This window comes from Rutilus rutilus (genome assembly GCF_951802725.1).
Source record: "Rutilus rutilus genome assembly, chromosome: 19".
NCBI classification, from domain to species: domain Eukaryota; kingdom Metazoa; phylum Chordata; class Actinopteri; order Cypriniformes; family Leuciscidae; genus Rutilus; species Rutilus rutilus.
The window spans coordinates 3,424,656-3,568,834 of NC_140232.1; the positions used below are offsets into that span (position 1 = coordinate 3,424,656).

At 39.9% G+C, this 144,179-nt stretch overlaps 5 protein-coding genes and 1 long non-coding RNA gene across 15 annotated transcripts; 5 read left to right on the forward strand and 1 right to left on the reverse strand.

The window, feature by feature from the left end:
• The first annotated feature begins 15,082 nt into the window (after positions 1–15,082).
• On the forward strand, positions 15,083–25,818 carry LOC311278784 (putative transposon-derived protein F52C9.6). Of its 3 annotated transcripts, none has more exons than XM_084389823.1 (9): positions 15,083–15,236; positions 18,191–19,909; positions 20,434–20,724; positions 21,054–21,424; positions 22,505–22,660; positions 24,520–24,607; positions 24,682–24,866; positions 25,201–25,234; positions 25,443–25,818. In XM_084389823.1, exon 2 carries the CDS (start codon positions 18,691–18,693, stop codon positions 19,903–19,905), a length of 1,215 nt encoding a protein of 404 aa, XP_084245949.1. In that variant the 5' UTR covers positions 15,083–15,236; positions 18,191–18,690; the 3' UTR covers positions 19,906–19,909; positions 20,434–20,724; positions 21,054–21,424; positions 22,505–22,660; positions 24,520–24,607; positions 24,682–24,866; positions 25,201–25,234; positions 25,443–25,818. The 3 variants fall into 3 exon arrangements, with proteins under 3 accessions (XP_084245949.1, XP_084245950.1, XP_084245948.1); XM_084389824.1 differs by having other exon boundaries at positions 18,191–19,905; XM_084389822.1 differs by having other exon boundaries at positions 18,191–19,901.
• Positions 25,819–38,277: 12,459 nt separating this feature from the next.
• LOC311278787 (tumor necrosis factor receptor superfamily member 14-like) lies at positions 38,278–45,838 on the forward strand. 2 transcript variants are annotated; one of them, XM_084389830.1, is made up of 10 exons: positions 38,278–39,040; positions 39,073–40,659; positions 41,332–41,811; positions 43,011–43,136; positions 43,290–43,445; positions 43,606–43,693; positions 43,768–43,952; positions 44,187–44,199; positions 44,305–44,341; positions 44,550–45,838. In XM_084389830.1, exons 3-10 carry the CDS (start codon positions 41,685–41,687, stop codon positions 44,598–44,600), a joined length of 783 nt encoding a protein of 260 aa, XP_084245956.1. In that variant the 5' UTR covers positions 38,278–39,040; positions 39,073–40,659; positions 41,332–41,684; the 3' UTR covers positions 44,601–45,838. The 2 variants fall into 2 exon arrangements, with proteins under 2 accessions (XP_084245956.1, XP_084245955.1); XM_084389829.1 differs by having other exon boundaries at positions 38,278–40,659.
• Positions 45,839–51,893: 6,055 nt separating this feature from the next.
• LOC311278788 (tumor necrosis factor receptor superfamily member 14-like) lies at positions 51,894–61,874 on the forward strand. Of its 4 annotated transcripts, XM_084389834.1 has the most exons (8): positions 54,346–54,512; positions 54,555–56,126; positions 58,243–58,528; positions 58,859–58,984; positions 59,146–59,301; positions 59,462–59,549; positions 59,621–59,802; positions 60,178–61,874. In XM_084389834.1, exons 3-8 carry the CDS (start codon positions 58,402–58,404, stop codon positions 60,198–60,200), a joined length of 702 nt encoding a protein of 233 aa, XP_084245960.1. In that variant the 5' UTR covers positions 54,346–54,512; positions 54,555–56,126; positions 58,243–58,401; the 3' UTR covers positions 60,201–61,874. The 4 variants fall into 4 exon arrangements, with proteins under 4 accessions (XP_084245957.1, XP_084245960.1, XP_084245959.1 ...); XM_084389831.1 differs by lacking the exons at positions 54,346–54,512; positions 54,555–56,126 and adding an exon at positions 51,894–52,820; XM_084389833.1 differs by having other exon boundaries at positions 54,346–56,126.
• Positions 61,875–67,583: 5,709 nt separating this feature from the next.
• On the forward strand, positions 67,584–113,731 carry LOC311278785 (tumor necrosis factor receptor superfamily member 14-like). 4 transcript variants are annotated; one of them, XM_084389826.1, is made up of 8 exons: positions 67,584–68,528; positions 70,310–75,964; positions 110,118–110,408; positions 110,733–110,858; positions 111,046–111,201; positions 111,361–111,448; positions 111,520–111,704; positions 112,076–113,731. In XM_084389826.1, the coding sequence occupies exons 3-8, from the start codon at positions 110,282–110,284 to the stop codon at positions 112,096–112,098; spliced, it is 705 nt and encodes a 234-aa protein (XP_084245952.1). In that variant the 5' UTR covers positions 67,584–68,528; positions 70,310–75,964; positions 110,118–110,281; the 3' UTR covers positions 112,099–113,731. The 4 variants fall into 4 exon arrangements, 3 of the variants coding, with proteins under 3 accessions (XP_084245952.1, XP_084245951.1, XP_084245953.1); XM_084389825.1 differs by having other exon boundaries at positions 67,584–75,964; XM_084389827.1 differs by lacking the exons at positions 67,584–68,528; positions 70,310–75,964 and adding an exon at positions 106,851–109,410.
• Positions 90,569–92,650, reverse strand: LOC311278166 (putative inhibitor of apoptosis; the record flags this gene model as incomplete). The annotated part of the gene is made up of 2 exons (XM_084388791.1): positions 90,569–91,695; positions 92,386–92,650. 2 exons carry the CDS (start codon positions 92,648–92,650, stop codon positions 90,650–90,652), a joined length of 1,311 nt encoding a protein of 436 aa, XP_084244917.1. The 3' UTR covers positions 90,569–90,649.
• Positions 113,732–133,904: 20,173 nt separating the features above from the next.
• On the forward strand, positions 133,905–134,743 carry LOC311278790. The gene is made up of 4 exons (XR_014625479.1): positions 133,905–134,017; positions 134,179–134,334; positions 134,517–134,604; positions 134,679–134,743. It is a non-coding gene; the product is annotated as an uncharacterized lncRNA (long non-coding RNA).
• The last annotated feature ends 9,436 nt before the right edge of the window (positions 134,744–144,179 follow it).

The window sequence follows — 144,179 nt, forward strand, 5'->3', positions numbered from 1 at the left end:
GCTGAAAAGGCAATGCCAACCAAGTTGTCCTGCAAGCTTTATATATAACGTTGTGTACGAGGCGCACGCACCCAAAGTGTGCACGCACGTCATTCGTTCGTTACTAGGTAACCAACAACATCGCGCGAACGCGCTGGGTTTGTGCTGGTGTAATGCATTGGTCAAAAAAAGTCAGCGTTAGTTTTTTTTCTTTTTTCTCACCAGCCCATGAAACACGTAGATCAGCGGCCCATTGGTTCTTTTCTTGATTGACACTGGGCTGGGCCAATCACAACTTTAAACGAGTGAGCGAGCGTGCAGCAGTGTCAGTGTGTATCTGTCAGAATAGTCAGCGAGATGGAGAAGAAACGCAAGGAATGTGCAGAGAAATAGCGTGAAACAATAGAAAAAGCCCCTTAAAGCAGACGCTTTATGTGTCAATGTTTTCTGCCCTTCATCAGCTCCGGTGATGATGATGATAGTGAGGAGGATCAGGAGAGAGCTGAGAAACTGTAGAGCCTGCGGTAAGCAGAACTACTTTCAAAACACTTAGGCTATGTCATGAGTGTAGGAACCCATAACCCAGTTACAGATTATTTCCACATCTGCATAGTTGACGATTACCGCAATTCACTAGAAATTTAATGAGAGCCGTTTGTAAACCATGTTTTCTGCCAAAATAAAAGCTTGATGCAGTTTCCGTCAAAATAAAAGATCATGTGCTTATCTCTTTCAAGTATAGAAATAGGTACAAATCTAACTATGAAAGTTTCCTTTATTTTTTAGTGCATTTGTTTTTACAAAATATGGCTATTACTGTCATTGGATTAATATTATAACATTATTATGTAGTAGGTGTAATGTAAATAGACACTGTAACTAAAAGAGGTTTCAATTTTTCTTTGTTTAATTTGCACACTGAATATGGGTTGGAGCTTTTAATTTTGAACTCTCAAAGTGCACCAGATTGATGAATTTAACATTAAAATGCACAAAATTTTCTTACGGGGGGGCATGCCCCCAAACCCCCCTAGAAGGACAGAGGTCCTCCCACCACAGTTTTACCAAAAATCCTGTGAGAAACACTGGTATTGCTATGCCAATGCAGATTATAGCTTGTTTTTAGGATTCACCACTGTGGAGTATAGTTCAACTGTATTAATAAATGTCAAATTTTTACTTATTTCATCTGTTAACTCTCACTCATTCCTATACTCACTCATTACATGGCATTAGTGGTTTTAAGGAATAGGAGATGGTATGCATATATTTAAGGGCGTGCAAAGATGGGTGGTGTTTATGATCATATAGTGGGCCAGTCTGGGCCAAAATGCCAGGGCCGATTTTTTTGTCCCAGTCCAGCCCTGCTCTTGTGTACACACACACACACAAACACAAACACACACCTTAATACTCTAATATGTAATTTGTTCACAATGTCCCACAACACAATAAATCATTATACCATTTCGACTAGACACATTCAAAATGCAAAAAGATTTGTTTTTCCAAACTGTTTGGAGCAATTTGTTATATTTTTGTATATTTGTAATTTGAAATATAACATTAAATAGTATATTTGATGTGATGAATTGCTCTGTCATTTATCAGATTTACCAATTGTTATAATTTCAATTTGTGCTGGTTAATTATGAACAATGGGTAAAATTGGGGGGCGGGGACAGGTGGGGGCGGGGCTCCATTAGGGCTCCTCCCCTAACCGCATGTGATCTCACTCCAAGCTTTTGATAAAACTTGAGAACCCTGGTTTAGTAGATCATTGTTATATCTGTTAATGTTACTATTAATTTAAAGATTCATCTCACAGAAAATAATCATCTCACATATTCACATCATCTCTACCTGAACATTAAGGCTGTGATAGGACTTCCTATTAACATAATCTGCCTCATGTTCCCCTAGAGTAGTGGAGATTGGAGCAATAGACTGCATACATGTTGCAATGACTCTAGGGCATCATATCATTAGATTAACAGAATAATAATAAAATGGTAGATAAATGTCCGGGGAACACTATTAATGAAACTATTCATGTAGGCTACTCCTGCAGAGCGACCTTGCGAATCTGTGCGTCACCCACCGTGCAAGTATGTACCACTTGCAAAAAAACGCAACGCAATATTTGCGGTACAGTAAGTGCATGAATTCGACGTGTTAAATTATTTATGTACGGCTCAAGAAGTTCGCAAAGATAAGACATTCCTTCCGCGGAAAATCTGTATCTTTCATACAAATAACTATCAGGAAAGGCAAGGGGATTTTGTCATGCTAAAAACTCTTTCTTTACGAAGTGCTCGTCTAATAATTTGCGCTGAGATGTCACAGGATTTGGAAGAAAAGGTGAAATCATTGCAACAGACACTGGGAATAAGTTACGTCACCTATATGTTTCTTTGCTCTCAGCTGATTGGTCAAACTTCAGTCTGAGATCTTGAATCCAGAACATAACCTGCCCCGGAGCAGGTTAGCCGTGCAGCGTAAGATACCATGGCAACGAACACCGATTAAAGCCGAGCTACTTTCATAGTACCTAAAACGTCTCCGGTTACTATCGTAACCTCGGTTCCCTGAGAGGCGGGAACGAGACATTACGTCACTGACATATATGGGAACTCCCTTCCTCCTCATTTCCACTGAAATCTTATAGGCTAACGCCAGCTGGAGACAGCTGGCCAATTGACGCGAAACATGCAAATGCTGACCGGACCGCGGGCAGTATAAATAGCATGGGCGCGACAATTACGTCAGAATCAAGACTGAACGCTAGCACAGCTGATCAAACGGCGAGCACGGCGGCTGACGTAATGTCTCGTTCCCGCCTCTCAGGGAACCGAGGTTACGATAGTAACCGGAGACGTTCCCTTTCAAGGCGGTCACTTCGACATTACGTCACTGACGTATATGGGAACTGTATAGAATCCCGCCGTGAGCGCAGAGAAGATAAGCCCTGAACGGGGTCAAGCTACACTCCCACGAGAGACAACAGTTCTAAGCCAGCAGCGCCGCAGGAGCACTCGAACTGATAGGCGAAACTAGACCAAGAAACGTCTGTTCTGACCTACCAAGTTGCATATCCAATGCAATGAAGCGAAGGCTACACTGGAGGGCAGCACAACACCATAAGCACTCAAGCACAAGAGTTAACACAGTGTCAACGGCATAGCGGTGACAGCTGCATAACCTTACAGCCATACACAGAGTTAACAGTACATTGCAAACTACTGTGTAATGCGGAAACAGCTATGTATAGTCATTATATACATTATAGTCATAACACAGAGTTAGCAGCAATGGTAACTCTGCATAATGCAGACTACTGTACAGCTGATGGTAACAGTTCATGAGTACATAATAAAACTCACCAACCCCACGACGCTATAGGCAGTACATAAAACTTGAAACCCTGGCGAACGTGTTCTGAGAAGACAGCCAGCATACCTAAATCCCGTAGGCATTAAACCACATTGAAAAGCGTCGAATTCAGTGAGAAAGTCTCAGTCCCTAGTACCATCCACCAAGCACACAAACAGCTAGTCAGACTGCTGCCTAGTGGTCCACGTACATCCGCAAAGCCCTTACAGGGCCAACAGCACTTGTGAGGCTGACGGCTCAACAGATAAGGCGGGCAGGGATCAATCTGTGCTCTGAACGGTTTAAGCGACTTCGGAACGCAGCTTGGTATCGGACGGAGAGTGACGCTGCAGTCACCAGGTCCGAGACAATGCAACATCATTCACGTAGAATGAGCGTAGGTCTCCAAGTGCGTCGCTGGGGCGAGAGCAGGTGGAAAGGTCATTCTCAAAGAGATCTCTCAGCACTTATTAGTGTGAAGTGTCTTGCTCAACTAAGGACCCAGCAGCGGACACACAAGAAGGTTCCACAGCTTGGGGCTGGGGTGCCAATCGTCTGAGGGGGATAGTCATGGGGGAGCCCCCTAACTCTCTCAGGTCCGTGCCGGGGATGATAGGCCAGTAAGGGGGTCACGAGGAAACTGACACTCCCTTGTAGAACATAGCCGATGTTCTATAGCCGATGTACAGAAGATCAAATTTACACATAACTGAATGTACATAAACACAGTGCCAGTGGCCGTAGCGATAACAACTGAGAATATACGCAGTTAGATAATAGCCCCATAATAGCATAGCGCCTCAGAAGTACACAAACACAGTCGTAGCCGTAGCTAGAACTGTGAGTATACGAGTTAGTACAGAATAGCCAGTTGCACTGAAGGAAACAGGGCAACATAACAGCGTAGCAATGTACGTAACAGCATCGGTCGCTGTAGCGCCAACTATACGCAGTAGCTCAGTATAGGCACTGAAGGATACGGGGCAACACCGCAGCATGAACACATGCATGTGCAAATAAATGCAGCGCAGGTCATCGTATCGACAGAGACTGTGAATATGCACAGTTCGACTGGGGTAGCTAGTTGCACTAAGATACAGGGCAACATGACAGCATAACACAAGTGCGTAAGAATAGCGCATCCATGTATATACATAACGCAGCGTAAGTCACCGTAGCTGAGATGCACAGTTAGATCAGGATGGCTAGCTGCACTGAAGGAAACAGGGCAGCATTACAGCGTAACACATCTGTGCACATACATACATCCAGAAACTGTGAATATGCACGGTAGATTAGGATAGCTAGTTTTGCACTGAAGGAACAGGGCAACAAAATAGCAAAAACACGTCCTTGTACGTACATAAGTGCAGTGTAGTCGCCATAGCGACAGAACTGTGAATATGCACAGTTAGATAGGACAGCTGGTTGTTGCACTGAAGGATAGAGGGCAACATAACAGCATAACACATCAGTGTGCACATTTAAAACATCTGTGTGTATAATGCAGCGCTAGTCGTCGAAGCGACCGAAACTGCATGAATATGCGCAGTTCAAACACAATGGTCAGTTACGTTGAGGGCAACATAACAGCATAACGCTTCAGTTGTGTACACAGATGCAGCGCAAGTCGCCGTAGCGACGACTGTGACTATGCACAGTTAGATAGGATAGCTAGTTGCACTGAAGGATACAGGGCAACGTGATAGCCTAGTTACATTGATGTGTACAAAACACAGCGTCAGAAGCATAGCGACATCGACTGTGAATACGTAGTTAATCAGAATAGCCGGTTGCACTGAGGATACAGGGCAATATATAACGGCATAAATCATAGACACATATCAATGTACATAACACATCGTCAGTGGCAGCGCACAACAACTGTGAATACACAATAATCAAAGTAGCCAGTTGCACTGAAGGAACAGGGCAATATATAGCGGCGTAATCGTAACACATATCAGTGCGTAGTGTGTACACAGCGTCAGTTGCATCGCGCAACAACTGTGAATACGTACTGTGTAGTAATCAGAATAGCCATTGCACTGAAGGATACAGGGCAATATATAACGGCAAAATCATAACACATATAGTGTGTAGTGTGTACGTAAACACAGCGTCGGTTGCATCGGGCAACAACTGCGAATACGTACTGTGTAGTAATCAGAATAGCCATTGCACTGAAGGATACAGGGCAATACACAACTGCAAAATTCATAACACATCAGTGTGTAGTGTGTACATAAACACAGCGTCAGCTGCATCGCGCAACAACTGTGAATACGTAGTAGTCAGAATAGCCATTGCACTGAAGGATACAGGGCAATATACAAAGGCAAAATTCATAACACATATCAGTGTGTAGTGAGCATATAAACACAGCGTCAGTTGCATCGCGCAACAACTGTGAATACGTAGTAGTCAGAATAGCCATTGCACTGAAGGATACAGGGCAATATACAACAGCAAAATTCATAACACACATCAGTGTGTAGTGTAGTGTGTACATAACACAGCGTCAGTTGCATCGCGCAACAACTGTGAATACGTAGTAGTCAGAATAGCCATTGCACTGAAGGATACAGGGCAATATACGACGGCAAAATTCATAACACAAATCAGTGCGTAGTGTGTACGTAAACACAGCGTCAGTTGCATCACGCAACAACTGCGAATGTACTGTGTAGAAATCAGAATAGCCATTTGCGCTGAAAAATACAGGGCAATATATAGTGGCATAAATCCTAACACATAACAGTGTGTAGTGTGTACGTAACACAGCGTAGTTGCATCACACAACAACTGTGACTACATAGTAATCAAAATAGCCCGTTGCACTGAAGTATACAGGGCAATATCGTGGCATAACCATAACACACACATATCAGTGTACATAAACACAGCGTCAGTGGCATCGCACAACAACTGTGAATACATAGTTGAATCAGAATAGCCAGTTGCACTGAAGGATACAGGGCAATATATAACGGCACAAATCATAGCACATATCAGTGTGCAGTGTGTACATAAACACAACTGTGAATACGTAGTAGTCAGAATAGCCATTGCACTGAAGGATACAGGGCAATATACAAAGGCAAAGCGACATATAAAGCAATATACAGTGGCGTAGCGACAACAACTGTGAATACGTAGTTAAATCAGCATGGCCAGTTGCACTGAAGGATACAGGGCAGCCTGACAACATAAGCTGTAAGCACATCAAAATGTAATGTTACGTTGGCCCAGCGTCAACAGCATAAGTGGTAACGACTGCGCAACCCCGTAGTCAAGACTGACTAGGGGTAAACAACACTCACCGGATTGCGGCTGTGCACTTTCCATTGTCAGAGCGGGACGGCTAGAGACCTCTATGCTAGAGACTCATAACATCCGGAGCCATGGCCTTTGCCTCGTTTCTCTAGACGCGCGTCTTGCGCACGACTACCAAAGGACGCCGTGGAAAGACGGAATCTTTCTTGAAGTAGCCTGGCTGAGATACCGGGCTAAAGTATCCTTATCAACAGAGCCTCTCGCGTCGAGTCCTTCTAGCGAGCCCGCGAAGAGGACCCACCGGAGTGGCGACGGGCAGCGTCATAATCATCTTAGGGCAGGAGAGGGCCCACCAGCGGCCTGCTGGCGGCAGTGGGCCTCATCTCCGCTGATGCCCGGGTTTATTCCCCTGAGGGCGCGCACTGTCCGGCACATGCCCACCGTCGTGAGTGCGGCCTCGGTTGATCCTTGTTAGGGTAGAGCGAGTCGATAGGACCCGCACATATCTGGCATGTAAGTTAGCAGCCATCGGATGCGGGGAGGAAACATGGTGAGTAACCTCTATTGCAACTTCCACGATGACTTCAGATAAGACTTCTAGCGTGAAGAAAGAGATTCTGACGTAATTGTCGCGCCCATGCTATTTATACTGCCCGCGGTCCGGTCAGCATTTGCATGTTTCGCGTCAATTGGCCAGCTGTCTCCAGCTGGCGTTAGCCTATAAGATTTCAGTGGAAATGAGGAGGAAGGGAGTTCCCATATACGTCAGTGACGTAATGTCGAAGTGACCGCCTTGAAAGGGAACCCAGGGTTGGCGGAAACTAAACTGAAACATAGCTGGCTAGCCACCTAAACCAGCTTCATGGTACAGGCCCCTGGAACACACCAAGCCGACGCCGATGAACTAGCACTGATGAAAGCCGACTGTGTTGTCGCGGGAAAAAAAGCTGCACTTGAACACACCGAGAAAACTAGCCGACTGTCAGCTAGAATGCGCGTTCTGCGTCTGCGTGTAAATGAGACAGCGGTCTATTTCTGCAGATATATTCATCATTCAAAAAGAGAAACCGACGCTGCCGGCTGCAGATAAGTTACACAAACTGTAAACAAAGCAGTGCGTGCTTATTGTTTTGAATATCAATCCTGCTAAACACTTTCTTTATTCCACTCCACTCATGTTAATATTGAAATATTCGCCAAGGAACACTCAGGTAACATGACGTGACATTAGACCAGCCTTCTATCTGTGTCGTTTTGACTTCTTTGCTCGCTGTTTTGCTATTATTATCGTGCACTGACTTGTTCACTAACTCCTGATAATTAATTTATAATAATTTATATAATTATTATAATTGTCCATGGATGACAAGAGGAAGTAAATAAAAGGTGGAGCTGAAAGGTTACGTGTTAAAAAAAAGCATTAGAGGTAGATGCTGTGAAATGCTTCAAATTAACATATGCCTACATTTGGCGTGAAGAGTAGCAGTTAAGCAGGCTCTGACAGCTCTAGCTCCCCCCGACTAGCTGATATTCTGTCTTGATAGTTTTATATTAATAATGTTTTGTGTCTTAATGTTCTTCTGTTTGTTTCCCTTTGTTTTACAAATATGACCTAATATATGTTGTTACTTAAAATTAATGTTTAAATAGCATTTATTTTTGTATTGTATTTTTATGCTATAAGTGGTGTTAAAAAGTATTCTGCACATTATTGTGCCAATGTGTTACGATGTGGGATGTGGTGGGCTGCTGTGGGCCAGAAAGTCCAGGGCCACTTTTTGGTCCCAGTCCGCCCCTGGTAGTATACCTTTAGTTAAGTTATACCTTAAAGGGATAGTTCACTTTGAAATTAAATTTTGGTATGTTTTAGCTTACTTGAAGGGTATCCAAGATGTAGGAGTGTTTTTTTCCGCAGTAGTTTCAATTTTGATATTTTTAGGTCAAACCGTTCTTGTCTGTCAGTCCTATAATGCAGGTCTATAGTTACTCTCTCAAAGAGCATGCACAAAGTCCAAATTAAAACAATTCCCCATCGTCCAAATTAAACAATTCCCCATCGTAAGTACACATTGATGGCCTAAGACACGAAACGAGCGGTTTGTGTGAGAAAACGATACACTAGATGTCGCCTTGGCTACGGCAGTTAATTGGAACGAATGTCTTTAATGCGACTACTCGCATTAAAGTTTCACTAAAGTGAAAGTCAGTTTCACTAAACGGCCCAACGCGCTCGCTTGCGCGGACATTTAAGAAGGGATGGATATTTGCTTCAAATGACAGGCTTGGTGAGTGAAATTATATTTGTATTATCTTTCTGTAGATGTTTAATTTTCTTTAGATTTTCTGTCTAAAAAGACACTAATCTCCAGCTTACCATCGGTGTCGCCAAACTGCTCCATCTCCAAAATGTTCGTACACGCATGGGTCAGAGTTTGCTTGCAGGTGCGCAATTTTTCCCGTCAAGTTTGTTTTTATAAATCACAACTTATGCGTCGGAAGTGGCGTACGCCTCTTTCAGGGGCTGTTTTGTGCGTACGCAACGGTTATAAATAAGGCCCCAGGTATGATGCGTAATGGAGATTCCAAAGCTCTCTTCTTTGGTCAGAACCATGAAGAGCGATCGCGGATTTACTTTTAACAATGCAACAAAATATTTAAAGAGCATCAAGCTATTAAAATCTATATTATGTATACGCACAGATAATATAACAGTAGGCTATATTAGTCAATATTTTTTTTATTAGGTTAAGCAGTGATTGGATAACGTTTTTTTTTTTTTTTTTATTTAACGTTTTTAATTTAAGGCCCAGCCACAATTGAACTTCTGGCCCATCCAAAACTGGAATCCTGGCGCCGTGCCTGGTTGGTCATGCCAGTTTTGTGGTTATCAAATGTGTAAATAGCATCGCAAGAAGTATTTGCGGAGCTTCCACTCCCCAGTCTTCACCTTTTCTCTTGCCGCCTCCATCTCTACCTGCAGACTGAGCTTGTGCGTCATCTTCGCGCCAGTTATTCAGCCAATGTCTAGAACTATATAAATTACAAAGGTTTAATTGGCATCTTTATTTCAAACGACAAGACCGGCCGCGACCCGAATATCATGAAAAATATTTTTGGATGACTCGTAACCGCAGGCACCCGCTTATTTTGGATCAACACGCGCATCACTGACATATATACACTCACCTAAAGGATTATTAGGAACACCATACTAATACTGTGTTTGACCCCCTTTCGCCTTCAGAACTGCCTTAATTCTACGTGGCATTGATTCAACAAGGTGCTGAAAGCATTCTTTAGAAATGTTGGCCCATATTGATAGGATAGCATCTTGCAGTTGATGGAGATTTGTGCGATGCACATCCAGGGCACGAAGCTCCCGTTCCACCACATCCCAAAGATGTTCTATTGGGTTGAGATCTGGTGACTGTGGGGGCCATTTTAGTACAGTGAACTCATTGTCATGTTCAAGAAACCAATTTGAAATGATTCGAGCTTTGTGACATGATGCATTATCCTGCTGGAAGTAGCCATCAGAGGATGGGTACATGGTGGTCATAAAGGGATGGACATGGTCAGAAACAATGCTCAGGTAGGCCGTGGCATTTAAACGATGCCCAATTGGCACTAAGGGGCCTAAAGTGTGCCAAGAAAACATCCCTCACACCATTACACCACCACCACCAGCCTGCACAGTGGTAACAAGGCATGATGGATCCATGTTCTCATTCTGTTTACGCCAAATTCTGACTCTACCATCTGAATGTCTCAACAGAAATCGAGACTCATCAGACCAGGCAACATTTTTCCAGTCTTCAACTGTCCAATTTTGGTGAGCTCGTGCAAATTGTAGCCTCTTTTTCCTATTTGTAGTGGAGATGAGTGGTACCCGGTAGGGTCTTCTGCTGTTGTAGCCCATCCGCCTCAAGGTTGTGCGTGTTGTGGCTTCACAAATGCTTTGCTGCATACCTCGGTTGTAACGAGTGGTTATTTCAGTCAAAGTTGCTCTTCTATCAGCTTGAATCAGTCGGCCCATTCTCCTCTGACCTCTAGCATCAACAAGGCATTTTCGCCCACAGGACTGCCGCATACTGGATGTTTTTCCCTTTTCACACCATTCTTTGTAAACCCTAGAAATGGTTGTGCGTGAAAATCCCAGTAACTGAGCAGATTGTGAAATACTCAGACCGGCCCGTCTGGCACCAACAACCATGCGACGCTCAAAATTGCTTAAATCACCTTTCTTTCCCATTCTGACATTCAGTTTGGAGTTCAGGAGATTGTCTTGACCAGGACCACACCCCTAAATGCATTGAAGCAACTGCCATGTGATTGGTTGATTATATAATTGCATTAATGAGAAATTGAACAGGTGTTCCTAATAATCCTTTAGGTGAGTGTATATATATATATATATATATATATATATATATATATATAAACCGGTATATCAAAAGGAGTTTTAACTCCTACGGTGGCCGTATTATTTTAAATCTGCCGGCAGTCATGAGTAATCTCCCCCTCGCATTCGTCACGGTGCCACTGAGTGTGAAAACGCGAAAGGCGAAGCTTGAATTTCCAGGTTTGTCCCTCTTTGGCTAATGTATTTACAAGATGGATGCGCAACATGGCTTCCGCCATTCGAGCGACTCACTCGTATGTATTCTAAATGGCAGATTATACACTTACGAGAATACTTATTTAGTTGGTTGAAGTGATTACAAGCTCTCTAATTGTAATTCTTACTAGTAACAATTCAATTGTAGAGCTCTGTTATTAAAAATGAATGGAAGTCAATGGAGACATATGACTAGTAAAAATTCATTTGTAGAGCTCTCTTATTGGAATTGTTACTAGTAAAAATGCAATTACGACGAGTAACGCTGGGTACAATTATAGCTAAAACGGCTTGTGCTGAGGACTCAGTGAGGAGGCGGGAACAAGATTGCTGAACAGTTTGTCTCAGTAAGGAGGGCAGAAAGAGCACTTTTGGTTCTTTTACATGAGAGGTAGTTAGACTTCCTTCCCGCTTGAACGGATCGAGTCCAGGAGTCGAAGGAGGTAAACTAAACCTATGCGCGTGAACTCGACAATCGACTACTGTGGACTTTGACCGAAAACAGGATGTAAATACAGGTATGAGCGCTGGCCGAATTAACATAACTTTTATTTCCACTTTTAAGGAACCGAAAAACTCCATCAGGTGACATAATGGAGAAAAAAAAAAACTTGGGAGAACCCAGGCTCAGTCGGGAGCCAGTTCTCCTCTGGCGTTTATGAACTAGAGGCCGGATTTAACTAAGATTAAAAGAATTATATGAATGTCTGGCTGAAGAGATGCGTCTTTAATCTAGTTTTAAACCGGGAGAGCGAGTCTGAGCAACGAACACTATCAGGAAGACTATTCCAGAGTTTTGGAGCTAAATGTGAAAATGCTCTCCCTCCTTTGGTGGATCTGGATATCCTAGGTATGACCAAAAGTCTCGAATTAAGTGATCTTAAAGAGCGCGATGGATTATAGTGCGATAGAAGATCGGTTAAATAGACTGGAGCTAAGCCGTTTAGGGCTTTATAAGTCAGTAGCAATACCTTGTAATTAATAAGGAACTTTATAGGTATAACCAATGCAGTGATGATAAAATCGGTGTTATATGATCATATTTTCTTGATCTAGTAAGAACTCTAGCAGCTGCATTTTGGACTAACTGTAGCTTGTTTATTGAGGATGCAGGACAACCGGCTAATAAAGCATTACAGTAATCTAGTCTCGAGGTCATGAATGCATGAACTAATTTTCTGCGTCAGAAACTGATAGCATGTTACGTAGCTTAGCAATGCTTCTAAGGTGGAAAAAGGCTGCATGTGCAGCAGACCCAGCCGCAGCACCGTCGAGGCTGAGGCCATGAGACCCATCATCCTCTGAAACACTCTGAGGGGGAGATTCTTCCCTACAGTGAATGTCGCCACTAGGCGCTGGATCACTGCCACGTGTTCTCGTGTCAGGCGCGCCACCATAGAGCTGGAGTCCAACTCTATCCCCAGAAAAGATATTTCCTGGCTGGGGGATAGAATACTTTTGGCCCAGTTGATTCTGAGACCCAACTGTTTGAGATGGGTCAGCAGTAATGCTTTGTGTAGCACCAGTTCCTCCTTTGACTGATTTACTTTTGAAACACTGCAAGGACTCTCAAACCGCAAAGCAACCAGAACTGTAGTAATCTATAAAAATTAAATTCCTCTTCTCTATTTTAAGTATACATGTATACAGGGGTTAAATTGGGATTTATTATGTGGGGGGGCTCTCCCTAGGGGGGTCCGGGGGTATGCCCCCCCGGGATTTTTTTTTTGAAAAATAAACTATTAAATGGTATTTTCTGGAGAGTTTTGTGCAAAGAAATGGAGAAATTGAGTCTTACATGATATGTGAAAAACTGCAAGGTTAAGAGCATATTTGCATTGTTGTAGTATCAACAGGTATTAGGACATTTAGCATTTACATTACTGTTAATCAGCAGTGGTGGAATGTAACGAAGTAGCCTACAAATACTTCGTTTCTGTAGGCTTTACTTAAGTAGAATCAATAGTGCATACGTTTGACTTTTACTTCGTTACATTTTGCAGCAATTATTATACTTTCTACTCCACTACATTTCTACAACGTTTCGTTACATTTTCTGATCAGTTTCCCCCCTGCCAAAACAGGGATTGAAAAAAATGTCCTGTTTTCGGTGCTGATGCGGTGGTGACGCGTTCATGTAAGGGTGGCGCTGCCAATAAAGCACCTAAAAGCTGTCACAAAGAACCATCAAAAGTAATGATTATGAATATGTAAAATATAGCAAGGAGACATTTTAATTGTTTATTAATAAACAAGTGTTTTCTGTGTCAGTGCCCTGCATAGATGAAGTTGACGATGCAATCTTCGCAGTAGTAAACTCGCCAGAGAGAAATGCACATTTCATACGGATTAGGCTACACAAGCAGCGGTCTGTTTTCTTTCGTTTTGAAAAGAAGACCTTCCAAGCTTTCTATAGATATATTTATCAGGTCTGTCAGGCAGGCTCCCTTATACGCTGAGTTTCGGTTCATTTATTATGAGACGAGAGTCCAGTTCACTCGCCGGCGCGTCCGTGTCGTGATTAGGCTATCTATTGTCTATATACTATATTTACTTCTTATTTTTGAAATGAAACATTGATTAAAATTAAGATACAATTAATACAAAACGAAATTAATTTTAAAGAAAGGCTTTGTGCTTTCTGTTTGAGGTCTCAGTGAAAGTTTCAAACAGTCTTTTAGTGCCACATTCAGAGCGGTCCCGTCCGTGACATGGTTTTTTCCTCATAAATGCGAACATGAAAAATAAAATAAAATGAATATGTTATGTTCTGTGGAGAGCCAACCCTTCTTCATCCGGTGGGTAGTACTTTGGTTTGCAGTGTAATTCACAGAATTACAAAAAAATATTTTGCCACCTAAAAGTTAAAGATTTTTTGTGTCACGTCCACGGCATGTGTAGCCTATTTCCCTCATATTAAATATAAAACGCTTGATTACACATTGTATTACCTTGTTATGATATCGTGACCCATACAATGTGCCAAACATTTTTTCCTTACCTTGTTATTCAAGGCCAGGGCACTTTTTGTACAACCAACGTTGTGCTGAACTTGACAAAACTGATCTGTTGCTGCAGCGGCGGTCAGTAGCTCGGGTTTTTTTTTTTTTTTTTTTAAGGCAGTAGAAGGTTCTGGAACTTTTGCGCGCTTCCACATCCCGCGCAACTACGGATCTCCCAGGAACATTCATTATTGCTGCGTACATTTATCCATGTCGGAGTTCTGAGTAGTAGTCTACCTAGATGCGCATGGCATGCGCGAGCGGTGCGCGATCATGGTCGACTGACAACGAGATTAAGCAGCTGAACAAGAGTACGGCCGTGTTCCGATTGTTCTCATCTCAGCTCCGCCGAGACAAAATAGACATGCCATTTCAAAATCTTTCATTTATAATCAGAAATATGTTTTCAAAAGCATCACTTTTATCAAATTTTATGTGACATAATTTCCTATAGGCAACTGACTGCAAACGAGCAGGCTTATGTGCCGGGGCTGAGCCCCGGAGAGCCCCGGCCCAATTTAACCACTGCATGTATACCTCCTCTCCAATATGTTTTATTTTCTTCTTTCTTTTTTTCCTTTAATGTGTGAATTGACTGTTTAGCATATTTGATATAAACGTTACCTGTAATGTTCTTCGTATCTTACGATGCTCTGGATTCATTTTGAAGCTTATATGTGAAATATGTGCATGCTGTAGGCCTATTACACAATGTATAATTCTGGAAATAATAATAATGATGGCAAAATGAGGCTTCCTGAACTAAAAACCCTTTTTTGGGTGCCCAAAAAAGACTTCCTGTTATTAGTGGCAGCTGACATCAGAGACTTCCTGCCGAATCCGAGGCAAACCGAAACACAAATCTAGTGACGACTAAACCTGTCGGGTACTGGCAAAAACTTCTTGCAGCCGATTTTTTGACGAACCCTCTCTGGCCAGTGTTGTGATGTGAAAGAAACAGACGTGAATATATATTAGCCTATCAGAAGGTAAGTATTTTAACATTTTTAGAAAATCTGCAGCTGTCAGAGCTTTGAACTATACTAACCTAAATAATCACGGCACAAAATAAGCTTTTGTTGTCCGTATTTTAAAGTCAATCGACAACTTACCAAATTATATAAATGTGTGCCTTTATCTTTTATGAGTCGATTTGATCCTACAGTGCTATACTTGCTATTTCTGAATTTCATTCGCACATGTTCTAAAGTGAAAGTAGTTTTGCCTTTTGCTCCCACTTGTTTTCATAATGTGAAATATCTGTTTTCATTTCTGTTAAAATGCTTTTTTTTTTTTTTGCTTCTTATGTGGTTTTATAAAAACTTGATTTGGTGATATACTTACAGCCATGATAATAAAATAAGAATTATTGTGTTTATTTATTCCGTACGGTGACGCATTGCTGCCACATACATATTATTTTTTCCTCCCAATTATGTCGTAATAACGAGATCTTATGTCGTAATAACGAGATCTTATGTCGTTTTAACGACATCTTTTCTCGTAATAACGAGATCTTATGTCGTTAAAACGACATATTTTTCTCGTAATAACGAGATCTTATGTCGTAATAACGAGATCTTATGTCGTTAAAACGACATCTTTTTCTCGTAATAACGAGATCTTATGTCGTAATAACGAGATCTTATGTCGTTAAAACGACATCTTTTTCTCGTAATAACGAGATGTTATGTCGTTAAAACAACATTTTTTTTGCCCTTATAAGGACATGTGTAGTCATGTACAAAATATGCCTTTATCCACATAAAATTGACAGCCTATCGCGCCTTTATCACACGTTCAAAAAGCTTACGCAAATATAGAAGCCCCCAATCATGCAAAATTAATCAATGAGGCCCTTTTTTGAAAATATATTTTATATAGGCTAGGATGTTTTATATTTTATATATAAGTTTTTTTTTATATGATATATTATATAGGCCTAATAAGATTTATTTTTGTTAATATGCTATATCTTCATTACCTAGAGATATAATTAAACAAAAAGTAGTCAAAACACATCTAACAGAACATAGCCTAAGTTGTTTATTTTTTACAACATTGTGTTCTTATTTTGTTTAATTAACGAAATGTCAATCTTCATCTTTATAACAGAAGATACAATACAATACAAAAATCTTCAAGATAACGGATTGTCACCTTATAAACAGTCATTTTTTAATGGAATAATACACCCTTATAATAAAGAAAAAGCTTCAGTGATAAAGAATATGAACGCAATGCATTTAATTATACGTTAAGCGTTTTCCTTCCATATACCCTTTATTATAAAGAAAATAGGTGGCTCTTAACGTGTCTTTCTATGGGAGGATGGATGGATTGAATGCATTCAATGCAAATATTCAATGGTATTCAATGCAAAACAAAAATGAAAAATACAAGTAGCCAATAAAATAAACAAATTATTGTGGCATTAATTAGCCCATAAACAATATTTATTTTAAAGCCTAAACGAATTTGTTTAAAGAAAACCAGCGTTGGGCGTTTATCTGTATAGGCTAAGTGTTTCAGCCGCCCTTTTCAAACTGCTGCAATAAAATGCAACAGAATAGTTAAACATGAAGAGGATTATCCGTCTGGCATGGCCGCTCGCTCTAACGTTAACCTAGATAAATGTTTGCTATTATGAAGCGCATATCCGAGTGTTTGTGCAGAGTGTGGAGCGCGCACTATGACATGGATGGAGGCGCCGGTGCCATCACTCGCATTTTCCTATCAACAGTGGAAACAACTTAAAATACTCCATCATTTCTGGTCATACAGAAAATAATAATACATCAGTCGCAACTACTTTTATTTGTGTAAACTCACAACAACAAGAAAACGGTGTGCTTTTGTAAAATAAAATAAAACAAACAGGGCGCGCTTTCATGATCTCTGAATTGGAGCAAATACGGTAGCCTACCATCTGATAATGTAATCCTGTCTGTATGAAAGGCGCATATAGGCTACATTACAGCGGAGATGTATGGAGATACAGTGCAGGCAGCCTACACTGAAAAGACTAGTTCATTAATAAACAATTAAAATGCTTCGTTATTTTTTTCAGATACATTTATTATATCATTAGCCTACTTTTGCCGGCGCTTTGCGGCAAGTTTAATGCTTGCGCTTGAGCGCGGAATATAGGCTATAGCCTACATGCACCCAGCATTGAATATAAACGTGCGATTAGTCCTAATTGCTTAAATGAATGACTACTAGTCTAGAAAAATCCTTTAGTCTATGGCAACTCTAATCAATAGCCTACAGTTAATATTTGACATTATTTCATTAGTAATTAGTATCCAGCTCTTCACATTTAATTAGTTGAGCTAGCATAATTAATGAACTAATAAAATAATAAAAGAAAATTTTAATTAAGATACTAACCATATATTTCTATATAGCATTGCTTATTCCACCACACAAAGGACTGTTTATAAGGTGACATCCGTTATACATGTGAAGATTGTAGGCTGTATCTTGAAGATTTTTGTATTTATTGTATTGTATCTTCTGTTATAAAGACGACATTTCGTTAATTAAACAAAATAAGAACACAATGTTGTAAAATTTTCTGTTTTGTGTTTTGACTACTTTTTGGTTAATTATATCTCTAGGTAATGAATGAAGATATAGCCTATTAACAAAAATAAATCTTATATATAATAGGTATATTATATAAAAAAAAAACTTATAGGCCTATTTAAAATATTTTCCAAAAAGGGCCTCATTGATTAATTTTGCATGATTGGGGGCTGCTATATTTGCTTAAGCTTTTTGAACGTGTGATAAAGGCGCGATAGGCTGTCAATTTTATGTGGATAAAGGCATATTTTGTACATGACTACACATGTCCTTCCTTCCACTCCGTGGGCACCTGTTTCTCCTCCCAGATTTTCTTAAACAACGGGAACAGTATCTCTACCGTTGTTTCCAGGTCCGCCTTCAATGCTTCTGCTGGTATACTGTCTGGACCTGCTGCCTTGCCGTTCCTCTGCTGGCCTACTGCCTTGCGGATCTCTTCTCTGGTTGGCGCACTGCAATCTATTGGTAGATCCTCTGATGCTGGATTGATGGTTGGCGGGTTTGCTGGCATTTGCTTGTTTAATAGTTCTTCGAAGTGTTCCCTCCATCTATCCATTTGTTGTTCCTCTCCCTTCAATATTTTTCCCTCCTTGTCTTTCACCGGCCTAGCTGGCTTGCAGAACTTCCCTGACAGCGTCTTTTTGATGGAGTACAGATCTTTCATATTGCCATTTCTTGCTGCTTCTTCTGCTTCGGCTGCCAGACCATCAACATAGTTCCGCTTATCGGTTTAGGGAGGGATATATTATAAAGTTACCTAAGAAAGGCGACCTCAGCAAGTGTGACAACTACCGAGGGATTACGCTACTGTCCATTCCAGGGAAAGTGTTCAATAGGATCATCCTGAATAGAATGAAGGACCAGGTGGACACCCAACTCCGTGACCAGCAGGCAGGCTTCCGGAAAGACAGATCCTGTACGGACCAGATTGCCACCCTGCGTATCATTGTCGAACAGTCACTGGAGTGGAACTCCTCTCTCTACATTACCTTTGTAGACTATGAGAAGGCTTTCGATAGCCTGGATAGGAGTGCCCTTTGGAATCTTCTCCGGCATTATGGTGTGCCAGCCAAGATCGTCAACATCATCCGAAACTCGTACGATGGTATGAACAGCAGAGTGGTCCATGGAGGGAAGCTTACGGAGACCTTCGAAGTGAGAACCGGGGTTCGTCAGGGATGCCTGCTCTCGCCTTTCCTCTTCTTGCTAGCCATCGATTGGATAATGAAGACTACAACGGCACGCACAAGAACAGGAATCCAGTGGACACCCTTCACACAACTCGACGACCTGGACTTTGCGGATGACTTGGCCTTGCTATCCCACACCCGACAGCAGATGCAGGAAAAGATAAACAGCACAGCTGCCACCTCCGCTCAACTAGGTCTGAACATCAACAAACAGAAGACAAAGATCCTCAAGGTGAATAACACCAACAACAACCCAGTCCAGTTGGACGGAGAGGCGTTAGAAGAAGTGGAGGCCTTCACCTACCTGGGCAGTGTCATCAACAATCAGGGTGGAACAGACGCTGACGTTAAGGTACGAATATGTAAAGCAAGAGCAGCCTTCCTACAGCTGAGGAACATCTGGGGCCTAAGGACAAAGGTCAGGCTGTTCAATACCAATGTCAAGGCGGTCCTTCTCTATGGTGCAGAGACATGGAGGAAAACAGTGGCGATGATGAAGAAAGCTCAGACCTTCGTCAACTCCTGTCTGCGAAGAATCCTCCAGATTCGCTGGCCAAACACCATCAGCAACCAGGATCTTTGGCAGAGAACCAATCAGCTTCCTGCAGAAGATGAGATCCTGAAACGACGCTGGAGATGGATTGGTCATACGCTCCGCAAGCCAGCTTCCAACATCACCAGGCAAGCGCTCACTTGGAATCCCCAAGGCAAAAGGAAAAGAGGAAGGCCAAGAAATACGTGGCGCCGAGATCTGGCAGCTGATACCAAAGAACTTGGATACACCTGGAGCCAGCTGGAGAGAAAAGCCCAAGACAGGGATGCCTGGAGAGCTCTTGTCGGCGGCCTATGCCCCAGGAGGGGTAGCAGGCATAAGTAAGTAAGTAAGTACACATGTCCTTATAAGGGCAAAAAAAAGATGTCGTTTTAACGACATAACATCTCGTTATTACGAGAAAAAGATGTCGTTTTAACGACATAAGATCTCGTTATTACGAGAAAAGATGTCGTTAAAACGACATAAGATCTCGTTATTACGACATAATTGATGGGAAAAAATAATATGTATGTGGCAGCAATGCGTCACCGTAGTACCGTACTAGTATTTTTTATGAAAAAAAAAACATGATTTTTTTATAAAGACTCTGCATTTAGAATACTGTACCTATAGCAAAACAAAGATTTGTCTCTTTTATTCCTCGAAATGTTTAAAAATGTCAATGAAAATGACACTGTGGTGGAAAAGTTTTTGATGTTTTAAGGAAAATGTTAAAAATGATGGAGGTAAACTAATGAGAGATTTCTTTCCAAAAAATTATCAAGACAAAAGTGCTTTTATTTGAAGAAACAAATAAAGTTCACAGTGAGGTGATTCATTTCTTGTTCTTGTTTTTCTTTCTTTTTTTAGTTTGTTTGACAGAGAATGGATATGTCTGCAAGAAGCTTGTGGGAAATACAACCTGCACAAGATCTGAGTTTTGAACTGCTGTCTTGAGTCCTGCCGTTAGCTAAGACATCAGACCATGCAGCTAACGACACCTCTACTGTGAAGGCTGAGGACATTCATGTGGCATGTCCACTTTAAGGATTACTCTTCTCTTTACTGTTATTCTTCCACTTTACTATGAACTTTGCTCTTGTGAATGTGCTCATGCTGAATATGAGATAAATGGGGAATGCTGTCCAATGTGTGCTCCTGGTAAGACTGATTATAAAAAGTTATACCATATACTTTACATATTTTACACAATTTGTATAATTTCAAAGTTTCTAACTTTAGATTTTTTTTTTATTCTTTATCAATATGTTTTTTTTTTTACTGCAAGTTTGTGACGTTATTACATCAGTAATGATAATCTGCTTTATTCTGCTTTAATGAATATATTTTTTCTGCATAAAAGCATTTGTTTGGTTTGTGAAAAAAAAACTAAATTATAAAGTCAGAATACCATGACAATGCATTTTGCATCACATTATTAAGTGATTTCTGTTGAAATTCAATAACAAATGTTATGTGCTGCTTTTTAGGAAACCGTGTTGTTTGGCACTGCACACATGATACCAGCACAACTTGTGTTCCATGCCCTGAATACACTTATACTGATGAACTGCAGGCTTATTAAAATGCCTTACATGTACAGAGTGTGATTTAAGTGAGTGTTTCCCCCTTTAAATTTGTTCATCTGAAAATTAAAAAGTTGCTATAATTTACTTAAAGGTGCATTGCGCAAGTCTCTGAGTTTTTGCAGAACTATGCCCCCTCTGGCGACAAGCGAAACTGCAACCAGAGGTGTGCACGCTCATGGACCACACGCACGCTTGCACGAGCACGAGCTGTTCATAACCAAAGGAGCATCAACCGCACAAATCTTTTGTTTACAGTCATAATGTCTTCAGAGGTAATAAAGTTATTAATCTGCAAGTCATTTTAAATATGTGAAAGGAAAAGCATTTGAGTAAATTACACACTTATGTGTGAGGGGAAAACGGGGGTAGTAGAAACCTTCGGTTTTTGTTTCCATCTATCTCCATGTTGAACTGTTTTATGTGTTTACTGTATCCACTTATGATTGTATTATTATGGAAACACGTTCATGAACAATACAAGTTATTACTTTGTTTTTAATTTGTAAAAGCTCAAAATAATAATCATACCATACACAGTTGGTCAACAAAGTACACTCAAATGCCTCAAGGTAATATTCATAGATTATTACATCATTTGTTGTCATAGATTTGCCGTATCAGACATTAGAGACTGGGCTATATCTTACCATTTTATCAAGAAAAAAGCCAACTGAGGATCCCGTTTGAGCCCTAGAGCAGACCGGAGATTCCAACGAACAGTATTTATATCGTTTTTACCTTTTGTACACAGCCACGTCCAAGTGATCTGCGGGCGCGGGCGCAGGCGCTTCCTAGTGTGTGGAGACCGGAGATCATTTCAACCATTTGTTGAAAGCCTTCCCGATGTTGACTCTCGTCTTATTCCGACGCCTGTGGCAATAGACAAAAGTTTTCTTTTCTTTGTCTTACGTGGAGTTTGGAATGAACTACAAGCCGGTCTCTTTGAATCCATCTTTTACTTTTGTCGAAAGTTGACTAAAGTTTTGTCGCTCGAGTTGTCTTCGCTGATACGGAGAATGGCGGCGAATACACAAACCTGCCAGACATAGCCAGGTGAGCGTGAACGCGCATGACGTCACGCCCAGTCTCAAATTCCGTCCCGAATCCCTCTTAATTATTTTACTGTACAGGATTATAGAGGCAATCGCAGTGATCAGAGAAGGGCTCATTCAGCCCATCAGGCAATTGTTTAAGCATGTATGGGTTAGAAAAACGGGTATTTTTAACATGAAATCTTGTGCAATGCACCTTTAAGAGGTGATTTAGCATCTTGAGATGCAAGCTATTTGGGTTCATGGGTTCCTAACAGTAACTAATGTAATCTGGTTTCTGCTGACTGATTTCTATCTTAGAGCGAGGGTTAAGAGTGAGTAAAGCCTGCACTCGGTCGTCAGATGCTGTGTGTGAGCCACTGGAGAGATTCTTCTGCACTGAAAGAGAGAAACACTCCTGTAGACTCGCTGTGCAACACTCTGAATGCAGACCTGGACAATACATCAGACAAGCAGGTAAATGATCACATTATATAAAGATGCATGGACAGTGCATGAAATGCTGTTTATTGTTATCTGTGCTGCATTAGTTGCAGTTAAAGGGGGGGTACAATGGTGTTTCATGTATTCAGAGTTGTTTACAGTGTTAAAGAGATGGATTCTCATGCTTAACATGGCCAAAGTTTGAAAAAAATATTTTGGACGAATAACAGAGAATTTCTGGGCCGAAAATCTTACTTCCGGGTTGGTACAAGTTTCGGCTGATTTTTTTCGATCGTGGATCTAATGACGTAGACCATAGTGGAACTCCTTATATGAGCATTTCTCCCGGAAAAGCGCGCCCACGCACACGTCGACCAGAGGAGAGCTAGACCGCGCACATCAACGCGCTTTAACAGGAAATCATCGGCAGCGCTGCCTAGAATTTGTTCAAGAATGTCTCCAAAGTGTGTTTTTGGATGTGAGGGAAAGCTTACCAAGTTCATCTTCCCAAAGAACCCAGCGTTAGGAACAGTTAGTGATGTTACGTCTGACACCGACGCACTAGTCACGTGAAAATGACTTCTGAAGCAAACACACTGGTTCACTCCTGTAGTAAACCGCCTGACTGCTTTGACAGCCCAATCCAGTGTTGACAGGTTTGAAACCTGGCGGCTGTATTTCTTATAAAAGTGAAGGTAAAAAAAACTATAGAAACCATTACAGAAATTCTATTGGATTTAATGGTTTTCATGGGAATTTTATTGGTTGTAATGGGAATTATAGTGGTCTCTGTGGGTCTACTGATATGTGTTGGGTTGTATTGGTGGGGGCATTAAATCCTAATGGAATATGTCCCTAACACACTACAACAAAGAATTATGTAGTGGTTTAAATGGTAAAAGCCAATGGTTCCTATTTTGATATAAACCATTAGAACTTCTGTGATGGTTTCCAACCTTTTTTTAAGCTGGTCTGATCTTCTGTCCTTGTCTAAAGAAATAATTACACACACACATCATGCTTAATGTTTTATTATCAACACATGAAATTCATCAGTATCTGTAAAATTCACCTACATAAATGAGTTTCACAGTACTAACACTGTTTCAGCTTTGATCGCCTCGGTAAAAACACGTAATAAACGGGGCGTTACTTACATTTTACGGTTGTCAGCTTTGTTGCATTACATTTACTTCACCAGGAGATGGTGCTGAAATTTCTATCTGAATGAAGCTTCGAGTAATGAACCATTTTCGACACAATTGTATCAGAAAGCAATAATGCTTCGAAACGCTTCATTTGGACATCACTAGGAACAGTGGATGCAGATGTTTTTTTCCGGGGCAAAAACGAGTTGTGTAAGACTGTTTGCTCCCTGCATTTCGACGCTGATTGTTTTATAAACAAAGCCCAGATCGACGGATTTGCAGATCGTCTAATGCTTAAGGATGGAGCAGTCACAATGATAAAGGTTCGCGGTCGCAGGCGGTGAGTAAAACTGGTTCAAATGTCTCTGTGTGTTGTTGTTAGCTATCAGCGCGTCAGCACAGCGTTAGCTCCGCCCACACGGCCCGCCTCCAGACGCTAGTTTTTTTTCCGGAAAGACTCGGTACAGCCTATCTTTCTTTTATAAATATAATAAAACTAAAGACTTTTTGGAGATATGAAGGATGCAATACTACTCTATAGGTACTCAAAATTAACAGGAGATTGAGTGAAAATGAGCATTTCACCCCCCCTTAAAGTGCAAAATAAATTTTCACAAACGTTTATCTAAGCATAGGCTACAATATAATATCCCCCTTTAAGGAAACAAGAGCATTTGTTTATTTTATTTTAAACAACATTTATTTTTAACATTCTTTATGTACCTATATGTCCATTGTCTACAGGCACTGGCTCCACAGATACAGTATGTGCCGACTGTAAAGCTGACACATATTCAAATGGCTCTTTTTCATCCTGTAAACCACACACAAAGTAAGTGTTCACTTATACTGTTGGTGTGTGCTGTTGCTCATCATTTTACATCTGATCCTGGATATTATTCACAGGTGTGAAGCATTGGGACTTACTGAAATAAATCCAGGAACACAGTCGTCTGACAGTGAATGTGGAAATCTCCCTGATGTTACAGCCATTGCTCTTAGTGTTACAGCTACTGTGATAGTAATAATTACAGTAATAAGTGTCCTTACAATCAGACATATTCAAAAGAAGAAATTATCTCATCAGTCAGGTAAGCTTTAATCAATTTGTTCAGAACGTTTTTGTAGTATGAGATATAGAGTTGTTTTTCATATAATTTCTATGCAAATTCAGCCAAATTAAATAAATAAATAAATAGTCATGGATCTGGAATACTTTTTGACAATCATTCATATACACTATATTTGCTATAATTAGAAAAAAGAGGGTGATGCAGCGAGTAAAATAATTGATTAAATTATCTGTTAATACTGGAATACAGGTATTGAAAGTTTATTTCTTTTTTCACATTAAAGAGAAAAAGAAAATTACTTTTAATTTGTTTTAAATAACAAAATGCATGTTTATCTGTTTTCTGTTAAAAGGAAATGGGAAATCTCAATGAACAAGCCAGAATGGGTAAGAGTAGTAATTCATATTGACATACAGCACAGTTAATCAGCTCATGTACATGATGAGAAACTTCAGTGACAAAATATTAGATTTTAAATGTGATTTATTTAACAATATGTTGGTCTTCTGTGGTTTGACTGTGAGAAAGCAATGCAACACATTATTTGTGCCTGTGCAAGTTGGAAAGTAATGCTTTCATTCACTGTGTTTTCAGCTGTTCATGACCGGAAAATGCTGAGCTCTCCGGATTGGATCAACCCGTAAACGACTAGGAATAGCTACAGTTTCCAGACTACTCAGAATTGTCTCCACATCAGGACCGGTGCCATTACACATACTTCCGAACAAATGCAGACTATTCTCCTACTCGCAGAAATAGTTGCGTCTCTCTCCTTTACCCAAACCAATGAAGAGAGAACGCCAACTCCTGTGAAGACTTCAGATGATGCAAACTCTGAATCAACATCACCAATGCTACATTTTTCTAATCATTTGTTTACAAACAAGTATTTTTTTTTTTACAATTATAAAATAGTTTCTTACATTTTTTGTATTCTAGAGTCAATATTCATTAAAATTCAATTGCTTTATTTTTGTCCTTGCTTATAGACGAGGTTGACAGAAATTAGCCACTTTTGTTCCAACAGAGGATGAAATGTGTCGTCATCTATGAGTGTTGAGTGACGTAATATCCCTATTAAGTTGACGCATGGAGGATACGTGAGACTGAATACAATGAAAAGCCCTCGCGCTGCTCATATGCTGAGAGTGCGATAATACAGTAGAGATGCGCGATTAATCTTTAAAAGATTCAAACACCCACGTGATGATCTTCCAATTCGTCTGTCAATTAAACTTTGACAAATTCATATAGCAACATTCAAAGCTGTGTCGACGTCATGAAACAGCTTCACAAACAGTCTTTTCAACATCATAGTATCATTATTAGTGTGATGCAATAGTTAAAGTTATCATAGAAGTACTTGGACAAAAGTTTAAATTTTAAATATACACTCACCTAAAGGATTATTAGGAACACCATACTAATACTGTGTTTGACCCCCTTTCGCCTTCAGAAGTGCCTTAATTCTACGTGGCATTGATTCAACAAGGTGCTGAAAGCATTCTTTAGAAATGTTGGCCCATATTGATAGGATAGCATCTTGCAGTTGATGGAGATTTGTGGGATGCACATCTAGGGCACGAAGCTCCCGTTCCACCACATCCCAAAGATGCTCTATTGGGTTGAGATCTGGTGACTGTGGGGGCCATTTTAGTACAGTGAACTCATTGTCATGTTCAAGAAACCAATTTGAAATGATTTGAGCTTTGTGACATGGTGCATTACATTTAGTCATTTAGCAGCATTATCCTGCTGGAAGTAGCTATCAGAGGATGGGTACATGGTGGTCATAAAGGGATGGACATGGTCAGAAACAATGCTCAGGTAGGCCGTGGCATTTAAACGAGGCCCAATTGGCACTAAGGGGCCTAAAGTGTGCCAAGAAAACATCCCTCACACCATTACACCACCACCACCAGCCTGCACAGTGGTAACAAGGCATGATGGATTCATGTTCTCATTCTGTTTACGCCAAATTCTGGCTCTACCATCTGAATGTCTCAACAGAAATCGAGACTCATCAGACCAGGCAACATTTTTCCAGTCTTCAACTGTCCAATTTTGGTGAGCTTGTGCAAATTGTAGCCTCTTTTTCCTATTTGTAGTGGAGATGAGTGGTACCCGGTGGGGTCTTCTGCTGTTGTAGCCCATCCGCCTCAAGGTTGTGCGTGTTGTGGCTTCACAAATGCTTTGCTGCATACCTCGGTTGTAACGAGTGGTTATTTCAGTCAAAGTTGCTCTTCTATCAGCTTGAATCAGTCGGCCCATTCTCCTCTGACCTCTAGCATCAACAAGGCATTTTCGCCCACAGGACTGCCGCATACTGGATATTTTTCCCTTTTCACACCATTCTTTGTAAACCCTAGAAATGGTTGTGCGTGAATATCCCAGTAACTGAGCAGATTGTGAAATACTCAGACCGGCCCGTCTGGCACCAACAACCATGCCACGCTCAAAATTGCTTAAATCACCTTTCTTTCCCATTCTGACATTCAGTTTGGAGTTCAGGAGATTGTCTTGACCAGGACCACACCCCTAAATGCATTGAAGCAACTGCCATGTGATTGGTTGATTTGATAATTGCATTAATGAGAAATTGAACAGGTGTTCCTAATAATCCTTTAGGTGAGTGTAAATACTGATGTCTATATGATAACGATCAAAATCAGCTTTTGATAGAAACTTGGCGCTTAAAATAACGCATTTATCGATTTTATTGTTTCACCAGTAGGTGGCGACAAGTGACTGTTAAAAAATGTATTGTTATTATTGAATCATTTATTCAAGAGTATGTGTCCGAGTATAAGTATACTTGTATGTGTCCGAGCTAAGAGTATAGCTTGTTTCCGCCACAAAATAAAACATTTTAAAAGATAATTGCGACTTTTTATCTCACAATTGCAAGTTTACATCTCGCAATTCTGACTTTATTTCTCAGAATTGCGAGATATAAAGTCAGAATTGCGTGAAATAAAGTTGCAATTGCGTGTTATAAAGTCAAAATTGCGAGATATAAAGTCAGAATTGCATGATATAAAGTCGCAATTGCGTGTAATAAAGTCAGAATTGCGAGATATAGGGTGAAAGTGGTGTCAACGGACGCCTCCACCTCGGGATGGGGAGCGCTGCTCGAGAGCAGACCGTTCTTCGGCCAGTGGTCAGAACGGGAAAAGCTTCAACATATAAACTGCCTAGAAATGCTGGCAGTGGACAACGCGCTGACGCGCTTCTGTCCTCAGATAAAGGGCCACCACGTCTTAGTCCGCTCGGACAACATGTCGGTGGTGTCCTACATAAATCGGCAGGGTGGTCTCAGATCCCGAAAATTATACAGGCTGGCGGAACGCCTCCTGTTATGGACTCGCTGAGAGCAGTGCACGTGCCTGGGCTACAGAACTTGGGGCCAGACAGTCTGTCCAGGAACAACATTCCTACAAGCGAATGGTCTCTACACCCGCAAACAGTCGAACTGTTGTGGGAGAGATTCGGCAGAGCGAAAGTGGACCTGTTCGCGTCTCACGAAAATGCTCACTGTCCGGAATTTTTCTTCAAGAGCGAGAGCGCTGCCCGCTCTTTGCTTTTCCCCCCGTCTCTCTCCTGCCTCAGGTGATAGAACAGATCAGGGAAGTGAGCTGCTCATAGCGCCACTCTGGAAGAACTAACCATGGTTCCCAGTTCTGATGCAGTTAGCAGACACTGCCCCGTGGCCAGTGCCAATGAGGAGGGACCTCCTCTCTCAGGCCAGGGGTTCGATTTGGCATCCTCACCCGGAGCTGTGGTCCCTTCACGTATGGGCTCTCAAAGGGTACCCGCTGACCTCTCAGAGTGAGTGCTAAATACTATCACTCAGGCTAGATCTCCGTCTACCAGACGGCTCTATTCCTCGAAGTGGTCGGTGTTTTCCGGCTGGTGCACAGCTCGGGGCATTTCACCCTTAAACTGTGGGATGAAGGAGGTTCTCTCCTTCCTACAAAGAGCTGCTGCCCACACCCCTGTGTTCATTTCTACACACAAGCACGATCTCCCCTGTGTATCCCACAGAGCGCACTCACATAAAGCGCGCGTTTTCCGCTCGAGTGTTAAAAGTAGGAAATGTGCCCACTTCCCAGTGCCCACGCCTACACACTGCCCACTCTGCTTCACATATTCAGGGTCTAGATCTCACAAAGCCCCCTGCCACCGGCCGTGTTTTAATAAAGAGTCCTGTGCCCGCTCCCCAGCGCTCACACTCGCTTGTAAACACTCCGATGCAAGCCCCGCCTTCGTGCCTCGGGCTGCCCACTACAGCGCGCTCCCAGTCCCTAGAGACCGTGTCTACGAGCGCTGCTCAGCCGGCTGTCGCTATCAGCAAGCCCCTGTTCACCAGCACTGACAGTGTGCGCGACACGCTTTCGCCGCTGCAGGTCCCCTGTCCCGCGCAGTGCAGCGGGCAGGACCCAGAGGCCATTCGACCCCTAGCTATGAGTGCGAATGCATGGAGCGCTATTCCGGGCGTGTCGAAATGGGTGCTGAACACAATAATACGGGGCTATTCGCTGCAGTTCCTTCGCCCTCCTCCGCGCTTTCGGGCTCGGATCGAGACGAAAGTGAACAGAAGCAGCCCATCTGCTTCATACAGAAATAGCGAAACTGTTACGCAAAGGGGCGATAGAGCGAGTTCACCCTTCTTTAACCGAGGCAGGCTTTTACAGCCATTATTTCCTCGTTCCCAAGAAGGACAGAGCGCTCAGACCTATATTAGATCTGAGATATTTGAACAAAGTTCTCATGAGACAGCCGTTGAAAATGCTCACGACCAGACAAATCCTCGCGCAAATTCGCCCGAGGGACTGGTTTATTTCTCTTGATCTGAAAGACGCATACTTTCAGATTCAGATTATACCCCGTCACAGGCCATTCTTGAGATTCGCCTTCGACGGCCAGGTATATCAATACACCGTCCTTTCATTTGGCCTGTCTCTAGCACCCCGTACGTTTACGAAGTGCATGGATTCGGCCCTCGCTCCCCTGAGAATACAGGGGATGCGAATTCTGAACTATCTGGACGATTGGCTCATTCTGGCGCAATCAGAAGAAGAGCTTACTTCTCACAAGATAGCGCTTCTCAGTCATCTAGAAAGCCTGGGTCTTTCTGTGAACTGGGCCAAGAGCTCTCTAATCCCCAGCCAGTCAATCTCCTTTCTGGGAATAGAACTGGACTCGGTGGCTATGACGGCCAGGCTGTCAACACAGGTGTTTCCCCCTGAAAGCATTCCAGAGGTTTATGGGCCATATGGCATCAGCTGCAGCAGTTCTGCAGCTCGGTTTACTGCAAATGCGCCCGCTCCAATGCTGGCTGAATTCGAAAGTGCCCCGCAAAGCGTGGATGTCAGGTTGCGCTCGAGTCAGCGTGACTCAGGGCTGTGTCTCAGCCCTGCAGCCCTGGCTGGCAGCCGAGTGGTACCAACAGGGAGTTACGATGGGGGTAATCTCACACCGCAAAGTGGTCTCGACAGACGCGTCCAACCTGGGTTGGGGAGCGCTTCACGAGGGCAGTCCGGTCTACGGCCCCTGGTCGGACCAGGAGAAAAGCCTTCATATAAGACGTTGAATGACACTTGACTTTGCTTGCAGACGCACTGAACGCACAAATCCATTTTTATCCCGGAAAGCTTCCAACACTCTTCCCAGTGGCCAAGAGCCTCGTGGGGCAGTAGGATCCATAATGACGACAATATCGCCAGGCTTTAGATTTCTCCTGATCTCATTCCATTTTTGCCTCTCTTGCAGCAAGGGTAGATATTCCCGTACCCAACGTTTCCAAAAAAAGACAGCAATATACTGAACTTGCTTCCATCAGTGTTTTAAGTACAAGTCATGTGGCTCAAACAATCCTGGCGGCAATGATGGATTTCCTTTCATTAGAAGAATGTGGTTGGGAGTAAGTGGCTCCAAATCATTTTGATCATCAGAGAGTTTGGTGATAGGCCGATCATTTAGAATGGCTTCAGCTTCACACATAACTGTATGAAGCCCATCGTCGTTCAGGGTCTGCTGTTGAAGAACTGAACTTAGAATCCTTCTCACCATGCGGATAACCCGCTCCCAAACTCCACTTAACTCCCCTTTGCCGCAGAGCTCCCTGAATTCTTCCATGATCCAAAGCTGTGAGAGCCTCTCTTAGTTCTCTCTCTGCTCCTATAAAGTTGTCTATGGACAAAATTTGCCCTCCAGGCTTGTCCTTGAACCCTTGTTTCCTCTGTGGCACATTATTGTCTGTGCTCTGCTTGCCAGTAACAGCCGCTTTCTCCTCCCTCCTCCTGCGGCTCTTTTGCAACAGAATGGTTTTCCATTTAAGTAACCAGGCTACTGCCACCTTAAGCTTACTCCAACTTGAGAAGTAGGTCAGTAACCGGCTTGTGGCAACATGTGAGCCCTCCACAGACACAACATTCACTGTGACTTCCTTCTTAACCTCCTGATCATCTGGTTCTATGATAGTCTCTACCACATTTGTTGGCCAGTTAACTTCTGGTTTACACAAAAAACTTGGACCCTCTATCCACCTCCTGCCATGAATGAAGTCTCCATCCCTCACTCCTCTGGATGCCTCATCCGCTGGATTTTCTTTGGAGCTGATGTATCGCCATTGTGAAGTTTCAGTGGCCCCTCTTATAGTCGAAACCCTGTTTGCCACAAATGTATGGAAACGTTTATCCTCGTTTTTTATATACTTAAACACAGAAGTGCTGTCGGTCCAAAAAATGGACTGCTGCAACTGGAATCTCAGCTCAGCTTTCAGCATCAGATCAACACGAACTGCAAGCACAGCCGCAGTCAGCTCCAGGCAAGGAATAGTAACGGTCTTTAAAGGTGTAACTCTGGCTCTGCCCATCAGGAATGCAACATGAATATCATTTCCATCATTCAGCATCCGGAGATACGTGACTGCTCCATATCCTGTTTCACTAGCATCTGCAAAGTGATGAAGCTGAGCATGTCTTAGTTGTCCAAAGCCCTTGGGCTTAATGCACCGATCCACCTTAAATTCAGACAGCATATCCAAGTCCTCCAACCACCTGAGCCACTGTTGCAAAATGTCTTGTGGTACAGTCTCATCCCATCCATATTTTCTTCTGCAAAGTTCTTGCAGCAGGATTTTGGCAGGCAACACCACAGGCGCGACAAAACCTAGAGGATCGTACACAGAACTAGCTACTGACTACATTCCAAGCCTGGTGACTGGCTTCTGCTGGATCTCCATCTTGAACTTGAACGAATCACTCTCAACACACCATTGCAAGCCAAGAGCTCTCTCAAGAGGAAGTTTGTCTCTATCCAGATTCAGTTCAGTCAGGTCTTTAGCTCTGTGTTCCTCTGAAATAGTCTGCAGTGTGGTGCGACTGTTACTAATCCACTTCATCAGAGTGAATCCTCCTGCCTGACAGAGAGTACTTAAATTTTTGACCATGAAGGCAGCTTCTTCTTCAGAGGGCATGCTCTTCAGACAATCATCCACATAAAAATTCTCCTTGACTGTTTGAAGAACTTCAGCCAGAAATTCAGACTGGTTGTCATCTGCTGTTTTTCTCAGAGCAAAGCTAGCACAACTCGGGGAGGACACAGCACCGAACAGATGGACAGTCATACGAAACTCAGCTACTTCCTTGGTGAGATCTCCCTCTGGCCACCATACAAAGCGCAGGAAGTCTCTATCCTCCTTTGCAACTCTGACCTGATGGAACATTGCTTGTATGTCGCCCATAACTGCTACAAGTTCCAGCCTAAACCTGAGCAGGACACCAAGCAATGTACTGGTCAAATTGGGCCCTTGCAAGAGCTGCTGGTTCAAAGATGTTCCCTTAAAAGTCGCACCACAGTCGAACACCACCCGCAGACTCCTCTTCCTGGGGTGATATACACCATGGTGCGGGAGATACCACACCCTACCACTGCTGTGATCCAATTGCTGTTCCAGAACTTGCTCTGCATAGCCCAGACTGATCACCCTGTTGAGGTTCATTTTGTATTCCTCATAAAACTGTTTGCTATTAAGGAACCTCCTTTTCAGCCCGAGCAACCTTTGCTTTACCACAGAGAAATTGTTGGGCAGAGTGACATTGTTCCTTTTAAAGGGCAGCTTCAAACTGTAATGACCATCTTCAAGCTTTGCAGAATTTTCCATAATCTCCATGAACTTGATGTCTTCCATTGAAGGGCCTTTCTCCTCTGTAGCTCTTTAGCTGAAATCATGATTGTACTGGCTGTTTAGCATTTCTTCTAATTGGCTCACGGAAATCCTGTTGACAACTACTGAAGGAACTTTCTTTTTCCACGCTGCTGTCATTAGCCTGAAAAGGGCCATTAAGGACCCAGCCCAATACTGTCTTAATTGCATACGGTCCTCCCCCTTGGCTATTTATGACCTCCCAAGGTTCCAATATCTTGGGAGCATTGCTTCCAATCAATAAGTCAACATTGGCCTCTATACTGGGAATCTGTACTTTTGCCAGATATGACCATTTTGCCAACTCTCCTTCAGAGACAATACTGTCTGAACTTAAAGGCATTTTCTTCTGCGTGAGGACTTCTGGTAGCTTATAAAAAACATTGCTCTCCACACTAGATACCTCCAAGTCAAACAATAACTTTGCTGGCACAACACTTTCCTGTCCCGTGGTTTGTAGCAGAAAATGGGTTTGTTTACCAGACAGACCAAGCCTTTGCATGAGATGTTCCGAACAGAAAGTGGCTGAACTGCCGGGGTCCAGAAATGCATATGTTTGTATTACTCTGCCCCTTTGATGGATTTGACTTGGACTGGCAAGATGGAAAGAAGGCAGCGATCACTTCCGACCCCTACACGACCACAGGCTTCTTTAGACGCAGTGGTGTTAGGTCTCACAGGCTCCTTAGGTCGTTCTGTGTCTGCATTGGCTTTGTCTCTCTTGCAAACATGAAGCACACTAGGATGGTTTTGACCGCAAATCCTACAAGTAGCACGCTTTCTACAACTGCGACTCATGTGCCCGGCACCTAAACAGCCAAAGCAAAGCTCCTTCTCCTTTAGAAAGATTATTTTGTCCTGGTGTTTCTTCCCTTCGAACTGTTGACATTCCTCTAAAGAGTGACTTTGGAAACAACACACACAAATTGACCTAATAGTAGAACCATTTTCTGGCAAGACTGCACTTCTCTCTCCAAAGTTCCCAGCTGAGTGTACAGGGGCAATGGTGGTGGCAAAGCTGTTTCCTTTATATCTGTTGCCTGGCTGCGACTTTAGCCTGTTGACCGTAGCACCAGCTGTTCCTCGTGCTGAGTCCCGAATATCGCCAAACAAAGGGTCTGACAGAATACGGACATGTTTCTCAATGAATGCCACCAAATCCTTAAACAGAGCTCTGCGTTTAGCTGCATCCATTATGTTATGTGCCACTGACCTCCATTGTTCCCTCAGCTTAAATGGGAGCTTAGACATGACTGCTCTCATGTTGCTAGTCATGTCCAACTCCTGCATATATTGTATGTTCTCCATGACATTACAGCATGAGCGCAGAAAAAGTGAGTAGGCATTCAGTGCATTGATATCTTCTGCTCTTATAGGCGGCCACGCCAAAACCGTTTCCATATATGCAGAGGCAACTTTATACTCGTTGCCGAAGTGTTGTTTAAGCAGCTGCTTTGCTTTAACATAACCTAGATCAGGTGTCATATGCTGGCAACTTCGTACCAGTTCCCTTGGCTGTCCTCTCGTGAATTGTTCCAAGTAATATAAACAATCACCTTGGCTGACCTTATCCTCCACTGCCTGCTCAAACGCTCGCATAAATGAAATATATTGAAGAGGATCCCCATCAAATAAGGCAGTGGTTCTCAACCCTGCTCCTGGAGGCACCCCAACACTGCACGTTTCCTTTGTCTCCCTAATCAAACACACCTGATTCAACTCATGAGCTCATTATCACATGGGTTAAATGTGCAGTGTTGGGGGTACTCCAGGAGCAGGGTTGAGAACCACTGAAATAAGGGAATCTCTCTTGCAGGCAATAACATGAACCGTTGCTGTTGGACCAATGCTGTAGTTATTTCATTTTGCCTTTCCATTATGGAACAGATATTCCCCAGTTGCTGTTCATCTACTGGCTGAGCATTGAACGGGTGGGGTCTCAAAAGTTGTGGTGGTACAATATGGTGATCGTCCATTTGAGAACCCATCCTCTGGTTTAGCCCAGCCTGGCCTTGTTGACTAGCCTGCTGAGTTAGCAGTTGTGGATTGCCTGTTGGCAGTGACCAATCCTGGCCCTGCTGTGCTTTGTGTTGGTTTACAGGCCTGTATTCCTTTGCCATAGGATTGAGCTCATTAACAGTTGCCATTCTTTTGCTTTTACTCATGTAAGAATTCATCCCATTAGATGTGGTAATTAATGTCAGAGGCAGAGACCAGCACTTCCAACTTAGCATTGGAGGCAGCTATCATAGCTTCCAGCTCAAGTTGTTCTCTTCTCCTTTTTAGTTGCTGCTCCTGTTCTTCCACTGCATGCATTTCCTTTAAAGATGCAGCCCGAGCAAGCAGTGCAGCTCTTTCTGCCCTTTCCATTATTTTTGCAGAGTTAGTGGATTTTCCACTGCGAGAACTCCTCCTGCTTGATTGCTTGCTAGGGACATTTGAGACACTTTCCTCTGGCCGGATTTCATCACCACATTCATCATCTTTTTTACCTTTCATTGAGGGAATAACATGTAACCAGCGGTTCACCTCAGACCGAAATTCATCATTACAAATCATTTTTGCTTTGAACCAAATATTATGGTTTTCCTTTTCACCCTCAGGTAACATGACCAGCAAAGAATCATGAACACATTTTGCATCATCACACAAATCAACAAGAGCACTCAGAACACATTGTACACCTTCTTTATCACTTATTTGCATAAGCTCTTTGATACGTTCCCTTAGCTTATAAGCCTTATTTAATTTAGCCTTCCTATCATTTTGCAGCCTTTCCAGCTTTTGTTCAAATGCCTTTGCAGTTAATTTTACAACACGTTTTTCTTTCTCTTTTAACACATCAGAACCATTTGCTTTACTGTTCCATTCAGCTGATTGCGCAACCGCCTCAGCAGCTGACGCGTCTTTTTCAAGTAAACTCATGGTGTACTTAAACGTCACAAAGCTAAATAATCAGTAGTCAATGTCATTTGCTTTCCACTACAAATGTTCAGTTCTTTCTTTACCAATGCATTGGATTTGATTTTTATGCCCGGGTAAGTCTGAGTAGGGTGCACACAACTTTATGAATGGTCATTCAAAAACTTTGTAGCGCTACAACATACCTTAACGTGGGGCGCCTTGTAAATGAAAGAGGACCAGCTCACGATGTCCTCACACTGGTGGTGGATGATGAAAGAAGTTTCGCGTTGTCCCCGAACAGCTGAGCAGACCTTGGCTTGGCTCCGGGCCGGATGGGTCAGCACCGCCGCGTCCTCTCGCCGATGCTGCTTTCTCTCGCCGGGTTACACAGCCGGGAAAATACACAATAAGCAGCTTTTAGAAGTCCGGTTTCCAGCGGCCACTCCGTATGGCTTTAACGGTGAACAACGCGACGATCCACACGCGACGATCTTCCACCTTCATAAAGCCTAGTTTTTGACTTGTGTAACCGCGAAGCATAAGCTTTGCAGCTGAGGGTTACGCAGAGGTTTGAAGTTGGCTAGTTGACGCGCTTGCCGTGGCGGCTTTGTTTGATTCAAAAAGAATGTAACAGGAGTTCAAGTTCTACTTTCCTCTCTGTCGTGAGAGATATGATTTATTGTTACACAAGGTCTTTGTTATCCATAATGAACAATATTCCATCTTCATCGACACTGTCACATATCAAACTTACACCCACCGCATCCGTGGCGGTCAAAAACTAGTTGGCCATTTCCCCTCTGGCAACACCTGTGTCTGATTACACCTACCCTCCTAAGTAGATGAGCCCCATTTAGCTATGCCATGACCATAGTACCACCTACTGGCCAAACCTGGACATTAAAGGAGAAGTTCACTTTTAAAATGAAAATTCTGTCATCATATAATCACCCTCATGTTGTTTCAAACCTGTATGAATTTCTTTCTTCTGCTGAACAGAAAGATATTTAGAAGAATATCAGTAACCAGGCAGTTTTTGGGTCCCAATAGCCGCGTTTCCACTGTCGGGCCAGTGCGAGCCAGGGCTTTAAACGGGCCGTGCCGGGCTAATAGCCTCGGGCCAATAGCACCGGGCCTGCGTTTCCACTGTCGGGCCAGAAGCTCCACAGCGCTTCACTAAAACACGACCGTAACACGCCTCTCTGGAACAACGTCACACTAACCCATCATTTCACCAACAAATGGAAGTTTTATCAGAAAACTAATCAGATATCACTGGAAACAGCAGTGAAAACAAACACGATAAAAGCGTCCGTTTGCTAGCTTTTTTTTGTTTGTTTAGCAGCTACTTGAATATTTAAAACCCAAGCATCGATGTTTTACCACAGGTTTACAATAAAAAGTGATACATTGACCATAATGAATTAATTTATGTAAAAATTGCACATTAGTCACTCAGAAATAAATTACCGTTAGGTCTATTTCACAAAAGAAAGAGGACACACTTACTTTTTCAGTCGCGTCTGTTTCTTTATCTGGTAACTTAGTTACAGGACATATTTACATCACATTTAGAAAAAATGATAATTTCTACAAATATATGCCATACGACCTGAGGAGCTTTAGCACTCTCTCGACTCCCATACAGATATTTTCAGTCAGAGAAACAGAGGAAGCTCCCGAAAAAAAAAGTTACTTTATTTTTTGATAGTCCGGTTTAAAGAGACGAGACGCTATGACAGATAAAATAAAAACATGACTGTGATAGCCTTTAAGATTGGTCTGATTTCTTCAAGCGTTCGCTATGTTGTTGTTTTTTTACTATGCGTATCTTCAAGCGTTTACTATGGTAACGGCTAGCGCGCATAGTCTTTTGCATCACAAACAGAAGGCATTCAAACATGAACGCGATTTAAATTATTTTATTTTTAAGTCTTAAATGCTGACAGAATCATCCGGCGCTGCCGTCTCCCAACGGTAAACTCCTCCTCTGTTGGTAACCACTCCTCTAGCCTGAGCTGGCCCGCTTTGGCCCAAGGTATTCGACGGGCCAGAAATCCTGGCCGTTGGCCCCGAGTAAGCCCCGATCAAGCCCCGGAAGTGACAGTGGAAACGCGACTGGCCCTGGCACGCACTAGCACGGCCCGGCCCTGGCCCGACAGTGGAAACGCGGCTAATGACTTCCATAGTAGGAAAAAAAATATACTATGGAAGTCAATGGGACCCAAAAACTGCCTGGTTACTGATATTCTTCTAAATATCTTCCTTTCTGTTCAGCAGAAGAAAGAAATTCATACAGGTTTGAAACAACATGAGGGTGATTATATGATGACAGAATTTTCATTTTAAAAGTAAACTTCTCCTTTAACACTAAAATGGCTCTTACAGAATTATTATTATTATTATAACATTCAAATTACTAGACAAAAAATTATATCCTGAGAAAAGAGGATTTTGATGGGTATAGCGCCATAGACCTCCATTCATTCTGCACTCATCCTGTGAGCGCCCTCATGTGGAGCCAGAGTGGAACGGCAACCAGTTCAGAAGCCGGAAGTTTACTGAGAGTGAAACTTCTCTGGTATTATTCATTGTTTTACGGTGTGTACTTTAATCTTAACACCTTTTACCTATTTATTTATTATTCTCAGGTAAGGTAAAGAGAGTCAAATCTGACCTAAACCGTAAGCATTCAAAAAGTACTTACAATTTGGTCAGAAGACTCCCCTGTGGTATGTTCGCATTAAAAGTCTTCCAGCATCATAAATCTAAGTCTCGGTAGGCAGATTTTGTAATCAATTAAATTTATTTTAATTGGTTACTTTTCTTTTATAATAAACAAAAATATAAAGGCAAATAAAACTTCATCGTTTAAGTATAAAATACAATAATCACGCTTTGAATCAAAGGTGTAGTAAGCTCTGGGCTTCTCATCTTCTGCTTGGGGTTTCTTGTCCTCAGCTCTGGGCTTCTAGGCGTCGGGGGCTCTGGCGTATCAGTATCCCAAGAGGCAGTCAGTTCATTCAGTCTTTTATACTCCTGTTGTTTTCAACAGACGTTAGGTTGACACTCCTCCAAAGTTTCCCAGATCCTTCTCCAGGCAGGTGCAAGCGGTCCATCTCTTCATGTCCTTGAACTACAGTAAACTCAACTAAGATGGCTGAGTTCTAGGAGTCCTCTAGCGCAAAATAATCACACTTTTCTGCTCCTCTCAACATGGGTTGGCACAGTCACATACATAACCAATTACTGTACATCTATGCCAAAACAATATAAGCCATCTTTTACAAACAAAATAAATAATAACATTGAATGCAATGCATTCTATCCAATACACTGGCTAAATATGTGTAACAAAAAGGTATCTATAATAAACAGGGAGGCAGGTAATTGCATTTTCTTGATATTATACAACATCATATGACCAACTTCCGGTTGTAAAAGGCAGCAGACCCCATTCGGTCATCACACCCATAGATTACTAAACTAGTGATGGCAAAAATGATTGTTTTTGATGCAGTACCGGAAGGTTTTTTGAGACTTTTGTGAGGCAGTAATGAACCTCATAAGCAATCACTGTTTAAAAAACAGGTATTGTTAAATGGTGTTGATATTAAAGACTGTAAATGTAATAATACATTTTTCAGATGCCTGATTCATTGCCTTGCAACAGCTCGAAATAAATACTTTTGGAATGAACATTTTGAAAAATTGAATTGGAGATTTGTTTGGACTTATAATAACAAATATTAAATCAATAATAAAGTTTATGAAATATACTTTAAAATTATACATAACATTTATCCAACAAACCAGTTCCTAAAAAGGTATAAGAATGGCCTTTCTGAATCTTTTGTATTTTGTAAACAGGATACTGAAAATATTTTTTTTATCTTTTCTTTGAATGTATGTATGTGAATTATTATTATTATTATTATTATTATTTTTTATTTTTTTTGATTGATGTGGAATATTTATTTAATATGTTAAGTGGAATCAAATTTCACAAAGGGATGTTTTTATTTTTTTATTATGACAAAAAAGATAGACAAGAATCCCGTTTTTATGTTAAATCTTATTATATTACTTGGTAAGTTTTATACAAATGGTCTGAAAGGATTCCTAACATTTACCATTTTAAGCCTGATATGAAGATTTACTTTTGAAACACTGCAAGGACTCTCAAACTGCAAAGCAACCAGAACTATGGTAAACTATAAAAAATTTAATTCCTCTTCTTTATTTTAATTATACATGTATACCTCCTCTCCAATATGTCATTTTTTTTTCTTTTTTTTTTTTTCTTTTTTTCCTTAATGTGTGAATTGACTGTTTAGCATATTTGATATAAACCTTACCTGTAATGTTCTTCGTATCTTACGATGCTCTGGATTCATTTTGAACCTTGTGAAATATGTGCATGCTGTATATATTATATAATGTATAATTCTGGAAATAATAATAATGATGGCAAAATGAGGCTTCCTGAACTAAAAACCCTTTTTTGAGTGCTCCAAAAAAGGCGTCAGAGACTTCCTGCCAGAGACTGCTTCCGAATCCGATTTAACCGAAGCAAACCGAAAGTCTACTCATCCTGTCGTATGCAAAAACTTCTTGCAGCCGATTTTTCGACGAACTCTCTCTGTCCAGTGTTGTGATGTGAAAGAAACAGACGTGAATATATTAGCCTATCAGAAGGTAAGTATTTTTATTTGTATTAAAAAGGAAAACCTGCAGCTGGAGCTTTGAACTACTAGCCTAAATAATCACGGCACAATATAAGCTTTTCTTGTCCGTATTTTAAAGGCAGTCGACAACTGACCGAATTATGTTATGTATGCCTTTGTCTTTTATGAGTCGCTTTGATCCTTCAGTGCTATACGTGTTATTTCTAAATTTCGTTCACACAAGGTTTAAAAGTGAAAGTGTTTTTGCTCCTCCCACTTGTTGTCAGGGTTTCATTTCTGTTAAAATGCTTTTTTTGCTTCTTATGTGGTTTTATAAAAACTTGCTTTGATGATATACTTAATGCCATGATAATAAAATAAGAATTATTGCGTTTATTCCATACTAGTATTTATTTTGAAAAAAAATTTTTTTTTAAAGACTGCATTTAGAATATTGTACCTATAGCACAACAAAGATTTGTTTATTTTATTCCTCAATGTTTAAAAATGTCAATGGAAATGACACTGTGGTGGAAAAGTTTTTGATGTTTTAAGGAAAATGTTAAAAATGATGGAAGTAAACTAATTAGAGATTTCTTTCCTAAATATACAAAAAAGACAAAAGTGCTTTTATTTGAAGAAACAAATAAAGTTCACAGTGAGGTGATTAATTTCTTGTTCTTGTTTTTCTTTCTGTTTTTAGTTAGTTTGACAGAGAATGGATATGTCTGCAAGATGCATGTGGGAAATACAACCTGCACAAGTCAAGATCTGAAGTTTTGAACGGCTGTCTTAAGTCCTGCCGTCAGCTATCGGAATGTAGAAGTCCTCCGCCTGAGAGGGAAAAAATCACGCATTCTAATCATAGACTGTAAAGAATATTCTAATCTACGTCAGAGCGTCAGAGCGTCCCCGAATCTTTCTACGGCGTCGGTGGCTGGGCGGCGAGAGACAATTTTGAGGCTCTCGCCGCCGGCGGTGTGAACGCACAGTTAAGGCATCAGACCACGCAGCTAACGACACCGATACTGTGAAGGCTGAGGACATTCATGTGACATGACCACTTTAAGGATTACTCTTCCCTTTACTGTTATTCTTCCACTTTACTATGAACTTTGCTTTTGTCGATGTGCTCATGCTGAATATGAGACAGATGGGGAATGCTGTCCAATGTGTGCTCCTGGTAAGACTGATAATAAAACGTTATACCATATAGGCTACTTTACATATTTTACACAATTTGTATAATTTCAAAGTTTCTAACTTTAGATTTTTTTTTAAATTCTTTATCAATATGTTTTTTTTTTTTACTGCAAGTTTGTTACGTTATTACGTCAGTTATGATAATCTGCTTTATTCTGCATTAATTAATATATTTTTTCTGTATAAAAGCATTTGTTTGGTTTGTGAAAAAAAATAAAAAATTATAAAGTCTGAATACCAGGACAGTAGCCTGGTAATACCATACCAGACATTCTCTGAAGTTTAAAATCATTGGTTACCCGTAAGCCAATCACATAACGTTAGGTTATGGCATGTATTATGCGCATGCTCAGCCGCATCTAACTTCCACTGTAAACACATGTATGATCATAGTCAGTATATATGATGCGAAAACAAAACCATCGAGCGAAATACCGGAGTGAACTAAATTATGTGAAGTACCCAGCAAACACATTTACGTTGTGGCAACGTCTCTGGCACGTTGCATTTCTGCTATGGCAACGTCGCTGTCTACGTGCTCGCAACATTGTAACAACGTAGAATTGTAAGACGTGACAGGGCTGTAGCAACGTTGTTGCGCGACATTCAGCAACTGAGAGACGACGTTTTGACAATATTTTTATATGGTGTATTTTGTTAGATAATTATATACTTTTTATCGTTTATTGTTTATCTATATTATTATTTAATCGGGCTATCAACACCTGCAAGTGTAGCCTACACTTTGAAGAGTAAAAATGACAGAAGGTTTCGTTAATTCAACTTTATTAAAACTGCATATAATCAAATTGCACTTCCAAGTCATACATTTGTGAAAAAAAAAAAAAGAAATAAACGATTATACAAATTTATTTTAAGTATAATAAATAAAACATAAAAAGAAAAGGCAGATCAGAACATTTAATGAACAAAACCGGGTCTGTATGGCAGACAGTAGCCGAAAGCAGTCACCGGGGAAACATCCACAAATCCAGAGGAGGAAAGAAACGATGGCTACGTTGTGCCAACGTTCTGTGTTTGCTGGGTAAATCTATGCATCCACAGTACAATCAGCGTCTACCTCTCAGCCCTTAGAATACCATGACAGTGCATTTTGCATCACATTATTAAGTGATTTCTGTTGAAAATTAATACCAAATTTTATGTGCTGCTTTTTAGGAAACCGTGTTTATTCGGACTGCACGCATGATACCAGCACAACTTGTGCTCCATGCCCTGAATACACTTATACTGATGAACCCAACGGCTTATCAAAATGCCTTACATGTTCAGAGTGTGATTCAAGTGAGTGTTTCCCCCTTTAAATTTGTTAATCCGAAAATTAAAAAGTTAATAATTTACTTAAGAGGTGATCTAGCATCTAAAGAGATGCAGAGGTTCATGGGTTCCTACAGTAACTAATGTAATATTGTTTCTGCTGACTGATTTCTATCTTAGAGCGAGGGTTAAGAGTGAGTAAAGCCTGCACTCGGTCGTCAGATGCTGTGTGTGAGCCACTGGAGAGATTCTTCTGCACTGAAAGAGAGAAACACTCTTGTAGACTCGCTGTGCAACACTCTGAATGCAGACCTGGACAATACATCAGACAAGCAGGTAAATGATCACATTATATAAAGAGGCATGGACAGTGCATGGAATGCTGTTTATTGTTATCTGTGCTGCATTAGTTGCAGTTTAAGGAAACAAGAGCCTTTATTTATTTTATTTCATTTTAAACAATATCTTTATGTAACTATATGTCCATTGTCTACAGGCACTGGCTCCACAGATACAGTATGTGCCGACTGTAAAGCTGAAACATATTCAGATGGCTCTTTATCATCCTGTAAACCACACACAAAGTAAGTGTTCACTTATACTGTAGGTGTGTGCTGTTGCTCATCATTTTACATCTGATCCTGGATATTATTCACAGGTGTGAAGCATTGGGACTTACTGAAATAAATCCAGGAACACAGTCGTCTGACAGTGAATGTGGAAATCTCCCTGCTGTTACAGCCATTGCTCTTAGTGTTACAGCTACTGTGATAGTAATAATTACAGTAATAAGTGTTCTTACAATCAAACATATTCAAAAGAAGAAACAATCTCATCGGTCAGGTAAGCTTTAATCAATTTGTTCAGAACGTTTTTGTAGTATGAGATATAGAGTTGTTTTTCATATAATTTCTATGCAAATTCAGCCAAATTAAATAAATACAGTCATGGAGCTGAAATACTTGTTGACAATCATTCATATACACTATATTTGCTACAATTAGAAAAAAGAGGGTGATGCAGTGAGTAATATAATGTTGATTAAATTATAATTTTGTCTCTCTTCTGTTCATACAGGAATGCAGGTATTGTAAGTTTATTTCTTTTTTCACATTAAAGAGAAAAAAAATAAAACAAATTACTTTTAATTTGTTTTAAATAACAAAATGTATGTTTATCTGTTTTCTGTTAAAAGGAAACGGGATATAATGTCAATGAAAAAGCCAGAATGGGTAAGAGTAGTAATTCATATTGACATACAACACAGTTAATCATCTCATGTACATGATGAGCAACTTTAGTGACATTATATTAGATTTTAATTGTGATTTATTTAACAATCTGTTGGTCTTCATTGGTTTGACTGTGAGAAAACAATGCAACACATTATTTGTGCCTGTGCAAGTTGGAAAGTAATGCTTTCATTCACTGTGTTTTCAGCTGTTCATGACCGGAATAATACTGAGCTCTCCAGATTGGAACAACCCGTAAACGACTAGGAATAGATACAGTTTTCCAGACTACTCAGAATTGTCTCCACATCAGGACCGGTGCCATTACACATACTTCCGAACAAATGCAGACTATTCTCCTACTCGCAGAAATAGTTGCGTCTCTCTCCTTTACCCAACACCAATGAAGAGAGAACGCCAACTCCTGTGAAGACCTTTCTAATTCTGTCTATGGTGAAGACTTCAGATAATGCAAACTCTGAATCAACATGCACCAATGCTACATTTTTCAAAATGTCATAATAATCATTTGTTTACAAACAAGTTTTTTTTTTACAATTATAAAATCGTTTTTTATTTTTATTTTATTCTAGAATCGATATTAATTAAAATTCACTGGATGGAATCCACTGCTGCTTTAATGTATATATAATGAGTGATTATAATCAAGGTATTAAATTTATATTTTTCCTTCTAAATATCAAATGAGTTGAATGACTTCTCTGGAGATTTTACTTTGTTATAGAAGTTACAGTGTGATTACTGAAATGCTCTTTTCATGTATTCATTAATGTCAGTATTTGATATTTGAATGCAGTAACATTGCTTGCCTATTTATCCCAGCTTCCAGAAATTAAATAGGGACTGGTTTTGTGTTTGAGAAAGGTCTTCAACATGTTAAAACACATAGGGGTCATTTAAGTCTATAGTTTAAGGTACCATTTGTCAGTTAAAGCCTATACTTTCCATTTAGGATAAAGTGTGCTATCCTGAGAGAAAGAACTTGTGATCTTGATGTTTTGAGACGAGACTCCTGTTCATAGTTAGAGCCTGGCCAAATCCAACCTTGGAAAAGATGTGTGCCGGGTGTGTGTGTTAGTCTTCTTGCTTACAGGTTAAGGAACCACTGGCATTGTTGGAGATTGACTGAGTTGTTGTTCGGGACATGCTGGCACCCAGCAACCCAAATTTGTGACCTGGAAGGTCATGACGTGCCTAACTTCAGGGTCCGAGTGTCAGCAGCATAGTCTATGGAGATATGCTTCTGCCTATCTGTATATGTGTGGAAAATTACTATGTTTATCAATTTCTTGGCCAATAAGAATCATTCAGCCTGTAAGCAATGACGTAGCTTAGACCTTGGAAATGGTATAACTGCTGTGATTTTTGTAACTGTAGCCGGGGCGGCCTACGAACTCCTGTGTGAGTCTTGAAGCTGACTGCTGCTGATGAAACTGCAAACTATCTTCAGTAAAACTTTTCTTCAATTTTTTATAATTCTGACTCCGGGTCTTCTTTTCAAACATCTGGTCCATGGGTCCTAAACTGTTAACCCCTAACACTACGATAACGATGAAAATCTGACGATAACTATCAAAATCATCTTTTGATAGAAACTTGGCGCATTTATCGATTACATTGTTTCATGGGCGTCGGAAGCAAAAAAAAAGTGGGTGGGTCCTCCCCCAGAAAAATGTTACTAATAAAATTTCATGTATTCTGATGCCTTTTAATTAAACAAGTAAACTAAACTCGCCTCCTCGTCATGCATTAAATGCACAGCTATCCGTGGATTAACCTGCTGATACCATGGTCATTTGCCAGCATTTACAACTTAAAGCGATGTTTGCAATATTTGACTGGAAGAGTACAACGGGCGTTTTTTTCGTCAGTTGCGGCTTGTTGAGAAATATAATGTAGCGATTCAGCGGAAATGGAGTTTAATTCATTAGGGCATTCCTCAAGTGGAATGGATTTGACTGACGACGCTCTGAAAAGTGAACAGACATATGCGCTGAATGTAAAAGTCCAATAGAGCATCACAGTCCCGCCCACAGCCGGTGGTAAAAAGTAAAAATTCAATACAATTTCTCCATTGACAGTTGGGGTATAAGCCATAAAACGTAACCATACATGGTAGACTTAAAACCAGCTACGGCTGTACTAAGCGATTGTATATGCTCATATAACCGCCAAAAGTTCATGGGGTAGGGGTACTAACCTTGTTTTGAGGTAAATGCCTTTTATTCGCAATGTCTTGGAGAAGTACTTCATTACCAACAATCCTGAACAATCCCAAAATCCCACAGTGATGCATCTGATTGGTGGAGCTCGTGTAAATGTCTGGTTAAACCCCGCGAAAGTCCGTGAAGACTGAAGATCATTAAAAAAAAAAACCTGTGTTGCGTTTTTTGCACGGTAGATTTATCAGTGCAATCATGATCTCTTGGCTGCCATGATGGCTTTTTTCAAGGAGGAAAACAAAAGTGTTAAAAGGGGTGAAAACCACAGGGATTAAAGTTCTCCGTCGCTACGACGGATTTCAGTTAATTGCAGCAAGTCTATGACGGATTTCCGTCAATTGACCTATGGCTAAACCACGCCCCCAAACGCGATGAGCCAATCACAGTGCGCATAGCTAACCCATACACTCAGACATTCTCTGCTTCCACTTCCATTGAAATGCATTGCAGTTAGTCAGTTTTCATTCGTTTTTATATGTTTTTTCTTGTCATTTTAAGTTTAAAATGGTCAAACGGTGTGCATGGGGTACATGCAACTCCGACACTAGGTATCCTGAGAGGCTGGGTGACGGTGTGTATTTTTTACCCACATTTCAACCGAGATAAGTGTCTGCTCTGGATTAAGTTATGCGGTAGACCACAACACCAACTAAACACAATTAAACAAGGATGTCTACATCTGTTCTAAGGTAAGTCAACAACGTATTTGAACGTTATCTTTAACATCTCTAACATAACGTTAGGCTAGCTTCTAGCTGCGTTGTACATCATGTCACTTGGCTTCATTAACGTATCTGTAAATAGCTAGACACAATGTTGTGTTTTACTCAAATATAAGTAGGCTAAACACTTTGCAGTTGTAATGATGTCCTGTATGAACAAAATGGAGTATGTTTTTATGTTTCCACTGTTCGATCGCGCCCGCGCCTCTCTCTCTCTGACACACACACACACACACACACACACACACACACACACACACACACACACACACACACACACACACACACACACATTCCAGCATTGCAATCTTGACATCGCAGCCTGTTCATTATGCTGCGTTCACACCAAACGCGAATAGAGCGTCAAATTCGCACGTATCGCGTCTAGTTCGACGCTTGAACACGTTGAATCCATTCGCGCGTCCAAAGCGAATAGGACGCGCGTATAAAGCGAGCGTTTGAAGCGAAATAGCACCAAATTATAACGTGTACAGTACACTGTGACCTGTAAATCTTTGTCTGGAGCTGAAGCTTTTCATCGACCTTCTCAACAATGAAATTATTAATATAACCCTCCAATGTATAGTTAAGGCCCTTTTGGTGACTTCGAGATGATATATAATCTTTCTGTCTCCAAAAATCATCAATTGCCTCCTGTGAAATGTCTCCTACTGTGGCAGCTACCGCTATAGCGCCTGTTACCGAATGTTGACTGTTTGTCCGAGTGAGTGGAGGGGGCGTGGCTTAGCCATAGGTCAATTGCAGCAAGTCTATGACGGATTTCCGTCAATTGCAGGGTTCCAGTCTGTAATAAAAGTAATGCAGGTATGATCCATCTTTGATCTCGCAGGTGTCAGATCCACTACGAGAAGAGAGATCTGTCCGGCTTGCCTGCGCTTTTTTCACTCCTCCTCTCACTGCAGCCGCCTACTCTCGGCTACATTTCAGGCGAGGCAAGGCGCATCTCAAACAAGCCTTCTCTGTCGCACAGTAGAGAGATTACCGTATGGACAGGAGGAGAAGCTCGCGGGCAATCGGGGGGACGTGGAGGCAAAATGACAAAATAATTAATCAGAATACATAGCAAAAGTTGCTCCTGCTCCTAGCTCATGGACAGCTCCTACTCACACTCTCCGTCTCTGCAAGTTTCGGAAGGGAATGATTCAGATTTATCATGCCACAGCCACTAGAAGACAGACGGGTTGCTCACGTCACATCTACGTCGTCAAGCTCAGTTTGAATCGGTTTGAGTCTGCGCGTCAGGAACGGAAGTCCTAAAAAATCGCTAAAAATGGCCTTCACTTGTCTCAATAGGCTTGTTTGAGATGAGCAAAATCTGCGCAGAATCGATCACCGGTGATCAGCGCGAGATGCATGCCGGCAGAGAATGTCTAATAGGAAGAGAATTGGCACTCTCTGCTTACTTCCGGTTTCTGGACTGGCTGCAGTAACACGTCTCTGTCCATGCGGGGGCGCTCGCAGGCGAGTGCAGAATGAATGGAGGTCTATGGCGAAAAACCCTCAAAATCCACTTTTCTCAGGATATAATTTTTTGTCTAGTAATTTGAATGTTGTATTCGAAAGGAGATGCAAAGAAATTACACATTGCTGGGTGTTAGATTTTTTAGAGTCACTTATTTGGTTTAAAAAGTCTTTTAAAATGTCAATGACGTCAGAATGCTGACGTCTTTAGCAGAATGCTAGCGTGTTATGGGCAACAACAACTCAACCTGTAAGAAATCGAAAAGAAATAAGTACTCGTTCATTCAACTTTCGACCTATAACCCATGTTGAACTTGCAAAACCTACAATAAAATCTGAGATTTCTCAACGGCAATCAGGTGAAAGAGATACATTTAGCCGTCTAGCCCCATAGACTCCCATTCAGTCTGCACTCGCCCGCGATCACCTCCAGTGGAATTCTAATGGAACTGCAACCAAGATCGATACAATGGGGCAAATAGGAAGTGCCAAGGCTCTCCGTAGACGGGCACTGATGCCTATAGATATCATATATAAAGGCTAGATGTCTCGTGCGCACTGCTGGCCAATGGAGGTCGACGTCCGCACGTGGCGGCCATCTTGCGACAGTGTACTCGCTCACTACTTCAATGGTGCATGTACTTTTAAATAACCATAACTTGCTCATTTTTCTACCGATTTTCAAACGGTTTGGTTTGTTATAAACGTCAGAGATGTAGTTATGACACTGCATACATACACTGCATACATATGAAAAATTATAACATACATGTTCAAGCATTCGGAATTATAGCCACGTTAATAACGTTTAAGAAACCAAACCGTTTGTAAATCCGTCAATATTTCAGCGAGATATGAGGATTTGTGTGCGTGCTGATCATTCACCTTAATGCACAGAGCACTGTCACAAGATGGCCGAACGATGATGCCGGAAGTGACTGCGCCATAAGACATCTAGCGTTTATATATGATATCTATGCTGATGCCGGTTAGAAATGTGTCCGAGTGCGGTCCGCCTTGCTCTGATGTCATGCTGACGTATGTCAAAAATCTCTCGCGAGCGCAAGGCACACCTGTCGGATTCTGCAGTCGAGCGCAGTTGCTCTCCACCGACTGCGCTGATCAAAAGCATGATGGGAAACGACTTGCTGACGACACAGCTTAATGTTCATTGGTTTAAACAACCGTGATGTATTGTTCTCTTTTAAAGTAACAACATGTAGTTTTTCAACCTTCATAATATATTTCCAAGACCCTTGTGATGGTACATCGACTTACAATAGGTTGAATGACACGTCTGCCAGAGCCTGACGGGGTCTGTATCGTTTTACTGGCACTATGTAACTTCGGGGTGCGGGTAGTAACCAGAGCTCAAAAAGAACTACAAAATTCGACTGCTTTACGGCATACGTCACTTCGCCAATCACTTCCTCAAATTCGGCAGTGACAGGCCAACCAGCGCGTTTGTTTTCGTCATGGCTGAAGCAGCAGCGAAACGTAAGAAGTCCAAGGTTTTGTCGGAGTAGAGTCGGAAGAGGAAAAGGAAGAGTGATAAACTGTTATTTTTTCAGTTAGCGTTTGCTCGCTGGCATGAGCTTATCGTCAGACCGATGCTGACTTGGCCGTCATGCTGTTGAACTAGTAAGTAAATTGCTTGCATACTATCTTTAGTTTTTCTAATCTGTTGTCTGCCTGGCTACGTTACGGAAACTATCTGGTCCTCCATTTATCTTCATGAATCAGCTAACATTAGTAGATGAGCGAATTATCAATCTGGTAGCTAGTAAACACTAACATGCTAGTTTTAGATGGTTAGGATGCTATCGCTATCATTCTCGTTCAGATTTGAGCATTGCAATCGACATGCAAATCGCAAATGTTTGAGTTAAAATGTTTAGTCTACTAAACATGTATACATTATGAAAGGAGGAAGATTAATAATATTATCATTGCCCATATGAAAAAAACCTGCATGCTTCATATACAGTAACAGCCCGTTCTCATCCCAAGTCGTCATATACTGACGCTTTCAAAATTTCTTCAATATCTGACGCACAAAGCACCCTTTAGCGTCCATTTGAGACGCATAACCCTACCACAGACCTAAACCTACCCATAACCGAAGCGTCTCATATTGACGCTAAGGGTGCTTTGTGCGTCGGATATTGAAGAATGTTTGAAAGTGATGATTTGGGGATGAGAATGCGTTGACAGTAACCGTAAATCATTTTACGACAGCGGTAATGGACAATTCCGCTTCCAACCTGTAGGGCGACCGCAGAGGAAAAGTTCCATGTTGTTGCTTTAAAATGTTTGATTTTAAAACTCTGATATCATGTTTTATGTGTATACACGTTATGTGTGAATATTCCCAAACTCTAACAGTGCGATCTCTATGGGTTATGCAATTTAATTTTTATAAAAAATAAATAAATAAAAACACATATGTCAGTATTAAAGAAAAAAAATATTGATAAACATGTATTTGGAATGGAATTAAATAACAAGTAGGCTACTTTGGGTGTCTTGTTCATTTTATTTATTTTCATATAGAAGCAACATAAAGAACTTAAATTCCAGCCAGTTTATTGGCCACACTGTGCACGAGCGTGAATCCCGCGATATCCATCTTGATCTCACAGGTGTCAGATCCACTGCGTGAAGAGAGAACTGTCCGGCTTGCCTGCTCTTTTTTCACTCCTCCTCTCACTGCAGCCGCCTACTCTCGGCTACATTTCAGGCGAGGCAAGGCGCATCTCAAACAAGCCTATTGAGAGGCATCCAGCTGCAGCCCCGCAGACTCACTTCTTGCTAGACACCAGTGGCTGGACAGCAGATGTCATTTCCGGATCGTCATTCACTTTTCAAATTTGACGCGCCATGCAGATGTCAGCGGTAAGAAAAAATAATAAACTGTCGATGATTTATAGGTCATGTCAGAATTCAAATGCACAAACTAGCTAGTTAAAAAAATCGTCTTGTTTTCAAGGTACTGTGTCGTGTTTTTTTAAAGGTATTAGTGAACTATGTTGTGCCTCAATTCTAGAGCTAGGTTGCTACAACAGATTTTCCAATTAAATCGTTCTTTGAGTGGTATGATTTAATATTGTAAATACGTTTTTTTTTTCACTTGGATGTGTGAAGATTGTACCATTTGTACCATGTGTAATTTCCAATAAATATTGCAAAACCATGAAGTGTTAATTTGATCTGGATTGTTTGGTAAATTGTCTGATCATGTGAATCTACGTATATTTTAAAAACAGAAGTGGTTACATTTACAAAAAAAAAAAAAAGAATTGAATATCCAAATGGGCAAGGCAAAAAACTGTGGTCAATTAACATGTACAAGTCTGTTGTATTGAAAAAACGTTATAGTCCATTGATCTAGGCTAGTCACAAAAAAAAATAGTGATATGATCTGAACAATACATATTTTCAAGGTGGTTCTTGTGAATGCAGTTTGCATGAATTATTGATGTTAATATTAAGTATATTATTGAGAATTGTTTTATGTAAAGAGATCTGATAAAGTCAGATCATATTTCAATTAGCACACAGCTTTTATATTATATATTTTAAGTCATAAAAGTCTCAATAAGCTACGTGCACAAGCGTCATGACGAACTTCCGCTATTGTCAGAAGTCGGCATATCAGTTTTCGGTTTACGCATGGTTGCCAGGGTAGCGGTTTTCCGCACAATTGGGCTGCCGCTATTTTAAAAAAGGAGTTGCGGGAAAAATTACAGAGTCGCGGGTTGCGGTTTTTTGGGCTACATTTATAATGTACCGCGGCCGCAAAAAAATAATAAAAATAAATAAATTGTAGACAACGATCAAATGAAAAGGGAACTTTTATTAGTGGGTGTTGATCCCGGGAATGAATACTTGGCAACAATTGCTGCTGCTCGCGAGACGTGTGCTTTTGACTCAACAACATCACAAATCAAGTATCATCACATCATATGAGAGCGTTGTAGAAGCGTCGGTTCGGTTGTCCATGGATGAACAAGCAGCATTCTAAAATGTCAGGTAAATGGGTAAAGTATGGAAAGAAGTATCGCAAAGAATGGGAGACAGAGTAATGATTAAAGGAGTGGATTCGTAGTGTTCCAAATGATGATAGAAACGCATTCTGTAAATATTGTAAATGTCACCAAGCTGAGAATTCTTTGCTAAATATAATGAGGATTCGAGCTTACATGCAAAAAAGAAACATATGCTGCCATTAATTTAAACCATCACCACGGATGCTTTCTCTCTTTACTGCTGAAATCCATTTAGCACTACCTTAGAAGGGTGGGGAAGAGGGCATAAATGTCTAAAATAAAACAGCCCTGAGATTCTGTTCAAAGCTGTAATCAAAATGAGGCTGCACAGTTAGACCATCTAAGAAGAAAATGTTGTGAAAAGTTCTGGAAAAAGAAGAGACAAACAAAAATAAAGGGCCAAGTGTTCAGGTTCACCCAGTAAGCTATTGGGAATAATATTGATAAAAGCCAGTTTATGTTAATTTAGTTTAACAGTGTGCTAATTTTAATATTGATGCTTGTGTGTAAACAGAACAATCGCAGATCTGGAGAGAAAAGCATCAGAGAGAAGTCCTGATAAGAGAAAAAGTACAAGTTAATACTTCTGACTAGAGTTAGAAAATATCAGAGAGGACATGTTCTTATTTGACCTTTATTGTATGAGATTGTGTATTAAAAAAACAGTGTGTGATATTAAGAATTTGGGTAAGACAAAAGGCCAAAACTTTAGACTTAAACTTATACATATATACATTTATTTTAAGACCATTTGTGGGAATCCAGCCGTTGTCTAATCTGATTGGACACGGGAAAATTGGGCTAGTTTTCATTCCATTTGGGCGGGTTTTGAGTTGTCATTGGGCTGGAAATATTTCTGGGACCTGGCAACCCTGGGTTTACGACTGTCTTCATCGGCATCCGCTATAAACGAACAAGATGAGTGCTGCTGTTGTACGAAACAAAGAGTTATAATGTGCGTGACACATCTAGGTTTATAAGAACTGTAGGTGGATCTAACGCCCGTTTCACACATAGGCCTACTCCTTTGTGCAGTGTGTGTGTGTGGTGCAGGCGCTATAGTGCTTCACATATGATGCGTTTGCAGTGAATAACTGACTCACGGCTGTACCACAAACACTTACTTACTATTTTTATTTCAAATCCAGAAGTTATGCTGCAACTTTTATTTAAAAAAAGTTTTGTCAGCATTGCGATTCTCTTTGGACACATATAGCCTACACTCTTTAATGGACGCATGCACGTTTAAACACAATTTAAACAACGTAGGCCTATTATTCCATGCATTACTTATATTAAATTGCTCCAGCAAGTGGTCAAATATTTAACTGTAAATTGACAAAAACAGCCGACTCTCATGCCTTTTCTTTTGCATTTAAATTTTAATAAAATAAATCTCACAAAGAGAATCGCAATGCTGACAAAACTTTTTTTTTAAATAAAAGTTGCAGCATAACTTCTGGATTTGAAATAAAAATAGTAAGTAGAGTAGAGTGGGGGAAAACGCCCCCCTTAAGGAAAGTGTGACGTCACAGTGAAACAAAACATAAATGTGACTAGAATTGCCATCCCGGTTTTGAGTGACTATGGCAGAGTTATTCACCAAATATTAAAATTGCTCAGCCTTCATAATTAATTAGTATTTTCACTGAAAATATTTTTGTACAAAGGGGGCGTTTTGCCCCAGCGGTGGGGTAAAACGCCCCCCAAGGTGGAGTAAAATGCCCCCTTTCTTACCAACCAGTTTGCTTCATAGATCAACAGCAAAATTAACAGACAATAGTTTTTAATCTCTAAAAGTAAAAGGCAAGTAATGTATCAACATGTATATATATTAATATTTATTTCAGCAATGTCCAAAATAGCCAAATTTAACTACCTTCCATCAGTGAGCTAACTTTGCTAGCAAGCTAGCTAGTTAATGCTCACTTGAGGTCATTTTTTCATGTTTTGTTCAAATATTTAGATTTTACCACCTAGTTATACTGCATTAAGTGTAAAACAAAGGATTTGATAGACATTTAAAATACATTCATGTTAATGTCAATAACATAACATGTCAATGTTAATAGACATTCATAAATATTTTATTATAGTAATTATGATAGAGAATGCCCCCATGGGGGCGTTTTACCCCACAAGCTATGACTTTTTAAAAAAATGTTTAATTTTTTTTATATAATTATATTCCTTAATACCATATGATCTCAAACTACAGACTTCACTATTCATCTATCATACATCACTGCGATATCCTGCAGAACAATATTGTAACCAGCAGCGGCCCGCCGGCGGGCCGGATGGGGCGTGGCTAAACTTTTATTAAATTTTTATGCTTTGTTTTATAACAAATATTCAACTGACAATCATAAACTATGCATCATTTGAAAGCTAAAACACTCAAGAATCATGTTCTAAACTTGTTTTTGCAATCAATACACCAGAGAGGAAAGGGTTAAATTAAATGCAAGAGGACTGGTTATGAAAAAATAAGCAAAATGAACCGCTATACTCATCTTTCATCTCGTATGGTTCATATCAGTTCGGACGAATCCAAGAAACAACAGCATACATTACACTGTAAGGGTCCACTCTTCAAAATGCATCCCACTTTTTAATCCAAAACAACGACAAAATAGGGAAAAAAATGAAATATCCTCCTTTGTTTGCATGAGCGTTTTCGAGATAGAGTTCGCATCACGTTCATTTTCAAAGAAATATCGATTCTAATCCGTATTCCAACACTCAAAAGCCATCTCACCCCCGTACTTTACACTCTTCCGGATAAAATGAGACATTCCACAGCTCTCTCGTTCAATCACAGGCTTTGTTACTGACCAAAACAGTAAGAGACCGACTGACAGGCTGAGCGCGCTGTCAATCTCGCACCTGGGGTTTCGACTGGATAAAAGCCTGGATAAAGCCGGCCAATGTCCAGTCGGCAAAGTTTTGATTGATGGGAGTATTAGCCAACTAAAATCGATTGCAGTGATAGTCAGTTTATGCAAGCATATTCGTCAAATTCAAGTGCTCAATGTTTTCATTCACATGCGCGCTTTCGCCACACGCGCGGCTCGCAGACACGCACACACATAATGCACCGACCATAGACTGTAAACAAACACACACACGCAACGTTTTGACACATGAAGCTTGCATAAATGCACGGATTTACTCCAAAGCATGTTTCTGATCATCTCGATCATGGATCGTCGACTACAGAAGAGATTTGAACGTGTTATTGATGAAGATGAAGATGAAGAGGAGCCGCGACGAAGAGCAGCAGAAAGTAATAGGATATTCATTATAATTATCAGTTTATTGCAATTTATTTGAGTAAAAACCACGTTTGTAATTACAAAATATTCTAAAACATTTATTGTTTTCTTTTTATGTATGTTATACATTAGTTTGAAAACGATCACTGCTGGAATGTCTATAGATGTAGTGAGAAATCACTGTTTTTGCTATTAGAATTGTTCAAAATAAAGGGAATTTTGTTCAAATGTTCAAATGTTGTGCTGAAATCGTTTTTTTTCTTGTGTGGTTTGAAGGGCAGAACAGTTCTGAATTGATATACATGTATGTAGTAGGCCTATGTAGTGTTTACTCCTTATGTGAAGGTGTTGGGTGCCAGGTGTACATTTGGAGTCTCCAAATTGCATTTTGGAAAGGACGCCTATACTTTTCTTGAATAAAAGCTTACAGAAACTACATTTTTGGGAGTATCATCCTCAAATTTGAATCTAAACATGGTCAGACATTCAGTTTTATCTGTATGGTGTTTTCAGGCCCTTAACATAAAAGTCTGATACATTTTTCCCTAAGTGAAGTTAATTCAAAGAAATCGTGAGTCACTTTCATGTAAATTTGACCTTGTTTTATTCTGTTCCTATGCTAATTTGAGTTATAATGACTCTTGAGTAACTAAGTTTCAAGTGTCTAGATTAAAAAAAGATCAGAGTTATGAATGTGGACCATAGGGTTTAAGAGCTACAGACATTTGTATTTGGGTATGTCATTTTCTGAAAATTCTCAAAAATAGGGGCGCTGGTTAAGAGGTTAAACACTTGTTTACTAATATCTGAAAATTATAGCATTTACCCTGTAATCCTCTTCTCTTAAAATATGTCGCTGGTGTCAGCTACTCCATAGAGATTTGTACATCCCCGCGTTATCAACGTAGTGCATAGCAACAGTAAAAATGTGTCTCGACTACTTTTAGTGATCATTTTGGGAAAAACAGGTGGGGGGCGTTTTACCCCAGGGGGGCGTTTTCCAAGTGTTTGTGGTACAGCCGTGAGTCAGTTATTCACTGCAAACGCATCATATGTGAAGCACTATAGCGCCTGCACCACACACACACTGCACACGTCACGGAGTATGTGTGAAACGGGCTAGACGATGTGTTACGCACATTATAACTCTTTGTTTCGTAGCCTACAACAGCAGCACTCATGATGAAGACAGTCGTAAACCGTAAACTGATATGCCGACTTCTGACAATAGCGAAAGTTCGTCACGACGCTTGTGCACGTCTGTCCACTTCTTATACTGTCTATGGGCAAACCGAAACACAAATCTAGTGACTAGACTAAACCTGTCAGGTACTGGCAAAAACTTCTTGCGGCCGATTTTTCGACGAACTCTCTCTGACCAGTGTTGTGATGTGAAAGAAACAGACGTGAATGTATAGCCTGTCAGAAGGTAAGTATTTTTAGTTGTATTAAAAAGGAAAACCTGCAGCTGACCTGGAGCTTTGAACTACTAGTCTAAATAATCACGGCACAAAATAAGCTTTTGTTGTCCGTATTTTAAAAGCAGTCGACAACTGACCGAATTATATGTGTGCCTTTATCTTTTATGAGTCGCTTTGATCCTGCAGTCATACGTCTGTTTCTAAATTTCGTTCACACAAGTAGCCTATCAAAGTGAAAGTAGTTTTGCCTTCTGCTCCTCACACTTGTTTTAATTTCGGTTAAAATGCTTTTTTTGCTTCTTATGTGGTTTTATAAAAACTTGATTTGGTGATATACTTAATGCCATGATAATAAAATAAGAATTATTGTGTTTATTTATTCCATACTAGTATTTATTATGAAAAAAACATGATTTTTTTTTTAAAGACTGCATTTAGAATACTGTACCTATATAGCACAACAAAGATTTGTCTCTTTTATTCCTCAAAATGTCAATGAAAATGACACTGTGGTGGAAAAGGTTTTGATGTTTTAAGGAAAATGTTAAAAATGATGGATTGATGCAGGTCTACTGTAGATAATTAAGTAAACTAATGAGAGATTTCTTTCCTAAATATTATCAAGACAAAAGTGCTTTTATTTGAAGAAACAAAGTTCACAGTGAGGTGATTAATTTCTTGTTCTTGTTTTTCTTTCTTTTTTTAGTTAGTTTGACAGAGAATGGATATGTCTGCAAGATGCTTGTGGGAAATACAACCTGCACAAGATCTGAGTTTTGACCTGCTGTCTTGAGTCGTTAGCTAAGACATCAGACCATGCAGCTAACGACACCGCTACTGTGAAGGCTGAGGACATTCATGTGGCATGACCACTTTAAGGATTACTCTTCTCATTACTGTTATTCTTCCACTTTACTATGAACTTTGCTCTTGTGGATGTGCTCGTGCTGAATATGAGATAAATGGGGAATGCTGTCCAATGTGTGCTCCTGGTAAGACTTATAATAAAAAGTTATACCATATACTTTACATATTTTACACAATTTGTATAATTTCAAAGTTTCTAACTTTAGATTTTTTTTTTATTCTTTATCAATATGTTTTTTTTTTTACTGCAAGTTTGTGACGTTATTACATCAGTGATGATAATCTGCTTTATTCTGCTTTAATGAATATATTTTTTCTGCATAAAAGCATTTGTTTGGTTTGTGAAAAAAAAAACTAAATTATAAAGTCAGTATACCATGACAATGCATTTTGCATCACATTATTAAGTGATTTCTGTTGAAATTCAATAACAAATGTTATGTGCTGCTTTTTAGGAAACCGTGTTGTTTGGCACTGCACACATGATACCAGCACAACTTGTGCTCCATGCCCTGAATCCACTTATACTGATGAACCCAACGGCTTATCAAAATGCCTTAAATGTACAGAGTGTGATTTAAGTGAGTGTTTCCCCCTTTAAATTTGTTCATCTGAAAATTAAAAAGTTGTTAGAATTTAATGGAGGTGATCTAGCATCTAAAGAGATGCAAGCTATTTGGGTTCATGGGTTCCTAACAGTAACTAATGTAATATGGTTTCTGCTGACACATTTCTATCTTAGAGCGAGGGTTAAGAGTGAGTAAAGCCTGCACTCGGTCGTCAGATACTGTGTGTGAGCCACTGGAGAGATTCTTCTGCATTGAAAGAGAGAAACACTCCTGTAGACTCGCTGTGCAACACTCTGAATGCAGACCTGGACAATACATCAGACAAGCAGGTAAATGATCACATTATATAAAGATGCATGGACAGTGCATGAAATGCTGTTTATTGTTATCTGTGCTGCATTAGTTGCAGTTTAAGGAAACAAAAGCATTTATTTATTTTATTTTATTTTAAACAACATCTTTATGTAACTATATGTCCATTGTCTACAGGCACTGACTCCACAGATACAGTATGTGCTGACTGTAAAGCTGACACATATTCAAATGGCTCTTTATCATCCTGTAAACCACACACAAAGTAAGTGTTCACTTATACTGTTGGTGTGTGCTGTTGCTCATCATTGATCTGATCCTGGATATTATTCACAGGTGTGAAGCATTGGGACTTACTGAAATAAATCCAGGAACACAGTCGTCTGACAGTGAATGTGGAAATCTCCCTGATGTTACAGCCATTGCTCTTAGTGTTACAGCTACTGTAATAATAATTACAGTAATAAGTGTTCTTACAATTAAACATATTCTAAAGAAGAGACGATCTCATCGGTCAGGTAAGCTTTAATCAGATTTGTTCAGAACGTTTTTGTAGTTTGAGATATAGAGTTGTTTTTCATGTAATTTCTATGCAAGTTCAACCAAATTTAAATTAAATAAAAATGGAGCTGGAATACTTTTTGACAATCATATACAATATATATTTGCTACAATTAGAAAAAAAAAATGATGCAAATGAAAAACATGACATACAACACAGTTAATCAGCTCATGTACATGATGAGAAACTTCACTGGCATAATATTAGATTTTAATTGTGATTTATTTAACAATATGTTGGTCTTCTGTGGTTTGACTGTAAGAAAGCAATGCAAAACATTCTTTTGCCTGTGCAAGCTGAAGAGTAATGCTTTCACTCACTGTGTTTTCAGCTGTTGGAGCTGTTAGATGCTGAGCTATCTGGATTGGAACAAGCCCTAAACGACGGTTTCCAGACTACTCAAAACAGGAGTATTAAATAATATATTTACGATACAGCACTAGTCTCCGTTTTATAAAACGGTCACCACACTGTACAAATATTTAAGGCAAAAATATTTATTAGTGCAACTTTCATGAAGTAAAATCACTAAAAGCCTCCCTGCCGCTGAAAAGATAGTCCATGACTGTGAACAGCAACAGAAGTTGCATTATTTCTCCATTAGATTGCAGCAAAAACTGTCTTAATGAGTGAGTCAGTCAGTAGAGAAGACTTTTATATTGAAAGGACTGAAACTTGTGAACATGGAGAAGGAAGACGCAACTGACAGATGACTAGTGCACAGAAAACCCCTTAACTGTTAAAAGAACAAGATATTGCAGCGGACATTCAAGACCTTATGTGCCTCAAAAACTGACCATCAGAATTCCTGAACTTTGTCTGAAATGTAAGTGTCACCCCCACTCTTCAGTCACACCTTTTTCAGTAAGGGACAATATTTGCCCCCTTAAATCGATATTTCCAGGGCATTTTTACCTTTACAAATACCTTTATAAAATAAATAATGCTTTAAATAAAAAATGTTCAATAGAGAAATATGCAGTGATGGTAAAAATTAAGTGATGCTTTTAAAGCAACACTAAGTAACATTTTTTACCTTAAAATAATGTTTCCAAAATGGTTTCAGTGGTTCATCAAGTCGTAACAGGGTGAACGGCACTTCTGCCTCCGCTTTGCGGTCCTTTATCTGCTATAACCACACTATGTAAGATTGCCAGATCGGGTGGCGTTTCTGTAGTTCTAATGAGACATGAGAAAACTACAAATTTGACTTGCTTTACGGCAAGCGTTACAATAGTCATTATTTAGTTTTTCTTAATTTCTGATGTCGCAATACATCATACTTTCATGAAATCATGCAACATACTCTACCTTGTCTGTGGACATCGGTCATTCCACAGCCGGCGCTGGATAAACAGCGAGTGTGTGTGTGACAGTAGGCTGCTGTGGGCTAAATGATTTAAGACAGCGATAATGGACAATTCCGCTTCCAAACTGTAGGGGGACCGCAGAGGAAAAGTTCCTTAGTGTTGCTTTAAATATTAAATTAAAACCGCCAGTAGGTGGTGAGTTATCGAGTCATTAATTCAGTAACGAAGCAAGTGGCTGTATTTATGCATTAATCATTGACTCATTGACTCCAGGGGCGTAAATTTCATCTAAATGTTGGGGGGGACAATAAACATAACATTCCTCAAGAGCAATTTTTGAAGGGCACACCAATAATACAGGCAAAATTTTACATTTTCATGTAGAAAACATTCTCATTCCTGTATCCTCTCTTTAATCCGTTCAGGTATGGTATTATATCTGTTCAGTTTTCCAGTATTCATTTTGTATCAATTTGTTTCTTTTCTAATTCATGATTGATTTAAAATTAGCTGCAAGAGATTATATTGTAGCCTATGCTTAGATAAACGTTTGTGACAATTCATTTTGCACTTAATGTTTTGCGACGTGTCATTCATTGTATTTTTGATGTATCATTGTGATGTTGTTGAGACTGCTTTGAGCACGATGAGGAGGTGATTCTCATTCCTGTATCCTCTCTTTAATTCGTTCAGTGCAATAAACCCTCCATCAGCAGCAGGTCCAGTGTCCCGTGTATTCATCAAATAAACACAACGCAGATCGTAAGTGGTCAGAATTAGGCCGGTTACACATGCATCATGTTTTGTGTCAATTTCATACATTCAATTAAATGTAATTATAATAATAAGACACAATAGGGCTGTTACCAATCAAATTAAATAAGTATCAACAAAATCTTTGCAATGGAGAGGAAACAGAAGCTGCATTTGAAATGGCATTTAGATGCTTTTACACAGACATAAATAATGTTTTGTTTAAAACTTAAAACGTTGAATATTGATATTTGAAATTATTTAAAACATGAAAAGATACTTTAAATGTTAAATTAAAACCGCCAGTAGGTGGCAGCAATTCATTGTTAATGATTGGTTCAAAAAGCTGATTCATAATTCAGTAATGAAATACCTCGTGTGTTTCTAAGAGACGCAAATACATTTGTATTTATTTTATTGAGGTGTAAAATTTACAACAATAACTGGCTTAGTAAGAATTCACAAAAATATCAGTGCTAACAGGAAACGGAGCACGTAAAAAGACACAACTTTAGGGAGAAGAAAGTAAAATAATGCTAAAAAATAAATAAGCAGTAGATAAAATAACAAAGGATAAAGAAAAGTATTAAAACAACAGTTCGGCTTCAATTCATTTTAAGGCATTAATAAAATTAAGAAGTTTTGCTGTTTTCTTCTTCATGAACAACAGGGACTTGTAGTACAATGCAAATTCTCTCTTGAAGACAAAAAAAAAAGAGGCTGTTTTTTTTATACATTTGCATTTGTGGATGAAAAATGTACCCGGGATAATTAAAGTGTTTACAAGCAGTTCATAGTTTTTGTCCTTCATTATAATTCCAAATGTGATGTTATCTCTAGTGAGACTGGAGAGAGACTGGCGATAAGGCTCCAGACAATCATACGTCACACCAGACTGTGTTCCTGTAAGGGCAGAAGAAAAACAAATGATCCGTGGTCTCTATGTCCTCATCACTGAATATACAGTTAGTTAGAGAGGAGGTCTCTGGAAGGATATGTGTCATTCAATACTTTGAAGTGAAGCTCTTTAGCTTTTGGTGATAAAGGTAACTTTAAGAAATCTGTGCGTAGTTTCTTCAGAGAAGAATGATTGAAGATAAGAGAAGCCGCATTTCGGCTGTATTGCATTGGGTATAAAGTTATAGTAAAGAGATCACGGAACACTTTGTTTTGCAAAGTCCCACTACAGAACTGGTGACCAGCAATCATCAATGAAGGCAGAAGAGGGGGTTCAGCAAACGAGGTAGTGCATTTTTGCCATCAAAAGAAAGGCAGAAGGGACGCTTTGGATAACCATATCATAATGTTTATGATTGCACTGAAAATTTAATTTTGTACCAAAATCTTCAAAAGATAAAACATTGCCATAACTGTCCAGTAGATGTGTGACAGACCAAATGTTGTTTTCCATCCATTCATTGAGACTTATTTCTAAAGAGAATGAATCTGCATTTCCAGTACATCATGGGGAGTAAAACTGTGTTTGTACAATAGTTTCCAATATAACAGACCTTGAGAATGAAATGCAGACAGTTTTACAGGAAGTTTTGGAACATCAAAATCACAGCGTTAAAGTAAATCAATACCTCCGATTTTTTTGAACAATTCCCTGGAGACACAATACCAGAAGCTGCTACTGTTTGCTAGAAAGCATCTTAACCATTTAGTCTTTAAGGCTCCATTTATACAATCAAAGTCTGTGTCTTGTAGCCCACCATCTTCAGTCTCTCACTATAGGCGCTTTTTTCAGATAATGGGGTTTTCCTTTCCAGATGTAATCAAAGTTTAATGTATTGATGGTTTTAGCCGCTTTGTTGGGGTCAGGTCAGGTCAGGTCAACTTTATTATCCCCGAGGGGCAATTTGTTTTGCAGCCAGCAGAATCTATACAATCACAAACACACAAAAACAAACAGTACAGAGAGAGAAAAAAAAAAAATTAGTTATTCAAAAACCCAATAGCAACTGGTACAAAATAATTTTTAAATCTATTTGTCCTACAAAGAATATCTACGTAAAGAAGGTAACAACTTAAAAAGATTCTGCAAAGGATGGCTGGAATCTCTTATTATTAACTCAGCCTTCCTCAGAGTCCTGGCTTTATGCAAACTGTTTAAATCAGTCAGGTTGGTGCCGACAATCTTACTACACACTTTAACAATACCCTGAAGTCTGTTTCTATTTTTCAGATTAAGCGATCCATACCAGCACACAAATGTAAAAGTAATAACTGACTCAATAAAACAAGAATAAAACATTTTCATAAAAGTGCTATCCACGTTAAAACCACAGAGTTTCCGTAAAAAATACATACGCTGGTGGGCTTTTTTACAAACAGCATCCACATGAGCCCCAAAAGTCAACTTTTCATAAATTATAGTACCAAGGTATTTAAAATGAGGTACAATCTCAACAGCATGATCATTTATAACCACCGGAGAGATGGATGTACGATTCTTCCTAAAATCTACGATCATCTCTTTAGTTTTTAATACATTAATGTCCAAAAAGGACAGTTTACACCAATCAATAAAATCTACCAATACAGATCCATGATCAGAGTCATCATTATCAAGGAGGGAAACGATCACTGAATCATCAGCAAACTTAATGATATGACGCCTCTCGAGTTGCGTCCGACACTCATTAGTATAAAGCACAATTAAAAGAGGTGAAAGAACACACCCTTGCGGTGACCCAGTAGAGGAAAAAGACAAAACACTGTTCACCTTTACACGCTGAGACCTATTGGTTAAGAAATCCATCAGCCAACTTATCAATCCAAGATCAATATTATGAACATTCTTTAGCCTTTCTGCTAGGATATGAGGTTGGATACAATTAAATGCTGATGAAAAATCAATAAAAACCAAACGTACAAAAGTTTTTGCGCCCTCAAGGTGTGCCAAAATCATGTTTAATAGAGCGCATATCGCATCATCAACACCCCTACCTGACCTATAGGCAAACTGAAGCGGATCTAGATTTGCCTGTACCATGGTCAAAAGCGCGTCCCTCACTATCCTCTCAAATGTTTTCATTATCAGAGAAGTAAGTGCTACTGGCCTGTACTCATTTAAAGATTTTGGTGCATTATTCTTAGGTACAGGTACAATAATAGACTCTTTCCAGAGACAGGGAACCTTATGCAGACTCAATGACAGACAGAGAAAAGGCTGGGTAAATACACCTTGAAAGGCTTTCCCTTTTGGTTAAATAGATGCGACCGAACAGAGAAAGTCTGTCTAATCTAGATTTACATTCATCCATTTTGTTCCATACATTTAATGTTTCACTCAACTTAGTGTCTTTGGTTATATGTATACCCAAGTATTTGACTGCAGTTTTAATAAGGATACCATATGCTGCCTCAAGGTGGCAGTCATGTATAGATAACAACTCACACTTTTTCAGGTTCAGTTGTAACCCAGAAGCTTGTGAGAATGAGGCCCTGGCCCAAATGGCACACTACGGACTTGTGGACTTCCTCAGTGTCCACACTTTGGTGACGTCATGTAGTGCAGACCTATAGGGCCCTTGGCGCGAGTCCACGCGGGCGCATTGAGAGGTATTTTTGGGACAGACTCGATCGTCACGCCGGAAATAACGGTCTAGTTTCAGATGAATTTACAGGTTTCAATATTCATACTATGTTTACATATGACTCAGTAAAGCCCTGACATTCGGTTTTCTATTTATTTAATGAATCATAATGCGATCATATTATTCAACGCACTATTATTATGTTTGAGACATCAACCACTGGTCGATGACCATAATGTTTGTATAAACTGTAGGTAACAACTGGTAAAATGTACATCTAGGTCATAAAAACCGTAATATTTTTCTTCTCAGCCATGTCAACAATTGTGCGTGAGCGAAATCTTCTCCCATCCGTTGTCTGATTGGCATTTCGCAAGGATTCCTGGGTAGTTAAAGTGTGTGGAGCCTGCATCTATGCGGGCTTTGCGGAAGACCGGGAATGGGACGGCCTTCTTTGCGGAATGGGACGGCCTACGGACTCGTAGACTCTGCGAGCACGAGCGATTTAAGTCCACGAGACCGAAAGTCCTCATGAAGTGCGCCATTTGGGACAGGGCCTTAGTCTATAGTTTCAGTAGCCTCTGGGCCCTGCTCAAATTTTTTAAGAAACAGAGTGGTGTCGTCAGCCAGCTGACTTATAACTATCTGACTTATAACTATTTGGTTATAAAAGACATTTAACTGTTCAATATCTGAATTTTTGATGAGGATTGAGTGAGGGTGAGATGGGGCAGCCTTGGTTTATCCCTCTGTTGACAGTGAATCGAGGCGTAGTGCAACCTGAGAGAGATATTGAGCTGTTGGAGTCGTTATAAAAACATTTTATTGTGTTTCTAAAATTTTCCCCAAAACCACAGAGTTCCAGAGCCTTAAAGCTAAAGGGGTGTTCTACGGTGTCAAACGCCTTATAAAAATCCAGAAACAGGATAAAGCTATCGTCCTTTATATGCTCATTATACTCAAGTAGATCAAGGACAAGGCGAACGTTATTGTGTATTGATTTACCTCTCATAAATCCTGATTGGGTGTCACTTATTATTTGAGGAAGACCCTCTTTAAGACGATTTGAAAATATGTGTGTGTTAGCAATTTATAATCATTGTTTAATAGTGTTATCGGTCTCCAATTGTCCAAGACTTTGGGATCTTTGTTTGGTTTTGGAATGAGAACCATTACACCTGGCCTCAGCGTCTGTGGAAGTGATCGGTTGTTTAAAGCTTCTTTAAGTGTTTCAAATAAAAGTGCTTTATATGCTCCCAGAAATGTTTGTAAAGTTATCTGTCAGGCCGTCTGGGCCAGGGGAACGGTCAGAAGTCAGACATTGCAACGCCTTTTCAAGCTCCTTATACGTGATCTCTGCCTCACATGCATTTTGGAAGTCCTCATTTATTTGGGGAATAAAATCTCTGATTTTATTAAAGAAGGCCTCTGTTGCATCAGCTGAGAATCTAGAAGAATATAAGTTGCTGTAAAAGGAATAAACTTCATTGGATATAGTTTTAGAATCAGAGCATTCATTTTCATTAATGACCAGTGTTCCTGTGTTATTTCTCTCCTGGCCAGTTTTCTCTAATCTACAGAAATAAGAAGACACAAATATATATTATATATGAACCCAGGGGTTTTTGTACTGGATTTGAGGAATGTTGAAGAACACAAACTTCCTGTCAAATACATTAACATTATACTTTACATACATGAGTGACTTTGAAACCCCTTTTTAATCTTCAATTCTCATATATTTAATCTTCTTCTGACATCACACAACACAAATAGTAATTTTATCCGATATATTGACTGTGACAGCGATGAACACTCTTTCAGTAAGACCTTTCTGCCTAATAAAGTCAGCTGTAGTTGATGTCGTTATTCTGACCTTGCTCCTTCACTCAGATCTCCATGCGTGTTATAATTGACAGTCATAATCTTCACCGATTTTTTAAACACAATTTCTCCTTTCTGCAGATACTCCAGCGTCCTCCGTATGGGGAATCTTCCCTTCATCGGCATGATTATATGATTTATTTGAGTAACACTGATGATCCAAAGACGTGATCTCAACCATAGACAGTATATAAACTGGACACAGCGACCCCATTGGATTCAACGGAGGAAAGTGAAGTCAATTAGAAGCACTAACTTCCTGATGGCTGAGCGTACTGCGCAGACTCAAACTGAGCTTGACGACGTGGATGTGACGTGAGCAACCCGTCTATCTTCTAGTAGCTGTGCCAAGCGAAATCTCAATCATTCCCTTCCGAAACTTGCAGAGACGGAGAGTGTGAGTAGGAGGTGTTGTTGTGGGATCTGTGAATTCTAAATGGTGTTCCGAACGTACACACACACTCCCAGACACATATGCACGCACACACACACACAAACGTCTAAAGCGCAAAGGACGGAAAGGACGCAAGAATGACCATACATGGGAAACGGAGCTGTCATCACAAGATCCAGCTGATGCAAAAGACTGTTAATGTCGCAAGACTTTGGTTGTGAACGGCCAAGTGTGCAGCTCAGTCAGCTCAGTCATGAGACTGAGTTCCTCTGGAAAAACCCAAACTGTATTGAAACAATGTAACCCAGTTCCGTATAAATATGACTGCATTTTATTGTTAGAGGCTGCATTTTTGATTTTGGTGTCGAATGCATACCTAGAGAGGAATCAAACCTCTTCTAGTATTATCCTGGCTGAATTTCTTTTTGGTTTGAACTGCTCTGCTGTATTGATGTAACTTGGTAAACCTCAGATGAGAACAAGTTCATGTTTACTCGATTTGCTTGAACTGCTGATAATTCGTTTTTGTAATATTCACTCATACAGGACTGCCCTGTTGAGATTGAATAAAGCTGAAGTTTTATATCCTGTAACATTTTCTTTTTGATTTGCTGCAAGTATTGATTTTTGTATTAACAGTGTTTTAATCTTTTGTATAAATAAATTTTTATTTCTAAAGACAATCACTGTGAAGTCTTACTTCAGCTTATAAACAGTTCTAATAGCAATAGGCAGAGCAATACATTAATCCTTTATCATCGAAGATATACAAGGGTTCCAAGAGCGATTCAGCTGGAAGGTAAGCATGCTTTTAATTCATATGTCTAGTTAGTAATGTTTATTATTGTTTCCTTGGGGGTGTATAGGGACTGCACTTAGATTTACTGGTATAAATGATAACAAGCTAGTTGAGGGAATAATTTCCTATTCTGACCTGACAGCAAAAGATCACCTTGACACATTGATACTAGGGGTTAATCAGGAACGTGAGAGCAATACCAGATCTCACCACATGGGGGCTCGTCCGGGATTGGGTCAATTTTTAATTGCCCAATAATACCCAAAAGAACCTAAGGGAATAATAGTTTAAATACTAAGACAACGGCTAAATCCAAATGCAAAATAATGTCTCCATAGTGCATTGAGGAAGTTCCAGGAACGGTTACTTCCTCCTAACCATAGAGAGTATCACAGGGACGCCTGAGATAAAGTTTTGTGGTTAGGCACGACAGAGGTAACAAGAGATCTCGAGGGCAGCGCTGTGGGACCATAGAGTACCCATTTAGAAACCTCATATAAAGAGATAGTTACCAAAATCCTCAGAGGAGAAGCCAGATTCACACAGTCATGGAGAGAATACCAAAAGTAAGTTTCCAGTCAGACGCTAAGTGTCCAGCAGAGGACACTGTTGTAGTGTGTACAGACTTCAGTGACTCTTTCTTAGTGAAGATGTGACATAAGGATTGTGAAGCAGGAACTGCGACAATCCGTAGGAAACCTACTGACTGTGTGATCTGTGGCAAACAGGAGATTTGTCAACTCCTCTCGGAGGGAAGGACCTAGGGAGGTCGGAGTCAGCATTGGCTTAGAAGCCAAATGACAATTATACCTGAGTGGTATTTTTCCGGGTGGATCAATGGGATCGTGTTCGGTAGGCGACGTGAGCATTTGTGGATTATGCCGGTTGTCCAGACAACGTTGGTCAGTCTGGCAATATGAATTAACCACAGGGAATTGTGGATGCAAAGCTTGCATAGACTGTAAAATTAAATACAGTCTTAGAGGTCAAGAGTGTAGATGCACTCTAGACAACCAAGGGCAACTAAGTAAGTGCCCTAGGTGTAAGTTAATGATCAGAAAGCGATTGTTAAAACTTACAAGTTTGAAAGAAATTTTGCAGTCTAGAAAAACTGAAACAAGTCTAGGCTGCTTAATTGATGATAAACTGAAGTGTAAATGGGACATAAATCCCATGGCTTTAGTCTGTGATAGCGAGAAAGCCTTTCTGTGGGGAAGGCTGCTAAGCTCAGGTGGCCCGATGCCATTGGACTCTGGTCCAAGGTTGAAAGACAGTGTTTTGGATAAAACACTGCAGAGAAACACTGATTTAAACCTATGGAAAAAGGTTGTGAGGGATCCTTCATATGACAATGGTTCCTCAATTCAATTTAAAGAGGAAGGAGTGTATAGAGAGTTAAATGTGCATGACTTATTTGTTGAATTGATGACCAAAATGTCATTTCAGGAGGAATTTCCAATATACATGCCTAGGGAGTATAGCCATTATGTGAGGGAAACCTCATTGACCGTAAGAGCAAGGTCACAGCAGACCTTCTTAGGGACAGAAAAGGTTAAAGTGAAGCTAGATTCACAAAGGGTTAGTGAATTATGGCAAGTGAAAGTTTTTCTTACCACAACCTCTGATTACTTAGGTATAGGTAAATCAATTGAGGGGGTTAAAGTGGAAAGAATAAACATTAAGAAACCTCATAAACTGATCAGAATGGCCGAGTGGATTAAAGATCAGATAGGGAAAGCTTAGGAGGTTTTTTGTGCATCTATATCTTTTGTGTTTTTCAGCAACAGGATGGTGAAAAGAGGAACTGGACTTAGGAGGAAGTACCAAGGATTGCTTCATACCAGGGGTGAAGTTGGACTGTTACTCTTGGCCCTAATGATGGTTCTGGTAGTATGTCTCTTGATTGTTGGATTTGGTATCACAGTAGAAAATCAAACAAATGAGGTTGGAGTAGCCTCCTGTTCTGTTGTTGAAAAAATAGTGAGAAAAATCTGTTATAGACAAACCGTGAAGTTTGATGGTACTAAATATGGACCAAAAATGATAAGGAATATGTTTAAAGGATTTATAAAAGATATAGATAAGTCGTTTTGGAACTGCACAGGTACAAAACGTATTAGTGCCACTAAGGTGCCTAGTATTTACGGAAACAAAATCGTTAATAATAAAACTAGGCTACGATGGAATTTCTTAAAGGGATATAATGGGACGCACGTTAAATTACAAGGCCTTAAGTATAATCTTTCGGATGTTTTTAATTTGACGTCCACCATGGTCGTATATCGATTATGGAATACTCCATTGTTACGGATCTCAAAAATGGATGATTGGGATTGTTTAACTAAACAAATTGTCCCAATAGTGAAGAGATCTTGGCTTGGCAAGGATAGTTCTGAAAAATCAATTGCCGTATCGATAGACGATAAAAGAAAGAGCAGAAGACGGAGTGGAAGATCCGCGCCGTTGGTCTCGAAATTTGTAATTAGTAAAAATACATGGAATAATTTGGATAACCGGAATCCAGTGCAACAAGGTTACTGGCCTAAGGGTCTGAATCCGTATGTATTAATAATAGGTGTATTTAAAAATAAACCTAAGCCAGCTTATGTGGAATTACAATGGGTGACATGTGAAAAACTGATAATGCCCATTGAAATGTGTGAAAGTCACAAGAACTGTCCGTTTCTGAAGAAAAATAAATTTCTAAGTGATATACCTGAGAATCAGTTCTGGTATAACATTGACAAGCATTGTATGTCACCTTATGAAACAACTTCTGCATGGGTGTGTTATTTGAATGATACCTCGATTTGGAATGATAAAATTTTCGAAATGCATGGTGTCAATATTATTAAGCTGTGGCATGAGTGGATGGGTTTACAAGACCCAGATCATGACATGGTGAAAGCAGAAAGCAAACGTACGACATGGACCATTAATGACACCTTGTGGGCTAACGGGGTAGGTGGAAGTAGACTTCATCCTATCACGTTAGGGTATGCGGCCAGGCCAGGTCTGTCTCTGGACCTGGCAAATCATTCAGGAATACTTGACTATATTGTAAATAATATAACTGAACGGCAATGTAGATCGGCTATTGTTTTGTATTGTATGGGCTGGACTAGTGTTGTCTGAGTTACCCATACTAATCAAGGCATCTGGAAGAACCATAGTGATGCGATTAGGGTTGGATAGAACCAGTAATCGTAAGATAACATGCAGGTTGTTTAATTTGAGTAGAGCTAATGAGGATATATTCCAAATCTCAATCTCGTATAAGAAGAACTAAACTATGGGTCTAAATATTCACAATTTAGCTCATGGATTTTAGAGTACCAAGTATTATCTACCAATGTTGAAACAATTGGAACAAAGGTATGGTAATTATAGGGTAATGATGGCCTCTTTAAAATTTAATGTTAGATCTTCTAGTCCATTTTCAAGAAACAGCTTGAGACCAGAGAATTTAGATAATGATCGAGAAAAGATTAAAGTCGAATTGATGGAATTTTGGTTTGGGGCAGGTTTGATTCAGACGAGATGAGGAAATCAAATATTTGTGGTTTCCAGCTGAGGAGCAATATTGAAGCTCTGAGATGTTTGACTTATGGAAAGTCCGAATATTACTTGGATGTATGATAAGGTACATGTATTTTGAAAAAAAAAAAAAATCTAAGGAGAATAGGATCAAAGAAGTTTAGCAGCGGTGAAGAATGGAGTGACATTAGTTCAATAACTAGTGCTGCTCCATTAATGTTGATTGCGAAGAATCAAATTATGACAATATAAATGTTCTCTAACCAGAATAGTTAATAGCGAATCTGAATTGAAAGGATTTTTTCTTTCCGGTCGACAATTTTCTCAAAAGGAATTTCGGCGGGACCGACGTTAACGTATCGGATTACAATTCGCAATTACTCAGACCAAATGTGTGGGAATTATTATTATTTTATTTTTTTTCATTAATTGGAGATACAGTAAAAGCTATTTTATGGGTCGTAGATAACGTGAGAGAGTTTGCGGTTTCTGTTTGGGACCTAATAGTATAATCTTGGTATTTTCTAAAAATGGGTATGATCTGCCTAACAATTATCATAGCAATAATTGTAATAAAGGTAATGATTATTAAATCGTCCAAAATGGGGCTGGTTTGCAAGAAACTTTCGGATGTGTCTGGTTCAGTGAGGAACAGGAAGGCCTCGCTTCCACTAACTGACAGTGAGTCAGAAACGGAGGTGTGACCTATTATAGCGACAGGGGCTATAAGGGGATCACATGGCGTGGCAAGGTTACGGACATTTGAAGACAAAGTTGGTAATGGGGAAAGGATCGAAGTGTAATCCCTTGATAAACTTTGGGCGCAACAACAGCTGAAGACGTTGGCAGGCAATGGCACCAATTCTACATGGCATTGCGATGAACCGCCAAAAGGAGATAGTGTGTATTATCTCTATAAATTTACGGTTGATTTCTTATTGGATATCTGGGATATCAACCATTCGCATGCCCGAACAAATCGTTTTTATGTGTTTAAGCCTTGGCCAGTATAATGTATTGAATGATTATTCGTTATTACTGAATTTAGTGTCTTAGCTGTTGAGGAGTGCGCAAATAAGATTATTTGGCGAATGGGAAATTATCGAAGTAATGATATTTTCCGTGGCCATCGCTGTGTATAATTTTGCACAGTGCTATATTAAAATGATTTGGCTCAAAAATGCTGGTTTGGAACTTGTGTTCCTTACCTAGATGTTTTTGATTATTCTAAATTATTGATGACATACAGCCTTAAGACCATTGGTGGAAAATTGGCAGTGCTGTATGTCATTGTCTTAATGATGGCGGGGACTTCCTTAAATGTGAATGAACCAAAGTTATTATTTCTTGCAATTTTTTCTGGATATAAATGATTATTCCTTTGTGTTTCAGATTTTAGATTTTTTTTCTGAAATAGATTATTGTATTATTAAAGTACGAAAAAGTAAACAGTGACAAAACAGTGGTCATATAGAATTTGAAGGGATTTATTTACTTTGTTCTATTTTGAAACAATTGATTGATCACTATTTTGTTTCATTTTTTGTATTTTTGTGATTGATTGTGGAGTCAAAAGAAAACGAAACATAATTATGATTTTGTTGGCATTTTATTATGATTGTCATGGACAAACTGAAAAAAAAAAAACAAAGAAGGGAAATATATATTGTCAATTGACATTTTTAATTTTTGATTTTTTATATATATATTTTTTACCCCCTCTTTATTCACTTTTGATGTTGGGTTGTTTTTGTTTAATGTTGATTTAATTACAAATTTTTAAACCCAAGTTAACAACCAAGTTTTTATAAACGATCTTTCGGCATGAGATTTGATATGTCAAAGTCAATGACATTGTTGTAGGTCAGGAGGGCCCCCTGACTTCCAACAATTGTCTAAATGACAGAAACAGCCTTCCTATGGGAGGACATGGAAGGTTTGATAATTATTGTTTTATGTTCCCTTTCTCTATCTTACTATCTTTTTGATTTGTTTCAAATATATATATATATATATTTGGAAGGAAAGGAAACAACAAACTGCTGCTAGTATGAAATTGATGATAATTTTTAATGTTTTGATTTATTATAGTTTATTTTCTTTTATTTCTTTTTGAATAACAAGAAAATGAGATTTGACTTAGGAATTACAGTTGATGGCAATTTTTGTTTTTGGGAACTTTTGGTTACTGTATTTGCCTGTTATAACATAAGTTGATGTGTTATTGTAATAGGGTCCGGATGTGCGAAGCATGGTCCTTGCCAATGGACATGGGATGTACAGAGTGTGTGATGACTGTAAAAAAGTTTACTGTTACCCGTTGAAAATTGTAGCGTATAAACGGGGCTGCTTTGAGTATAAAAACTTCTGTCAACTTTGTATAGTTTCCAAGGGTTATTACATGGCCGAAATGAAGTCTTTTACTTTCTGGGATCGAGGGGCTGATTTTACAGGTCCAGGCGGCACTCATTACTTAACTGGTGAAGCAATGAGATTTATCATTGCGATGAAATGGCTGATCATCGATTTAGATGAAGCAATTGAACTACTAATTGGGCACAGAGAACGTGTGACTAAAACTTCGTGCTGTGTTGACATTAAGACCTATCTGTGGAAAAACAAAATAGTCTCGGGGTTCTGTACTAAACAGGCTCGTGGAAACGGGAAATGTGTTTATGTACATGTGATTGATCCATTAGATTTGTCTGCGGCGCATGACACGAGCCCGGTGGGAGCTGACAGTGTTGGACGAGCGGTTGGCAGACAGTGGATCAGAGCTGGCCATTTACCCAGAGGATCTGGTGAAATTGGACCAGGCCCCGAGGCGTCGGGATTCTTTCAGGTGGATGCCTGTGTCCCAGCACTGGTTCCGCAGGAGCATGGCGAGTCTGTTGACTCAGCACGGAAAAGTTACGATGGGATTCTTCCATCGGGAAAATGAGTTAATGTATCGGTTCTATGAGTGCTGTGTGGACTTCATTATGCCTTCTCAGTTTGTTTACAGAATTAAAATTGATAATTTGGATGTGATTTACCCTAGGAACTTTGTTAGAGAGCAACGTGATGGAGATGATGAGAGCAATGTATATGGCAGTGCCCTTGTACGTCCGAGAGGGGGTGTTGTGGGATCTGTGAATTCTAAATGGTGTTCCGAACGTACACACACACTCCCAGACACATATGCACGCACACACACACACAAACGTCTAAAGCGCAAAGGACGGAAAGGACGCAAGAATGACCATACATGGGAAACGGAGCTGTCATCACAAGATCCAGCTGATGCAAAAGACTGTTAATGTCGCAAGACTTTGGTTGTGAACGGCCAAGTGTGCAGCTCAGTCAGCTCAGTCATGAGACTGAGTTCCTCTGGAAAAACCCAAACTGTATTGAAACAATGTAACCCAGTTCCGTATAAATATGACTGCATTTTATTGTTAGAGGCTGCATTTTTGATTTTGGTGTCGAATGCATACCTAGAGAGGAATCAAACCTCTTCTAGTATTATCCTGGCTGAATTTCTTTTTGGTTTGAACTGCTCTGCTGTATTGATGTAACTTGGTAAACCTCAGATGAGAACAAGTTCATGTTTACTCGATTTGCTTGAACTGCTGATAATTCGTTTTTGTAATATTCACTCATACAGGACTGCCCTGTTGAGATTGAATAAAGCTGAAGTTTTATATCCTGTAACATTTTCTTTTTGATTTGCTGCAAGTATTGATTTTTGTATTAACAGTGTTTTAATCTTTTGTATAAATAAATTTTTATTTCTAAAGACAATCACTGTGAAGTCTTACTTCAGCTTATAAACAGTTCTAATAGCAATAGGCAGAGCAATACATTAATCCTTTATCATCGAAGATATACAAGGGTTCCAAGAGCGATTCAGCTGGAAGGTAAGCATGCTTTTAATTCATATGTCTAGTTAGTAATGTTTATTATTGTTTCCTTGGGGGTGTAGGGACTGCACTTAGATTTACTGGTATAAATGATAACAAGCTAGTTGAGGGAATAATTTCCTATTCTGACCTGACAGCAAAAGATCACCTTGACACATTGATACTAGGGGTTAATCAGGAACGTGAGAGCAATACCAGATCTCACCACAGTGTCCATGAGATAAGAGCAGGAGAAACTTTTACTAAGTATTCTGATTAATTACTTTGCCATTTTGCCTCCACGTCCCCCCGATTGCGCGCGAGCTTCTCCTCCTGTCCATACGGTAATCTCTCTACTGTGCGACAGAGAGTCGCGTGGTAATGACGCAATCGTTAGCCTATTTTTACAAAAACTGCTTCTACGGAGCCATAACGTAAGATACAAGGTAATGGAGCCTTTTATACATTTTCGTGTTTCTTTAGAAATAAATAATGGACAAATGGAGTCTTAAAACGCCTCAGATGTAAAGTTATTCTCTGTCAAAGTGACGCCAAAATGAATGGGAGTCAATGGGATGCTAACAGCAGGTGATGGTCTGATAGCCAATGGCGGCGCCCGGGGAAGCTTCAACATAATATGAAACGCTGCCCCCCTGATCTCAACACATCAGCTCATGCCGCTCCTGCCTCGCGCTTATTGATGACGTCAGATACACGCGAACAATCACTGTCAAGCTAAGACTAAACTCAATAAATTCATTAATATACAATTTGCATGATTAAATACGTAATGATTCGTTGCAATAAACAAAAGTAATAAAATGTAAGAATAAATATAAGTCGCGAAATACTTAATTTCTTAATTAAAAATTTAAAACCGAAACACGCCTTAAAATAAAACTCAAGAAATACACTTTGAAATAAAAAACAGCAGACAACATAAAATAATTTAATACATCGTGCATGAAATAACGGAATAGCTACATCATGAAATGTTGCAATTAAAAAATAAAGTGCAATCTGAAAATATTCAGAATCCATATGGATAAACATATGTTTTTTCGTTTTTCCATTCCACCGCGCTACCTTTCTATTGTTTTTCAGTGTAAACACACGCTAGGACGTCTTTGTTGCTGGAGAAGTGATTTTATTATATTCTGTCTTAATAGTTCTACTCACAATACACACAAAATGTATTCTTTTGTCATTCAGACATATCTTAAATTATATTTATAGTCTAAATAAGTATTGCATTATGCACAAGTTTGCTGAATGTTTATTCTAAGTGCATCAATATCTCAGAGTATAATAAAAATACAACTTTACTATTACTATCAATTTCTGTCCACTTTTTGATAAACATAAATAATAAAGAGGTGATTCTAATCATGTCAAGAGAATGTCGTTGGTTTTTATCTTCAGGTGTTGCTCTTGATAGCCTATATGGATGTTTATTATGACTTGCTTTATATTATTTCTATCTTCTAAACCTGGGGTCTCATTTATAAAACTGTGCGTAGGAACCTTACTAAAAGTGTACGTGCGCCCGAAAGCCAAAAATGGCGTACGCAAAAAAATATTCGGATTTATAAAACCGTTCGTACGCCAGAACCTGCGCAGAATTCACTTTATAAATCCCAGTCAGCGGAAGATTGTGCGCACATGCGTCTCCACCCAGAAATAACCATATATGGAGCTTACAACGCCTAGTTTTACTTTGCAGATCCTCATCTACATATCATTTGCATATGATTATTCATCCACGTGATAACGTTTAACGGTACAAGACACATTACATTAATAAAAATCATGAAGTTGCCTATCCTTGCCTTGTTTTTGAATACATAAATCAAATAGTGTCAAATACATTTCAGAGAAAGTTTTTCTCAATCTTTTCCACTGGCCGAATTGTATTTTTAATTGATTTATATTTTTAATGGAAACAGATAGGCCTTGGGCATTATTTGCACGAAACTATTTTCTCAGACAATCTGGTATTATCATGATAAGCAATTATCTCTGTGGTTAAAACATTTAAACAGCACGCCACAGGAAAAGTGTTCAAAAACATTGCATCCACAACAAATATTTCTATTGATTGAATTTGAATATAAAAAATGTTGTAACTTCTAAGTAATGATTTCATGTTTAAGTGTTTAACCTGAAATATTAAAGGCATATTTAATCTAAATGTTTATATCAGAAGTAAAACATAGTTTAAATCATTATTTTATTTATTTAAACTGTTATTTGCGTCAGTTTCACTAAACGGCCCAACGCGCTCGCTGGCGCGGACATTTAAGAAGGGATGGATATTTGCTTCAAGTGATAGGCTTGGTGAGTGAAATTATATTTTGTATTATCTTTCTGTATATGTTAAATTTTCTTTAGATTTTCTGTCTAAAAGTGACCAAAAAGACACTTAACTCCAGCTCACCATCGGTGTCGCCAATTCCCTTTGTCTCCAGAATGTGCGTACGCACGGCTCAAAGTTTGCTTAAAGGTGCGCACATTCTCCCGTCAAGTTTGATTTTTATAGATCACAACCTTTGCGTGGGAACTGGCGTACGTACGTTTCCAGCCCCGTTTTGTGCGTACGCACGCTTTATAAATGAGGCCCCTGGTTATTAATAAAATAAGATATACATATATTCAGTATATAAAAGTATATAGACCTATTATAATATGAATTGATCATTTAAAATCACAATTATAAGTATTATTCATACGACCAACTTCCGGTTGTAAAAGGCAGCCGACGACATCCGGTTTGTCATCACACCCATAGATGACTAAACTAGTGATGGCAAAAATGATTGTTTTTGATGCAATATACCAGTAGGTTTTTTTTACTTTTGGGAGGCAGTAATGAACCTCATAAGCAATCACTGTTTAAAAAACAGGTATTGTTAAATGGTGTTGATATTAAAGACGGTAAATGTAATAATACATTTTTCAGATGCCTGATTCATTGCCCTGCAACACCTCGAAATAAATACTTTTGGAATGAACATTTTGAAAAATTGAATTGGAGATTTGTTTGGACTTATAATAACAAATATTGTATCAATAATAAAGTTTATGAAATATACTTAAAAATTATACATAACATTTATCCAACAAACCAGTTCCTAAAAAGGTATAAGAATGACCTTTCTGAATCTCAAACAGGATACTGAAACTATTTAGCATCTTTTCTTTGTATGTATGTGAATTTTTTTTTGATTGATGTGGAACATTTATTTAATATGTTAAGTGGAATCAAAATTCACATAGAGAAAAGGGATGGTTCTCTTACGAGAGGTCTCTCGTACTGCGTAAGAGTATCTTACGCTAGGGGAAAATCCTTTTTCCGCGAGATATTGAAGCCAAAAATTATCCTTAATTTTGTAATAATGTAAAACGCGTTGCGGCAGCATACAGACATAGGCAAGACGGCTCGCGCGCCTATTGGCTGTTCTGCGGCAACTGCAGCAGCCTATCGAGCGAGGCCTGGTGTGAGGTCAGACCCAATGAGGGCGCTTCGCGCCCGCTGTGTCACGTCCCGCCGAAACAGGCGTGGCTTAGGCCTATAAATACGGCTCGCAGGCAGCTGATATCTGGTTTTTCATCCTTCAAGCGAAGCGGAGAGAAGCCGCGCCGTCTGAGGAAGCCTTTTCAGTGGGACGAGTTGTCACTGAAGTCGCAGGCCGCGCCGCCTTCAATCACCTTCCTGCTGCGCTATCCGGCGCTTATATCCTTTCACTCTCTGTGCTGTGTGTGTGTTCGCCGCTGCGACACACTCTTTCTAAAAGAGCTAGCGTCTTTTTAAAGATGCCTTCCTGTGGCTCGTGCAGAGCCACATTCAGCGACGGGGACCGCCACGTGATCTGCGTTTCCTGCCTGAGTGAGGATCATGCAGCTCTCGCGCTCGCTGACGGCGGCTGCCCTCATTGCGAGCTATTGCCCATAGCGACTCTGAGGACTCGCCTGGCATTTTTTGCCGAGACTGCACCCCCGCCCGGCCTGGTACCGCGCCGTAAAAAGCGCCGTGCTCAGCGGGTCCCGGAACCTTCTCCCAGCCGCCAAAGCTCGCCGGTTCGCCCGCCTGCTTCACCGGCTTCGTCAGCTTCTCTTCCTGACGGACAGCGGCCGCGGTCTGCCGCCGCTTCCGTCGACGACGCTGACGAGGAAGCCCCGCCGGGGGAGGATGATTCCTGCTCTATCCTGGTGTCAGGCAGTGAGGACTGGGCGAGCTCTGAGGATCTCGCGCCCCCTGCCCGCGCATCGTCAGGCAAAAGAGCTAGCATCGAGACAGAGCGGCGAGCCTCGGCTTCGAGTGGTCTACGCCTGAGCAGCCTGCTCACAACCGGCTGGATGGGTACTTTCTGCCCGGGCCTGTCGGCGCTGCGAAGCGCGAGACCGCGCTCTCACTCATCCAGCCGCCGCCCCGCCCCGCGTGGTCCACGGCCTAGGATTGTGGTGACGCCTAGGGAAACGACGGTGTTCAAGTCCCGCTGCGGCCGAACTTCCACCAAAGCTCATCGCTCATTCAGTTCCAAGAAATGTGACTGGTCCAGTGTTTTTCGCAGTCAACAAGCCGGTTCCACTGCCCGCTTGCCTGCACACAAATGCCGTTTTCACGGCTACCCAGATAAATCCCAAAAAGAGTGTATTTTCTGGTGTCCCGGCCACGGCCGATGGTGTTATATGTGTAGACAAAATGCCCACTGCCCAGTGCCCATTCCTACACACAAGCACAGCCCGTCACACAGGGCTCGCGCACATAAAATCGACTCAGATCGATTGCGCATTAAACGTGGTAAATGTGCCCACTACCCAGTGCCCACAAACACTACGTTCTGCATGTCTCAAGGTTTCTGTAAAAACGAAACCAACGTGCATTCGCTCTGCTCAGATGGACAATGCTCTCAGTGTTGTAAATGTGCCCGCTATTCCGCGCCCACATCCACACACAGACATGACAGTTCCTACGGGACTCGCCCAGCCCTCCCCCTCTCGGTTGACCACCGCAGAGGAGTCGAGCGCGGGCAATCTGCCCGCTGTTATCAGCGCGCCCCCTGCCTCAAATGTCATGAGCGCGACGCTTATGTTACAGCACACCGAAGCCCCTCTGTCGCTGAGCGAACGGAGCGCGCTTCGCATTCAACCCCTAGCTATTCGTGCAGATGCATGGGCAAGGCTACCCGGGGTTTCGAAGTGGGTGCTAGACAGTATAAAAAGAGGCTATTCGCTGCAGTTTCACCGACGCCCTCGCCGCTATACGGTACGCGTCGAAACCACGGTGAAAACAGAAGCAGCACATCTACTTCGAGCCGAAATTGTGAAACTATTGAGCAAAGGGGCCATAGAGCCTCTCTCTCAAGCTCAGAGTGAAGGAGGGCTTTACAGCAGATACTTCCTGGTACCGAAAAAAGACGGGGGTCTCAGACCCATACTAGATCTAAGGCAACTGAACAGGGTGCTTGCGAAGCGACAGTTCAGAATGCTCACGACCAGAAAAATCCTCGCGCAGATTCGCCGAGGAGATTGGTTTGTGTCAATAGATCTGAAGGACGCGTATTTTCAAATACAGATAGCGTCACGTCACAGGCGATTTTTGAGATTCGCCTTCGAGGGCCAGGCATATCAGTACACAGTCCTGCCGTTCGGCTTATCCCTAGCACCCCGTACATTTACGATGTGCATGGATGCAGCGCTCGCACCCCTCAGACTACAGGGCATGCGAGTATTGAACTACTTGGACGATTGGCTGATTCTAGCTCAATCTCACTCGGAGCTGTAGAGCACAGGACCATTTTACTCGATCACCTCGAGAATCTGGGTCTCAGAGTCAATTGGGCGAAGAGTTCTCTGTCCCCCAGACAGATAATATCTTTTCTGGGCAGTAGTCCTTATCAGACACCTTATGTCAAAATGATTAATGACTTTGACCTTTGACCTTTTGGCAGGTTGAACTTCCGGTGACCTTTATGATTGATGGGTTGAACTTCCGGAATGAGGTCATGGGATTAACCTTTGCCCTTCCTCCCTATCGATCATGGGTTTTGACAGTTAGTTTTTGCCCTATGACCTAGCTAGGACTAAATCATAGTTTTGACGGTTAGTTTTTGACCTTATTAACCCTCTGGGGTCTGAGCTGTTTTCTGGGCCCTGGAGGTGTTCTGACATGCTCTGACATTTGTGCTTATTTCTGTTACTTGTGACATTTTCATGGCTAAAGTCTGATTACACTGTATTCAGCACAAACTCTGCTACAATAATATATCAACAGCATGTGTGTAAAAGTTTGTAGTTTTGAGATAATGACATTTATGCGTGGTTTGTGAAAATACAAAAAAAAATTCTCACTGAAATAAGGTCATGAAACCTATACTGATTATTTCTTCACAAGACTTTTGAAAATTGTATGACGTAGCCTAGAATATTTGCTCTAAAACTATGTGAAAATCACCCTGACTGCTCATTCAGAGAAGACAATATATTGATTTAAAATTTTTACGACGTGTTTTGTTTGATAAAGCAATATGCGAAGGGGCGGACCATCTCATTAATATGTAAGGCTTTTTACACCTGAGAAAGACAAAGACACACCCTAATGGCCCTATTAGGAGCTTATCAGGGCCCATCATTCTGACCAACCTTGCACAAAGAATGAGGAGATTAAAAAAAAGAATGGCTTTTAAAATTGTTTGGATTTATTTACAACATAATCCAAAGATACACTTATTGATAACAATGATCCAAAGAAAGAGACCTTTGTGCCATTCCTAAAAACATTGTACATACCTTTCATTTCCAAGGTGTTTGATTTTCACTTTACCATGTTCATGTACAGAGACATGTACTGTGAATGTTGAAGTCAGCAGGACTCAGTGGCATCTGGGCCTTGAAAAAAAAAAAAAAAAAAAAAAAAAGTGAACATACTGATATCAAGAGAAAGGCCTGCACGATATTGGGAATACATTTGAGATTTTTCTGGTTAAAATTGCTTTTTAAAATTCACAGAATACACACACACACTCACACAAATGTTTCCAACAATATATTATATAATGAACACCAGGTTTGCTGTGCCTTGTAGGTATAGGCTATGCGCAGTGCTGCATAAAATAATAACAATATAGCAGCCTATACATTTTCAAAAAGATTTCAGTAACAACTAAGCTAGAGAAAAATATATTGATTATCATGTTACTTCAAATGTTTCCATTCGTTATGATGATATGAAATGAGATAATAGTAAAAACATGAAGACGTTTGGAGCGTTTTGCTTTTCCAAAATATGATGCATTCAAACACGATCGCGATCAAAAATATGATGTACATTCAAACGCGATCGCGATCAAAAATATGATGTACATTCAAACGCGATCGCGATCAAAAATATGATGTACATTCAAACGCGATCGCGATCAAAAATATGATACATTCAAACGCGATCGCGCTCAAATATAAAACATTATGGTTAGGCCTACCATATACATATCTACGTTTGAGCAGATATCCACAAACACAGTAACAGTAAACACGGGTCTAAATATTATAATATTCCCCATATATCTAGCAACAGTTCAACTGCAATGTGAAATTTATGCAACAATAACAAACTAATATGTAAGAATTTCTTACCTTATCTTTCTTGTCTTGAAATCGCGTTCTTCTTCTGGGGTAAAGCCAATCTAAGCTCACGGCGCTTCTTTCAAACTCGACGAAAAGCAGAGACTGATGAAGTGTTTTGTTGTTGAGGTAATGAGCGCGTTTCACGTTCCATGTGGAGATTTGCATGTGAATATCTTTTGCGCGAGTAGGCGTGGCCAAATTAACTGTAATGAGCAAGCGTTTGAGAAGCTGGACATCTTGTTGGTTTTATACAAATTACTTAAACAGAAAATATTTGTTTTCAGTTTGAATCCGATCATTTAAAAGTACACACTTAAATGTTTATAAAGGTATATGGCTCATAAATGTGTGACAAGTATTCGCTGAGTTTTGTTTCAGTTTATAGACATGCTCAAGAAAAAAAAGTTCACCGCGACGGAGAGGCAGAACGCACACCCTGTTTATTTTCTTTATTTTAGGCTACAAAAGCACAATGTTTTGATTTGATTGTAAGTGGACACATACAAAAGTAGAAATATCACAGATTCTTTTTTTATATTTATTTTTTTCTGTAGGCCTATGACCATAAATGACGGAGTAATTTAAGTTTAAAGTGCTACAATGTAAAAAAAGTCCAGCAAAACGCGGGGGCGCGTTTTTCGACCTCAGAGGGTTAACCTTTTTAGCCCTAAATCATAGTTTTGACGGTTATATGTGTGTGATTTTTGCCGGTTGTTTGAACTTTGTCCCAGTTATATGGGTTTGTGTGTGGTTATGTGTGTGCGTGTGTGGTTATATGGCTTGTGCCTGCGCCCCCCTCCCATTACATTCCTGAGCAGTATATAAATGGGGCCAGTTATTTCATATATGTGACATTCAGTTATTTCACATTTATATATAAAACATTCTATAATTTATATAATCTAAAACAATTAAAGGTTGAAAAAACATTTAGTTATTTCACATTCATATGTAAAACATCCTATCCTTTATATAATTATTATATAATATAAATGATATAATAATTATCATGCCAAAGTTCTTTTTAAAAGTGTATAATATAAATTATATAATCTAAAGCAATTTAACTAAGGTTGAAAACATTCTGCTCTTTTTAAAATTATATAATGAAATACTTATAAAATCTACATAATGTTGCATATCACACATTCTGTTCTTTAAAAGCTTACTAAAACCAATTATTTTAGTTTTAGATAAAAATTACATAAAACATTCTATCCTTTATATTCTATCCTTTATATAATTTATATAATATAAATTATATAATCTAAAACAATTAAACTAAAGTTGAAAAAACATTCTATCCTTTAAAAGTATATAATGGAATGCTTACACAATATATCTTACTAAAAAGAATAAAAATAAAAATCTTCTTACATGTTTGTAAGTCTGGACGGTCTCTGACTTCAGTGATCAAGATATCAGGGGCTGAAATTATTTCAAAGTTTAAATGATATCTTGTTAAAATTTTTTTTAATTTAATACATTATTAAAAGTTGTAATAGAGTTGTTAAATTATTAAAAGTTGTAAAACAAAAACACTGTTTTTCCTGAATGACCTCACACTGTCTCAAAAAAGTAAAGGAGCCGTGCGCGTGTCTGTGTCCGTCTATGCCCCCCCCCCCCCCCCCCCCCCCCTCCGTCTGAGCTCTGACCCCCTCCTTTGCATACCAGAGTACGTGAAATCTCACACTAACAAAAGTTGAAAACATGCCTTTAAAAGTATAATATAAATATCTTATTGATCCAATTGTTTTAGTTTTAGATGAATAAAAGTATATAAAAAAGCTTACTAAAACCAATTATTTTAGTTTTAGATGAATAAAAGAATAAAAAATGACTGAGTTAAAATTAACACATCAATGTCCATACCATTGATGCCCACAAAAATAAAGTTGAAAAAAAAATTTCTGTTCTTTTTAAAAGAATATAAAATAAAAAGCTTACTAAAACCAATTCATTCAGCTGAATAAATAAAATCATCTTACCTTATTTTAGAAAGTTGAAGTATACCATTGATGTCCACAAAAAATGTAATGTATGAATGGATTCAAAATTGTTTTACACAACTGAATTCACATAGTCATTCCTGAAAGACCTCACACTGTCTCAAAACATAAGGAGTGTGCTTCTAATGTATGTGTGTCAAAAAGTAAAACACACGTGTCTGTGTGTGTGTGTGTGTGTGTGTGTGTGTGTGTGTGTGTGTGTGTGTGCGTGTGCGCGCCCCCTTCACATGTGAGCTTTGACCCCTCTCCTTCGCATACCAGAGCACAGTGAAAGTGAGGAAGGGGTTTCCTAATATCACACTCACAAAAGTTGAAAAACATACTGTTCCTTAAAAGTGTATAAATAAAATAGTTATAAAAATATACTGAAACCAATTATTTTAGATGAATAAATAAAATTCATCTTACATGTTTAGAGTTACAACTCTTGAACTTACATGTTCAAGAAGCTCTTAAGAGACATAAATTACAGAGGTTCTCTCTCACACCAGCGTCTCTGACTCAGAGGAGTGTATTCAGTGATGGGATGAGACATTGTGAATGGTGTGTTAAACTTATAATCTTAAAAGGTTAAATGATATCTTTTAAAAATAAAAGATGTTTTAAATTATTGAAAGTCTTAATAAAAAACAAATACAACGATGGTCTGTGGAAAAATTTGACTTGAACAAAGTATTTTTATTTATTTATCATGGGTATGTAAAATAATTTGAAGCGTCACAAGTCATCTCACGCCTGTGCAATATTCAATAATTTCTTAAGTTGTATCTGTGAGAAAATGACAACCACATAGGCCTATCTTCAGAGAGAGCAACCATGAAAACATTTAGAAACTGGGAATCTTCCAGAAATAAGGTCCTTCCGATCAGCGCTGAGAAAGAAGTTACTGGACAATAACGATAGCTTCAGGATATCGGATGACAGATGAGCCTCTGTGCATCGTGTCAGAGCGTATGTCATGTTAGTCTGCTAACGCCTTTACAGAGCCAAAAGTTTTGTACACACTAAATTTATTTCAAATCATAATCGTAAAAGTTTAAATATTGTTTAAATTAAATCTTTAAAGTTTGAATACATACTCATCTTCTATTTATCTTTTAGAAGACTTATGTATGATATACATTATTTTGCTTAACGGTGACCTAAAGTATAATTGTTATTAAACAATGTCTGTTCAAAACTTTAGGTGGTTGAATGTCGTCTTAAATCTAATTTATATGAAAAAGATTCAATCAGCATTTTTTGTCCATGCTGGGTTTCAATTTTTTATGGTGGGGGGTTTCCATAGCTATCCCGTACACCTAAAAACGACCATCACAGAAAACTACATTAAAAATGAAATAAATAAATCATTTTATAAAATGTAAACAAAGTTTTAGCTAAATAAAAACACCTTACATTTCCAGAGAGGTGAAGTAGTTCTTTATGCAATGATAAAAACGATCCAAAAAAGCAAATAGTTTAAGTTGTCATAAACAGAACAAAACAAAACAAAAATCCTCCAGTGATAAACTACAGTGTGAACTGAAGCTTCAGGATACATGGGGCGACAGACCAGTCTCGGCGGACAATGTCGCAGTAAATCTAGTCTGCTAACGCCTTTCCAGAGTACATCCAGAGTTTACACTAATTTCATTTAAAAGCATAACCTTAAAAGTTTAAATCAAATCTTTAAAAGTTTTATTAAAATCATATCTTCTTAGAAGATTTATGTATTATTGTTACTAAGCAGCGTCTGTCCAAAAACTTTAGATTGTTACATACAACATACAACATGAAACATGTTGTCAAAGTTTGTCACAATGTTTTTAAGAAATCCGAGGACTTCACATTGCTCTTATTTAGACAAAGTTGTATCATTTGGAAAATCAAAGTAAAAATCACACATCGTCTTAATTCAGAGTATAAGTATAATATCATTTTTACTTGTATCTCCCGAACTAGGGTGAAACCCTTTACTGAGAATATACTATCGGTCATCTACTCAAAATACATGTAGAAGTTTCAAATGTTAGCATTTGTTGATGGTGGCCGCATGAACAGACTTTGGGGAGAGCTATAGCAGGAAGCTATGCCCTTTGACCTCCTCGATTTTGCAGGCCTTTTTGTTAAAGACCCTACTACAAGTTAGTTCTCCCAAAAGAATTTCTCCCATCTAGCGGTGAAATTCTATTTTGCATTTAAACCAATAGTGCTTTCTAGCGGTTCTCCCATCTACTCGCTTTTTCAACTTTGGTAAATGTGCCAAGAATCTATGACAACATGTCTTCCGATAGCGCTTCATCGAGTTTAATTGTACATGTTCTACCGTTATGATGTACTTGTTACATGTTCTACCGTTCTATATAATGATTTACACAACCAAGCTTGTCATTTAGACCGTAACTTTGACTTACCCGTCGAGAAGAAAGCAGGCAACTTCCCTTTCAAAGTCTTTCTCCTTCATTAGCTCTTTTTCACCTGGGAAAAGCTATCCCGATATTTATTTACATACCGATAAATTAAATTTGAATTTAATTAAAACTTCTCCTGTGGCTCGGCATAACTATGATCCAGCATTATATTGTACCGTGCAGTGCAGCCTTTCAAATGTGCCGCGGGAAGTATCAATGTCTCCCATATGGTTTAGCGGTTAGGATTGCTGGTTTTCATCCAGGCTGCCCGGGTTCGACTCCCGGTATGGGAAGACAAAATTTTTTACATTGCCAACAAAATTCAAGTTATTCAAGTTCATCAATAATCATTTTTAGTTATTCATAGTCTTAGAGGCCTACACGAACTGCAGAAACATGCAGAAGATATGTAAAAACTCATAAATGCTGTTTCAGTACTGAATCATTTTCACAAATACAATTATATTGAATTCAGAAAATTTCACTATGGAATATTTACTTTGTCATAATTTCAATTTAGTACGTCATCATTTAAACTTTTCATCTCATAATTATGATGCATAGTCATAATTTCAACTTTTTAAGTCATAATTTCGACTTGTCATAATTTACCATTTTTGTCAATTACGCCATTTTAATGTAATACTTAAAACGGTTTTAAGTCATAATTTGGTTGTTGACTATAGTAGTGTTGCACCTGCATGCCCACTAACTCTCTTGTGAGAGTCAGAGTGTGTAAAGTAAACTCTCATTAGTGTTAGTAGAGTATTAGTGGACTGGTAGGGTTAGAATAAGTAATATTAGAATAAAATAACTGTTGGGGAGCATCACAATAAAGAGTTAATGTTTAATGAGTTAAATGACAACATACCATTTTTCAACCGAGCGAATCTGCGCATGAGAGGCCTTCAGAAGTCATAACTTCAGGGGTAGGCCAGTTGGTGAAAAAACACTGTATGTGTAAAAATCAAATACTGTATTACACTTTTCAAAGTTAGAATAAAAAGTTAAGTGTCACAAAGTCTGACACAAGGCCATTAACTTGTTTTTTTTTTTTTTGCTTATTTCTACAAACATTATCATGGTTTTGTTTAATCGTATTCATATTTATCAGGTTGATGTTTAGTTTAGATGTGGATGGCTAAGTTTCAGGCATAGTGCAACCAGATTTATCTAACATCTCACTCACAATGCAAAACGTTGTAAATAAACATGTTCAAACTGTAATTTAACCATATTTTATTAATATTATGTTGATTTAAAGTTTTTGTTATTAACTAATACCTTTATCTTTTAACTAACATCTGACCCCAAATAAACAGATAATGGAATGTTCACACTATACAGTTAGATATTCTCTTACTTGTATCTTTGGGTGTATTTTGTCACACCATAGTGATGCAAAGTTCCACACCCTATGGACTAACTTTAAAACATAATCTTTATACAGGAATGTCCATGTAAGACTCAAAAGACCAATTCACTAAGAATTTGTGATACACAAATAAATACACAAAAGTTCCCAAATGATTATGGTTTTATTACTTCGCTAGATTTAGTCATCTTGTTCAGATAGCAGGCGACACTGTTTCACATGTTGTATGTTGGACCGTATGTGTTTTAAGTGAAGACGTTTCTTTGAGAGCCGTTTATAGAAATAAATGACGATTAAGAATTTAAGCGATAGTCTTTCTGTTTGACTAAATTGATATCAATCACACAAATACGAATCACACAAACTGTTTTACACTTAAACTATTGCACCGAGAGATGCATATTCATCAAAGCTTGAGGCTGTTTAACAAAGTTCCACACTTTGGTAAAACCTGCTGATAAAATTGCACAAAAGTAAATTCTAATTCTTTTAAACTTATCGTAAATTTCAATGGTTAGATAAATCATCTAACTATTATATGTGAAACAATCAACAGTTATATGTGAAACAAGCACAGTGGCATTAGAGTCAGATTCTTGTTTATATTGAACATTGTTATTGAACCGTTTTCAATATTATTGAAAATAATTGTTAAATAAAAGCGCTATTGTTCCTCGGCCACATCAAAGTTCACATAGTTTTCACCGGAGCATATCGACTCTGAAACAAGACTTTGTTTAAAAGATTTTGAAATTGTTTAACATCACTAGCGTAACACTTATCGTATTGCCGGGTGCGATTGTAATGTTTTGTATGGCGTTTTCTTTACACTTTCCTACAGTTAGCTGTAATGTTCTCTGGTTCTAGGTTTTTAAAAAATACCGCGAAACAAAGACAAGGACACCTCTTTCTATAAGCGACACTCAAAATCTGTGCATACAACAAAACACATGTAGGTGTACGAAGATTTATCAGAAAATTACTTTTGTTTGAAGAAAAACTTAAATCAGCTGGTGCTTGATCACTATTGAAGTTATTAAACACCCCTGAATTCGGTAATGATGCGATATGGATATCACGTTTTAATTTTAACTCAATACGCTAAAGGTCTATAAACTTCAACATTTTGTAGGTCAAATTAACTTAAAGCCTGCGCAAAATTATTCTTAACGTAAAGCATGCGCATCCTAACTACTTTCTAAATGTTTGTAAATCCAAAAACTGTTGTCACTGGATCGAGTGAAAATAATAAACTTCTCCTTTGTTTTTATGCATCAAGTTAAATCCAAATGATAGGAAAACTTTATGATAGGAAAGTACGGACGGCGCCTTTGACCAATCCTCTACATATGGGGCACTTGCTCAGAGAAGGCGCACATTCTTTGCACACAACTAGGTGACCACAGGGGATGAAGACAATGTTCACTTCCTTATCCATGCAAACTTTGCATGTGCGCTCCTCTTGAAGTCTTCTTAACTGTTCCTCCATAGGCAAGTCTGCAAGATCTTGACTCGGTGATGCAGCTTCATTTGTCTGGACCGTCAGGCCACACTCAAATTCCATCTCTAAAGCAGACTTCACCACAGGATTGTTCTCTTGTTCTCTCACAAATTCTCTTGAGTCGCTGTCTCCATTAGTCAATAGCTGCTCAAATAGTCTTGGAAATCTTGCTTGAATCTGATGAACAAACTCTTGGCCCTTTTCTTGCAGCAGGTATTCACATCTTGGAAACCACTTGGCATGTTCTACCCATGGATCATCACCAGACTCCCAACATCTGAGTCCACCATCGCAACAAAAGCACTTCACGTCATCATTACGACCAACATAGTAAAAACCAGCCTTAGCCAATTGGTCTGGTCGAACAGTTATTCTTGAGGGCCAGTAGACAAATGTGAGCAACCTGTCTTCACACTGTTGCATTGCCGATCCATTGGAAAGACCGCCACCAGATAAAGGTACATTATCTGCACGGTCACCTCGAACGAAGCGGCAGTTGGGGTAATGCCTCTGGTGTTCTGATACTGCCAGATCTCCCGGTTCCCAGTTGCTAAGCTGGCCTCCACAACTGAAGCAAGCCACTCTGTCGCCCTGGCCAAGGTAGTAGAAACCAGCTTTGGCAAGCTCGGCCGGACGTACTGGTGCAAGAGTCCAATTCTGAAAGGTGTCAAGGCGTTCCTGTTCCCGACGCATGTCAGGATTCTGACAAGCCGGAGGGCGCTGGTGAGACATATCCATGTTTAAGTAAACTCCTCCGTTTGGCCTGATACGGATGCCGTGGTGGTCGATGTTACGGGTGTCGCAGGGGCGGAAAGAGGATGGCTTCGTTGCGAAGCGGGGAAAAGGCACTTTTGATGAAGACATAAAAATGTGACCACAGGGCGTATCCACTCAAGCCCTTCTCTCTGCCGGACATCCCATGCCTAGTGTCTAGTCGTCCATGACAGAACACATCATCTTATTAAAAAATGTAATGAGAACAAGAACAACACCACAAAATGTCCTTTCTTATGCTCTGTACACAGCGGGCAAATTAGTTGTATCATTTGATATGAAACAACTGTATTGCCGCCTCGGGATTACAGTAATTAAAATGCAGAAAACAAATATTTAATCTTTTAAATCATGTAGTATTCTAAATATTATTATTATAATACAATTTTTATGAGCTCAGACATTTTTTCATTCAGAAATTTTTATTTCAACATTATACTTTCATACATTGAAGAAAATGATAGACCGGCATTACATTTACAGATGGTCTAACCAGAATAGAAAATATCCGCAGGCTATCATGTCTTGCTCTACGATGTAGCTGGCAAGACTTTCAACTAATTCACCAACGTCAGTTTTTGCATTTTTTGACACCAGTGACACACAGAGATCTGTTACGAATGTACAAATAGCGAGTATCTCTGTGATTTCGAATTCGTCAGAACATGAACGCAACACATCCAGAACTTTTCTGAGGATTACGCCGATCGGCTCTTTGCTGTTAAAAAACATGGGTGTTACATCAGGCCATGACTTTATCAAACCTCTTACGTCATCCATTTCATTTTTGAGATTTGTCACACGTTTGATATCCTGCGCACAATCATTTTTCATATCACACGCAGCGTCGATGATCCTGTGCATCAAGCCGACCATTTGGCCTCTAAAATGATCTTTAAACATACAGTCCAGCGCAGCTCTTAAACGACACTCTTTGCCTGTGGCGCACTCACACGCCGGATGATACTTGTACCCTGTATCGCCAGAACTCAATGGGGAGTCGTTCTCCATCAGGTTTTGCGTCGCCATTTTTTTCAACTTTTCGAATTTTTTTCCAACTTTTCGTTCCTGGAATGTTCCTGCAATCTCCTGAGTCCTTGCGGCACAGTCGTCCAGGGTTTGTGCGTTAATGCTCGGAAGTTTGTGGGTCAGAAGTTTGCGTCAGGCTCAGACAAACATGACTTTCAACTTTTGATCAATGAGGTGATGCAGAAGCGCATCAGTCCGAGGCTAGTAGAGCTAGAGTAGAGCGTGCGATGTCCTGAAATATTTATCAGGCTGGGGTCCGCCCCACTGGAGGGGCTGAATAGGGTGTTGTCATCAGGAAAGCTTCACATCTCCGCGCTGCTGTTTTGGCGCGCATTATGGATGTTTGAATCGTTCGAGTCATACACACAAGTGCAGCGATGGAGCGCGTGAACACGAGCAGTGTGAGAGGATTCCTGAGATCTTGCGACGATCTGACAGAGAAGATTCGCTGTTTAATACAGAAGAAACTCATCAATAAGTACTTGAGCAGGTATAAAAACCTATTTTATGTGTGGATTAAAGAATAGAATAAAAAATAGGCATTTAATGAAGACATATTTTTTATATCATTGTAGAATGTATTTCTCTCTCACTAGCCAATGGACACACAATCCCATGCATGCCAAACTATCATTTGGCATAACTAATCATTATCAAAATATTTTTTGATAAAAATGACTATAAAGAGTTCCAAATGACACTTTTAAGCGCTCCAAAGTTCACTTTGTCCACAAAAAGGAACTTAGCCTTAATTTACTGAAGGCTATGAATGTTAGGTAAATACGTTTATTAAATTGTACACATTCATTATTAATATGATGAAAATGGCTGTTATTTGTTTCTTCTCCTCTCACATTAAATCACATGTATTATATAGTCAAGTCAAGTCAAGTCATCTTCATTTATATAGCGCTTTTAACAACGTAGATTGTTTCAAAGCAGCTTCACAGAGATAAGCGTATAATTTAAGGTAACAGATATTGTTTTGGCTTTATAGCAGAGTTAAGTTATTTTCCATCTAAAGTTAGTTTTGATTGATTTGCTTCCGTCGCAACGATCATTTGTTATTAAATTAGGGGCCGCTAAGACGACACCATTCCCTCTACACAGACTTTAAACGCGAACCTGTGAGAAACGCTGATGGCGTTCACATGCGCATTTAGAATGGGTTCTATAGTTATGTGCATTTGAAAATACGCAGGTTTGGAATTCCCTACAAGCCAAGCCTAAACAAAGTACTTGTCTTTCCTTATAAATTTTGATAAAGAATTTTATTTTATTTTGTTGCTTTGGGGTAGGAATGCGAAACAAATTTTCCCGACAACGCCTTATCTGTATAGTGGTAGAGGGATCCTCCATAGGGAGAGACTAGTTGGCACTTCAGCACTGCGTTGTCATCGGTCCAGGCGAAGGTCCTTTGTCAGATCTGGATACGGCCTGGATCCGGCAGGCTGCAGGAAAACCTCGGGATAAACACAGACACTAAAATTAGCGTAGATGCCATTCTTCTCATGATGTAACGAGTACATCAGGAGTTATGGGAAGCCTAACATTAAATTATAGAAGTCTATAATGTATTATGTGAAAGCTAGGTCAAAGAGATGTGTTTTTAGTCTAGCTTTGAACTGACAGAGTGTGTCTGCTTCCCGGACAATGGTAGGAAGACTGTTCCAGAGTTTTGGTGCTAAATAGGAAAAGGATCTACCGCCAGCAGTCGATTTTGATATTCTAGGTATTATCAACTGGCCGGAATTTTGAGATCGCAATAGACGTGACGGACTATAATGCGTTAAGAGCTCACTCAAGTACTGCGGAGCTAAACCATTTAGTGCTTTGTAAGTAATCAGCAATATTTTAAAATTGATGCGATGTTTAATAGGGAGCCAATGCAGTTTTGACAGAACTGGGCTAATATGGTCATACTTCCTGGTTCTGGTAAGAACTCGAGCTGCTGCGTTTTGAACCAGCTTTAGTTTGTTTATTAAGCGTGCAGGGCAACCACCCAGTAGAGCATTACAATAATCTAGCCTTGAGGTCATGAACGCATGAACTAATTGTTCCGCATTTGTCAATGAGAGCATATGACGTAATTTAGATATATTTTTAAGATGGAAAAATGCAGTTTTACAGATACTAGACACGTGACTTTCAAATGAAAGATTGGTATCAAAGAGCACACCCAGGTTCCTAACCGACGACGAAGACTTAACAGAGCAGCCATCGAGTGTTAGACAGTATTCTAGGTTATTACGTGAGGAAGTTTTTTGTCCAATAATTAGAAACTCTGTTTTTTCAGAGTTAAGAAGTAGGAAATTACGAGTCATCCAATTTTTTATATCTGCTATGCATTCCGTTAATTTTGTGAATTGATAAGTTTCGTTAGGTTTTGAAGAAATATACAGCTGGGTATCGTCAGCATAACAGTGAAAGCTAATTCCATGTTTCCTAATGATATCTCCTAATGGTAGCATGTACAGAGTGAACAGCAGCGGTCCTAGTACTGAGCCTTGTGGTACGCCATACTGAACTTGTGATCGATGAGACATCTCATCATTTACTGCTACAAACTGATAACGGTCAGATAAGTATGATTTAAACCATGCTAGTGCATTTCCCGTAATGCCAACATAATGTTCTAATCTATTTAAAAGAACGTTGTGGTCAATGGTGTCAAATGCAGCACTAAGATCGAGTAACACTAATAGCGAGATACAACCACGATCGGATGATAAGAGCAAATCATTTGTGACTCTAACGAGAGTAGTCTCGGTACTATGGTACGGTCTGAATCCAGACTGGAAATTCTCGCAGATATCATTTCTTTCAAGAAAGGAACACAGTTGTGAGGATACTGCCTTTTCTAATATCTTTGACAGAAAAGGTAGATTCGAGATCGGCCTGTAATTGACTAATTCTGTAGGATCAAGTTGCGTTTTTTTAACAAGCGGTTTAATCATAGCCAGCTTAAAGTTTTTTGGTACGTATCCTAGAGACAAAGATGAATTAATGATATTAAGAAGAGGATCTATGACCTCTGGAAGCATCTCTTTCAGTAGCTTAGTCGGTATCGGGTCTAACATACATGTTGTCGATTTAGATGATTTAACGAGTTTAGTTAATTCTTCCTCTCCTATAGCAACGAATGAATCAAATTTTTCCTCAGGGAGACTACAGTGCACTGCCTGATGCGATACTGTAGTAGACGGTTGCATAGTTATAATTTTGTCCCTGATATTTTCTATCTTATAAGTGAAGAAGTTCATAAAATCATTACTGCTGTGTTGCTTGGAAACTTCGGTGCTTGAAGCTTTATTTTTCGTTAGTTTAGCCACCGTTTCAAATAAATACCTAGGATTATGTTTATTTTCTTCTAATAGGGTTGAAAAATAAGCAGATCTAGCAGCTTTTAAAGCCTCTCTGTAAGCAATCGAGCTCTCCTTCCATGAAATGCGAAATACCTCTAGTTTTGTTTTCTTCCAGTTGCGCTCCATTTTTCTGGCTGCTCTCTTAAGGGCCTGAGTGTGCTCGTTGTACCACGGCGTTGGACTATTTTCTTTAATCTTCTTTAAGCGCAACGGAGCAACTGTGTCTAAAGTGCTGGAAAAGAGAGAGTTAAACGTTTCTGTTGTAATATCAAGTTCTTCTAAGCTATCTGGGATGCTAAAATGATGAAACTGATCAGGAAGATTATTAATAAAGCAATCTTTAGTGGCAGAAGTGATAGGTCTCACATATTTGTAACACGGAGTTGGCTTTGCAGCCTTGGCTAAATGTAATTTACACGAGACTAGATAATGATCTGAGATGTCATCGCTCTGCTGCAGAATTTCAACGGCATCAACATCTATTCCATGTGATAATATTAGATCTAGAGTATGATTACGACGATGAGTAGGTCCTGACACGTGTTGTCTAACTCCAATTGAATTTACAATGTCTTTAAATGCCAATCCCAATGCATCTTTTTCATTATCGATGTGTATATTAAAATCACCAACAATTAGTACTTTATCTGCAGTCAATATTAATTCTGATAGAAAGTCCGCAAATTCTTTGATAAAGTCTGTATGGTGCCCTGGTGGCCTGTATACAGTAGCCAGCACAAATCTCAAACGTGATTTATCGTTTACACTATATATTTTTACATTAAGCACCAATGCTTCAAAAGAATTGTATTTAAAACTTGATTTCTTAGTGGTTTTGAAACTATTACCATAAATTACAGCAACACCACCCCCTTTGCGTTTCAGACGAGGCTCATGTTTATAACAGTAATCTTGCGGGGTTGATTCATTTAAAGTAATGTAATCGTTTGGTTTTAGCCAGGTTTCTGTCAAACACAGCACATCTAGGTTATTATCTGAAATCATATCATTAACAATGAGTGCTTTTGAAGTAAGCGATCGAATATTCAGCAACCCAAGCTTTAGCATTTGCTCGTCTGTATTATAGCTGTTTTTTATTTGTTGAACATCAATTAAATTTTTAACCTTAGATAGGTTTAAACATTTTTTGGATTTCCAAAATCGGGGAACAGACACAGTCTCTATATGATGATAGCTAGGTAAAAGAGGCTCTATGTGATGGGATTTATCTGACCTTGGTGACGCGAGGCCGCTAGCAGACAGTCGGTTTAGCCAGTCTGTCTGCTTCCTGACCTGAGCCCCAGATTGTCATGTTTGAGCTCTAAGACTATGAGACATATTACTAGAGAGAAGAGCAGCACCATCCCAGGAGGGATGAATACCATCTCTTTTCAACAGGTCAGGTTTGCCCCAAAAACTTTTCCAATTGTCTATGAATTCTATATTATTAAGCGGACACCACTTAGACAGCCAACCGTTAAGCGAACACAATCTACTAACTATCTCATCACTCCTGCGAACAGGAAGGGGGCCAGAGCAAATTACAGTGCCTGACATCGTACTTGCAAGTTCACACGCCTCTTTAATATTAATTTTGGTGATCTCCGACTGGCGGAGTCGAACATCATTAGTGCCGACATGAATAATGATCTTAGAGAATTTACGATTAGCATTAGCCAGCACTTTTAAATTTGCTTTGATGTCAGGCGCTCTGGCTCCCGGCAAACATGTGACTATGGTGGTTGGTGTCTCTATTTTCACGTTCCGTGTAATAGAATCGCCAATAACTAGGGCACAATCATTCTCAGTGGGTGTTTCACTGAGCGGGGCAAATCGATTTGTTATGGTAATCGGAACGGAAGAGTGGTTTTTAGATCCGCGACTAGAGCGATCCCTCACTGTCACCCATTTGCCCGGCTGCACAGGCTCTACTTCAGCTGGAACCGACTCATGTAAAGTGTGCACTATTCTATGCGCATCCAAAACATCTGAAGCTCTAGCACTCTTACTATCCTCAATTAAAGTTTGGATGCGTGTTTCTAATTCTGAAATCTTCTCTGTCAACCTAACTGTCTCCTTACATTTATCACATATAAATCCTATATTGCCGACAGAGAAGTCTATGCTAAACATGTGACATGAAGTGCAGGTGACAATAACAGGACAAGACATTACTCACCGTGTTTGTTGACTGATTATTACTCACCTGAGCTTTTATGAACTCAAAGGCGCGAGCGCGCGAGAGAAAAATAAATAAATAAAAATAGCTGAGCGCAGGGGTGGCGCGTTAGCAGGCTAGCGAATTACTAGCGTGTTGTGCTAGTAGTAACGGAAGCTAGCGATGATATGTTGGGTAAGCTGTATTTAGTAGTAGATATAAACAACTAGAAATTGTTGTAAATGATGGTTCATAATAAGGAAATACAAGGCTAAGACGGAGCTTACAGCACCGAAGCAAACACACTCACATTTTTTTTTATAGGCCTATAGGATTATAGGCCTATTTTAAGTTCAAAATGGTGAAATTAGAAAAAAGTTGATTAGTTTGCCTGATTATTTTTATCGTTGTATTCTGTCAAATATGAAATGTTTAGTTTAGCTACTTGCACCTTATCTCGCACTTTATGACCGTTATCAGCTATTATCAGATACTATTGTCCTAACATAGACTATTGTTTTAACTCTGGTTTAACCTGCTGTGCGTCTGTTCACCGTCCATCATGTGCTCTAACACCTGCAGCATCAGCCGGTTCATTGACTTTGGTTACCATATTAAAAAGTGAATGTTTGAACTCTGGTGTATGCTAAATGAAAACAGGCGAACGGGTGTATGAATGTGTCTACAGGTGTATCTAACCCTAACAACTAATGACCAACTTTATTTTTGCTATTGTACATACATTTTATTCTTCTAACTGTTTGTCTTTGGTTAGCACAGCTGGAGAAGAACAACAGGGAGGTTGGAAGACACAGTAGAGGAACTACAGAATAAATATGGAGAGAAAACAGCATTAAAAAGGATCAAGTCCATAGTGAAAAAAATCAGAAAAAAGAATATCAAACGTAGGAAAAGATTTATAATTTACTTTGTTAGTAGTCAATATGGTTCTCAATCTTCAATCTTCTTAAAAAATTTAAATTTTTTAACAGGTGGTGACGTTCAAACGCTGAGCGTTCAAACACATTCTGGAAACATGACAATTCAGCAGCCAAACAACCTTCCACAACGACGGCATAATAATTCTACATCATTCGGACAGCCATTAATTCAGAACCCTAATCAGCTTAACTTAACAATTGCCCAGAAGAATGGTGGGACAATAGTTACTACAATCATGGTAGAAAACACAATATATGGTGATGTTAACATCAGTGCGGCGAGTGCCTGATAATTTAAGAAGCAGTTGCTTAGTTAAGAAATTATTTGTGTATGTTATATATATATATATATATATATATATATATGAGTATTTTGTTTTGTTTTTAAAGTTAGTCCATAGGGTGTGGAACTTTGCATCACTATGGTGTGACAAAATACACCCAAAGATACAAGTAAGAGAATATCTAACTGTATAGTGTGAACATTCCATTATCTGTTTATTTGGGGTCAGATGTTAGTTAAAAGATAAAGGTATTAGTTAATAACAAAAACTTTGAATCAACATAATATTAATAAAATATGGTTAAATTACAGTTTGAACATGTTTATTTACAACGTTTTGCATTGTGAGTGAGATGTTAGATAAATCTGGTTGCACTATGCCTGAAACTTAGCCATCCACATCTAAACTAAACATCAACCTGATAAATATGAATACGATTAAACAAAACCATGATAATGTTTGTAGAAATAAGCAAAAAAAAAAAACAAAACAAGTTAATGGCCTTGTGTCAGACTTTGTGACACTTAACTTTTTATTCTAACTTTGAAAAGTGTAATACAGTATTTGATTTTTACACATACAGTGTTTTTTCACCAACTGGCCTACCCCTGAAGTTATGACTTCTGAAGGCCTCTCATGCGCAGATTCGCTCGGTTGAAAAATGGTATGTTGTCATTTAACTCATTAAACATTAACTCTTTATTGTGATGCTCCCCAACAGATATTTTATTCTAATATTACTTATTCTAACCCTACCAGTCCACTAATACTCTACTAACACTAATGAGAGTTTACTTTACACACTCTGACTCTCACAAGAGAGTTAGTGGGCATGCAGGTGCAACACTACTATAGTCAACAACCAAATTATGACTTAAAACCGTTTTAAGTATTACATTAAAATGGCGTAATTGACAAAAATGGTAAATTATGACAAGTCGAAATTATGACTTAAAAAGTTGAAATTATGACTATGCGTCATAATTATGAGATGAAAAGTTTAAATGATGACGTACTAAATTGAAATTATGACAAAGTAAATATTCCATAGTGAAATTTTCTGAATTCAATATAATTGTATTTGTGAAAATGATTCAGTACTGAAACAGCATTTATGAGTTTTTACATATCTTCTGCATGTTTCTGCAGTTCGTGTAGGCCTCTAAGACTATGAATAACTAAAAATGATTATTGATGAACTTGAATAACTTGAATTTTGTTGGCAATGTAAAAAAATTTGTCTTCCCATACCGGGAGTCGAACCCGGGCAGCCTGGATGAAAACCAGCAATCCTAACTGCTAGACCATATGGGAGACATTGATACTTCCTGCGGCACATTTGAAAGGCTGCACTGCACGGTACAATATAATGCTGGATCATAGTTATGCCGAGCCACAGGAGAAGTTTTAATTAAATTTAAATTTAATTTATCGGTATGTAAATAAATATCGGGATAGCTTTTCCCAGGTGAAAAAGAGCTAATGAAGGAGAAAGACTTTGAAAGGGAAGTTGCCTGCTTTCTTCTCGACGGGTAAGTCAAAGTTACGGTCTAAATGACAAGCTTGGTTGTGTAAATCATTATATAGAACGGTAGAACATGTAACAAGTACATCATAACGGTAGAACATGTACAATTAAACTCGATGAAGCGCTATCGGAAGACATGTTGTCATAGATTCTTGGCACATTTACCAAAGTTGAAAAAGCGAGTAGATGGGAGAACCGCTAGAAAGCACTATTGGTTTAAATGCAAAATAGAATTTCACCGCTAGATGGGAGAAATTCTTTTGGGAGAACTAACTTGTAGTAGGGTCTTTAACAAAAAGGCCTGCAAAATCGAGGAGGTCAAAGGGCATAGCTTCCTGCTATAGCTCTCCCCAAAGTCTGTTCATGCGGCCACCATCAACAAATGCTAACATTTGAAACTTCTACATGTATTTTGAGTAGATGACCGATAGTATATTCTCAGTAAAGGGTTTCACCCTAGTTCGGGAGATACAAGTAAAAATGATATTATACTTATACTCTGAATTAAGACGATGTGTGATTTTTACTTTGATTTTCCAAATGATACAACTTTGTCTAAATAAGAGCAATGTGAAGTCCTCGGATTTCTTAAAAACATTGTGACAAACTTTGACAACATGTTTCATGTTGTATGTTGTATGTAACAATCTAAAGTTTTTGGACAGACGCTGCTTAGTAACAATAATACATAAATCTTCTAAGAAGATATGATTTTAATAAAACTTTTAAAGATTTGATTTAAACTTTTAAGGTTATGCTTTTAAATGAAATTAGTGTAAACTCTGGATGTACTCTGGAAAGGCGTTAGCAGACTAGATTTACTGCGACATTGTCCGCCGAGACTGGTCTGTCGCCCCATGTATCCTGAAGCTTCAGTTCACACTGTAGTTTATCACTGGAGGATTTTTGTTTTGTTTTGTTCTGTTTATGACAACTTAAACTATTTGCTTTTTTGGATCGTTTTTATCATTGCATAAAGAACTACTTCACCTCTCTGGAAATGTAAGGTGTTTTTATTTAGCTAAAACTTTGTTTACATTTTATAAAATGATTTATTTATTTCATTTTTAATGTAGTTTTCTGTGATGGTCGTTTTTAGGTGTACGGGATAGCTATGGAAACCCCCCACCATAAAAAATTGAAACCCAGCATGGACAAAAAATGCTGATTGAATCTTTTTCATATAAATTAGATTTAAGACGACATTCAACCACCTAAAGTTTTGAACAGACATTGTTTAATAACAATTATACTTTAGGTCACCGTTAAGCAAAATAATGTATATCATACATAAGTCTTCTAAAAGATAAATAGAAGATGAGTATGTATTCAAACTTTAAAGATTTAATTTAAACAATATTTAAACTTTTACGATTATGATTTGAAATAAATTTAGTGTGTACAAAACTTTTGGCTCTGTAAAGGCGTTAGCAGACTAACATGACATACGCTCTGACACGATGCACAGAGGCTCATCTGTCATCCGATATCCTGAAGCTATCGTTATTGTCCAGTAACTTCTTTCTCAGCGCTGATCGGAAGGACCTTATTTCTGGAAGATTCCCAGTTTCTAAATGTTTTCATGGTTGCTCTCTCTGAAGATAGGCCTATGTGGTTGTCATTTTCTCACAGATACAACTTAAGAAATTATTGAATATTGCACAGGCGTGAGATGACTTGTGACGCTTCAAATTATTTTACATACCCATGATAAATAAATAAAAATACTTTGTTCAAGTCAAATTTTTCCACAGACCATCGTTGTATTTGTTTTTTATTAAGACTTTCAATAATTTAAAACATCTTTTATTTTTAAAAGATATCATTTAACCTTTTAAGATTATAAGTTTAACACACCATTCACAATGTCTCATCCCATCACTGAATACACTCCTCTGAGTCAGAGACGCTGGTGTGAGAGAGAACCTCTGTAATTTATGTCTCTTAAGAGCTTCTTGAACATGTAAGTTCAAGAGTTGTAACTCTAAACATGTAAGATGAATTTTATTTATTCATCTAAAATAATTGGTTTCAGTATATTTTTATAACTATTTTATTTATACACTTTTAAGGAACAGTATGTTTTTCAACTTTTGTGAGTGTGATATTAGGAAACCCCTTCCTCACTTTCACTGTGCTCTGGTATGCGAAGGAGAGGGGTCAAAGCTCACATGTGAAGGGGGCGCGCACACGCACACACACACACACACACACACAGACACGTGTGTTTTACTTTTTGACACACATACCGCACGCCTCCCTATGTTTTGAGACGGTGCTTTGAGAGAATGACTATATGAATTCAGTTGTGTAAAACAATTTTGAATCCATTCATACATTGCATTTTTTGTGGACATCAATGGACAATGATGTGTTAGGAGCCACTTCTTCAACTCTCTCTCTAAAATAAGGTAAGATGATTTTATTTACTTTTATCTAAAACTAAAACAATTGGTTTTAGTAAGCTTTTTATGTTATATTCTTTTAAAAGAACTGAATATTTTTTCAACCTAAGTAAAATTATTTTATAACCATTACATTTATACATTTTTAAAGGTATGTTTTTCAACTATAGTTTAATTATTTTTGTGGGCATCAATGGTATGGACATTGATGTGTTAATTTTAACTCAGTCATTTTTTAATCTTTTATTTATCTAAAACTAAAATAATTGGTTTTAGTAAGCTTTTTTATATACTTTTATTCATCTAAAACTAAAACAATTGGATCAATAAGATATTTATATTATACTTTTAAAGGCATGTTTTCAACTTTTGTTAGTGTGAGATTTCACGTACTCTGGTATGCAAAGGAGGGGGTCAGAGCTCAGACGGAGGGGGGGGGGGGGGGGGCATAGACGGACACAGACACGCGCACGGCTCCTTTACTTTTTTGAGACACTGTGAGGTCATTCAGGAAAAACAGTGTTTTTGTTTTACAACTTTTAATAATTTAACAACTCTATTACAACTTTTAATAATGTATTAAATTTAAAAAAAAATTAACAAGATATCATTTAAACTTTGAAATAATTTCAGCCCCTGATATCTTGATCACTGAAGTCAGAGACCGTCCAGACTTACAAACATGTAAGAAGATTTTTATTTTTATTCTTTTTAGTAAGATATACTTTTAAAAAGAACTTTGGCATGATAATTATTATATAATTTATATTATATAATAATTATATAAAGGATAGGATGTTTTACATATGAATGTGAAATAACTAAATGTTTTTTCAACCTTTAATTGTTTTAGATTATATTATATAAATTATAGAATGTTTTATATATAAATGTGAAATAACTGAATGTCACATATATGAAATAACTGGCCCCATTTATATACTGCTCAGGAATGTAATGGGAGGGGGGCGCAGGCACAAGCCATATAACCACACACGCACACACATAACCACACACGCACACACATAACTGGGACAAAGTTCAAACAACCGGCAAAAATCACACACATATAACCGTCAAAACTATGATTTAGGGCTAAAAAGGTCATAGGGCAAAAACTAACTGTCAAAACCCATGATCGATAGGGAGGAAGGGCAAAGGTTAATCCCATGACCTCATTCCGGAAGTTCAATCCATCAATCATAAAGGTCACCGGAAGTTCAACCTGCCCAAAGGTCAAAGTCATTAATCATTTTGACATAAGGTGTCTGATAAGGACTACTCTGGGCACAGAGCTATCGGCTAGCACGGCTATCACCACAGCGCACACTGGACATTCAGCGCGCAGCGAGCTCTTTCCGCTGCGGCGCATCTGTCCCGCTCAAGAAATTTCAGAGGATGCTGGGTCTCATGGCCTCAGCATCATCAGTGCTGCAGCTGGGCTTGCTCCGCATGCGCAGTTCTGGCTGAAAGTGCGAGTACCACGCCGAGCGTGGGCCTCCGGTCTGCTTCGTCTCAAGGTCAATCAGAAATGCATCTCAGCTCTGAAACCTTGGAAAGCAAACGACTGGTACCAATCAGGTGTAAGCCTGGGGACTTCCTCGAGGGTGAGGGTGGTGCCTACGGACGCATCCACCTCGGGATGGGGAGCGCTGCTCGAGGGCAGACCGTTCTTCGGCCAATGGTCAGAACGGGAGAAGCTTCTGCACATAAACTGCCTCGAAATGTTGGCAGTAGACAACGCGCTGACGCGTTTTTGTCCCCAAATAAGAGGACACCACGTCCTGGTCCGCTCGGACAACATGTCTGTGGTGTCCTACATAAATCGCCAGGGCGGCCTCAGGTCCCGGAACCTGCACAGGCTAGCAGAACGCCTCCTGGTGTGGGCTCAGCGCAACCTGCTTTCGCTGAGAGCAGCGCACGTGCCAGGGCTCCTAAACATAGGACCAGACAGACTGTCCAGGAACAATGTTCCGGCAGGCGAGTGGTCTCTACACCCACAGACAGTCCAACTGCTGTGGAAGAAATTCGGCAAAGCAGAAGTAGACCTGTTTGCGTCTCAAGAATACGCTCACTGTCTGGAATTTTTCTCCAAGAGCAGGGACGCGCTGGCTCATGTATGGCCCCGCCGCCCGCTCTATGCTTTCCCCCCGTCTCTCTCCTGCCTCAGGTGATAGAGCGGATCAAGGAAGAAGGATGCTCAGTGCTGCTCGTAGCGCCGTTCTGGAAAAACCAACCCTGGTTCCCAGTTATGATGCAGCTAGCGAGCACTGCCCCATGGCCAGTGCCAGTGAGGAGACACCTCCTCTCTCAGGCCTACGGCTCGATTTGGCACCCTCACCCAGAGCTGTGGTCCCTTCATGTTTGGGCCATCAACGGGTACCCGCTGACCTCCCAAAGGGAGTGCTAAACACGATCACGCAGGCTAGAGCTCCGTCTACGCGACGTCTCTACTCCTCGAAATGGTCAGTGTTTTACGGCTGGTGCGCAGCTCGTGGCGTGTCACCCCCAGACTGTGGGGTGACGGAGGTACTCTCCTTCTTACAGGAGCTGTTGGATAAGGGCAGGACCCCTTCCACGCTCAAAGTTTATGTGGCGGCTATAGCAGCGTTCTCGAGAACAACGCTTGGTCAGTCAATAGGAAGGAACGATTTAGTCATCCGCTTCCTTAGAGGAGCTAGAAGACTGAATCCTCCCAGACCTCCCTCAGTCCCTGTATGGGACCTTTATACGGTGCTGGAAGCCATGAAAGGTGGCCCATTCGAGCCTTTGCAGACGATTGATCTTAAACACCTGTCTTTCAAGACGGTGTTTCTTCTGGCTCTCGCTTCAGTGAAGCGCATAGGATACTTACACGCGCTCTCAGTGAGCATGGAGTTTGGGCCTAATGACTCAAGAGTTATACTCAAGCCTAGGCACGGTTATGTTCCAAAATCCCTCAACACACCGTTTAGGGCACAGGTCATTTCCCTGTCAGCCCTACCGGTCTCTGATGAGGAAGGAGACGCGAGCTTCCTTTGCCCAGTCAGGGCATTAAGAGCTTATGTGTCTCGCTCTTCTGTTTTCAGACAGACAGAGCAGCTCTTTGTTTCGTTCAGCGGGCGTTCTAAGGGACTAGCCGCGTCGAAACAAAGCCTATCCAGATAGATAGTTGACGCTATTGCGCTAGCGTACACTTCCAAGGGCATGCAATGCCCGTTGGGTGTCAGAGCACACTCCACGAGAAGCATGGCTTCATCGTGGGCCTGGTCAAGTGGGATTGCCTTGCAAGATATACAGTGAGGAAAATAAGTATTTGAACACCGTGCTATTTTGCAAGTTCTCCCACTTAGAAATCATGGAGGGGTCTGAAATTGTCATCGTAGGTGCATGTCCACTGTGAGAGACATAATCAAAAAAAAAAATCCCAAAATCCCAATGTATGATTTTTTAACTATTTATTTGTATGATACAGCTGCAAATAAGTATTTGAACACCTGAGAAAATCAATGTTAATATTTGGTACAGTAGCCTTTGTTTGCAATTACAGAGGTCAAACGTTTCCTGTAGTTTTTCACCAGGTTTGCACACACTGCAGGAGGGATTTTGGCCCACTCCTCCACACAGATCTTCTCTAGATCAGTCAGGTTTCTGGGCTGTCGCTGAGAAACACGGAGTTTGAGCTCCCTCCAGATTCTCTATTGGGTTTAGGTCTGGAGACTGGCTAGGCCACGCCAGAACCTTGATATGCTTCTTACAGAGCCACTCCTTGGTTATCCTGGCTGTGTGCTTCGGGTCATTGTCATGTTGGAAGACCCAGCCTCGACCCATCTTCAATGCTCTAACTGAGGGAAGGAGGTTGTTCCCCAAAATCTCGCAATACATGGCCCCGGTCATCCTCTCCTTAATACAGTGCAGTCGCCCTGTCCCATGTGCAGAAAAACACCCCCAAAGCATGATGCTACCACCCCCATGCTTCACAGTAGGGATGGTGTTCTTGGGATGGTACTCATCATTCTTCTTCCTCCAAACACGTTTAGTGGAATTATGACCAAAAAGTTCTATTTTGGTCTCATCTGACCACATGACTTTCTCCCATGACTCCTCTGGATCATCCAAATGGTCATTGGCAAACTTAAGACGGGCCTTGACATGTGCTGGTTTAAGCAGGGGAACCTTCCGTGCCATGCATGATTTCAAACCATGACGTCTTAGTGTATTACAGACAGTAACCTTGGAAATTGTGGTCCCAGCTCTTTTCAGGTCATTGACCAGCTCCTCCCGTGTAGTTCTGGGCTGATTTCTCACCTTTCTTAGGATCATTGAGACCCCATGAGGTGAGATCTTGCATGGAGCCCCAGTCCGAGGGAGATTGACAGTCATGTTTAGCCTCTTCCATTTTCTAATGATTGCTCCAACAGTGGACCTTTTTTCACCAAGCTGCTTGGCAATTTCCCCGTAGCCCTTTCCAGCCTTGTAGAGGTATACAATTTTGTCTCTAGTGTCTTTGGACAGCTCTTTGGTCTTGGCCATGTTAGTAGTTGGATTCCCTTGGGTCTTTGGTGTCAGATCCCAGCACGCACGGCGTCTTGCATTGGGTCCCCTAGCGCAAGATACTCTTTTACGCAGTACGAGAGACCTCTCGTAAGAGAACGTACTCGGTTACTAACATAACCTCGTTTCTCTCTAGTAGAGGGAACGAGTACTGCGTATCTTGCCGTGCATGCATACGCTCTGGTTACTTCGACGATGAAAAACCAGATATCAGCTGCCTGCGAGCCGTATTTATAGGCCTAAGCCACGCCTGTTTCGGCGGGACTTGACGCAGCAGGCGCGAAGCGCCCTCATTGGGTCTGACGTCACGCCAGGCCTCGCTCGATAGGCTGCTGCAGTTGCCGCAGAACAGCCAATAGGCGTGCGAGCCGTCTTGCCTATGTCTGTATGCTGCCGCAACGCGTTTTACATTATTACAAAATTAAGGATAATTTTTGGCTTCAATATCTCGCGGAAAAAAAAGGTTTTTCCCCTAGCTTAAGATACTCTTACGCAGTACTCGTTCCCTAATGCGCATCTGAACGCCATCAGCGTTTCTCACAGGTTCGCGTTTAAAGTCTGTGTAGAGAGAATGGTGTCGTCTTGGCGGCCCTAATTTAAAAACAAATGATCGTTGCGACGGAAGCGAATCAATCAAAACTAACTTTAGCTGGAAAATAACTTTATTAAAGAACCGCTATAAAGCCAAAACAATCTTACGTTAAATTATACATTTATCTCTGTAAAGCTGCTTTAAGACAAACTACATTGTTAAAAGCGCTATATAAATGAAAATGACTTGACTTGACTTGACTCTACTAGAGAGAACCGAGGTTACGTAAGTAACCGAGTACGTTTTTTTTTATTATGACAAAAAAGATATAGACAAGAATCACGTTTTTATGTTAAATCTTATTATATTACTTGGTAAGTTATAATACAAATGGTCTGAAAGGATTCCTAACATTTACCATTTTAAGGCTGATATGAAGATTTACTTTGAAACACTGCAAGGACTCTCAAACTGCAAAGCAACCAGAACTATGGTAATCTATAAAAAATTTAATTCCTCTTCTTTATTTTAATTATACATGTATACCTCCGCTCCAATATGTTTTTTTTTCTTTTTTCTTATTTTCCTTAATGTGTGAATTGACTGTTTAGCATCTTTGATATAAACGTTACGTGTAATGTTCTTCGTATCTTACGATGCTCTGGATTCATTTTGAACCTTATATGTGAAATATGTGCATGCTGTAGGCCTATTATACAATGTATAATTCTGGAAATAATAATAATGATGGCAAAATGAGGCTTCCTGAACTAAAATCCCTTTTTTGAGTTCCCTTTTTGGGTGCCCAAAAAAAGGCGTCAGAGACTTCCTGCCAGATACTGCTGCCGAATCCGATTTAACCGAGGCAAACCGAAACACAAATCTAGTGACTAGACTAAACCTGTCAGGTACTGGCAAAAACTTCTTGCGGCCGATTTTTCGACGAACTCTCTCTGACCAGTGTTGTGATGTGAAAGAAACAGACGTGAATATATATATATAGCCTATCAGAAGGTAAGTATTTTAAGATTTTTAGAAAATCTGCAGCTGACCTGGAGCTTTGAACTACTAGCCTAAATAATCACGGCACAAAATAAGCTTTTGTTGTCCGCATTTTAAAAGCAGTCGACAACTGACCGAATTATATAAATGTGTGCCTTTATCTTTTATGAGTCGCTTTGATCCTACAGTCATACGTGCTGTTTCTAAATTTCATTCACACAAGTTCTAAAGTGAAAGTATGGTTGCCTTCTGCTCCTCACACTTGGTTTCATTTCTGTTAAAATGCTTTTTTTTGCTTCTTATGTGGTTTTATAAAAACTTGATTTGGTGATATACTTAATGCCATGATAATAAAATAAGAATTATTATGTTTATTTATTCCATACTAGTATTTATTATGAATTAAATTTTTTTTTAAAGGCTCTGCATTTAGAATACTGTACCTATAGCAAAACAAAGATTTGTTTATTTTATTCCTCGAAATGTTTAAAAATGTCAATGGAAATGACACTGTGGTGGAAAAGTTTTTGATGTTTTAAGGAAAATGTTAAAAATGATGGAATTTAATGCAGTTCTACAGTAGACAATTAAGTAAACTAATGAGAGATTTCTTTCCTAAATATTAATCAAGACACAAGTGCTTTTATTTGAAGAAACAGCCAAATGTACTGGCAATAAAGGTCACAGTGAGCTTAATAATTTCTTGTTCTTGTTTTTAGTTTGTTTGACAGAGAATGGATATGTCTGCAAGAAGCTTGTGGGAAATACAACCTGCACAAGATCTGAGTTTTGAACTGCTGTCTTGAGTCCTACCGTTAGCTAAGACATCAGACCATGCAGCTAACGACACCGCTACTGTGAAGGCTGAGGACATTCATGTGACATGTCCACTTTAAGGATTACTCTTCTCATTACTGTTATTCTTCCACTTTACTATGAACTGTGCTCTTGTCAATGTGCTCGTGCTGAATATGAGATAGATGAACGATGCTGTTCAGTGTGTGCTCCTGGTAAGACTGATAATAAAAAGTTATACCATATAGTTTACATATTTTACACAATTTGTATGATTTCAAAGTTTCTAACCTTTTTTTTATTTTATTTTTATCAATGTTTTTTACTACAAGTTTGTGATGTTATTACTTCAGTGATGATAATCTGCTTTATTCTGCATTAATGAATATATTTTTTCTGCATAAAAGCATTTGTTTGGTTTGTGAAAAAAAAAAAAACGAAATTAGAAAGTCAGTATACCATGACAATGTATTTTCCATCATATTACCAAAGTGATTTCTGTTGAAACTGAAAAACAAATTTTATGTGCTGCTTTTTAGGAAACTATGTTATTTGGGACTGTGCAGATGATACCAGCACAACTTGTGCTCCATGCCCTGAATCCACATTCACTGATGAACCCAACAGCTTATCAGAATGCCTCAAATGTACAGAGTGTGATTTAAGTGAGTGTTTCCCCCTTTAAATGTGTTCATCTGAAAATTAAAAAGTTGTTATAGATTATTAATTTGGATCAATTTGATCTATTAATGGAGGTGATTTAGCATCTAAAGAGATGCAAGTTATTTGGGTTCATGGGTTCCTAACAGTAACTAATGTAATCTGGTTTCTGCTGACTGATTTCTATCTTAGAGAGAGGGTTAAGAGTGAGTAAAGCCTGCACTCGGTCGTCAGATACTGTGTGTGAGCCACGGGAAAGATTCTTCTGCATTGAAAGAGAGAAACACTCCTGTAGACTCGCTGTGCAACACTCTGAATGCAGACCTGGACAATACATCAGACAAGCAGGTAAATGATCACATTATATAAAGATGCATGGACAGTGCATGAAATGCTGTTTATTGTTATCTGTGCTGCATTAGTTGCAGTTAAGGAAACAAGAGCCTTTATTTATTTTATTTCATTTTAAACAATATTTTTATGTAACTATATGTCCATTGTCTACAGGCACTGGCTCCACAGATACAGTATGTGCCGACTGTAAAGCTGACACATATTCAAATGGCTCTTTATCATCCTGTAAACCACACACAAAGTAAGTGTTCTCTTATACTGTTGGTGTGTGCTGTTGCTCATCATTGATCTGATCCTGGATATTATTCACAGGTGTAAAGCATTGGGACGTACTGAAATAAATCCAGGAACACAGTCGTCTGACAATGAATGTGGAAATCTCCCTGATGTTACAGCCATTGCTCTTAGTGTTACAGTTACTGTGATAGTAATAATTACAGTAATAAGTGTCCTTACTGTCAAACACATTCTAAAGAAGAGACGATCTCATCAGTCAGGTGAGCTTTAATCAGATTTGTTCAGAACGTTTTTGTAGTTTGAGATATAGAGTTGTTTTTCATGTAATTTCTATGCAAGTTCAACCAAATTTCAATAAAAAAAATGGAGCTGGAATACTTTTTGACAATCATATACACTATATATTTGCTACAATTAGAAAAAAAAGATGAAAATGAAAAACATGACATACAACACAATTAATCAGCTCATGTACATGATGAGAAACTTCACTGACATAATATTAGATTTTAATTGTGATTTATTTAACAATATGTTGGTCTTCTGTGGTTTGACTGTAAGAAAGCAATGCAAAACATTCTTTGTGCCTGTGCAAGCTGAAGAGTAATGCTTTCACTCACTGTGTTTTCAGCTGTTGGAGCTGTTAGATGCTGAGCTACCCGGATTGGAACAACCCCTAAACGACGGTTTCCAGACTACTCAAAACAGGAATATTAAATAATATATTTACGGTCACCACACTGTACAAATATTTAAGGCAAAAATATTTATAAGTGCAACTTTCATGAAGTAAAATCACTAAAAGCCTTCCTGCCGCTGAAAAGATAGTCCTTGACTGTGAACAGCAACAGAAGTTGCATTATTTCTCCATTAGATTGCAGCAAAAACTGTCTTAATGAGTGAGTCAGTAGAGAAGACTTTTATATTGAAAGGACTGAAATTTGTGAACATGGAGAAGGAGGATGCAACTGACTAATGACTAGTGCACAGAAAACCCCTGAACTGTTAAAAGAACAAGATATTGCAGCGGACATTCAAGACCTTATGTGCCTCAAACTGATCATCAGAATTCCTGAACTTTGTCTGAAATGTAAGTGTCCCCCCCACTCTTCAGTCACACCTTTTTCAGTAAGGGACAATATTTGCCCCCTTAAATCGATTTTTCCAGCGCATTTTTACCTTTACAAATACCTTTATAAAATAATGCTTTAAATAAAAAATGTTCAATAGAGAAATATGCAGTGATGGTAAAAACTAAGTGATGCTTTTAAAGCAACACTATGTAACATTTTTTACCTTAAAATAATGTTTCCAAAATGGTTTCAGTGGTTCATCAAGTCGTAACAGGGTGAACGGCACTTCTGCCTCCGCTTTGCGGTCCTTTATCTGCTATAACCACACTATGTAAGATTGCCAGATCGGGTGGCGTTTCTGTAGTTCTAATGAGACATAAGAAAACTACAAATTTTACTTGCTTTACGGCAAGCGTTACACTAGTCATTATTTAGTTTTTCTTCATTTCTGATGTCGCAATACATCATACTTTCATGAAATCATGCAACATACTCTACCTTGCCTGTGGACATCGTTCATTCCACAGCCGGCGCTGGATAAACAGCGAGTGTGTGTGTGACAGTAGGCTGCTGTGGGCTAAATGATTTAAGACAGCGATAATGGACAATTCCGCTTCCAAACTGTAGGGGGACCGCAGAGGAAAAGTTCCTTAGTGTTGCTTTAAATATTAAATTAAAACCGCCAGTAGGTGGTGAGTTATCGAGTCATTAATTCAGTAACGAAGCAAGTGGCTGTATTTATGCATTAATCATTGACTCATTGACTCCAGGGGCGTAAATTTCATCTAAATGTTGGGGGGGACAATAAACATAACATTCCTCAAGAGCAATTTTTGAAGGGGACACCAATAATACTGGCAAAATTTTACATTTTCATGTAGAAAACATTCTCATTCCTGTATCCTCTCTTTAATCCTTTCAGGTATGGTATTATATCTGTTCAGTTTTCCAATGTATTCATTTTGTATCAATTTGTTTCTTTTCTAATTCATGATTGATTTAAAATTAGCTGCAAGAGATTATATTGTAGCCTATGCTTAGATAAATAAATTCATTTTGCACTTAATGTTTTGCGACGTGTCATTCATTGTATTTTTGATGTATCATTGTGATGTTGTTGAGACTGCTTTGAGCACGATGAGGAGGAGAAGTGATTCTCATTCCTGTATCCTCTCTTTAATCCATTCAGTGCAATAAACCCTCCATCAGCAGCAGGTCCAGTGTCCCGTGTATTCATCAATTAAACACAACGCAGATCGTACAGTGGTCAGAATTAGGCCGGTTACACATGCATCATCTTTTGTGTCAATTTCATACATTTAATTAAATGTAATTATAATAATAAGACACAATAGGGCTGTTACCAATCAAATTAAATAAGTATCAACAAAATCTTTGCAATGGAGAGGAAACACAGAAGCTGCATTTTAAATGGCATTTAGATGCTTTTACACAGACATAAATAATGTTTTGTTTAAAACTTAATACATTGAATATTGATATTTGAAATTATTTAAAACATGAAAAGATACTTTAAATGTTAAATTAAAACCGCCAGTAGGTGGCAGCAATTCACTGTTAATGATTGGTTCAAAAAGCTGATTCATAATTCAGTAAGGAAATACCTCGTGTGTTTCTCAGAGACGCAAATACATTTCTATTTATTTTATTGAGGTGTAAAATTTACAACAATAACGGCTTAGTCAGAATTCACAAAAATATCCGTGCTAACAGGAAACGGAGCACGTAAAAAGACACACAACTTTAGGGAGAAGAAAGTAAATTAAAGTAAAATAATGATAAAAAATAAATAAGCAATAGATAAAATAAGAAAGGATAAAGAAAAGTATTAAAACAACAGTTAAGGGGCTTAAATTAATTTTAAGGCATCAATAAAATTAAGAAGTTTTGCTGTTTTCTTCTTCATGAACAGGGACTTGTAGTACAATGCAAATTCTCTCTTGAAGACAAAAAAAAAAAAAAGAGGCTGTGTTTTTATACATTTACATTTGTGGATGAAAAATGTACCCGAGATAATTAAAGTGTTTACAAGCAGTTCATAGTTTTTGTCCTTCATTATAATTCCAAATGTGATGTTATCTCTAGTGAGACTGGAGAGAGACTGGAGATAAGGCTCCAGCCAATCACACGTCACACCAGACTGTGTTCCTGTAAGGGCAGAAGAAAAACAAATGATCCGTGGTCTCTATGTCCTCATCACTGAATATACAGTTAGTTAGAGAGGAGGTCTCTTGAAGGATATGTGTCATTCAATACTTTGAAGTGAAGCTCTTTAGCTTTTGGTGATAAAGGTAACTTTAAGAAATCTGTGCGTAGTCTCTTCAGAGAAGAATGATTGAAGATAAGAGAAGCCGCATTTCGGCTGTATTGCATTGGGAATAAAGTTATAGTAAAGAGATCACGGAACACTTTGTTTTGCAAAGTCCCACTACAGAACTGGTGACCAGCAATCATCAAAGAAGGCAGAAGAGGGGGTTCAGCAAATGAGTGCATTTTTGCCATCAAAAGAAAGGCAGAAGGGACGCTTTGGATAACCATATCATAATGTTTACGATTGCACTGAAAATTTAATTTTGTACCAAAATCTTCAAAAGATAAAACATTGCCATAACTGTCCAGCAGATGTGTGACAGACCAAATGTTGTTTTCCATCCATTCATTGAAATACAGGGACTTATTTCTAAAGAGAATGAATCTGCAGTTCCAGATGGGGAACATCATGGGGAGTAAAACTGTGTTTGTACAATAGTTTCCAATATAACAGAACTTGAGAATGAAATGCAGACAGTTTTACAGGAAGTTTTGGAACATCAAAATCAAAGCGTAAAAGTAAATCAATACCTCCAATTTTTTTGAACAATTCCCTGGAGACACAATACCAGAAGCTGCTACTGTTTGCTAGAAAGCATCTCAACCATTTAGTCTTTAAGGCTCCATTTATACAATCAAAGTCTGTGTCGTCGCCCACCATCTTCAGTCTTTCACTATAGGCGTTTTTTTCAGATAATGGGGTTTTCTTTTCCAGATGTAATCAAAGTTTAATGTATTGATGGTTTTAGCTGCTTTGTTGGGGACAGACAGAGAAAAGGCTGGGTAAATACACCTTGAAAGGCTTTCCCTTTTGGTTAAATAGATGCGACCAAACAGAGAAAGTCTGTCTAATCTTGATTTACATTCATCCATTTTGTTCCATACATTTAATGTTTCACTCAACTTAGTGTCTTTGGTTATATGTATACCCAAGTATTTGACTGCAGTTTTAATAGGGATCCCATATGCTGCCTCAAGGTGGCAGTCATGTATAGATAACAACTCACACTTTTTCAGGTTCAGTTGTAACCCAGAAGCTTGTGAGAATGAGGCCCTGTCCCAAATGGCACACTACGGACTTGTGGACTTCCTCAGTGTCCACACTTTGGTGACGTCATGTAGTGCAGACCTATAGGGCCCTTGGCGCGAGTCCACGCGGGCGCATTGAGAGGTATTTTTGGGACAGACTCGATCGTCACGCCGGAAATAACGGTCTAGTTTCAGATGAATTTACAGGTTTCAATATTCATACTATGTTTACATATGACTCAGTAAAGCCCTGACATTCGGTTTTCTATTTATTTAATGAATCATAATGCGATCATATTATTCAACGCACTATTATTATGTTTGAGACATCAACCACTGGTCGATGACCATAATGTTTGTATAAACTGTAGGTAACAACTGGTAAAATGTACATCTAGGTCATAAAAACCGTAATATTTTCTTCTCAGCCATGTCAACAATTGTGCGTGAGCGAAATCTTCTCCCATCCGTTGTCTGATTGGCATTTCGCAAGGATTCCTGGGTAGTTAAAGTGTGTGGAGCCTGCATCTATGCGGGCTTTGCGGAAGACCGGGAATGGGACGGCCTACGGACTCGTAGACTCTGCGAGCACGAGCGATTTAAGTCCACGAGACCGAAAGTCCTCATGAAGTGCGCCATTTGGGACAGGGCCTTAGTCTATAGTTTCAGTAGCCTCTGGGCCCTGCTCAACATTTTTAAGAAACAGAGTGGTGTCGTCAGCCAGATGACTTATAACTATCTGACTTATAACTATTTGGTTATAAAAGACATTTAACTGTTCAATATCTGAATTTTTGATGAGGATTGAGTGAGGGTGAGATGGGGCAGCCTTGGTTTATCCCTCTGTTGATAGTGAAGCGAGGCGTAGTGCCACCTGAGAGAGATATTATTGAGCTGTTGGAGTCGTTATAAAAACATTTTATAGTGTTTCTAAATTTTTCCCCAAAACCACAGAGTTCCAGAGCCTTAAAGCTAAAGGGGTGTTCTACGGTGTCAAACGCCTTATAAAAATCCAGAAACAGGATAAAGCCATCGTCCTTTATATGCTCATTATACTCAAGTAAATCAAGGACAAGGCGAACGTTATTGTGTATTGATCTACCTCTCATGAATCCCGATTGGGTGTCACTTATTATTTGAGGAAGACCCTCTTTAAGACGATTTGAAAATATGTGTGTTAGCAATCTATAATCATTGTTTAATAGTGTTATCGGTCTCCAATTGTCCAAGACTTTGGGATCTTTGTTTGGTTTTGGAATGAGAACCATTACACCTTGCCTCAGCGTCTGTGGAAGTGATCGGTTGTTTAAAGCTTCTTTAAGTGTTTCAAATAAAAGTGCTTTATATGCTCCCAGAAATGTTTGTAAAGTTATCTGTCAGGCCGTCTGGGCCAGGGGAACGGTCAGAAGTCAGACATTGCAACGCCTTTTCAAGCTCCTTATACGTGATCTCTGCCTCACATGCATTTTGGAAGTCCTAATTTATTTGGGGAATAAAATCTCTGATTTAATTAATGAAGGCCTCTGTTGCATCAGCTGAGAATCTAGAAGAATATAAGTTGCTGTAAAAGGAATAAACTTCATTGGATATAGTTTTAGGATCAGAGCATTCATTTTCATTAATGACCAGTGTTCCTGTGTTATTTCTTTCCTGGCCAGTTTTCTCTAATCTACAGAAATAAGAAGACGCAAATATATATTATATTTGGACCCAGGGGTTTTTGTACTGGATTTGAGGAATGTTGAAGAACACAAACTTCCTGTCAAATACATTAACATTATACTTCACATACATGAGTGACCTTGAAACATCTATCATGTTTTTAACCTTCAATTCTCATATATTTAAAGCTACAATACAATTTCTGCCGCTAGAGGGCACTACATTCCAAACAACAACAACGGCGTAGCTTGATGGCGATGTGAAGGAGCGTGGAATGATGGGAACTGTCGTTTTAAACTCCACCGTGGATGTAAATCAGTCAGACGGGAATCGAAAAATCATGTTCATGGATGAGGCTAAGTTCTTTTTTTATAATGACATGCTTTTTGTGGCGAGGGGGCGTGGTTCAGCGCGGTCTGTAATGGGAGAGAGAAGAGACGAGCAAGTAGATCAAGTGCAAATAACGAACACCTGTGTCTTATTGCTGTGATCCGCGTGGAGAGACCGCTTATAAGCCGCGCGCTGGAACGAGAGAGAGACTGAAGAGAAAATTGGACGCAGAGAAAGAAAACCGGTGGATCCGAGCTCTCATTTTTGAACTGTTTTGTGCCGTCGCGGTTGCCACGGTGAATGCGCGTTGTGTGCGACTTTTGTTTGTTTTGCTTAATTTGAATAAAGTACGAGTCCCAGTCACGCCGACCCCTGTCTTCTTCCTTCCTGACTCTTGAACCTCATCACACTTTTATTTCATTAAAATGAATTAACCGCAAGAAAAGTAAGGTTTAATACTAAATTGGTTATCATAGATGTTACTGTATGTCGAATTCATTGTTGTGATAACGCGGCGCAGTTTTACGTGTTCTAAACAACTGTTGTAAAAGTACATTCGAACATACCCACATCATTTGCCAAAATACTGATTAATCTTTATGTATAACACATGCTATATTTACATGGCCATAAACACCAGACGTGATAAAAAATGTTTATAAACTAAACACAAATCTAAAGCAATATATACTTCCCTTACATAAACATAACTATTACCGAATGCTACATTTGGAAAATATAAAATTAAGCATGCTTTGTTGACAGAACCAGCTGCAATCGGTAAAGAATAATTGTGTTCCATAAACAAGCTAACGTTTGTAAAAAATGTAACGATATGACGCATATTGACTCCCAGCTCTCCCCTGCTCTAACGTCCCGTTTCCTTGGTTAAAATCGCAATTTTCTCACGATTTAAAAATAGTTGGAAACATTTGGGATATTGTAAGTAATCAACTTAACAAAATATATAACACTGGCCTTGAGATTATGGGATATTTTAATGCAAAATTCTTGCATATTGTACCTTTAATCTTCTTCTGACATCACACAACACAAATAGTAATTTTATCCGATATATTGACTGTGACAGCAATTAACACTCTTTCAGTAAGACCTTTCTGCCTAATAAAGTCAGCTGTAGTTTATGTTGTTGTTCTGACCTTAATTGCTCCTTCACTCAGATCTCCATGCATGTTATAATTGACAGTCATAATCTTCACCGATTTTTTTAAACACAATTTCTCCTTTCTGCAGATACTCCAGCGTCCTCCGTATGGGGAATCTTCCCTTCATCGGCATGATTATAGGATTTAAATAATTGAGTAACACTGATGATCCAAAGACGTGATCCCAACACATCAGCTCATGCTGCTCATAGACAGTAACGTTATATAAAATGCTCACAGCGACCCCATTGGATTCATCGGAGACAAGTGAAGTCAATTAGAAGCTCTCACTTCCTGATGGTCGAGCGTACTGCGCAGACTCAAACTGAGCTTGACGACGTAGATGTGACGTGAGCAACCCGTCTATCTTCTAGTAGCTGTGCCAAGAGAAATCTGAATCATTCCCTTCTGAAACTTGCAGAGACGGAGAGTGTGAGTAGGAGCTGTCCATGAGCTAGGAGCAGGAGAAACTTTTGCTAAGTATTCTGATGAATTATTTTGTCATTTTGCCTCCACGTCCCCCCGATCACCCGCGAGCTTCTCCTCCTGTCCATACGGTAATCTCTATACTGTGCGACAGAGAGTCGCGTGGTTATGACGCAATCATTAGCCTGTTTTTACAAAAATTGCTTCTACGGGGCCATAACGTAAGAGACAAGGTAATGGAGCCTTTTATACATTTTCGTGTTTCTTTAGAAATAAATAATGGACAAATGGAGTCTTTAAACACCTCAGATGTAAAGTTATTCACTGTCAAAGTGACGCCAAAATGAATGGGAGTCAATGGATTGCTAACAGCAGGTGATGGTCCGCTAATCAATGGCGGCGCCCTCTTCCCACAACTAGAGGACACTGAAGTCTTTGAAGACTTCAAGAAGCTTCAAAAGGAAGACCCCACACTTAGCTCTTGCTTTTCTTCTGTTAAGACCGATGATGAGGCTAGAGAAGCCGTGAGGGAAGGTGACATGTGTTTTGTTATCAATAATGAGAAACTGTATCAAGTGAGTGCAGACACAGAGCAGTTAGTTGTTCCTGAAACTTTTAGAGCCAAAGTGTTACACCTAGGTCACAGCATTCCGTGGTCAGGACATCTAGGCAGGGAGAAGACTGAGAAGAGAATCCTGCAAAGATTTTATTGGCCAGGTTTCAACAAGGAAATAGCAGAGTACACTAGGTCATGTCCAGAGTGCCAGTTGTCTGCTCGTTCCAAAAGGGGTTTAAAAGCTCCCCTCATCAGTCTCCCAATTATTGACACACCTTTTAGTCGCATTGCTATGGATGTAGTTGGTCCCTTAGAGAGGAGTAGGGCAGGACACCGCTATATCTTAGTAATTTGTGATTACACAACACGTTACCCAGAAGCATTCCCCCTCAGAAATACTAAGGCTAGGCAAGTGGCCAATAGTTTAATTCAACTTTTCTCCCGTGTGGGTGTCCCCAAAGAAATCTTAACCGATCAGGGAAGTAATTTTGCCAGCAAGGCATTGAGACAGGTGTACTCCCTGTTAGGGATCCGGGGCATTAAAACCACACCCTACCACCCGCAGACCGACGGTATGGTTGAGAGATTCAATCAGACCCTGAAGTCGATGCTGCGGAAGTTCGTGTCCGAGTCAGGAGCTGACTGGGACCAGTGGCTTCCTTGCCTATTGTTTGCCTACAGAGAAGTACCGCAGGCATCCACCGGGTTCTCTCCCTTCGAACTCTTGTTCGGACGGGAAGTGAGAGGCCCGCTTGACATCCTCCGAGAGAGTTGGGAGGGGGACGCTCCTCACCAGCCAACCAACATTGTGAGTTATGTCCTGCAGATGCGGGAGAAGTTGGACCAGCTGAGCTCCAGGACCCACCAACACCTAGCCCAGGCTCAAACGAGGCAGAAAACGTGGTATGACCGAACAGCACGCAGTCGTACCTTTATGTCCGGACAGAAAGTGCTGCTACTGTTGCCATCATCAGAAAGCAGTTTGCTGGCGAAGTGGCAAGGCCCTTTCAAGGTACTTCGCAAGGTTGGCGAGGTTACCTATGAAATCTCAATGCCAGACAGACGTCGCTCCAAACAGATCTTCCACGTGAACCTCCTAAAACAATGGGTTGACCGACCATCTTCTATCCAAGACCAGCTGTGGGCGCGGACCGTGGAACAGGAAGAAGAGCCGATGGAGCAGTACTTTCCTACTGCGGGCGGCGAGTCAACCTACCCCTCTGTTACCCATTTGACAACTGAACAGCAGGATGACCTGCTGAAAATCATCCCGAAAGGCCTGTTCCGAGACCAGCCGGGGCGAACTGACGTCATCACCCACGACATCTGGCTGACTTCTCCAGGCCCTATCCGGCAGACCACCACCAGGGTTCCAGCGCGACTGATCCCCGCGCTGAAGCAGGAGGTGTTGGCGATGCTGGAAATGGGGGTGATTGAGACGTCACACAGTGAGTGGTGCAGTCCTGTGGTCCTGGTGCCAAAAAAGGACGGAGGGCTTCGCTTCTGTGTCGACTTCTCGAAACTGAATACCATCTCAGCTTTTGACTCATATCCCATGCCCCGTGTGGACGAGCTGGTGGAGCGCCTGGGAAAGGCTGAGTTCCTCAGCACCTTAGACTTGTGTAAGGGGTACTGGCAAGTGCCACTCAACCCCCAAGCACGGGAACTGACCGCCTTCAAAGCTCCATCTGGCTTGTTCCAGTTTAGGGTCATGCCCTTTGGCCTTCATGGCGCAGCAGCAACATTCCAGCGTCTCATGGATGAGGTGCTGAGGGGCGCTGAGGACCACGCCGTGGCTTATATCGATGATGTTATCATTCACAGTTCATCATGGGAAGAACATCTTCAACACCTCAGTGATGTCTTCCGTAGGATTCGGCAGGCCGGGCTGGTAGTGAAGGCCAACAAATGCCAGCTAGCCCGGTCTGAAGTGTGTTACCTGGGATATGTCCTGGGTTGCGGCACCATACGTCCTCAGGTCAGCAAGGTGGACGCCATCCGCAGCTCCCAGCCACCTTCAACCAAGAAGGGGGTGAGATCTTTTCTGGGGTTGGTCGGATGGTACCGGCGGTTCATCCCCAACTTTTCAAGCCGAGCAGCTCCCCTGTCAGACCTCACTCGCAAGACCAGCCCCAATAAGGTGGTCTGGACTTTTGAGTGTGAGGCAGCTTTCCACGACCTCAAGGAGAGCATGTGCCACGAACCGGTGTTGCAGAGTCCTGACTTTTCCTTACCCTTCACGGTGCAAACCGACGCTTCGGGCATCGGCCTGGGAGCAGTGTTGTTGCAGAGTGAGGGGGAGGACAAAAGACCCATACAGTTTGTGAGCCGCAAACTGTTCCCTCGCGAGACTCGGTACTCCACCATCGAAAAGGTGTGTCTTGCCATCAAGTGGGCTTTGGACACTTTAAAATATTACCTTGTTGGCAAAGAGTTTGTCTTGGAGACAGACCACAGGCCCTTGCAATGGCTACATCGCATGCGTGACTTTAATTCCAGAATCACCCGATGGCACCTATCCTTGCAGCCATACAGGTTTACTGTGAGGTATAGGGCGGGAAAGGACAATGTCATTGCTGACTTTCTTTCACGTCATGAGCTGGACCTGGACGTTCTCTCTTGGGGGGGGGGGGGTGACGGGGCGCTTAGCTACGGCAGCGATGCACTACCTATTACAGTTCACAAAGACTGAGTGCAAATGTTGCTTGTATTTGTTTGTCAAGCGTGTCAATGTGTTTTGTTAATCCTTTGTTCCATTGTTTCAAATCAGCGGTAACCTAGCCTTTTATCAAAACTCCCACAGTAATCCCATAGTTTCGTGTGCACACTTATAATATCTATTACTACGGTGATTTATATGCTATAGCTACTATCATCAATACATATCTTACTGTTTAAAACCATGTTATTTATCTCACAATCATGATCAGTTTCAATAACCACGTAACACATGTTTTCGTTAATTATGTATCTGTTTATTTAGTTTAAAAGGAACATAGCTTCCGGTTTGTTTGTGTAAAGGAAATTTTGCCGCAATTGAGGGTGTGCAAAAGGGCATGGTCATTTTATATTTATGTTGTTATTATAGTTTTACATTGTTCCATTCAAGAGTTGAGTTTGCCGAGTGGGCGGGGTTTGAATCGGAAGTCTCGCGAGTTCTGTGAGAATGACGCGAGATCTCACACACGCGGCAATAGAGGAAAGAAGGAAGAGATGTGGTGCGCGACGAGTTGTTATTGTGAGCAAACGAGACGAGTTAAGGTGCATCAGAAAGCTATAAAGTTATAGATCGATAATATAGCTGGTGAGTAGTTTGGTATTTCATATGTGATGGGCGGCTGATGTTGTGTGATCGCTCCTGAGGTTGTTGGATTTCTGTGGGGAATACTCGCACGTGCGTCATTGCAGACCAACCACACACACGTTTATCTACATTTGTCCAGCTGACCAAATCACACAAACCCATCACACAAACACACACTGAACATCACAGCACACGAAGCTACAGGCCCTTTTGAGCATCATCATATTAACCATCAGGACCAGACGGCATCGCGTCTGAGGACCGACGTTTCTGCACCCTTCTTCCTTTAAGTGGACTTCCTCTGGAATACTTGGGACTTCTTGAAACTGAGTACACTTACTTATTTCCACCACTTAGTTGCCCTCTCTTAATATAATTGTATCTTTGAATATAACCACATTGTTTTTATTGTTTGTTTATTTTACGTAGGCTTACGCTGTTTATTGTGATATTTACATTTTGTTGACATTGTGAGAAAATGAATATCAATCAATCAATACAGTGAGTGAATTTGATCTTTGTCTCTGGCTTCTTCAGTCTTCTCCTAGTTACTGGACATTAATTGTGTATTAATACTCTAAGGTGATTTAGAACCGTAATAGCAATCATTGCATTCTACAGCCTTCAATACATTTTATGGTCCTTCGAGCCGGATTTATAACCACCTTGGCGATGATGTCCAGAACTAGTGAGGAAGCTATAGAGCCAGAGGTTGTACGTCCTCGTAGAGAAACAAGACGACCAACACATTTGCTTGACTATGAGGTTAGTTATCCTCAGAAACAGCTAGCATTTGCAGATGAGCAGTCTGATATGCTTAGTTTTATGCGTGAAATGAGGGAGGAAAACAGGCGAATGAGGCAGGACATGCAACGCATATCTGATATGATTGTTAACTCTCCTGTGTTAGCTTCCCAGGTTTCATTATCTGAGCAACGGCTTACGAATGAAGGAGCTGTGGTGTCATCTACACCAAAGTCTACTAGTATGCAGGAGTCATTTCAGGGTGATGGAAACTCTGGCCAGACAGATCATACTCCTTTGGTGCCACATAGAGATGAATCCCTCCTTACAATTCGCAGTTGTGAGCGAGATCTCATTGAGGAGCTTACAGACAGTCTAAAGAGAACAGGCAGGCTTAGTGATAGTCCTTCTAATTCAGGTATGTCGACCCCTTCGTATAATGATCCACATAGTAGTAAGAATGACTTGCCACGGTATGATCATCATTATGATGCTAATGTTCCACGGCACCCACCTCGTTTGTTTGATACCCGTCAGCAATGTGCAGATGACCCACCAATGTTGCGGTCCAGTATGCGGTCTCATGATGTTTTTTATCAACCAGCTACGGACCCTTATCATTGCCGCTTAAGTGACAGAGAGCGTCTGTATAACGATGCCCCTATGGATCGTCATGATCATGATCGCGAAGAGTACAGTCGCGATAATGGCCGGTTACGTACAGATTACCGTTCTCGCCATTCTCTTGGACAATCTGAGATTCATCGTCCGGTGCATCCACCCCCAATGCAATATCGAGGGCCAACTCCTACAATCCCTCATTTCGTTCGGGATGATCCTCGAGAATTTGCTCGTCTTAAGCTTGCGTTAAACAACGTTCTTCCAGAAGACGCTTCTGAGTCTTTTAAGTTCCAAATACTTATGGACCACCTTAAGCTGGAAGATGCTTTACTTGTCGCCGACTCGTATAGTCACAGTCGCACTCCATTCAGTGACACTATGAGAGCGCTCACTGATATGTATGGGCAGCCACATCAATTGGCACTGCAAAGGATCACTAATTTGATGGATGGGCCCAATATCAGGAGCGGGGATGTGAAGTCTTTCAAGGCATTTGCCCTTCGTGTCCGAGCACTGGTTGGAATGTTAAATCAGCTAGGTAGCACAGGTTGGACTGAACTGAAATGTGGCTCTCATGTTTCTCGTCTCTTAGCCAAGTTGCCGTACGACCTAAGAGCTAACTTCAAGAGATTCATTAACCCCATTCAGACACCTATTCCAACGCTGATTGATTTCGCAGACTGGCTGGAATATGAGGTTCGTGTGCAGGTAGAAGGAACACAGTATGGGTCCTATTCTGATCAAGTGAAACACAGCGTTCACAAAGACAAGCGAACTGGCTTTGTGCCCCGTAAGCTGACTACTGTTCTACATGGAAGAGAGCAGAAAGTAGGATTGGTAGAGCTCCCGAAGACTGAATACATGGACTCAGAAAGACATCAGGAGAAGCCGAAAAAGTATTGTCCGTTCTGTGATTCAATTCAGCACTACATGAATCAGTGTTCCAACTTCAAACTCTTAACTAAGGAGCAGATTGAGAGTTGGATTAGAACGGGACGTAGATGTTGGCGTTGTGGACGAGGGCATTCTTCATCTAAATGCACGTTAAAGGCAAAGTGCAAGCGGTGTGAACGGAGGCATCTTGATGTTCTTCATGAAGTCAATGCCAACGCCGATGGGATGAGTAAAGGTAATAACCCGACATCGGAGAAAAGCACAGTAAGCCCTGCTTCTCAGACCCTGTACTTGGATCGGCCTACGAGTGGCAAGCAAGTGCTACTGAAGTTAAGCCGAGTAATCATTCGGAATGGTGATAAGTCACTAGACTAGACGACGGATCTGAGCGTACTATCTTGTTGAATGAAGCTGCTCGACGTCTAGACCTTCAAGGTGAAATTGAGGATTTGGCTCTGCGCACAGTGAGACAGGATGTTCATACCATTCATGGTAGATCTGTATCTTTCTCCATAGCACCTGTTTCACACCCTGACAAATCCTACCCGGTCAAGGGTGCTTTTACCGCAAAAGAGCTAGCCCTGGTTCAACATACTTACCCCATCTCTGACTTGCAAAGAAGATATCGTCATCTCCGTGACTTACCTTTGCATGACATCCACGAAGCACAGCCCTTGGTACTGATCGGCTCGGATTATCCTCACTTGATAACCCCTGTGGAGCCAGTGAGATTGGGTCCTCCTGGAGGTCCAGCGGCAGTTCATACGATGCTTGGCTGGACATTGCAAGGTCCCTCAAGTCTTATTAAGCCTCACTTGCAGCCTCAAGAATGTTTATTCATTTCTTGTGTTTCTCCTGAAGCTGAGCTATTCCGTCAAGTTGAAAAACTTTGGCAGCTGGATACCCTTCCTTATCAATCTGAGAAAGTAGCCAGTCGATCACGACAAGATGCAGAAGCTATCCGCCTCCTAGAAGAGAAAACCATCAGGATCGATGTAAATGGTGTCAAAAGGTACGCCACTCCTCTACTCTGGAAAGAGTCGCCTCCACCTCTGAATGCACCCAAAGAGGCAGTCATGGCCCTGTTACGCAGCACAGAGCGGAAACTAGCTAGAGAGCCTAGTATGGCTGCGTCTTACGAATCAGAGATTCAGAAACTGTTGCAAGCGGGTTATGTCACCCCATTGACATCTGCAGAATGTGATCCGAGTTCCAAGGCGTGGTACATACCACATCATATGGTTCATCACAATGCGAAGAACCGTATTGTCTTCAATTGTTATTTTGAGTATCAGGGTCAGTCTCTCAATGACCATCTTTTCCCCGGTCCGACTTTAAGTGCCAGCTTGTTGGGCGTTCTCCTCCGCTTTCGAGAACATTCTGTGGCCATCTGCAGTGACGTGAAGGGTATGTTCCATCAGATCCGTCTCCTTGATGAAGATAAACCCTTCCTCCGCTTTTTGTGGCGTCATGGGAAAACATCTGAACCAGCCATCGTGTATCAATGGCAAGTTCTGCCATTTGGCACTGCATGTAGCCCTTGTTGTGCTACCTACGCACTTCAGTCCCATGCACAGATGGATCTCGAAGCTACTGATGAAGTACGTCAAACGGTGGAGCGTAGCTTCTATGTTGACAATTGTCTCAAGAGTGTCTCTACTGAAGCTCAAGCTCTACAGCTGGTAAACCGATTGCAGTGTCATCTTATGGACGGTGGATTCGAATTGAGGCAATGGGCCAGTAACATCCCCAAGGTTATTCACCACCTTCCTGCTGAGTTGAAGTCGAAGAGTGGTGAGATTCAGCTCAGTCAAGAAATGGCCAACCCGCAGGAGAATGCCCTTGGATTGATATGGCAATGTAGACCAGACACATTGGTATACAAACCTTACCAGAGGGAGGATGGTGAAATTACGATGCGGAGCATCTATCGCACTTTAGCTAGGCTGTACGACCCCCTTGGATATCTCATTCCGTATACCACAAGAGCCAAGATTGTCGTGCAGTTGTTGTGGGAGAAAAAACGAGAATGGGATGATCCTAATCTACCATCCGGCTTACTAGACGTTTGGCATCAGTGGGAGAGCGAGCTTCCACAATTGTCTCAGATCCACCTGCCAAGATGCTACAGTTCCAGTCTTCAGTATCCTATCAAGAGCCGCAGTGTTCACGCGTTTTGTGATGCGTCTGAAAAGGCGTACGGCTCTGTAGCCTACTTGTGTTCTGAAGATGATCAGGGCAACACGCAGGTTGCCTTCATGGCGGCAAGGTCACGAGTCGCTCCGAGGAAACAGATCTCCATTGCTCGTTTAGAGCTTTGCGCTGCATTGACAGGAGCACAGCTAGGAGACGTCCTGAAGAAAGAGCTAACTCTAGATATCTCCAGATTCGTCTATTGGTCTGACTCGACTACAGTTCTTGCTTGGCTGCAGTCTGATTCGTGCAGATACCGAGTGTTCGTAGGAGTCCGAGTCACAGAAATTCAAGAGTTGTCTGGCCCTGGAGCTTGGCGTTATGTCGATTCTGCAGCCAATCCTGCGGATGATATTACGCGAGGGTTGTCATTGGCTCAGCTAGCTGAAGAAACACGATGGAAACAAGGACCAGCTTTCTTGATGCAGTCTAGCAGCTGTTGGCCTAAGGCACCAGAAAGAAAGGCCCCCGAAGAAGTTCAGGAACTTAAGTTCAGGAAATCTGTGTTTTGCGGTTCGTTGACTGAACATAAGTTGCAAGTTGAACCTGATCCCAGTCAATTTAATAGCTATACTGAGTTACTAGAAGCTACAGCGCGAGTTCTTCATGGGGCGGCTGGCAACACAGATTCACTGAGTGCAGATGCATTTCAGAAGGCAGAATTGTCTATCCTTAGACAATGTCAGATTCAAGACTTTCCTGACGAATTTGCTTTACTTAAGGGAGGGAAAGACATTTCTGTGCATAGCCGACTTCTTAAGCTTGCTCCTGAGTATGACAAAGAGCTAGACTTGATTAGAGTAGGAGGAAGACTTCGTAGGTGTCATGGATTGAGTGATGCAGTTCTACACCCTATCGTTCTGTCACAGAATCATCCCGTGGCGAAGCTTCTAATCAAGCATTACGATGAACAATTGCACCACCCGGGAGCCGGCAGGGTGTATGCCGAACTGCGGCGCAAGTTTTGGATTTTGCGGGGAAGAGAGGCGATTCGAAGACACCAGCACCACTGTCTTGAGTGTAACAAGTGGAGAGGCAAGCCAATGATTCCTAGAATGTCAGACTTACCCCCATCAAGTCTGCGATTGTGTAAACCTCCTTTTTACTCCACCGGAGTAGATTGTTTTGGACTACTGATGGTGAAGGTGGGCCGCCACACTGAGAAAAGGTGGGGTATTGTATACAAGTGCCTCACTACTCGAGCCGTACATCTTGACCTATTGGATCACATGGATGGGGATTCATTCCTGCTGTCACTCAGGCGTTTCATTGCCCGAAGACGGAAACCCTATGAGCTTCTCTCGGATCAGGGAACAAATTTCCAAGGTGGATGTAAAGAGCTGGAGGACACCTTCTCTCAGATTCAGCCCAGTATCAGAGACCAGTTGGCCAAAGAACAAATCAGATTCCGGTTCAATCCACCAAGTGCACCTCATTTCGGCGGCTCGTGGGAGAGAGAAGTGAGGTCTGTAAAAACAGCCTTGAGAACCACCTTAGGCGCACAGACAGTTACTGAGGAGGTATTAAGAACCATTCTGATCGAGGTTGAGAGCATCCTTAATTCTAGACCCTTGGGTTATGTCTCTAGCGACATCGCAGATCCAGACCCAGTGACGCCAAATTCCTTGCTGATGGGGCGGCCTGACTCCTCCTTGCCTCAAGTTGTCTATTCAGACCCAGAATTACTCAGTAGGAAAAGATGGAGACATAGTCAGGTTCTGAGTGATCATTTTTGGAAGCATTTTATTCATGACTTTTTACCCACATTACAGTCAAGACAGAAATGGCACAGAGAGAAAGAGAATATTGCAGTTGGTACTGTAGTACTCATTGTTGACAAGCAGATTCCAAGAGCGCTCTGGAGAGTTGGTACTGTCTCTTCTGTCATTCCTAGTTCAGATGGGAGAGTCAGAAGAGCTGTGGTCAAAGTGAAAGATCAAACGTACACAAGACCAGTAGCTAAGTTGATTGAATTGCCAATATTACCCCCAGACTCAGAGAGTTCCTCATAGACCCTACTAATGGCAAATTTGCATACCAAATTTGGGGGCGGCTGTGCAAAAGGGCATGGTCATTTTATATTTATGTTAGTTTTACATTGTTCCATTCAAGAGTTGAGTTTGCCGAGTGGGCGGGGTTTGAATCGGAAGTCTCGCGAGTTCTGTGAGAATGACGCGAGATCTCACACACGCGGCAATAGAGGAAAGAAGGAAGAGATGTGGTGCGCGACGAGTTGTTATTGTGAGCAAACGAGACGAGTTAAGGTGCATCAGAAAGCTATAAAGTTATAGATCGATAATATAGCTGGTGAGTAGTTTGGTATTTCATATGTGATGGGCGGCTGATGTTGTGTGATCGCTCCTGAGGTTGTTGGATTTCTGTGGGGAATACTCGCACGTGCGTCATTGCAGACCAACCACACACACGTTTATCTACATTTGTCCAGCTGACCAAATCACACAAACCCATCACACAAACACACACTGAACATCACAGCACACGAAGCTACAGGCCCTTTTGAGCATCATCATATTAACCATCAGGACCAGACGGCATCGCGTCTGAGGACCGACGTTTCTGCACCCTTCTTCCTTTAAGTGGACTTCCTCTGGAATACTTGGGACTTCTTGAAACTGAGTACACTTACTTATTTCCACCACTTAGTTGCCCTCTCTTAATATAATTGTATCTTTGAATATAACCACATTGTTTTTATTGTTTGTTTATTTTACGTAGGCCTACGCTGTTTATTGTGATATTTACATTTTGTTGACATTGTGAGATCAATCAATACAGTGAGTGAATTTGATCTTTGTCTCTGGCTTCTTCAGTCTTCTCCTAGTTACTGGACATTAATTGTGTATTAATACTCTAAGGTGATTTAGAACCGTAATAGCAATCAGTGCATTCTACAGCCTTCAATACAGGGGGGTTTAAATGACGCTATGACTTCCGGGTCAATTGCAAGTGAACCGGAGTTTGAGTTATTAATTTTTGGCTGTTAATATGATTTGTGGCTTTGCCAAATGTTAGCTGGAACCATAGAAATAATATTTTGTAATTTTCTAGTTTTATAGATGTAGCATTTCGGCTGTTTTTAAGCATTTATGGACTATTCACCTGAGCCACCCCTGCATTGTAATATTGTGTTGGTATGTGCCAATTTCAGGGGTACCTTTAGTCCTATAAAGATGAGTAGCTTCATTCTCTTGTGAGGGGCATGAGATGAAAGGACGTAAGTCTGTGTGATGCTCTATGTATAGTGGCTTGTGTAAAGGTCAATTTCTAAGCAGCTGCAAAATTATTATATATTTTTTTTTTTTTTTGACTCTCATGTCAATTTATTTTCTTTATTAAACAATTTTTTTTTTTTTTTTTTTTCTTGTAAATTTGTATTGCCTTTCTTTGGCCTTAATTGGGGTAAATAAAAAGATCCCCATCTGTTCAAACTCCTCCAACTTCTCCTGAGTGTTTACATCTGCTCACGACGACTCAGCCACATTTACCCTCAACATTGCTAAAGACCCTTTCTTGAGTTCCCCTTTGGGTGCTAAAAACCTTAAAAGATAAGTTGTATTGGGTGCCCAAAAAAAGGCTTCCTGTTATTAGCGGCAGCTGACGTCAGAGACTTCCTGCCTACTAACCCCACAAGAACCCCAAGAACCATACATTGCAAGTGACGTCACGTTACCTCAGGACTGCTGCTGAATCTGATTTAACCCCTTGCCCATATATATTTAGAACAATAATATCTTAGTAAAAACCTAACGTAATATCGACAAACTATATATCATTTGAAAGCTACAATCTCTAGTTTTCATATTTGGTGGCTGTTTAAAAAAAAAAAAAAATAATTACAGAGGAGCAGTAATTTATCAATTTGCAACAAGAATATTTTATATTCATTAGGTGTGTTTAGGCCTTTATTTTGAAATAGAAATAAACATGAAAAATCAGTTTGAAAGATTGGTCGAAACCTCAGTTTGTTTTCATGCCGAGAGTACAAAAGATAACAGCAATTAAATTGTATGAGGAAAAAAAGGTCTGAAAATGTTTAGAATGTAAAGAAAAATATGATGGATTCTCGATTTGTGATGCGGCACGCAGCGGCAGCGAGCTATAACGCACATATGTGCTCTTTTTATGTTTATTAGAGGTTGAAATCAAATCAAATACTGCCAAAACACCCATACTATTTCTGAATAGGATGTATACTTCATAAATTGTATGAAATTGTGGAAATACATGGTTCAGATCACTCAAAACATATATGAAAATGGGGACGCCCTTATATGGTCAGTAAGGAAGCTGGCTGTCCATCTAGTGAAAAAGTTTGGTACTGCGCCCAAATAAAATCTCACTGAAAGCAATTTTTTTGAGATATCAACCTACAATTTGGAACACAACTTGTTTAGATTTTTGGCTTTAATTTTCTAGCAGTTTTAGAGTAAAATATATTTTGTAATATATATATTTTATATAAAATATACATAATTATATTTTTACATTCTATATTTTCATAAACTCAAACTTATATAACTTTTTCATAATTTATTTCACTTCTACAATAATCTGGCAAATGTCTTCTTTAAAACAAGACCAACCATATGTCTATATTCCAAAGCATTCTTGAATTACAACCATTTACGTTTGTATAGTGATTTTTTTTGTCTATGCGAAAAAAGGGGGGTGACAGTCAAAGGGTTAACCGAGGCAGCCAAACCGAAACACAAATCTAGTGACTAGACTCAACCTGTCAGGTACTGGCAAAAACTTCTTGCAGCCGATTTTTCGACGAACTCTCTCTGACCAGTGTTGTGATGTGAAAGAAACAGACGTGAATGTATAGCCTGTCAGAAGGTAAGTATTTTTAGTTGTATTAAAAAGGAAAACCTGCAGCTGACCTGGAGCTTTGAACTATAGTCTAAATAATCACGGCACAAAATAAGCTTTTGTTGTCCGTATTTTAAAAGCAGTCGACAACTGACCGAATTATATGTGTGCCTTTATCTTTTATGAGTCGCTTTGATCCTGCAGTCATACGTCTGTTTCTAAATTTCGTTCACACAAGTTCTAAAGGGAAAGTAGGTTTGCCTTCTGCTCCTCACACTTATTTTCAGGGTTTAATTTCTGTTAAAATGCTTTTTTGCTTCTTATGTGAAGTTTTATAAAAACTTGATTTGGTGATATACTTAATGCCATGATAATAAAACATTTTTTAAAGACTCTGCATTTAGAATACTGTACCTATAGCACAACAAAGATTTGTTTATTTTATTCCTCAATGTTTAAAAATGTCAATGGAAATTACCCTGTGGTGGAAAAGTTTTCGATGTTTTAAGGAAAACGTTAAAAATGATGGATTGATGCAGGTCTACAGTAGACAATTAAGTAAACGAGAGATTTCTTTCCTAAATATTATCAAGACAAAAGTGCTTTTATTTGAAGAAACAGCCAAATGTACTGGCAATAAAGGTCACAGTGAGCTTAATAATTTCTTGTTCTTGTTTTTAGTTTGTTTGACAGAGAATGGATATGTCTGTAAGATGCTTGTGGGAAATACAACCTGCACAAGATCTGAGTTTTGAACTGCTGTATTGAGTCCTACCGTTAGCTAAGACATCAGACCATGCAGCTAACGACACCGCTACTGTGAAGGCTGAGGACATTCATGTGGCATGACCACTTTAAAGATTACTCTTCTCATTACTGTTATTCTTCCACTTTACTATGAACTTTGCTCTTGTCGATGTGCTCGTGCTGAATATGAGATAGGTGGGGAATGCTGTCCAATGTGTGCTCCTGGTAAGACTGATAATAAAAAGTTATACCATATAGTTTACATATTTTACACAATTTGTTTCTAACTTTTGATGGTTTTTTTTATTTATTCTTTATCAATGTTTTTTTTACTACAAGCTTGTGATGTTATTACTTCAGTGATGATAATCTGCTTTATTCTGCATTGATGAATATTCTTCTGCATAAAAGCATTTGTTTGGTTAGAGAATAAAAAACTAAATTATAAAGTCAGTATACCATGACAATGCATTTTGCATCACATTATTAAGTGATTTCTGTTGAAATTGACTTACAAATTTTATGTGCTGCTTTTTAGGAAACTGTGTTTTTTGGGACTGCACAGATGATGCCAGCACAACTTGTGCTCCATGCCCTGAATTCACATTCACTGATGAACCCAACGGCTTATCAAAATGCCTTAAATGTACAGAGTGTGATTTAAGTGAGTGTTTCCCCCTTTAAATTTGTTCATCTGTAAATTAAAAAGTTGTTATAATTTAATAGAGGTGATCTAGCATCTAAAGAGATGCAAGCTATTTGGGTTCATGGGTTCCTGACAGTAACTAATGTAATATGGTTTCTGCTGACACATTTCTATCTTAGAGCGAGGGTTAAGAGTGAGTAAAGCCTGCACTCGGTCGTCAGATGCTGTGTGTGAGTCACTAGAAAGATTCTTCTGCACTGAAAGAGTTAAACACTCCTGTAGACTCGCTGTGCAACACTCTGAATGCAGACCTGGACAATACATCAGACAAGCAGGTAAATGATCACATTATATAAAGATGTGACCAAGGGAAAAAAGGCTTCTGGGGGGTGTTTGGCTCGAGGTCATGGTGCAAATGACCCTAGGTTGATTTTACTCCAAACCATTCCTTTAAGGAAACAAGAGCGTTTAAAAAAACACAAAATATTTTATGTAACTATATGTCCATTGTCTACAGGCACTGGCTCCACAGATACAGTATGTGCCGACTGTAAAGCTGACACATATTCAGATGGCTCTTTATCATCCTGTAAACCACACACAAAGTAAGTGTTCTCTTATACTGTTGGTGTGTGCTGTTGCTCATCATTTTACATCTGATCCTGGATATTATTCACAGGTGTGAAGCATTGGGACTTACTGAAATAAATGCAGGAACACAGTCGTCTGACAGTGAATGTGGAAAATTCTCTGCTGTTACAGCCATTGCTTTTAGTGTTATAGTTACTGTAATAATAATAATTACAGTAATAAGTGTTTTTACAATTAAACATATTCAAAAGAAGAAACAATCTCATCAGTCAGGTGAGCTTTAATCAATTTGTTCAGAACTTTTTTGTAGTATGAGATATAGAGTTGTTTTTCATATAATTTCTATGTAAATTCAGCCAAAAATAAATAGTCATGGAGCTGGAATACTTTTTGACAATCATTCATATTTGCTACAATTAGAAAAAATATGGTGATGCAGTGAGTAATATAATGTTGATTAAATTAATAATAATTTTGTCTCCCTTCTGTTCATACAGGAATGCAGGTATTGAAAGTTTATTTCTTTTTTCACATTAAAGAGAAAAAAAAGAAAACAAATTACTTTAATTTTTTTTAAAATAACTAAATGTATGTTTATCTGTTTTCTGTTAAAAGGAAACGGGATATAATGTCAATGAAAAAGCCAGAATGGGTAAGAGTAGTAATTCATATTGACATACAACACAGTTAATCAGCTCATGTACATGATGAGAAACTTCAGTGACATAATATTAGATTTTAATTGTGATTTATTTAACAATATGTTGGTCTTCTGTGGTTTGACTGTGTAAAAGCAATGCAAAACATTCTTTGTGCCTGCGCAAGTTGGAAAGTAATGCTTTCATTCACTGTGTTTTCAGTTGTTGATGACCAGATAAATGCTGGGCTAGCAATAGCTACAGTTTCCAGACTACTCAGAATTGTCTCCACATCAGGACCGGTGCCATGCCGAACCCAAGTGCCATGACCTCTGTTGTTGCTAGAGAAGTCATGTGCAGCTGCTGATGGTGAGTCAACACAAAACAGCACTCTGACCCAGACAGTAGCCATCCAGGGGTAAGTATGGTCGTGGTGGTGCAGTGCTATGTGGACAGTAGTCCAGTCATTTTATGAAAAAAGGTAGGACAAATTGCAACAGAAGCAAACTCAACTGATTTTGGATGCTCAATATGTCCTGAGATTTTTATTGCAGAGATGGGGTTTGGGACTGGGTCCGTGGGACTGTTTCTGGGGATTCACTTTTTATTTTACCTACCTTTTGTCTTCTGCATTCTCCTTACCTTTGTCTCCTGTTCTTCCCTCAGACTCATCCCCCAGAAACAGTCCCACGGACCAAGCCCCAAACCCCATCTCTGCAATAATTAATAAAGGCTGGTTCGAAGATACTCGATAAGCTTTAATGAACAATATTAATGAGAACAAACATATGTTTACATTGCTATGCTGCGTTCACACCAGTGCTCGTGCACGGCTGCACGCGAAAACCTCACAACACCCACCCTTGTCAGTGAATGGTTGGAACACTATTTATTTTGGTTTTGAGTGGTGGTGAAAGCAATTGTTTTTGTGTGCAGATCTCAGAGCCTAGGCTGCCTACAGAGACACGTTTTTTTGACGGCATGCTTATGGGGCGGGCAGATAGCGGATCGTTAGGAAAGATTAGATGAATGTGATCATTTATTTTTGGGCCTGAAATCACTGATACAACCTTTAATGCGCCCGCAAAGCATCCCGGGAAGGCGGCGCTGCATTTGAAAAAATGCTGCACGTCAAAAAGCTGGCCGATGCCCATCTTTATGCAAATGAATGCGTTGAACGTGACGCGACTATCCAATAGAAGTAGAGCACATGGAGACTGGGGGAAACATGAGCCGTTGGCTCAAAACAATAGGTTACTGTCGTAACCCCGGTTCTCTGAAACATCGAGTGGAGAGATCCACCTATGGGAAGGGCATCCTGTACCTGACCTCTGCAGAAGCATCCAATTGCACCAAGTCTGGCTAACAGACAGAAGCGCGCAGCCAATGCCAGGTAAGGCCACACCCCCTTACCTAAGGCATATAGCTGTCAGGCGCGCTGCTATTCCTCAGTAAGTATATTCGCTTCTCGTGCGGCAAGCGGGGCGAAGCTGGTGGATCTCTCCACTCGATGTTTCAGAGAACCGGGGTTACGACAGTAACCTATTGTTCTCTTTCATCATCTCGTTTCGAGATCCACCTATGGGAGAGACATGGACAGCTCCCCGATTGCCCAATACACTCACAGTGAGGTTCTGAAGGCCAGAGAAGGACGGTCACCTCAGAGAGGCGGTGCCTGACACGTCCCACAAACATGACCCTGCAAGGGTGACGCCACGCTAAACTGCTGTGGACAAGCAGGGCATGAAACATGCATGAGACACATACATGATAATGGCCCCCGCACCACCAATGCACATAGCTAAACCCAAGAAGGAATGCGAATGCTTGGTGACAGGAATGAACATGGCCAGCCGGCCCATTCACTCCTCGTTGGTTAACCCAACGGGGCTGTGGGAAAGGGCTAAGAGGACCCTACCCCTAGGACCGAGTGTGCCACCGAGGTTCTGGTGACATCCAACCGGTAGTAACGCTCAAAGGTATGAGGAGAGGCCCAGCTGGCCGCGGAGCAGATGTCCTGCAGTGGCACTCCCCTGAACAAAGCCCAAGAGGCGGCTAAGCCCCTTGTAGAATGAGCTCTGATGCCCCCTGGGGGCTGCACTCCCTTTGCTTCATAAGCCATAGTATAGCGTCCACAAGCCAATGTGAGAGGCATTGCTTTGAAATGGGACTCCCCTTGTGCGGGGGAGCCCTTGAAACAAAGAGCTGGTCGCTCTTGCGGAAAGCACTGGTCCTGGTCATACATGCTTGCAGAGCACGACCGGGACACAGAGCATTCAGCCCCTGATCCTCCGAGGAGGCAAAGGGTGGAGGGTGAAAAGCGGATAGCTCCAAAACCTCCAAAGTGAACACAGGGAAGCATTTCGGCATGAAGGCCGGGTTAGGCTTAAGGGAAACCTTATCTCCACTTAGGGAGAATTTGGCGCACGAGGGGTGAACCAAGAGTGCATGTAGCTCACTGACCCGTTTAGCAGATGCCAAGGTCGAGAGCAAAGCTGTCTTGAGGGACAGCAGCTTAAGGGAAATACTTCCCAGAGGCTCAAAAGGATAAAGAGACCGCGCTTCCAGCACCATGGAGAGGTCCCACTCTGGAACAGATCTCCTGATGACCGGCAAAGAGCGGCGTGCACCCTTCATAAAACTGCGGGTTAGAGGGTGCTGCCTGACGGTGGAGCCCTCAAAACCCACATGACAGGCTGAAAAACGCAGCCAGGTAGACCTTAATGGTGGAAAAGGACCTGCCTCTTTCCATGAGGTTGTTAATGAAAAATTCATTGTTCTTGTGTCCATTCATTTAAACTTGTTGATTTCAATTGAGTGTGTGTAAAAGCATCTGACCATATATATTTCTGTGAGGGTTTTCTAACAGCTGAAGAAGGGACAGGAAGACAGGGTGATAAAAACTTACACCTGAGCACGAGAAAGGATCCAGCCAGGAGAATACAGGGGTCGTTTAACAATAAACAAGGGGTCCCATGCCATCCCCTTAGGGGATAAAGAACAGCAGGAGGTCATCTAGATTGTAAATGAAGGCCTTTTGGCTTCTCAGGGATAAAGATTGTAAATAAAGGCCTTTTGGCTTCTCAGGGACAAAGAACAGCATAACCTGCCCAGGGGGGGGGGGGGGTAGAACCAGTCCATACTAGATGTCTTTAAGGAAATTTACAGAGACTAGGGAAAGGAGGAGTCAAGAATGTCAGAAACCTGTATAAAATGTCTCAGTTTTATTATGTCAGTAGGCTTTCTGTTTCACATCTGGGTGGCTGCGGTTGCGAAAAGATTCCTCAAAGAATAAAAGCCTTTTCTTCTTTATTACAATTTTGCCTTTTGAGTGTTCCTTAACCCTGTGATGCTGTTTTTCCCAGTGAGATAAAAAATTGCTATTACAGCTGGTGTCAGAAGTGAGATCCTGTGCGGACGCTTCTTCTCCTGGTCCTGAGAACGGATTTGACGGGAAAGTGCACAACCTCGGCAGCACTAGGCAGCCGTCTTATACCTCGACGGTTTGAGATAGAAACTCAACAGATTACGAGAGAGAGAGGCAAATACCCCACACTCAGGACCAGTGAAAGAAAAACTCCCACCAGGATTAAAAAAAAAAATCCGCGACGATTGCGGGAAAAACAGAAAAGCATCTCTGGGTAAGACACGGCAAATTGTTTTATTGAAGTTGAGTGTAATTTGATAATTGTGAGTGAACCATATTGGCTGAGTTTTGCTTTTTGGTACGGGCGAAAGTTGATTCAGGGGAATCACAATTTTTTTGGGGGTAAGGGAATTGATCTGAGGAATTCGAATCAGTTTCTACCTCACTTAGCTCGTTGGTGGACGGAAAGCCCACAGGTGATTCAGGGGAATCACAGATTCAGGGGAATCACAGATTCAGGGGAATCGCAGTTATTGATTAATTAGTTTTACTCAAAAGTGCTAGTAACCGATTTAGGTGGACGGAAGAGCCACGTCAAATCAGAATTAATCGAGCGCTGGAAAGTGCTTATAGGAAGTTTTTGAGTGAAACGTAATTACAAACCACCCGACCGATCTTGGGGTAAGGGAAAGATCGGGTCTGTTGAAGACGTTTGACAGATACTGTAAGACACGTGTCGAAATTGTGAAATCCAGAAGGGAGATTCAGCCAAAATGGGGTCATCTAACAGTAAAGTAGATCATTTTTATACACCAATTTTCTGTTAAAAGAGAAATAATGATGGTGGTAAATGTAAATGTATTTCCCCGAGGCGGGAACCTTGAGTAAGATAAGACTCAATGTTGTAAAAGAATCAATAGAAAAGAACGAGGGAAAACAGAATGGTTGTTGTGTGTGTGTTAAACGTGTGTAAAGGATCTTTATGTGTGGCTGATGAAACTTTGAGCAAAGCAATGACTGATAATTTGAGCAGTGTTGTGAATGATGAGCATATGAGATTGTACAAAGTAGTCTACAGGGTTTTCTGAAATGCTAACTTATCCGTTACTAGTCAGAAAGGGTTGTTGAAGTTTGTTCATGAGTGTAAAACTGTGAACGGACAGTGAATTGTTGGATGGGAAAGAAGCAGATAAAAGAGAACAGAGTCGATGCAGAAGGAACTGACATGTAGGGGAAGATAGGATGTTTTTTTTTCCTGATGGAAACAGTGAATTGTTGGATTGAGCACATGCAGAAGGAACTGACATGTAGGGAACGATAGAGTTCATGGAACTATTTATGAACGCCTGATTAAGTCAAATTAAGTTGAAATGGTACGAAAGGTGAGTTTTAGATGGAAATGGGGCGTTGAGTATGATTAACAGGGATTGATATGTTTATAAGGATAAGGAATGTTTCATTAAGTAAAACGATTGTCTTTTGAACCTAAAGGGTCCAGCTATGCTGGGAGTACAGCAACAGCGCTTGCTTGTTCAAACCAGCTTCTGAATGTTAAATGTATACTTGTTTTGTAATCAGTGTTGTTGATGATAATATCAAATTAGAAAATGTCCAGAGATTGGATATTTTGTTGATATTAAGCCATTTAAGGAAAATATATTGTTTTTATAAAGGAAATTATGGGTTGGAGATAATTTCCATAGACACGTGTGACTAAAGTTAATCAGAAACTTTGTGAAACCCGTTTAGAATATTTAGATTTTCCGTGTCGCTTATGAAAATTAATGTTCTGCCAATAATGACGATGTGAATGCTTTATTGTATTAATGTTATGAAAACAAGGGTATTGAAGAATAGATTGCCATACTTTTGTAACAAGAGTTGAAGGTGCAAGCGGCTAAGATAGCTGTCTGTGTAATTTAGAGACTGAGAAGATTTAGAGAATCTTGTGATTTCTGTGGAACAGTAGAGATAAGTGGGACTGAATAATGATAATATTAAGTTGAATCTGCATACTAATCATTTGAATAAGCTATCAAACCAGTGTTAATGAAATTAATGACATGCTAAATTTCTTTATACTGTATGAAGAGTAACTGAATAGTCCTGATACAAAAGAGAGCAAATGCTGTAAGCAGTTTTGCTCACGCTCTGAAGAGAATTGCAGATGATGTTTAGTAAAAGTTTGATTGTAATTAGAAAGATAAATAGTAACTTGACTGACTCCAAACAAAGAAAGTGCCAAACTAACACAAATGTAAAGAAAAGTCTGTGTTAATATGAGTTAGAAAGTAGATCAGTGTTAATATGATGAAGATTGTGATTCGGCTATTGTAATTGAATTTGCAGCTGGGACAGTGGGGGAAAATGCAGAGAACTTATCAGTGGCTCTGTTTGCATTTCCTGAATAGGAACGCTCTGCTTCAGGGGCGTAAAGTAGGGTGGAGATGTTAGAAAGATAAAAGGCAGAATAACAGAGAGTGTTTTATTGCAGTCAGCTGGGTCATTCAGTGACTGTAAATGCCCACTGTATGACTGTAAAAGTAAATGAAGGAGAAAAGAAAGTTGATAGATGGAACTTTTGAAAGTTGTTAAGAAGATTGAAAGATATTAAGTGTAAGGAATTCCTTTTGAAAGGAAAAGAACTATAAAAAGTACCGGTTGACGTAAAATTACGGATAAGACTAAATGAGTTGCAAAATATTTTAAAAGTACCGATCACTAAAAGGATGATTGTGTTTTGAATGAAACGCTTTGATAAGGTTTTAGATGATATAGAGAGACAAATCTAACGAATGATTTATAGTGATAATCATAAAATGTATGACAAGCAGAGAGCGCAGCCTCAAAAGTTAGTATGAACCATAGAAGCAGATTAATAAACTCCTAGAGAAAACATTGAAGTCGGGTATTAAATTATGGTAATTGAAAATAAAATTGAAATGAAATTTGAAACGTTATTAAGAACTAGAATAATTATTATTTCTTTAAGATAAAATAAACAGAAGCAGTGTTACAGGATTAACAGTTGCTAAATGTAAAATGTGTAAAAGGCATTTGATTAAACAAAGGCTTGTTAATGTTGATTTTAAAAGATAAGAATGTGATTTGGCCAAAACAGGTTTGCTTATCTAAATCTGGCATGTGCTGTAACTGAAACTGCCACAGTTTCAGTGCAACAGAGACTCATTCGGAGTGGATATTTGTAATGTCTAAATTACAATACATGTAATTTATGGAAAAGATGCCTTAAGATGGGCTACAGTTAAAGAAAAGATGGCAGATAAAGTCTGAAGTTAAAGGTTTATGAGAATGCAGTGTACCAGTCCTGATGCCTCAAGAGTCTCTCTCTCATTCAATGTCAGCTGAGAGCTGCTTTCTGAGGCTGTGTAAAGCACAGTGTTTCAGTTGAACAGATTCATAGATGCGGAAAAGCTAAGGCAGTTCAGATTTGACAAATTTAGAGGACAATTTGTAAATGTTTTAGAAGTAAACCTGAATGACTTTAGAAGTCTTTACAATAACACTGTTTAGGACTTGCTTATTTTAGGACCAGAGACTTTTAGCTCTCATTTTAGCTTCCACCATAAAACAGGGTCGATGGCTCCGGCTACAGAAGTAACAGTACACTGAATGTACGATTGTGATCTAAATTCACTGACTATAATCAGGTTGCTACCTTTAAGATGATTAATGAATTTAAGTGATTAAATACTGTTGTTATTAACCTGTCTCCCTGTGAACACTATTGGGTCAGAATGGCTCTGATGACTCTTGAATGCGCCTTTTCCTAAGCTCCAGAAAACAACAGATTATGTTGAAGAAAACGGTCACAGATTCTGTGATGGGAAAAAGCGGTTACCAGTGTGTACGAGTGATTACTTCAACGACGGGTACGATCTTTTAGGCCAAAAAGACAACCTAAGACAGAAGGGTCACGCAAAAACACTGGGCATTTCCTGATGGAGGTGTTTTTTTTATGTGAGAAAGGTATTAGAGTTGAGCGGTGACTGTGAGGCCAGCAGCATCAGCAAACCATTGAGAGGCGAGATGAGCTGTAAGAAGTTACGGCCGTCTGACCCAGAAAATGTGAGTTCCTCTATATACCACTCACCAGAAACCGCGTTGATTGAATGGCTTGTTTTTCTGACAAGTGTCTGCAACTATGCCAGGGGACAACACCCTGAAGAAAAGACAATTATAGGTTAAGAGCTGATCTGAATGGGCATTCAGGAGCCAGCAGAGACCATTGAACTAATGGTTATCTGTTGTGGAGACAATTTAAAAAAAAAAAAAAAAAAAAAAAAAAAAAAAAAAGTTGTAATGTTAGTTGCCTGATGAGCAAGGAAAACACAGAGATTTGTGTTGATGCTGAACTAATGTGTCAGTTCTGACTCCTGTAGATCATTTAGACATGACAAAGGACCACTATAAGACATGGTGGTGGCTAAAGATGACTCAAGAGAATTTTCTGGAAAACAAAGGTTAGGTAAATTGAGTATTTAAACTAAAGATAACCTTAGAAAAGATCATAGAACGATTGAATATGACTATGATTATTTTAGTTACAGTCCTAGGAGGCTGTTGAAAAGATTATTTGCTTATAGTGAGAGAGAAAGAGACTGCTTGAGTGGAGGAAGAGGATGGTACTCTGTCTGTTCTTCTGTTATCAGTCAGCCAAAGAAAGCTGGAGCAAAATAAGATAATGAACCAAAACAATCCAGCTGACTTTTCTAAAATCAGATGGATAATGAACAGACATGCTTTGAAACTGGTTAAGAGGCCATAAAAACATTAGATAAAAGATACAGGAAAATGTAAGGTTAAAATGTCATTTAAAATTTGAATCCTTTTAGATAAAAGATATTAATAAGAAATATGAGCGGTTCATAGTCAGGGATGAGTGTGAGTGTGAATTCATGTTTTGTAAAGTATGTGTTAGTTTAGGACAACTGTTCTGTCTGAATAGTGTGTATAAATTTGTCATTAACCTCTGGAAAGAGTGTTTTAGCGTTATAGATGGGTTAAGGCGAATGACAAATTTGAAAAGTAAGCTGAGGATTGTGAGTCAATCTGATGAGAAGGCAACACAGAACAGGATGAGCTTTAAGTTGATTGATCATCGAGCTCTGTCTATTAATTATTATTTTGGTCATTCATGATGTGCAGTAGATTTGAATTACTTTCTGGACAGGTTTAAGTATTGATAAATTAGAATTGTGAAGTCGTAGATAGCCGTCAGTCATGTGTTGAGAAAAAGTTATAAATTTGACAGCAACAAACACGTACAGTAGGCTAAGTAAATATCAGATTATCCAGAGAGCCCTTAACAGTTATGTATTGTAAAAAGGGGAAGATTGTTATTCGACTGACGTTGACGAAGTGTAGTGACGTTGACAAAGTGTACACGACCTGACCTGACCAATTGATGACCTGGAGAATGTTCGTAGATGACAGCTGATTAAGAGACCAAACAATAGGGTTTAGGGGCCATTGCCTTAAAACAATTTGATAAGAAGATGAAATTGTGGTTTTAAGTAATATTTTTATTTCAGAGGCAGAGAAAGATGTCTAAAAGAAATTT

What these genes read in the sequence shown, in the direction of transcription:
- LOC311278785 (XM_084389825.1), top strand. Translation starts at nt 110,282, where the DNA reads ATGTCCACTTTAAGGATTACTCTTCTCATTACTGTTATTCTTCCACTT. An exon ending in ACAATACATCAGACAAGCAG is followed by an intron (nt 111,202 to 111,360) that starts GTAAATGATCAC and finishes CATTGTCTACAG; the next exon opens with GCACTGGCTCCACAGATACA. An exon ending in TCCTGTAAACCACACACAAA is followed by an intron (nt 111,449 to 111,519) that starts GTAAGTGTTCTC and finishes TATTATTCACAG; the next exon opens with GTGTAAAGCATTGGGACGTA.
- LOC311278787 (XM_084389829.1), top strand. Translation starts at nt 41,685, where the DNA reads ATGACCACTTTAAGGATTACTCTTCCCTTTACTGTTATTCTTCCACTT. An exon ending in ATGTTCAGAGTGTGATTCAA is followed by an intron (nt 43,137 to 43,289) that starts GTGAGTGTTTCC and finishes TTTCTATCTTAG; the next exon opens with AGCGAGGGTTAAGAGTGAGT. An exon ending in ACAATACATCAGACAAGCAG is followed by an intron (nt 43,446 to 43,605) that starts GTAAATGATCAC and finishes CATTGTCTACAG; the next exon opens with GCACTGGCTCCACAGATACA.
- LOC311278784 (XM_084389822.1), top strand. Translation starts at nt 18,691, where the DNA reads ATGAAGGACCAGGTGGACACCCAACTCCGTGACCAGCAGGCAGGCTTC. An exon ending in AGGAGGGGTAGCAGGCATAA is followed by an intron (nt 19,902 to 20,433) that starts GTAAGTAAGTAA and finishes TTCTTTTTTTAG; the next exon opens with TTTGTTTGACAGAGAATGGA.
- LOC311278788 (XM_084389831.1), top strand. Translation starts at nt 58,402, where the DNA reads ATGACCACTTTAAGGATTACTCTTCTCATTACTGTTATTCTTCCACTT. An exon ending in CTGTCCAATGTGTGCTCCTG is followed by an intron (nt 58,529 to 58,858) that starts GTAAGACTTATA and finishes GCTGCTTTTTAG; the next exon opens with GAAACCGTGTTGTTTGGCAC. An exon ending in TCCTGTAAACCACACACAAA is followed by an intron (nt 59,550 to 59,620) that starts GTAAGTGTTCAC and finishes TATTATTCACAG; the next exon opens with GTGTGAAGCATTGGGACTTA.